This window comes from Coloeus monedula (assembly GCF_965178545.1).
Source record: "Coloeus monedula genome assembly, chromosome: 4".
Classification (NCBI taxonomy): Eukaryota; Metazoa; Chordata; class Aves; order Passeriformes; family Corvidae; genus Coloeus; species Coloeus monedula.
The window spans coordinates 21,673,968-21,818,146 of NC_138784.1; the positions used below are offsets into that span (position 1 = coordinate 21,673,968).

Below are 144,179 nucleotides of genomic sequence, written 5' to 3' on the forward strand. Positions count from 1 at the left end.
CGGCCGGCACCGACCCCCGGTGGCGGCGGGCGGAGGGAGCGGAGCAGGGGAGCAGGGAGGCAGGGAGGCAGGGAAGCAGGGAAGCAGGGAGGCAGGGAGGCAGGGAGGGAGGCAGGGAGGGGCGCCGGAGCGGCGCTAGCGCTGTCCCGCCTCCTCCCCCGGAGCCCATGCTCCCCCTCCGCCTCCATTTCCCGGCGTGCGGCGCGGGCGCGGGGCAGGAAGTCCCGTGCGCCTGAGTCAGGGGCGGCCGGGCGGCCGGTGCCGGGGTCGGCGGCGATGGCGCTGGAGACCCTCTCCCCGGACTGGGAATTCGACCGCCTCGACGACGGCTCGCAGAGTGAGCGCCCGCGGAGGCCGGGCCGGGCGGGGCGGGTGCGGCGGGAGCCGCCTCGGAGCGGGGGGAGGCGCGGGCTGAGCAGAACCTGCTCCACCCGGACCCCCCCCGCTGCATCCCCGCCGGGAACGGAAGGGAGGGAGGAGGAAGCAGTGCGGGAGCTGAGCGGGGTCGCCCTCCCCGGCTCCCCCCGGACCCTGCCCCCGCCCCTGCCGCCAGCCCAGCGCTGATCCCCCTGCGGCCAGGCCTGCGGGGGTGGGCGGCCGCTGTGACCTTTCCTCCCACCACCCTCTCCGTAGTTGTCGGGGTTGTTTTGGGGGGGCGGGGGGGAAGTGGCTTTTCAAGCCCTTCATCCTTTGCTCCTTTGGGGGAGTCGCCTGCGGTGCCCTCCGTGTGGCGGGGAGGGCCAGGCTGCTTGTGCCACCCTCTCTTTTCTTCCACGAACGGGGCTTGTCGTGGGGACGGTGTTTCTTTCCTTCCCGGTCATTTCTCGGGGCTCACAAATTTTTGCAGCGGCTTCCTTGGTTATCCAGAGAAGTCACGTCGAGATGTGTTGTAAGCAGTTAGTTGTACTCCGCTTTCATTGGTAAAGGCTCTTGTCACGGGAGTCGGGCGGTCACTTGCAGTTTCACCTTTAAAATATAATTGAATAAGACCTTGTGATGCTGAAATCTTTCACGGTGGATTCATGTGCCCGTCAAAATCCACGTTTTACTCAGCCTGTGGAGGTGACCTAGTTTCTAAACAGGGAACTTATATGGCTGTCACACTGTAATACACACTGTAAATTGAACTGTGCCGAATTAATTATACCAGGTGTTGCTGTGAAAATATGTCACTCATGGACCAACTGTTTCACATATAATGTTATCCCAAGGGGTGATACTGTTTATGCCATGTTCATTTAGTCTGGATTTCAGTGGAAACTGAAGCTGTCCTGAGCAGAGCTTTTTATCAATTCTCTAGTTGTGGAAAGGAAAACGTAGCTTTTACTCAGAATGCTAGATCTCCACTAGTTTGACCATGACATGAAGTGCAGCTCCAAGAAATTTACATGACTTTAGCATAAATTTAATATGCCCCATTACCACCATCTCAAGGGTGAGCAAACAGGCTGATCTTCCATCCAGAACAGCACACAGCCTTCTAGAGAAAAGCCAAAACCAATTCCTGTGATTTGAAAGGCATTTTTTTGTCCTTGTTGTCTACTTTCACTTTGTATCACTAACACTTAGCAATTACAACTTTCTCAACTGAGGGCATAAGATACTAAGTAAGTCTAGTTTGTTACATCTCTGTCCTAGATATGTATGGACATGGCACTTGCCAAGTCCTGTGAGCTATGAGTTCATTGTATATTGATATTGCTGATTTTATGGAAAAAGTTAAGATTAAGGTGGGGGATCTGTGCTGCTGAGTTGATCTCTTGCATTGTTCCAACTATAGTGCTTTAGTTTTATCACCTGAGGAGAAACTAAATCAAACTTTATTGTAAACACATTCTACCTTATGAAGTATGTCTGCTGCTCTGAAGAAAAGAATGATATCTGCTTTCTATGATTTCATTTTCTTCATCTGTGTGACTCAGTTTATTTAGGAATAATGTTCTGCATCTTAGAAAGCTTCCCTCATCTCCAAGTCATTTTTTATCTGCGCAACTCTGGCTATCTCTGGCTAGCTAAGAGCTTTCACTCTCTTGTTTCACTAAGAAAGTGAGAAATGATTCACACCTGTCTCTTGTGTTACAGATGATCAGTACAAGGTGACAAATTGATGGCTATAAATAATTAAGTATCTGGAAGTATTTAATGAGCTGTAGTGTTGTTTAAATCCATCATTTGTCTGCTAGAAAGGTGGACAGTCTGTGGATCTCTAGCAGAGTGCTGTTGTGAGGTTTTATTTGAGACATGCTCAAATACTCAATGTTTTTGTTTCATAGGGAACTGATTTGAACAGCAGTGCCAATTTCCTACTCTTGTATGACTTTGAAGTTTTTTCTCTTTTTCCTATAAAGCCCCAATGACTGTCAGTTTTGTTGTTCTTAGTTTGTCTTGTGTGTGAAGGGAGGAGATGTGCTTGGGGAAGTACCATAGCACACTTCTATAATATCTCCCCTACTCCAGATTTTCTAGCAGTAAAGCACTGAAGCTGGCTTGGTGGCTGGTTAAAATCCGTTCAGCAGGGCTGTGCATCAATCAGTGTTTTGCTGGTTTGCTGCAGCAGAGCTTGCAGAAAATGCATGGAAAGAACCTGAAAGATGAGATGGATTTGATGGAACAGGATAATACGATGATACAACTTAAGGGCTACGCATCAGTGCCAGGAGTGCTGCTGATGGAGAGTGTTTTGTTCACTTGCTTATCTTTCTACGTGAAATTCAGTCTCCTGATCTTGACTATGCTTGTGCCCTATCTATGCCCATTAATGTGGGAGAGTGTGCTGTGCTCCTTGGGTGGGCTTTGCTGTCTGCGTGCCTTTACGGTTGGCATTGCTGCTGCTTTCAGAGTACTATCTTAAAATTAATTCAGGTCTTCACTGCAGTCATTTTTCCGTCTCAGTCTCAACCTCCCTGTATGTAGTCCCTTTCATCTTTTCCTTATTAATTGGTCTTTATTCATTCCTCTCTTTCTGCCTGGTACAGTGTCTCAGTCAGATATTTTCTTTCTGCAAAAAATGCTTAAATGATAATTGATTCAGCTCTCCCACTGAAGTAGCCAACAGCTACCATTTGGCTCAGTTGTTTGCAATGAGGATGAGTAAGAAGTTGAACATGCAGAATAAAAGAATATATTATTTTTAACTATCTAGGCCAGTCTGCTTGCTGAAATGGACACATATAAAGCTATGTAAGAGTTGAATTCTTGTGTAAGAAAAGTTCAGTTGTTCAGTTGACCTGCATTCTCTAACTTTTTTTAGACAATCCTGTTTTCAACAAATAACAGAAGATTGTAAGCTGTTAGATTTGTTATCTAATTATGGAGAAGACACTTCAGTCTTCACATGAAAAAGGATTGTTCTTCCTGAGTGTAGAAGCCTTGAACTATAATAATTTACTCTGTGGTTCAGATTATGCAGCTAAGTCAGTAATTGTGTATGATATGGGGAGGAGTGGGGAGCATCTTAGTATGGGAAGAAAAAAAGATCAGGATAGAGAGAATGAAACTTTTCTTTGCACCAATTGCCTTTACATTTACTTTGCTAATTAAGACCACTGTTGTTGGTGTTCGACCAGCTGAATGTTAGCCTTTGAACCTATTTGTCCCTTTGAACCTACTTGCCTCTGACACTAACAGCACTGCTGTGCATTTCAGTGCCCAGCAGAAGAAAAATTCTGCTTGAGAAGGGTGAATTTGAAAGTGGGAAGGAATGACTAGAAGCCATAAGCTTTCCATGTAATGCTCAAATATCTTGCTGGGAGGGAGAAGTGGAAAGAGGATTGCTGGAGATTCAGCTGCTACTCAGGCTGAAATGATTAGACACATTGCCTCAAAGTTCTTATATAAATGCATATGTACTGAGGGGTAGAGTCACCTGCTGTGTTACAATTTCTACAGTCATTTCTTTGCTCAGCAAATTATGTGATTGTTAAGGTCTTAGTTTGACAAAACATGTACCTTAAAATAAAAACTTTCTGTGTACTGCTTAGATGTTTGATATTCTTTAAGTAGTATTTGAATTTCTTTTAAACCAACAGTAACTTATGGGATTTTTTTAGAGAAATAAGATTTTTTTATTAAAGCTGCATTTTATTAAAGAAAAATGCCACAGCTAAATCAGGAATACAGGACTAAAGCTGAATAGCAACAGATGAAATGTTTTTAATAAAGTTTTTTGATATTGCAGTTTATTGAATTGTCCATAAAACTGTACAAATGTTATCAATTCTCAGAAATTCATGCTGAAGTGCAATTGAAGAATTACGGAAAATTTCTTGAGGAATATACATCTCAGCTGAAGAGAATTGAAGATGCTTTGGATGACTCTGTTGGAGATGTTTGGGACTTCAGTCTTGATCCCATTGCTTTGAAGGTCTTCATATATTTTATATATATATACATTGTAACTGTTACTTTTCTAGTTCGTTCTTCCCTTCAAAACCTCAGCAGTAAAAGCTTGATGCATTTGTGCTCTTAAAATTTTGACTTTTGTGTTTGAGAAACCTATCCCATATGACTTTAATTATCAAGTAATTAATAAATTGGTGCATATCATAAGAGAAGATGTTTTCATATTATTATTTTCTAGTCTTATGGATACTAGCAGAAGCTAAATGAATTTCCAATTCTTCATGTGTTGGGAAGGCTGGTTTCAGCAGACTTCTTCCCTGTGACTGGTGGTGTTTTTATCTGGGGGCCGGGGTTCCAGGAGAGCTCACTAATAGTTGTAAAACTGTAGAGCAAACTGTGTGTGTATTTTTAGGTTGTGTTTTGACCTAATGGCCTTGGTACAGAATTGGCTGTTTTCTTGGTCACAGGTTCTCTCTCCTCTGAGGAGCATTATTTTTTCCTCTTCACTGAACTTCCAGACATAGCTTAAAAGCGCTTTTGTTGCCATATGAAACTTGTCTGTGCTGAAGATGCACTCTCAAGCAATCATCTGTCTGAATAATTTGAATAAATTATGTGTAGGGCCACCACAGTACTGGATGTTTATGCACTAGTCAAAATCAGGCTGACTTAAGTACATATTGTCAGTGCCTGCATACGGATGTATTTTCTGCTTCCTGTTTCTGGCAGCTGGGATTATTAATTAATGTTTTAGTTTTCCTGGGCTGTTTTTTTCCTACATATGCCATAATGACCATGCTTTTGCTTTTCAAGTTTTGTAAGTAAATTGTTATAAATGCTATGTAATATACCTAGTTATTTGCCTGTCTGCCTAGAGTGAAAGGAAAGGTATTCCCATGTAAAGGTGAAGAGTGAAGGTTTCCTGCAGTGCAGGTTGCCAGTAATGTGCAATTGTGGCTCTCTTATTACTGACCCTATTTGAGATTAAACTGGGGGAATACTTGCCTAGTTGGATAAATATATTTTTGACTAATGTTTTCTAAAGTTGCTTATTTGTTGTTTCTGTTTGGTTGTTCTATGTTTTTTTGTTTGTTTTTATTTTAATTTTAGCTTTTGCCATATGAACAGTCCTCCCTACTGGAGCTCATAAAGACAGAAAACAAGGTAAGTGCTCTATGCTTAACAGAAAAAAAAGTTGTTCAACCTCAACCCAAGCCCTTTAAATGTGAACTTGTTTGTAATCTGTGTGATTTTTTCTTTTCCCCCCCTGCTTTGAGTCTAGGTTCTAAACAAAGTTATAACTGTGTATGCTGCTCTTTGCTGTGAAATCAAGAAGTTAAAATATGAGGTAAATTCAGCTGACTTTTATTATTGTATATGAAAAGGTTTGCAATTTGGCAAGCTGATATATAGATTTATTTTTAGTAGTAAAGAAACAAGATATGTCTAAATAATTTTTGCAGCTTGATTACATATATCCTATTCATTAAAAAACAAATTTCTGCTTTTGTTGTTAGGCAGAAACTAAATTTTATAATGGCCTCTTGTTTTATGGAGAAGGAGGTAAGTAGCTCCTTTTACTGTAAAGGTTTGTAGTTTTGCGTTATTGCTTCAGGTTATATTAAATGCTACAATATCTGTAATTTTATAATGTGGATACATGCTTTCTCTGTGTCTTTAACTATTGCACACCAAATAGAGAACTTTGAGAGGATAAGGATACATGTTAGTGTCTTGTAGCTGTCCTGAGTTAGCCTAAGATGATAATAAGGTTTATCTGAAAAGCCTTGTTACCTGCTGTTAAGTATTGTTACATTAACAGGATATTTTGTTGCAGCCTTATTTGCATGGGAAGTAGGGAGTGTGAGCTGCTGAGGTTGTATTAAATATCTTATGTACAGCTTGTCTACTGTAGCAGCTGTTTTGCAAGGTATGGCATTGAAAACATGTTTTTCACATGTAAACACATCCTAAACCAACTTATTTTGTTTTGGGACTAGATTTGACATTGGTTGTAGTAAAACAATAACTCTGTGATTTAATGGTAGTAAAACAATGAAACCATTAACAAATAATTTGACTGAAGTCCTGACCTCTTCATTTATGCAATTAGTATTCCACAAGTTGGAGTGTATTGATGTCACCTGCCCTTCCAGAGCAGGTAACTCACACCACATGTTTAGACCATGGCATAAGATGGGCACAAGTAATTTTAAGTCAATTCACAGATCATGAGACCCTGCTTTAGGTGAAAGTTGATTTTTGTCTTGGAGTTAAACTGGTAACTCCTGAATGACTGGCCTTAAGCTTCCACCTTAAGGGATACTAGTGTGGGAATAAGCACAAATCTTGCTCACAAGGACTGAATATATTAAAGAGTTGCTTCAGAGACCTATCACCCAACTTTGTTTGTATTTCAGTAATTTGAAAGAGAGGGAAAGCCTTTTCATAGTAGTATTGTAAAAGGGCATCCTTAAAGCTTTTCAGGAGACAAGAGTGTGTGATGGAAATAGCAGGGAATGTGAAATCTTTGAGCTCAGGACTGTTTAACATTCATTTAGGTGTTATATAAAATGACTATTGTGGTTAAGGAGCATGGAAAAGTGGGGGATTTGTTAGCTTGTTATATGGGAGGTTTTTTGGTGTGGTGGTTATTTTTCCTTCTTTTCTTAGTAGACTTGCATGTCTTATCAGATATGGTTTTAAATATTTTAAAGTCATACACTGCCAAAATGGTACTGGGAGATCCCTCAGAATTTTCCATGTCTCTAGCATGAAAAAGTCAGACTGTAGCAGATTAATATACTGCAGCAGCAGTTTGTTCCTGATGGGGGTGGTGCAGGGAATGCTTGGGAATGGCAGGAACTGAGAGGTCAGCCTTCTGAGGTTTAGGTAAGAATGCAGAAATGATGTTCTCTATTTCCATGTCTCTACTTGTAGCACTTGCTTTGATAACAGCAAGCTTGCTTACTTTAAACAACTGGCAAAGTTACTGGCTCAAGGATGTCTGAAATTTAAACAAATACTATGCTGGCTTGTTCCATCTGTGTAAAGAAAATTTTTCCCTCATCTTGTCTTTGCATTGAGTAGGTCTAGGAACTTTAGGTAGTTGGATGGGATTTTTTAGGACATACATTGAAGAGATTAAAGTTTGCACAAAATGTGTAAAGAGGAAGCAATGCAATATTTAGTATCTTGTCCCAAAGCTCCATGTTAGAGAAGTATGGAGACCCTAATCTCTGACAGCTCTAAAAGAATGTATTTTATGTAGCAAGAAGACCTGCATTTCTTAGGCAGGTAAACTTGTAATTTTAAGTGAGCTTTTTTTGCTCAGAATGACCCAGAAGAAAAATCTCGAGTCTACAGCATCTGTTGTCTCAATGGAAAGACAGTATTTTGTCAGGTGATGTTCAAACCACTCCACATGACTGAAACAGTTTGGCATGGGTGATGTAATTATTGAATTTCTGTGTTCTGTGTCATACTGATAATGCTGTGAAGCTATGGTGGTAAGCCTGTTCTTCTGTTCAGAAGAATATGTAGGAAAAAGAAAATGAATTCCTTCTGGTTAATCATGTAGAATATTCTTTCAAAAAAAACCACCTGGATGTTTCTTGCAAGATAAATACCTAGTATTTTCATGCAAATTTCTTAAAAATGGAAACATTTGTATGAAGTTACATAATATGTATGCCTTTAAAGAATTACGGGTTTTATTCTTTTTCAGATGAAGGAGACTTTTCCCAGTTTTGTATCTAATTTATTAACCATGTAATTTTTAATGAAAAAAAACCTCCAAAAATAAGTCCACCTTAGGACAGCAAAATTAAGAGGTTTTGGGGCTCCATCAATACTTATAACAGTGCACTCTACTTGTATGACAAATAAATGGCTTGAAGGCCAAGCTTCAACATCAATTTAACAGGTACAACGCAGGTTTTAGAAAGTGTTGACAAATGTTTCTCTTTTAAGCCACAGATTCCAGCATGGTGGAGGGAGATTGCCAAATACAGATGGGAAGATTTGTTTCTTTCTTACAGGTAGAGTATGTTTTGATTGTTTGACAGCAATTGTAATCTTAATTTTACTTGCAAAATAGATTTAACATATCCATATCCTGTTTGCATTTTGCTGAAAGGCATAGCAGTCATTTGATATGTTACTATGTTTTGCCTGCAGACCTGTCACAACCAGCTGACATATCACATATTGTTTAGGGATTTTTTTGTACTGGAAATCTAATGAGAGAAGGAATTAGAATTTACTTTTAAAATATTTCAATAGGAGAAGATAAATTGAGGTTGCTTTCATCTGATGTTAAAGGTAGCTATTTTTATGGGTCTGGCTAACAAGTTTTTGTGTTCATTGAACACTGGAAATGGGTTAATTGTTTTATACGTTTGGGGTTTTTTTAGCTGGTAGAAGAAAGCAAAATCAAAGTATGTACCTGAAAAAATTTGCTTGTGTCTCCTTCAAATGTTTTTGGAAGAACACTTATTACTTATACAGCTTGGTTGTTCAGGATCCTTTGCATGAAAACAGGATCTGTTTGTCTTCTGAGGATTTCCTGTGCTCTTGGGTTTCAGTCTGTTGTGGAGTTTTTTGTCCTTAATATAACTTAAGTGACTGTCCCATTCCAAAAATGTTTCTATTTTTATGCAATATTGCCTATAATGAAACATCTGTGTTGAAGCAGAGAATATAGAGGAAGCTTCCAGAATGTTTAAACAAATTCTGGTTTAACAAGAGTTAAAATTCCTGTTCTTGCTGTATAGCAGCATGGCAGTAATCATTTACTGTGTCATGACAAGTCAAATGCTGTAGGAAGTAATTTCTCAACTTTTTACCATGCTGAACTGCAGTGAATTGTTAGGATCTCTTGGGTTTTCTTCCCCATTTTCCAAGCTCTTTGTTTTATCAACTTGGTAGGTTTCATCCTTCATTTTCTGTTTCTTTCCTAGCAGGTGTTTGAGACCTTTTAGTGTTTCTCAGGTGGGGCTACTGTACATTTGTGTTTTTCCAGAGCTAGGATGCTCTGTCCAGGTGGAAGCTGAGAGCAGGGTCTCTGGCTTTCTGGATTTCTATGTGCATTGCAAATGAACTCTGTAAAATAAGTCTGTTTATTTAAGGGATTTATGCTGATATGTATATTTATGGGGTAAACACTACACAAAAATACAGCAGTATTCCTTCTGAGACCACTTTCTGTGCTGTGATGTGTTAGGAATTGTTGAAAAACTTTGGAAGGAAGGGACATGCAGGATGTTACCGCAAAGGGAGGGTTTACTGTGCTAACAGATGTGTGCTATTTAGGGTAAAGCTATGAGGAAAAGGTTTTGCTTGTAAAGTTTGTTGCTTTTCAGCAGCGGTATTCTCTGAAATCTGTTTCGTGTTCTATATCCCTAGATTAGGAAATGCTGTTCTGGTCACTGTTATAAGCATATCCCCAGGGGTGGTGTGAAAATAAGAAGTTGACAAAAAGAGGTGAAAAGTATTTTTCATAGAGCTAATGTCCATGTATTGGTTTATTGGCTCTTCTGAGCTTTCTAGAATTAGCTAGATGCAGTAGCCTCAAATTTGCTAGGCAAAAAAATTTTTTTAAAACATTATCAAAATAATGCTCTGAAACATTAGTTTAAAATTACAATCTTGTCTGTATTATGTAGCTGCTAATATGCATGTGCTGTTGAATTGGACTACTTTCCAGAAATTTTAAAATGGCAGCTCGTGCTGCCTCCCCAGGAAACATGATCTCAGCTATGTATTAATCCATTCTTCTGGAATCTGTTGGCTTATTTCAGCTGCATTTGTTAGAGCAGTACAAGAAGTAATGTTTTGTGAAAACTGGTGACTAATAGAAGGCAGAAGCCCAAATAAGATCTATTTTTGATGGAGAGGAAGACACAATTCAGCTGTTAGCCAGTCTCCTGGCAGGCTGGCTGTTTAGCCAGTGTGGGCTGTCTGCTATAAAGCCATCTGTGTGCTGACTGGCTAGACTCATCACACACTGACATTTCCCTGATGACATTTATAAGATAAATTAATGAGCAGGTATTATTGCAGTTAAGGGAAACTCAGATTCATTTATCCTGTTGTTCAAGGAATGCATTGTTAAAATCCATTGTAGAAATTAAAACAGTCCTTTATATGGTCAGACTTGACACATTCTTACTCATTTTGTTACGTAACTGAGCTGAAGTTCTGTCTTGGTCAGGCAAACCTCTCAAAGACACTGACTTTGTTTGTTTTAAAGCAGTATTCTGTGGCTTATCACTCTTACATAGGTACAGGCTTCTGTGGTAATTTCTAATTTGAACTTGGCTATTAGCAGCATCCAGAGTGTGACTCTTAAATCTTAGTGGGGAAAAAAGCACAGCCTCTGCTAACAGGGATAGTGTCCCTGAAAGTACTTGGGCTCTGTTGTCAAGTCACTTCTTTACTGTCTTTGATAAATTGAACTGATAGTATAAACTGTCAGAGTTGTACTGGAAGCTTGTGTTTGGTAGTTCATAAGCTTAGTCTCAGATCCTTTTTCAGAACTGTTAGTGGGATGTTTTCCATCCTGCTGTAGGTCTGTCCACTGACTTGGATTACAGATATAGTTGGAGCTTGAGCTGCAAACTCTGTAGTTTATGTTTGATGTTTTAGGTGTAATGATAACTTGTGTATGAGGAGGATCTATGCATTTATATGCATTTTATTTTCTTGTATTTCAGGAGCTGTCTTGCTTTGTTACCCGATGTTACGAAGTGGTGGTGAATGTAGTGCATCAGCTGGCTGTTCTGTATACCAGCAACAAGTAATTATTCCCTAAAATGCTGTTTTATTTTTATGTAGAGTTAAATGTATAAAATATGAATGTTATATTTAAGGCATGGTCATTTTTGGAATTAGAGATATAGTGCTTTGCTGTGCAAGTTTGGGCTTCATAAATGGTTGTGGAAGTGGTTTTGGTTTATTTTCAGAAAAAATAGTGTTTGTGTATAATAAGATGCAAGGATTTAATGATTTGTCATTTTTAGTCTTTATGTTTGAGAAATATTGGTTTTTTCATCCTTGCTCTTTTTGAGATGCTCCTCCTGTTGCTTGATTACATAGATTAAAAATCAGATCACTTCTACAGTCTATTTTTAAAATGTAAATCTTGGCATATATTCTTCACAGAACAGCCATGATAAATATAAGCTGTTCTAAAGATTAAAAAGGCATTAAAATATTTATTTTATTTACAGGAATGCACCTAAAATTATAGAGACATCTGGAGTTCATTTTCAGGTGGGAATGATTTGGAACTCTTTTGCTTGTGTTAACATATATCTGGGTCTTGATGATTAATCCTGAGAAAAACAGCATGAAAGTGACTTTTGAAGACAGCTTTCAATTTGGAATCTCCTTTAAAAGTTTTATTTTATTAATCAGCTTTTTCTGGCCTTTATGTGGGAAGGCCTGGTATCTCCATGTCTGTCATATTCTAGCTTTCTTAGAAGTGAAGTGTTTGCATGTTCTGTTACTGCAATGTGTGCCTCTGCATACAGACAATATTAAAAATTATGCTTTCAGTGTCAAGATAGATCAGGGAATTTAGTTTGTGTGCAGACACCCCTTTAATATTCCTTGTGTCACTACAAATAAAATCTTTAAGCTGCCAAACCACAAAATCTCCTGTTTAACTCTCTAGCTGGTACCACGTTGGCTGAAAATACATTGAAAGGAACTGAAATTTTATGTGCCACATATGACTGCAGTAAACTTTCTAGTAATTACAGTCCTTTTCTTTCCTTTTTTTTCTCCTTGCAAAAACAGGCAATGTATGAGCATCTAGGAGAGTTGCTCACAGTCTTGATCACTCTGGATGAAATAATTGACAATCATGCCACGCTGAAAGAGCACTGGACCATGTATAAGAGGTGTGTCTCTGATGTGACAAATACTCCCACAGCCTAAAAGATAAAAGCATGTGCGTCTGTGTACGTTACAAGAAAGTCAGTGTGGGAACATGGATTTTGGTAGTCTCTCCAGAAATTTCAGTGAAGAACAGGGCTAAACTCCCATGGTGTCCTTGTAACAGTATCAGTAAGTTTTTAAAGTACTGAATGTTACATTTTCAGTGCAGGGTAAGCATCTTGACGAACAATATAATAGTTGGTGGGGTTTAAAGAATATTCAGTAAGAAATGTAGTACAGAACTGAGCTAAGACTATCCCTATCCATATTGACCATGGGAATGGGCATACAGCTTTAAGAAGGGATGGTACCTTAAGTAAAAGCTAAAGAATCAACAATTGTAAAGGTAGCTAAATTAGTGGAGTATTAATTGTGTGGAGCATTGTGTCCTTGAAAACCCAAATAAATGGGAGTTAATCAAATACAAATTGCTTATACAGACCTAGTGGATTTTTGTGGGGGTTTTGGGGGTTTTGTTTGTTTATTTTGTTTTTTTTTTTAATTTTGGGGTTGCTGCTAAGGGTAGGTGTGGGAATCAAAATCTATTATTAAAATAGTTCAGGGTATGACAAAAATGTGAGCATGTTTATGTGTGTGTTCCACACCTACTCCTTACAGGCTGCTGAAATCTGTCCATCACAATCCTTTTAAGTTTGGGATTCAAGAAGATAAACTAAAACCATTTGAAAAACTGCTGTTAAAACTGGAATGCCAGTTACTTGATGGAATGATATTTCAGGTAATGAACTTAATATTGCCCAGTATGATGGAGGAAGCTTACATGAAAGCAACACTCTTTTCAGAATAATTGGTTTGTTTGTTTGTATTTTGTTTTTGTTCTGGTTACAGCGATGTGTGAGTTTGGCTCTTGCATCTGTGCCTGGGAGAAAAAAGGCTCTGTTGTAAGATCCTTTCTTGCCCTTCTCATGTGCTTGAACTGTGCCAAGCTTTGAATGGTAGCAGTAAATGCGGACTGTTCTGCTGAACTAGAGAAACACAGACAACTTGGCATTAGGACTGTGTATTATCAGAATTCTGCTTTTGTCCACATAATAGTGAGCAGGTTTACATAGCATAGGTCTTTAATTTAGCTGCAAATCAATTAGTCACTTCAGTGATCTTTAAAATATTTTGAGTGTGACCTGTCATTTGTTGCATACAAGACAGGTTGCTGTCATTAGGGACCACTGTGGTGGTACATACCCCTGAAACATGTGGGGGCACAGGTGGATGAGAAGGATTTTATTACATTTTCAATACAGTTAAATTAAATGTGTTCATACAAGAATCCATCTCTTTAGAAAAGTGTATGTTACAGACACTGAAATGGGATGTTGTGGCACAGTGGGCAGAGGATAATGTTGTTGAACCTGGTCAAAGCAGAGTCAGTTGCTCAGGTTGTGCCATTACATCTTAAGTGGCTTAGGGGAAAAGGGCTTGTTCTATAAAAGCCTTCAAAAGGAAAATTGTAGGTAAATAATTAGGCACACTTTGGCTTATTCTTTCAAAGGACATTGCTACCAGCTATCCATTTTTCATGTTTTATTTCCTTAATGTTGTATAAGTACGAAGACTTCATTATATATTTGAAACATCAGTAGGATTTGACTGGTATTCATTCAGGAAGTTTCCCCTCCTGTCCTGCAAATGCCTCTTCCTAAAATTCATTCAAAAGATTGGATGCAGTCCTGTTAAGGACATTTCTAATCTCTTTGGGAAGTATGAAATGTGCCTCTATTTTTTGACTGTGACGGGATTTTTGCGAGCTCTTTTAAACTGCCAGCAGTAGTGTGTGATTTTATGCTACAAGGTCATGAGCCACATCCTACAAGAAACTTGTGTGATAATCTTGCTAAAGGACAGTTAGTAACATATTATATTGTGATAATACAAATATGCATCTAGTTTCTTAGCACTAGCTCATCAAATGGTTTCTTTAAAAATGCTCCTTAAAGGAAATGGGGAAATAAATAAAATGGGGCTTTGAATGTCAGGTGTAAGAGTGTTTTAATATTTTCTGGTTTTATACTTAAAAATGGAAGCATAGTTAAGAATCTGTATGTTGTAGAAGTCTAAGGCTTACTTTAGGTTAGTTTTAAATAAATGTGCTCTTCTAGTATTCTCTTGAAAATCAGTAGTCTTTTGAGGTCCAAATCTCATGGCATTATCTTGATATATTGATATTTTTCCCCGTTTTTACTCAGGCTTGTATAGAGCAACAGTTTGATTCTTTAAATGGTGGAGTGTCAGTGTCAAAGAACAGCACATTTGCTGAAGAATTTGCTCATACTCTTCGCACAGCTTTCGCAAACGTTGAAGCCAAACTCGGTAATGCAAGCTCATGCTTTTCCTGCCAGCTTCTCTGTGTCTAAAATTGTTTATATTGTTTGTGTGGGAGTAAACTTCACAAAGGTGTATTTTTTCAGGTGAACCTTCAGAAATTGACCAGAGAGATAAATATGTGGGCATCTGTGGCCTCTTTGTACTGCATTTTCAGATTTTTCGGACCGTAGACAAGAAATTTTACAAGTCATTGTTGGATGTCTGTAAAAAGGTGAATGCTTTATTCTTTTGTCTTTCAGTAATGAAGCAGGTAATTTTCTGAGTTACATAGCATAGGACAGACTTGGGAAAAGAAAGAACACAAAAAAGTCAGAGAGCAGAGTTAAGAATTCTGTACTTCTTATAACTCCCCCCTGTCATTTTCTTTTAAAGATGGTATAAAATTTGTGCACTCACATAGCAGCAAGGTAAAATAAACTTGCAATTTCTATTAAAATCTTTCTTCTCAAGATTAACCTGGCACTGAAGACAAAAAACTGTTAGAGTTATGAGTACTCTGGTGCTGAATAAATGCTGTGGGTTTTGACCTTGGCTGTAAACATTTGTTTTGGAAGACCTCTAAGTGCAAAGTTGACTGGGACTTTTTCATATTGGATGGTGTGAAGAAATTATTAAAATCTCTAATATTGTTTAGAATCGCTGAGAGTGGTTATAATTTTGCCCGTGGTGTCCTTAGTAAACATCTAGGGAAACTTTTTTTAACATCAATGTAATACTCTGTAGAAAACAGTTACATGGAAATAAACTGAACTGTGTTAATTGTGTTTAGTGGTAGTATTTCCTCCTCCTTTTTTTCTTTTCTTCCCAGGTACCAGCCATTACATTAACAGCTAACATTATCTGGTTTGCTGACAATTTTCTGATCCAGAAGATTCCAGCTGCTGCCAAACTACTGGACAAGAAAAGTATTCATACAGTTAAAACACAAAGGGAGAACTTTTTACAGCAGAGGGCACAGTCACTTACCAAGTATGCTTCCTAAATACTGCCTCATGAAGCTGTTTGGCAATTATAAGCACGTGGGCTTTTTCATTCAGTGTAGTAACGTGCTGTGTAGTGTCTCTCAGTGGTGTTAGTCACTTGTTCCACTTCACTGCAGCACTGAGTGTGTGTCAGTGTTGCTGCAAAAAGTTTTGGCCAAAACTAAGCTGCTTTTCATGTCATGCTTTCAGAAAAGTATATATTATTACACCAAAATAACAGTATTCCTGGCAGTTCTGAATATTTGTTTCAGTTACTTCTGTTTCCATATTTTCAAATTCCCTTTTGTTTTTTAAACTAGTGTCTAGGAACCTGGGATGCTTTGTTTTCTGTTAGGGCTCTCTGCTTTCTATGTGTTTATGGAGGTAAGCTGCTAGTAGGCTTATACTGGAGCTCTCCTCTGCTTGGTGATGATACTTTCTTTGCAAGCATTTTTTCTTTGTGACTGTTTTTATTGCTTGTTTAATGGTCTTTGAAATTATCTGTATTTGAAAAAAGCCTCTCTTGTTTTGTGTTCTGCGTGTAGTGTGCAGCTCACCTCTTTCTCTTCTAAAATATGCTTAAAGATGAGATGGAATATTTTTAGCTGTTAGTCTTAACAAGTGTACTGCACAGGAAGATGACAGGGCTAAGGTTTGTATGTTTCAGAATAAAAGAAGAAAGTGGAGACTGGGGTCTGTGGAATGGCAGTAAAAACTTATATTTTGCACATTGCCTTCCAATGCCATAAGCAAGCTGGCAGAACTGAGTTGGAGGGGAGGAGGGAAGGGGAAAAAGCAGCTCTGTGTCTGATTCTCTGACAGATTATTTTCACTTCTGCCCTGTTTCTTTTTCAATCCACCTTTTCCTGGCCTTAATTCTTTCCTGGGCTTCAATTCCTAGATAGGGCATAATTGCACTGCTGCTTTGCTTCTGGTCTTGGGCAGCGGTACAAGTCTTAAGATTAAGAAAAAGTTGAGGAAAAACTTCTGGGTATTCAAACACATTTCATAGAAACAGAATCATTTTACTTGGAGAAGGCTTCAAAGATCATCAAGTCCAATTGTAACTCTGCAGTGCCAAGTTCACCACTAAACCATGTCCCTAAGGCCCTCATGTTTAAATACTTCCAGGAATGGTGACCCAACCCCTTCCCTGGACAGCCTGTTCCAGTGCTTGACAACCCTTTTGGTGAAGAAATTTTCCTAATATTCAATCTAAACCTCCTCTTGGGAGAAGAGACCAGACCCCACCTCACTAAACTCTCCTCTCAGGGAGTTGTAGAGAGCAGTAAGGTCTCCCTGCACCTCTTTTTCTCCAGGCTGAACACCCTCAGGTCTCTTGCAGGGCTTATGCTCCTTCTCCAGCTTTGTTGCCCTACTTTGTACACACAATTTTGAGGATATTGTAATAAAATCCAGATTTTGCATCTGCTGATTTGAACTGTGCAAGTAACCTTTTCTTGCTTGTTTACAAATCCTTGCATTGGACTATTCCCTGAATATGAGGACTCTTTAGAAGTGTAATTTTTGGCAATGGAATCAATGACCTGAATACTTCCCAGCTACATCTGCTGTAAGAAGTTGTATTGCAGTGTCACGATTCTCTATTTAGCTCTACTTAACCATTTAATTACAACTAGTGTAATTGAAACAGATACACTTCTGTAGAATGATGTTACTTAAGAGCAGTCCAGTCTGGCATTGATGTAATGACAAGTTATATTTGTTTGTCTGTGGGTGTGTGTGTTTGTGGGTGTGTGTAAGCAGCAGAAATTCAAACTTGGAGGAAAAAAAATTAGCACCAGTGTTGGACTTTTCTGTCTAGTGTTTAAAAGCACTTTCTAGCAGTTTTATGTGGCCTTTTAATTTAAGGAAGTGTAATATATGCACTGCTAAGAGGGCCCTGTGTTCTCTTGAAAAGTAGATGATTTTTGACTCATTGTACAGATATAATTGGCAGAGTAACTAATCCTTGCCTACTGAGAATTAAAATGTAAATGAGTATAGGGTTCTGATACTTTTAGGAATGGTGAGTTTTTGTTTTGGGGACTGAAAGTTTAAAATATTTCCCTTGCAACACTTAAGGTTTTGGAAAGAAATAAGAAAAGAAAATCTTCATAATCTTCTTACTTGAAGTGAGCAACATTCCCTATTTCCTTCCCCAGAGATATGCACTCATACTATGTTTTTGTGAGCTCGTGGATGACAAAAATGGAATCTGTCTTGTCCAAGGAGCAACGTGCGACGAAGTTCTCTGAAGATCTTTCTAACCGCTGCAATGTCTTCATCCAGGTGTGCAGTCTTCTAATGTGGTGGTGCAGCAATCTGATGTTTTGGTGCAAGTTGTTGAACGTAAAAAGAAATCACAGCAGTTCTGTGATCATTGGTGTGTTATTTCACAGTGTGGGAATTCTTATAAAACTTGTTATGCCCAGTACTCTTCCAAGAAAATCTGTACAAGGTCTTTTGATAAAGAATATGGGGAAAGGGACTATGACTAAATATTCAGTGGCTAGCATTTTGGATTTTTCTCTTGACTTAGGAAACCAAGAAAGCTTCATTTTCTTGTAGTAAAGGTTTTGGGTTTCTTTCCTTTTGAGTCATGAGGTATGTAGGGTGGACTGAACCAGTGTCTTAATTTAGTTTTATTTAGGACAATACATACTCCCAGTAAAGGTTTTGTGTTGTTTCATTGTGCTTTGCCTAGTGATGATACTTTGCAAGAATCTTACTACGTTCCAAGACAGCTGGTTTTCTTTTGGCCTACTAACAGCATGTAGTCTTAATGTAAGATGCATCTTATTTCTGAATTTATTTTTTGCTAGTTTCTATAAGTATCTATCTGCCTGACAGAAATTTGATGAGAATAGGTGTGTGAAAAAAGCATGATCTTGAATCTTCTTTAGCTAAAAACAAGCATGTACTAGGCTCTGTGGTTTTTACATTTGAATTAATTGCAATGGACTTAAAAATTTGTTCCATACTGAACTGAGTTCCCTACACCACTTGCTGTCTTTTCCTAGTCTCTTTTTCTCTTTTTTTTATTGTTACTATTTTTTCTTTGAAAGAAGTTTAGTAATTTTTCGTCATGTTGTATATAATCAGCATTGTATTTAAAAGCTTAGAATGTGTTTATGTAGAGATGACTGGTATCTTTACTGTGGGATGCACATTTCTATTTAGAAAGTGTAAAACTGTAAATACTGTCAGTGTATTTATTCCACAGAATCTGGAAGGTTTAGATTGTTTTTGTGATGGGATGTTTCTTGGTGAGTTGGGAATTGTTTGATGGGTTGGTTTACAATAGACTGAAATTGTTTTGAGGCTCTGTGATTATTCAACTCACTAACCTGTGTTTAATTGGAATGGCTTTAGAAGAGGTTAATCAGATGATCTAATGAGTCATAGGCAGTTTCGTAGTGTCTGCTAATAAAAGGGTCTCATTCAGCTTTGGGATCTAGGCTCTCTGTTGTGCAGGGGCAAAAGTTAGCTGTCTGTCATGTATGAAACAAAACAGAGAGAGGACTTATTTTATTGACTTGTGGAAATATTAATTTTTAGTTTTTCTTCCCCTTGTATTCATTTTATTTTTAGGGTTTTCTTTATGCATACAGTCTTAGCACCATCATTAAAACTACAATGAATCTTTACATGTCAATGCAAAAACCTGTGACCAAAACCTCAGTAAAAGCCCTGTGCAGACTTGTGGAGCTTCTGAAGGTAGGTCACTGGATGAAAATTGTTTATTTCATGTAGGAATTACAGAGAACATTGACCAAATATCCCATATAAAAAAAAAAAAACTGTGATGGGAAGTGGTTTTGCATGCCTGGCTTCTTGTTTGTGAGTGGTTTGGTTAGAGAATAGATTTGGAGGGCTAGGACTGGTTTTGTTCATTTGTTTGTTTGTTTTGGGTTTTTTTTTATTCATAGCTTCTAACTGGCTTCCTTAGTTGATGTCACAGAATGATTGAGGTTGGAGGGGATCTCTGGAGGTCGTTGGTCCATCCTATCTGTGCTCAAGCAGAGACACCTAGAGCCAGTTGTCCAGAGCAGTGGCCAGATGACTTTTGAATATCTCAAAGGGTGGAGACTCTACAACCTTTCTGGGCAGCCAGGCTGTGCAGGCTGTGACAGTGCTTGGTTACCCTCATAGTAAGAAAGCATTTCCTGATGTTCAAAGGGAAACTTCTGTGTTTGTTTGTGCCCATTGCCCCTTGTTCTGTCACTGGGCACCTCTGACAAGAGCCTGGCTCTATCTTCTTTTCACCCTCCCCCCAAGTATTCATGTACAATGATACGATTCCCCTCCAAGCCTTTTCTCCACTGGCTGAACAGTCTCAGCTCTCCCAGCATTTTCTCACATGCGAGATGCTTCAGTCCATGAATTATCTTCATGGCTCTTGGCTGGACTGTCTCCAGTGTGTCCATGTCTCTCTTGGGCTGAGGAGCCCAGAACTGGACCAGCACTCCAGATGTGGCCATACCAGTGCTGAACTGGGGAAGGGTCACCTCCCTCGAGCTGCCAGCAAAGTGTTGTCCACTGGAGCCAAAGCTACCATTGGTCTTCTTTGGGACAGGGTCACATTGCTGCTTTGCACTCAACCTGCTGTCCACCAGGACCCCCCAGGTTCTTTCCTTCCAAGCTGCTTTCCTGGTATGGTGGATGATTCCTGGTATATACTGGTATATGGGGGATTGTTCCTCCCCAGATGGGGGACTGCACATTTCTCCTGGTATTTTTTCCAAAAGAAAGGTACTCTATTTTGGGATAAATTCTGGAAGCAGTGGTGAACAAAACTGAAAAAAAAAAAACCCAAAACAACAAAACTTAAATCAACCCTAAAACTTTTTTATGCTCCTGAATAGCTTGGTCTTCTTGGTTTCTAAGGGTTAATTGTAAATGCTAGTAGCAGCACATTACAAAGTGGAAAGAGTCTGTATTTGCAGTGTGGATGAGTCACACATAAAGCCAGATTCTAAAGGCAGCAGTTTTAGTAACTACATAAACTAACGTGTTTTGGGATTGACTTCAGGCAATAGAACATATGTTTTACCGAAGAAGCATGGTTGTGGCAGACTCTGTGACACACATCACTCAGCATCTGCAGTATCAGGCTCTTCACTCTATTTCTGTGGCCAAGGTATGTAATCCAAGTTCTAATAATTAATCTTTGTCCTATCTAAGTGGTTTCAAAATTTATAAGCTTTCCTGTAGTTCCAAGCTTCTTCCTAGAAAACTGTACAGCATAGATGGTTATCTGGTTTTTGACCAAGAATGATTCACCTCTTCTTCTAAACTGCTGCATCTCTTGTCATCTTCCTCTTGTGTTCTTTTTAGATTTTATTTCTGGTGAATTTTCACAAACTGACCTTTGCTTACCTCTTTTCTGATGCACATTTATAAAGCAATCTGTTGCAGGTCTAAGCAAACAGCCTGTTATTTAAGTCTTTGTCTTCTTGGAAAAATAGAAGTACATGATGGCTTACAGGAACCTACTGTGGGCATAAATTCTCTATTTCATTGTGGGATAAAATGGCTTCTTTTGCTTATCAAATCTTGAATTTCAGAATTCAGGGCAAATGGGAAAATGAGACTTTAGTATGCCTGTTCTGATGTATTACTGATTGGTTTTATTCTTTCATCACATTCAGTAGCAGAATTACAAAGGATGTATGCTATTGTTACTGGTGCAGCTATTAAATTTCCTTTTTATTTGGCTGTAATCTCAATTTATGTATCTGGCATCTCTATATTTTCTAGGGTAAGCAAAAAAATAGTTGTACTTATAAAAAATTTATATATAGATATATATATATGTAGCAGGAATAGCATGAACTGAAGAGGTTCCAAACTTTAAAGTTACTAAGAAAAACTGTTTCTCTTCAAAGAGTACACATATATATGAGAGAGATGACTTTCAGAAACTTTTCAAATGGTATCTGTAATTACATTACAGTTATTTTTAAATGCATAGAAATATGCTAAGACTTCTGTTGAAGGATATTGGAAAGAACACATATGTGAGCCGTCCTTGGTATTTTGACTACTTATCAGAAAATATGTAAAAGGCAAAATGTTGGTAAATAGAAGGATCCATTAGTACTGCTCTTTTTATCTGCTCTGCTTTGTTTCTAAGTGGTGTAAGGTCTAAGACACACAGCAGATGAGGTTAGGAGCTTCATGCTGAGCACACAACACGTGTGGAAGATGTTTTATTTAACTCTTTTGTGAAACTTCCTCTTCTGCGTCCCTCTGCTACTCACAAATACATCTGTGACTTCCACTTTTTTGCCATTACACTTGGTTCCTTTCATTTGTTCATGCAAATAAGTTTGCACTTCATCTTCCTGGTACATTAGAGTTTGTAGAAAATTGTAAGCTGTCGTTATTACCATGTTTATATGTCTCATGGCTTTTCAGCTGTAAACTGAATTTTGTTATCAACAACTGGGAGTCATTGATTAAAAATTTAAATTACATGTCCGTTAGAACTAAATCTGCCATGCGCTCTCATGCAACTTGCACAGTGTTTGTGTACTGTATGACCTACCCTATGTCCATGTTGGCTGCACATATTCCAAGTTTATAGATAGGTAATATCACTAAATTGACAGAGTAAGTGAATCTGCATTCAGTTACCTCTGTTCACAAAACATAACTTGTTTGCAGAAATACTCAATTTATGACAAGTCCACAAAAGAAGAAATAGTAAGCTATTGCCTTTTGGGCTTAGGTAACTTTTCTCTGAATTTCTGTGTCTTTTTGTCATCAAGAAAAGGGTAATTTCTGATAAAAAGTACAGTGAGCAACGCCTGGATGTCCTCTCTGCTTTAGTGTTGGCTGAGAACACCCTAAATGGGCCAAGTACGAAACAGAGGCGACTGATTGTTTCCCTTGCACTGAGTGTGGGAACACAGATGGTGAGTGCCATGATTGTTCCAGCCCTTCATTTGTTTGGTAGAGTGTCCTATGAAAAAATATCATCCTTGTGATCTCGTGTTTATTTTTTTTTTCTTCATTTCTACAGAAAACATTTAAAGATGAGGAACTTATTCCCCTTCAGTTAGTTCTGAAAAAACTGGACTTGATCAGTGAACTCACAGAGAGGTAAGCAGTGGCAGCAGTATATAGAAGGCAGCAGTGTCTTGGGGCAGCCGGGTCTTCACTGTATGAATGTCAAAATCTGGTCTCTGCATGCTGGTGGAGATTTTTTGCATGTTTTGTAGACCAGGGATGGACAGAAAGAATTCCAGAGTTAGGTCTGAAGCTCACTTGTCTTTGGGCAAGTTATATTTCACCTGACTGTTGATTGTTTAGAAATTCTATCACTTTCTTGGATGACTTGGTTTTATGATAAGCTGAAGTGTTCCCCTTAACTCAACCCCAAAATTTATGAGTTAGTACCAGTCTGTTTGGGAGACTGGGCTGTTAGTTCACATGTGACACCATGTTTTCACTGCTGCTGTAGTTTCAGTGCACACTCAAGTTATACCGTGCTGGCCATTTGTAAACCAGGTAAATATCTGGGTTCCATGCAGTTTTTATGGAGGGAGAAAAACACCTTCAGTGGTTGACTCATGAGATAAAATCCTGGGAATAATGTAGACAAGTTGTATTGGGAGAGGCCTGTTTCTCCTTTGACTCACAGGAGAAAATTAGAGAATGTATGTTTGATTTCTAGGCTACTAATTAAGACATGTAATAAGAAAATGGTTGTTTTGGACTTCGCTGTAATGTAAGATTTAAATCTTTCAGAGACTGAGTAAATCTTTTCACTAAAGCAGGTACTTTTTATTTATAAATAGGCTAGTGGAAAAAAAAGAAATAAAAAGTTCTTTAACAAGGAACTTCTGAAGGTCAGTGCATCTGGAACATTAAATAATGATGTAAAACTTGGGCCTGAAATGCACTTGTCTTTAGTTAAAACACACTCACTGTGTTAGAAGAATGGTTTCTTCCAAATCTGTGTCTAACAGTTAATCTTTTATTCCAGAGTTCGGGCACAATGTGACTGTTGTTTCTTGTACTGGCATCGAGCCATCTTTCCAATCTATTTAGATGATGTCTATGAAAGTGCAGTGGATTCTGCTAGACTACATGTAAGTAGTAATGTTACAACTTACTAACTGTTGTGACAGCTTCAGATGAAGAGATGATAAACCTTAGACTGAAGCTCTTAAATGGAAAGCTCAAAAAGTAAATCCCTGGCTACTACTGAGTCAGACATTTCTCTCAGTCTGGGGGATGTAAAAGCAATCTTTGTTCTAAATCTATCTGTTAGATTTCTTTAAAAAATCTCAGGTTGCTGTTGTTAATTCTGTATCTCTGTGCCTGTCTCTTTGTTCCTCTCTTCATTCTAATTTGAAATGAACACCTGCTAGACTTCAGCATTAAAAACCTTTGTTTGTCATTGTGGTTACATATTTCTAAAGCAGGTATCACTGTGTTCAGTGATTCTGTGTTGAATAGTTGTCCTGTAGCTTTTCCCACCCCTCATCTCTTCTCCCCTTGTTGAAGTACTATGTACTTGCTGCTGATGTGAATCATGCTTTGGCTTGATAATCCTGATAAAAATCAATCGTCTGTTCCATGGTTGTACAGTACTGAAATGAATAAAGCGCAAATAATTTCTGATGAAATAGCTAATACTTAGGATCTTCCAGTCAGCAGCAAATAATACTTCAGGTTAAGGACATGACACTTCAGTAGGGTTTATGAAGTCCCTTTCTAATAAAAATGGGCAGACTAGTGATTCTGATTTTTGTTAGCTTTGAACTCTATTTGAGTTGCTGGTGATATATCTATCTGTTAATAATATATATTTTTTAATAAGTATATGTTTAGTGCACTACGGGACTGTGTACCTGCTATGATGCATGCAAGACACTTGGAATCTTATGAGGTGCTTCTGGAATGCTATGACAAAGAAATCATGGAAGTGCTCAATGAGGTAATTGGTTGTGGTTGGGAATTAAACACAGCACTGTGCTTGAAATATCTTTAGCTCAGATTAACATCTACTGTATAGCAAATCTGATATGATCTGTAAAAATTGCACAGAGAACTTTGGTTCTTTATTTTAATAAATAAGAAAGTGTTTATTTTGACTGATGATTTTGGTTCGTTAAGACCCATTTTTAATGATATCTGTGTTGGCTGGGAACATGAAAATACTGCACTCTAAAATTATGTAAGTTAACAAAACTTCAGTTACAGATTTGACTGTGCAGACAGAGGAGTGCTTTTTGTCAGATTAGCTTCTGTTTGGATGAATGCCTAAAATAAATGCTACTGTTCTTAGCGTGCATGCATGGCTTTTAGTAGTGAAGGGTCTGCAAATACAAATGGCCTCTTGACTGAATTATTATCTAGAATTATGAAGGAGGTTTTACAAAGAAAATGCAAATTTGGATTTCCCGAGTCCTAGTTTTTAACCTTTGAACTATGCTTTTTATTTGACTAGTTCAAGACCAAACATTACAGATTATTCAGAGAATCAGACCAAATTTCTTATTGTAAGACTCTTCCTCACTGAATTAGTTCGTACTATTTAGATAGATAGCCCTAAGCCTAGTTCCCCTTAAAATGAGAAATGAGAATACTTGAGTGTAAGTTGTGTTAAACTCCTGTGGAAGTTTTAGTCATGTAAAAGATGGCATTGAGTAGTTACACCTTTACCTTTTCTGAACTGTGTAACTTTTTCTTGCCATTGGGTACTGGAACAAGAGCACAGGAAATGAATCTCTTTCTGGTTCCCAAGTATTTATTGACTTTGACTTGTGTGGCCCTACCAAAGCAAAGCTTTCTTCACTAGTTTCATCAGTGTTACACATATCTGCAGAGAAGTGTTGATTCTGCTAACCAAGCATTGTAGATGGACACTGAACATCACCATTTTTTTGTGGTTTGCTTTTTTGTATGCTTGTTTGGGGTTTTGGTGTGTTTTCTTTTTTTTAAATTTAAACTTCTTGAATAGCACTTGCTGGACAAATTGTGTAAAGAGATAGAAAAGGACCTGCGCTTATCAGTTCACACACACCTGAAGCTGGATGACAGAAACCCCTTCAGAGTTGGCATGAAGGACCTGGCTCACTTCTTCTTTCTGAACCCAATACGTTTTTTCAATCGATTCATTGACATAAAAGGTGAGGGGAGTTGTACATTTGCTTGATTCTCTTATTTTCATCTCTTATACTTTGGCTTTGTATATCTTTTCCCTTCTTTCCACACTTTCCTAACTAAATAGGTAGCATTATTTTAGTTCATCCTTCTGTGTGTTCACAGCTTATGTAACTCATTACTTGGACAAGACCTTCTACAACTTAACGACCGTAGCTCTTCACGACTGGGCCACCTACAGTGAGATGAGAAACTTGGCAACCCAGCGCTATGGTTTAAGTATGACTGAGGCACACCTTCCCAGCCAGACTCTGGAGCAGGTACAGTGCCCACAGGACAGGAATAGAACTTCTTCCATTCCACTGTCATAGGACTGAGTAATTGAAATTAAAGTACCCAAGAGCAGAGAACTCTTTGGAATAAGTGACCTTTAATTTCTGGTTGATTTGTGAGGCAGGATCTTTATCTACCTTTGGAGATCACACTGATATCAGTTAATATCATGTTGGGCTTGTATTGTTCATTTTTTTAACATAATGAAATTAATTGAGTATGCAAAGTCAGAGAATGTTTTCTTGAAAATTCAGTTAGCAATTTGGCAAGCAGTAGATCCAGACAACTGTTAAAAGTATGGAATGACCTTTGAGTGGTGAGTCTTTTCCCCTAGTTTATTGCTAGCTTTTTAGCAGGTTCTGCTTCGTGATCATCAAGAGAAGCTATTTCCCAGGCTGGACATGGAGGACTTTTGGACATCTGTGAATTAGATTATAGGAGAGTGACTTAGAGCCTCCTAAAAGCTGCTAAACATGGTGCCATTCAGAATAAAGTTGTAGTGCCATCAAGTTAATGGTGATGATATTCACTGTTACAGGGTCTATATTTCGAAGACTTTCCTTCAAGAGTTTTAATATCTTGGATATTTTTGGCAGTTTGCTTCATTCCCTCATTTGGGTTAACACACTGGTGAAAGCTCTTAGAAGCACAGCCCCATTTTTGCTAATGTTCGTGATGGCTGTGTCTTCCTAAGTTGAAAGAGGGTGTAGAACTAAGTACTCCAGCTGGGTTTTTGGCACAAAGGTGCTGTAGATCAGCTTCTGTTTCCAGCTTTGGTTTTCTACTGGCCGTATTTGGTCAGTACATTGTTACAAAGAATTAAACAATTTCATGACATTGGTTTCATAACATTCATTCTGGTATGAGCTTTACTTCAAAACAAAGACACCCCACACTTCATAACCCCCAGCCTCAAAAGCCTGATAAAATCCCTGGCACAACTGGAAATAGGGTATATAAATTAAATAGCATCATCTCTAGGCCCAATGATAATTAAGGGATTCCTTAGGGAAAAATGTGTAAACAATTGTAAAATTTATATTGTAAATAGCAAACCTCAGTCTTTTAGGTTGGGCTAAACAATATTAAATAAAAGTAGCTAGGTGCTTATTTCTCCATAGACATCTATATGTCTGTAGAAATCTCTAAGGCAAGATTCTATATTTTAGAATCTGAAAACAGACAAATCTCAATTTTTAGTTTTTTTATTGTTTAATTGTGCATTGTGGAATAGGCTGGAGGATTCCTCTCTTTCAGGGGAAGCTGGAAAGAAAGAGGCAGAAGTGTAAATGTTAAAACATGAGCTGAGCTGCTTTTTTCTCCTCTAAGCATTATCTTACAAACACTGAACAAAAAGTGTTAAGAGGTTCTTCATTTTGCAGAGAAAAACCATTGCTTTCTAAAATACCTTCAAGTAACTGCAGAAACAGTATTTCTGCACCTTAGTGGTTAGATGCGTCAGTTGTTCTTGAAGAAGTTTTACCATAGTCATTCTCAATAAATAATATTGTTTCAGGGTCTGGATGTTTTGGAAATCATGAGAAATATTCATGTTTTTGTATCCCGCTACCTCTACAATCTGAACAATCAGGTAAGGTATTTCCCATACTTTTCCAGGCAGTTGGCTCCAGTTTGAAGGGATTGTGAAATGCAGAGTAGAGTACATGAAAGAAAAGTCCAGGCTGAACATGTGTAGTGAGAGGCTATAAAATAGTACTGCTACTTTAGATAAACACCCTTGGGGATGCTGTGGCTTGGTCTTCTAGATTGTTGTGTAGCATATTTTGGATATGTTATGGCAGTAGGATCACTCCATGTCAATTTTCTAGTGAAGCTAGAAGGCAGCAAGGATAATTGGCTGCTCCATAAGGGCATAGTAAGTACATGATTTCTGAGCTTGAAAAATGTGTATCTGAAAATGGGTTATTGGAGAGATGAAGCAGTGGCTGACATGGAGAACATGGACAGAGAGCAAACCTTTGGGGTTTCTCACAATGTGAGAATGAGGGGCCCACTACAAAAATGAGTGGCTTCCTGAAAGAAAAGAAGTACTTTTTTCATAGCTCATAATTCAGTAGTGGAACTCATTGCCGTGGTCTGTGTGGGGTCAAAAGTACAAACAGGTGCCAAAAGAGTTTAGACACCTTAATGTAGGATATAATCTCAATAAATATGGGAGTCTTGAGTGCAACATCTGCCTTGGAATTGTTGAATTACAGCTGTAGAAATCAGAAAAATTTACCAGATGAAGTTCATTGTATCCATGCTGTATTTTCTTGGTTCTTTCCCTAAGTACCAGGTATTAGCTGCTGTCAGAAATAAGGTATAGGCTATTTAGATCAGTAATTTATCACAGAACCAGTTTTAGGTAATTAACTTTATTTTTCCCTCCCTGCCTCCCAGATCTTCATTGAAAGAACAAGTAATAACAAACACTTGAACACCATCAATATCCGACACATTGCTAATTCAATTCGAACTCACGGAACAGGAATCATGAACACAACAGTGAGTATCTTTGGCACTGTTGTTGGATTACATAAACCTCCTCCTTGCATCTCCTAATAGTTTATTTGGTTATGTAGCTTTAATAATGCAGTAGTAATGTTCTGTGTGAATTAATAAAACAAATCAGTTCTTGGACATGGCACAAATGGATATCACAATCTGTTGGGAGTGTTATCACTTCCAGTTGTTACATAAAAGTTTATGAAGAGATTTAAAACTACATCAAAGGAGAGTCAGATGTTCTGGTTGGACTGTTCTTGACGTTATGTCCTGATTTGCTGCTTAGTAGACAGGTACTTTTGCTGCAGTTAAAGCAAATCTTGAGAAAATGCAATGTTAATTTTTTAAGTTCTTTTTGTAATTGCTATGCTTAAGAACTATCAGTTTTTCAATTTGCAAAATAAAAGCTACAGAACTCTAATCACTTGTTGGAAAACTGACTTCTTATTGCAAGGCTTTTAATGATGTCTGAGGTGTAGGTGGCCATTTTAACAGCCAAAGGCTGTTAAAAGAGAGAAATTTGCCTCTTTGCAAGGTAAATGCAAAGAGGTGCCTTGTGTCTGCTACAGCAGGACTTTATCATTGGGATTCTCAAGTTTGGATACAATGATAAAGGTGTTTTCAGGTCAGTGCTTTCCAGTCTGCTGCTTAACTTCCACGTCGTTGCTGTTTCCTTTTTTCTATTCTTCTGGCTCCATTAAAAAAAACCCCCCCAAAAAAAACCCAAAAAAAACCCAACCAAAAAACAAAAACCAAAACAAACAAAAAAACCCAAAAAAACCCCCCAAAAAAACCAAAAGAAAGGAACTTGCTAAAATATTCAACCCACTCTCAAGTCATTATTTTTGAAGTGGGAATTATTAAAAATAAAGTTTTAATGATTTGTTTCACTTTTTGTGGGAGAGTGGGGACTTTTTCAGAAAATGCTGCTACTCAAATTATTTTTTGGTGATGTAGATTTATTCACTTCTGATTGTGAGTGAAGTTATTTTTGCAGACATGAGAAGTATTGAGATATGTACCATAGAAGTGTACTTCTGCCTTTTGAGAAAATGTTTTAGAAAACTTTGAGGAAGTGAAAAAATGGTGCCAGGAGATTATGCAGATACTGAGGAAGTTGGTCATGTCTGCCTGTTTCAACTTGATGCTTGTATTGTTTCAAAAGGACAGTTACAGGATATTCCAAACAAACTAATGGCTGTGTAGGGCAGGTGATCAACTGAAATACTGAACTTGTCCTTTGGTCCCTCTGCCTTTCCTGGAAGAGAGTAGACCTTCCAGGAGAATGGTTTTTCATTTTTCCTTATTCTTTGAAAACAGTGAAATTAAAGTAAGTTGAGAACTTGCATTAGAAGTTACTTAGGCATCTGGTGAAAACAGGGTGTTAGATGTGTTTGTTACTTTGCTAACTTTCTTGATTTGACTGTTTGCTTTCTTTTTGTCTTCTAGGTAAACTTCACTTACCAATTCTTGAGGAAAAAGTTTTACATTTTTAGCCAGTTCATGTATGATGAACATATCAAATCCAGACTTATCAAAGACATCAGATTCTTCAGGGAAGTCAAGGATCAAAATGATCACAAGGTATAGTAGTTTTTGAAGGCTGTAGAGTAATTTGCTAAAAGAAGTGCTACTTTCATGTGACTGAAGGTGCACCAAACCATAACACTCCTATTATTTAAATGTGTATCCCCTGACAAAGGGACAGCTTCTGTCCTAGCAAAATGCAGTGTTACTAATACCTGTGTTCAGGAGGCCTTTGTTTCATTCTGTCTGCTCTGAAAATATGGAGTTGGCTAAAATCATTCTCTCCATGTCTTAAGGATGATTTGATGGAGTTGTAGTCTATTGGAGGTTCTAAACTTCTGGTCCAACTCATGCATAAGAGTTTTCAGTTTTGAACAATAAGCTTACTTGAATTGAATCCAAAATGATGTGATCATTTTGGATTCAAAATACTCATTCCAGTATGTCAGGATTTGGGAGTGAGGGTCTGATTTTGCATGCTAGAAAATTTTCTCAAAAATGGGAGAGACAATGTATTTAGTAAAATAGACTGCTAGCTTCTTTGCATGTCAAGGGCTTATTTGTTTTAGGAATACTTTCTTGTTCACAGTAAAACTATTTCACTTGTCAACTTGCAGAAGTGACTCAGTAAAATGAGCCTTGTGAACTAGTACAGACGAGCAGGTGTATGATTTATAAAAAAATAAAGCTGTAAATGTGGGGTAAAACTAAATTACAAATAGAATTCTATTGATGTGATGAAAAGATTTTTTTCTAAGGGTAGGTAATTATTCTTACAAATTATTCTAAAATTTTTTTCTAGTATCCCTTTGAAAGAGCAGATAAATTCAACCGTGGCATCAGAAAACTTGGAATAACCCCAGATGGCCAGAGCTATCTTGACCAGTTCAGACAACTCATAAGTCAAATTGGTATGAAATGCTATCTAAGATGTTATAAATGTTTTTAAATGGAAGAGTTCTTCATCAGCTAGTAACTGACCTTTTAGCTCAGGCTAAAGGTAGATTTAATTCCAGTCAGATGGAAAGTAGTTCACTTGTAGCCCATGCTATATAAATGCTCTCATCTAATTGCACAGAAATGGCCACTGCATGTCCTAATCTCCAAGAGAGTTACAGATTGCATAGATTCCTGTTCCCTTTCAGTTCTTTGTTATGCAACTGACTTTTATCCATGTTGAGTGTGTTTCCTAGTAAAAACCAATTACTGTTAAGTTCATGTATTTCAAAAAATGGCCATTCATCCTGCTGAAGTATCCTTGAGTAATGCATGATGTGACAATGCTATTTTCAGCCACTGATGCTGTAGATGTGCAGGACTGATCTGAACTTGCAAGTGTTTAATGTGCCCAGTGAAAAGAGTTTATACAAAAGTGAACAAACCCTTGCTTGATGATGTGTTTTTGTTTTATTTCTCTGCATAGACTTTTGATAGCAGGGTTCAATTTAACTTTTATAACTCGGCTTTCAGAGCCAAGTTCTTTGCCAGAACTACACGGCAACTTTAATTTACGTTTTCATAGCTCCCATAGGCTGTGAGAGTGTGTGTGTATTTAAGTAATTATAAACTGCTTCCTTGTTTTTTCTTGTTTTTAAAGGCAACGCTATGGGCTATGTACGAATGATAAGATCTGGTGGACTTCACTGCTGTAGTAGTGCAATTAGGTATTTCCACAAATATTTCATTTTCCTCTTTGCTCCTTCTCTTCCTCTTGCTCTCTATTCTTGCTGATATTCCCTATGCCCTTACCTATCCCCCATACATTTTGAAAAGTTCCCTTTATATGCCTTCATTTAAGTGGAATTATTGAAGACAGTGCTGGGATTCAGCACTGTACAATCATGGACATAAATCACTAAAAACCCACAAATTCTATGGGAAAACATGGCAAAAGAGTTAATAGAATGCACATGTAAGACATTAGTCCTTAATCGAGCAATTTGTGATGTTAAATAATTTCAAGGGTGCATTAAAGAAAAGTAATACAAACCTTGAGGAACTTGGAAAACACATTCCTTTCATACTTTTTTCTGTATAGGTTTTGTCTGTGTTTATGAACAGTCATGAAAACATAGTAACTTTTACATCATAAGAAATAGTTCGTTTTCTTGCAAGTAATAGTAAACTTAGAGTTACCAAGAGTATCAAGTGCTGGAGAGAGGAGATGGTAGTCCAGTAAAAACAGAAGTACAAATAACGATGTCTGTTTAGAAGTGAGGTTAATAATGCCTGGATGAGAATGGTGTGACAGATACGACATAATTTGAAGTAAGTAGTTCAAGCCCCGAAGATGAAATTAAGTAAATTATAAATTGGGGTAGATACTTCAGTGAACACAGACAGTTGAGCATAATCCTAACAAACAGTGAGTTTTCAGGTTTGTTCCTGATCTGGAAGATATTGTTAACTTTGAAGAGCTGGTGAAAGAAGAAGGACTCTCGGAAGAAACACAAAAAGCAGCAAGGTACACTAACATCATGCTTTTGAGGTCTGGGGCAGGGGTGGGATGAGAGAATTGTCATTTTTTATTTATAAATGCAGCTATTGGTTATTTGTGTGTGTGTATATTAAAAGTTCAGCTGCTTTTATGCAAAAATATTTGCTTTAAGCAAAGCAAATAGAAGCAGTTGTTTAGAAAATGTGAAGTAGCATTGATAGTAATAGACACTTAGAACCTGGTTTCTTGAAGAAATCCTTGTTTAAAAGCTAACAAGCTTTCGTCGCCGTGTGCCTGAGCTCTACTTCTAAAATGTTCAGGGTCTTAGATAAAAAAGAAGCAAGTATTCTATTCATAGACCTTTTCTGAGAAAATTAAATAAAGACACATGATTCAAATGGGCTGTAGAGGTAGGGTACCCTTCCAAATCCTGGACTGTGGATGTAGGCAAAGGGTGAAGAGAAGGTTGTTATCCCCCGAGGTGGATAAGCAAAGGGACTTTTAGCAGAACTGAGTAACCCATTGCTCATCCCTTGCAGGCAGCTGGACTCTGTGCTCAGTGACCTCACCCGGAACTTTGCAGAGGGAACCGAGTACTTCAAAATGCTGGTGGATGTCTTTGCTCCCGAGTTCCGCAGCCCCAAGAACATGCACTTGCGGAACTTCTACATCATTGTTCCCCCCCTGGTGAGTGTGTGCGTTGCACCAGGGCTCACTTAAAAAAAGGGCTTGTCAGATCAGGGTTGTGTTTAAATATTTTGTTATTAGACTGTAGTAGCATGCGTGGCTATGCCTTGGGAAATTTGTGAGTCTCTTTGTGATTCCAAGACAGCCTTTCATTCTTTCAGACCCTCAATTTTGTAGAGCATTCGATCAGTTGCAAGGAGAAATTGAATAAGAAGAACAAAAGTGGAGCAGCTTTCACTGATGATGGGTTTGCCATGGGTAAGTTTCAGCACCCTCACTAGCCTTTGGGTAAGCCAACATAATGGATATTTGCAAGAAAAGTTCTGTTTATAATTTGTCTGTTCCCATAATTAAAAATTCCATAATTTAATTGGGTTTGTCTTTGCTTCAGCAAAATGGATTTGAGGGTTATGGTTGTGTTCAGAATTTCCTAAACATGGAATAGCTGTGTATGGGAGCAGACAGTTTTAACATATATTGGTGCTTCCTAGTTTCTTTCAAAACTTGTGGTTCTCATCCAGATGAGAAGGAATGCAAGTATTTGGATAAGTTGTGAGGTTTTTAAAAAATTTAAGCTTGTTCTTTATTGTGATTTTTCCTGATAGATAATTCTAAGTTAATAACGGTTTAAATTATATTTGCATGAAATTATCAGCTTAGGCTCATCCATTAAAGACATTCACAAAATGTTTTGCAAATTGCATGTTGACTTTAGTACATGGTTTGTCAATGACTAGGTGTGGCTTACATTCTGAAGCTTTTGGATCAGTACCAGGAGTTTGATTCTCTGCACTGGTTCCAGTCTGTTAGAGAGAAGTATGTGAAGGAAATAAGAGCAGTAGCTAAGCAACAGAACGTGCAGTCCTCTAATCAAGATGAAAAACTACTACAGACTATGAACCTTACCCACAAGCGGCTGGAAGTTTGTTTACAGGTACAGCACGGGCCTGGTTACCTGTTCTGGTAACAATTTCTGTTCTGTTTTGGGTTCAGCGCTTATCCATCACAAATCATGTCACTGTGTTCTGATGGAGCTCATTGAGAGCAAAATCCAGAGCATTCTCTACAGCAAAAATGCAAAAAGAGCATAAATACTTGAGGTGTATGACGTGAAGGGAATGCCGTTGGTTTTTGTGCTATTTGAAGACCTGGTTGATTGGAATTCTTTGTCCCATGGAGTTTGAAATGTAATGCAACTAAACCAGAAATGCTTTAACAGGAGAGAATGGTTAAACTTCTAACGACAAAGATTTCACATAACGCTGTGAACCCTCAGAGTTGCCTGTGTGTTAATTTTGAGCTGCTGAATGGAATGATGCATTAGCTGTCAAATAGAGGAAAGGTGCATTTGAATTTTGAAGCACAGAAGCTCAGGTTTTGTCTGTGGTGTGCTGCTTTCTCACTCGTGATTGGAGAAGCCTATGGGACAAATCTGTCATTGGTTAGTTTTACAGCCCATGATTACATTCTGTAATGTCTTGTTGAAATAGATAAGGCCCTGTATGCCCTCATGGTATCCAGGAGTGTGCACTGTGTTTGGTCCTCTGTGTTTAAAAAACCACATCACTGAACCTTGTTCAGACACTGATCAAGCCTGTAGCCATTTAAATTACTGGCTTGCATGGTTTTCCATGGGCAAGTTGCTCTAAGTTCTCACTGCTGCTACAAATCTCATTTTCAGCCTCAGCAGATCAGTGATGGATTGCAGTGATGCTGCTTTGCTTAAAGTTGCCCTTTAATGTAAAGGCTGACATTTGCTTTGTAAAATGCATGTGAATAAGGTATGAATGGAGAAGGATTTTCAAGAGCATTTAAGTGATTTAGATACTGAAATCTAGGTGCCTAAGATGCTCCTGAAAAATCCCATTTATATCGGTCTGCAAATTCATTCTTGTGATACTCTGATGCTCCTCTTCTTTCTCTTTTCCCTTAGGAATTTGAACTCCTTTATTTCTCACTAAGTAGTGCAAGAATTTTTTTCAGAGCAGATAAAACTGCAGCAGAAGAAAGCCAGGAAAAGAAAGAAAAAGAAGGTGAGTGAATGCTGTATGTAGAACATTTTGGCTAAGGAGATTGTGTGCCCTAATAGGGAAGGTCCTTTTTGTTTTATTCATAGCTGCTTTCGTGCTCATGGGTCGGTCAGCATCACACTTACCTCGTCAATTACCAGTGTTGACAATGACAGCCTTAGCTGGTGTTAAATAAAGTGGTTTTCACCCATTGTACCAGCTGGTTTTCAACTTTCATAGGCAGATGATGCAGTTACTATATATATTCAGATGTTTATGATGTACTTGGTCTCCTATTGAATTCTGTATTCAAAGAGTAAGATCTTAATTTGTGGTGTGGTCTCTTGACTAGGTAATGTGGGTCTTTTGCATTTCTATTCCTGCTTGTCTATTCTCCCTCATGAATTCTGAAAGATTCTCTTGGGAAAATCCTTTCTAAAGAAATGAGAGTACTTCTAAGGATCAAGATCTAGAAATGCAGTTCAGTCACAAGTAGAAACTCGGGGAGCAGTATATTAAAAATTGAATTGGTGAATAATTCTCCAATTATTGTGGTTCTGACAAAGGCACAGGTGACCTGTGAGATTACAGTTACTGGAGAAAAAGATTCGGGTTTTTTCTACATGAGAAAAACAGTTTGTAAAGAAAAAAAAATCTTTTGGCATGAATTTACATTTGATCATATTCACTGAAGTTGCTCAAATAAATAATCAGCGCCAAGAAAAAGCCCACCAAACACAAATCCAAACAACTCCAAGCATTGTGGTAAGAATAGATGTGCTGTTCTGGAGTCTGTAGGAGACCATTCTGAAGAACATCAGTTAATTATATTTTAGATTAAATATTCTCTGTTATGACACCTGTTCAGTTCCCCAGGCATGTGTTGTGCAGTGAGTAAAGCTGGAGGTGCATACCAGGGTGGAAAGTTCTGAACATGGTAGTATCTATGTCTTCTACCATGATATTTGGACTCTGAGAAATGTGTGAGCATTGTATATGTAATTTTTAGACAAGTACTGCTGATTGAAGAACCTTTCACCCCAAATATGAATTTCTTCATAGGGTCAGGACTTCTTGTGCTGCAAGGTCTGGTTGCATATGGTGACCATGAAATTCTGCATCAGATGTTGCTATGACATCAGCATCATATATATATATGCTAAGATTTGAGGGGTTCTGTTTCGAATAGAGTGTTAAACATGATCCATGTCTTTATTTTTTATTTTTGTAGAAGAATCTGGTAAAGCAAGCAACGGAGATCTTTCTAACTCTACGCCTGCAGAGCCTGTTGTGAAATGACATGGCTGGTATGGGTGATGATTACTTACTCAAATAACTCATGTCCTTGTCTTCATCAGTAACACTTTGTAGGGGTAAAAGCTCTAGATTTGATTTACTTGCTCTGTTAAATCCAAGAGGAAATGTACAGTAGTATACTAGCATCCAGTGAGGCTAGGTCTGTGTTTGTCTGTATTTCCTGTAGAAACTCCTATTTTTCAGGAGTTTGTATTATTTACAGCACTTTCTTTAGATTGAAAATAATTTAAGAAAATGTTGACCTTGGAGGTAGTTATTTTAAAGTACAGATGTGCAGATAAAAAAAATCCTTAATTATTTCTAGATGCATTCTCGCATCTCTATTATAGCATTTAAAAACCCCAAACTCCATAGGCTGTTGGTCCAAGATTTGAACTGGCATCTCTTCAACCAGAGAAAAAAAATTGAATCCAGATATTGGATGTATCTGTTGTTCAAAAAATTATTCAGACATGTGGTAAGATGTCCAGTCATTGTGCAGTCCTGTTGCATTTAATGCAGTCACAGGTTACACTGTGGGTGTAACAGTGTATGTTGTGAATGTATGTTAAATCCATTACACAAAATGGAAATGCTTATTACTGTTTCATTCCAAACCACCTTGTTCTTACTATAGATAGTATTTGTCCTGTGGGAACTTAGGATCCTGTCAGGCATTTATTTTCCCCTGTTTTTGCCCCCTTATCAAAGAATGGGAAAACAAGGAAAGTTAACATAACAAATTACTTCTCATTTCATACCGAAGGTCTGATTTGCATCCACAGAAGTAAGGAAATCCAGAGCCAAGACAGAACCACAATCAGCTCTTCCTTTTATGACCAGACACTGTGATGGGTGTCTGTAACTATTAAGTGATCTTACAGTTCATGAATATGTTGTGCCTAATTGCAAATTTCAGCCTCAATTCTGTATTTCCTAGCCTTTGTAGGTCTATTGTACCATGTGTTGTTCATACAGTCTTACATGCCTGATTATTAACAGTAATTACACTGCAGGCTCAGAAGCTGCTGAACACTGTGAGAACTCTATATAACATCTGTCCATGCCTGCAAGTAGAGGTTCTAGATTGTGCAAGTGTTACTTGGATTCCTAACTTAAGTAGCTAGAATTAGCTTAAAAGAAAACACCATTTTTATTAAAATACACAGGTGTGTTTTAATCTCCCAGAACATAACACCCTTCTAGGTCTTACCAACCAGAATAAACTACTCCAGTCAGTGCAGCTGAGAGAACTACCCTTGGGGGTTTTTTTGGCACTCCTGTTTTTTTAGACCAAACTTGCTTTAATACTTGTTTTAATGGTTCAGATTGTTCCATCCACTCTTGGGTGACTGGTTAAAACAATTCCTGATGTACTTCTGATTCGTCCCTTCCTGCCAGTCACTTCAACATTCAGACAGCAAGGATGAATGTTTTGTCGCAACTGGAAAGACCAGACTGATACAAACGTTCCATTTGTTGGTTCTGAGAACACGACACACAAGCTTCATGGACTGTTAAAATCAGCTGGGCTCATTAAAGTTTTTATTTTTAATTCATTATAACTGCCCTAAAGGATGCTGCATTACTTGATTTATATTTTTGCTTTTTTACTTTGATACAGGGGTTTTTTTTTAATTTGTGTACACTTTTTTTGACCAAACTGTGCCCGCACTGAACGCTCAGTAGCACTGCCGAGATCAGCATTCTTGCTGCTGCTTCCCATCCTGCTGCAGTTGCTGTGCACATCCTTCCACATTCCCATCTCAGCTGAAGTCATGTAAGTTCATGGAGTGGAATGGCCAAGCGCTGCATTTCCTTCTTCCACAGCAACGGCAGAATCACACATAGATGGTGTTCCTTTCCCCCAGGATGGCCTTGCTAGGGCGCTGTGTGCAGTCAAGACACAGCCCACACTCTAATCTGCACTTGTATTTTCCCTCCTCCATTTTTTTTTCTTTTGGAAAGACACTATCTTGCTAAGGTAAGACTTTGCAGCTGAACATAACGTGAACTAAGCACTGTCTTCATGTACGGTGGTTAACAAATTCACGTGGTTCTGGTGATGGAAATTCTAGAGGAAAGACATAGACTATTTTTATAGACGCCTGTTTAATCTGGGAGGACTGAATGTATACTCTATGCGGCAAAAATATATACATACACAAATATGTACAGTGATAATAGAGCTATTCTTGCTAATACAGGACTGTAGTTTGTATTTCCTTCTTTCTCTTTGTCATGTAGCAGCATAGACATGCAGAAAGATTTTTCTCATCTGAAATCCAAGGTGGGTCCTAGGTTTGGATGTCACATGTGACACTGAGTTGCATTAAATCCTTTTGTCTCCCCACAAAGATATGGAAGGGGTGCAAAATTCATGCTGTGGTGCTACTATTCTTTCTATTGCTTTTGGCCTCCTGTTGCAATTACAGGAACCAAATGAACCCTAACTCGTTGTCTGGAGATGAGACAATGGAGCTAAAACAAAAAGTCCCCTAAACTAAACCAAACGTGCTCACTCAGAACTCCCAGGGGTGCCAGAAGGGAGGGTGATGAATTTGCTGCAGGGACATAAAACATGTCGAGCGGTTTTTTCCTTCAGGATAGGGTCAGAATAGGCTCAAGGCCAGGCTCTCACCCCCAGCAGGCAGCTGCCACCACTGCCCTCAGGTGTCCAGCCTTGTGCCAAGGCTGCTGGAAGTGGCAGCAACTGCTCTGCCAGGGGTCGTGCACACTCTTGTCACAGTGCCCTGTATGCCACAAGCCCGGGGCTGCAGTGCCCTGCCCCTCGCAGGGCAGTGGAAGCAGAGCATGGACACCCTGTCAGCCCTGACACCAAGGGTCTGCGTGGCCCCAGCAACACCATGGTGCTGAAGGGCACATTCTGCAGGTCTGGAACCAGAAGGAAATTTGAGTTGCGTCAGACGTCCATCAACAGCTGTTTTCAGCTTCTCAGGTACAAAGGACCAAATGTACTACTTAATGTTTCCTAACTCATTGTACAAAAGGGTATTTTGTTACTCCAGTCTCTTTGGTTTGTGAGTAGAGAACATTATGTACATAAAACTGTGTTAATAAATGCAATTTTGAGAACCTCATTCTTAGTGTTTTCAGTAACACCAGTTCAGCGGGTGTTAATTTTTTTAATAAGACAGCTTCAGCTTTTATTTATGAAGAAGGTTTTGTGTCAGTTACTAACAGTTTCTTCCATGGTACTTTTAAACATTCGGTAACCAGTTAAATTAAATTTATTCCACATCAAACACTTCCAATCCAGGATCCTTCAGATACTCTTGTACAGATTCTGCTTATGGAAAATCTAGTTTCCTAGTGACTGAGAAGAGTTAATTTAAGTTTGAGGAATTTCAGCCATTTTTTCTAGATATCTTATCTTGAGTAATATAAACTATGCTACAGCTTACACCCCTCCCCCCAGTAACAGGTATTTATTTTGTCTACTTTGTTCTTGCAGAGTAATGTTGCTCATGTTTTCAGGAGGGGAAAAAAATATAAACTTATTAGCCAAATATCTCTAGTGTCTAATCTTAGGAAGGTACTACAAAACTTGTCAATACATTGTAGACTTGTAATCTAACATTTTATTGCTCAGTTTCTTAAAACCAAAGGTTGCTGGTAGACTCAGCTGTTTCATGTCACCACAACGTTAAAAATACAAAGAATTCTTACTACAAAAGTACTTATTTGTCCTACTATTACCATCTCTGGCAAGAAACCTAGCCATAGAAAAACTGCACACAACTAACATGCCACATTCGTTGCCTCCTTCTGAGGTTTGCATGTCAGTGGTATTTAGAATAATAAATCAAGGAGATACATTATGTCCATTATTTAATTAAAGAACGTGAGAGTGCGGTCCCCTGGAAGGTAAGAGTAGGCACTTAGATTTGTTTTGTAAGCTTATTCTATATGCAATATAAAAATAGATTATATTAATAGGAAAAATTTAGTGTTTAACAAATTTTGTAAATAGGCTAACACAAAAGGTAAATCTTGTTACACTTAAACTAGACTAAAAATAACTTCATCTGAAATAAAGTAGATAGTGCATTTTTAACCTTCATTCAGATGCACATAATCATGCAAACTATAAAAATTGACTATGGTAGGAAATTTGAGGCCTGATATTTGTCAGAGGAGCAGGCAGCTCACACGAATTTCAGTGGAATGAGAGGCTGCTGGCCCTGTAAATGTAAGGAATGCCGTTAACCCTCGGTGGCCGACAGCTGCGCTCTCCTGCCCACCAGCAGCGCGGGGCTCCTGCCGAAACATCGCTCGGGATTGTCAGCTCCCCAGACTCAGCTCCACCCTACACATTCACAAATGCAAAATGCCTCGAGGGCCCAGTCCTGCTGTGCTGCCACTGTAAAGCCAGAGGGACGCCCTGCAAAGTCGCCAGTGCTCTCCAGCAGGAAAGGGCAGCTGGCCTCAGGTGTGCGCAGGTGACTGAAGAGGTTCTTGCAAAACGACTCCCTGCTTTTGCAGCTCCCGCACAGGCTGCAGGAAGTGATAGGAGCTGCTTATGCTTCTGACTCCTCCCCTCCTTCATGCACGGTTCCATCCTCTTCTGACACATCATTCAGGAGCATAAACTTCCCATCATTTGTGAATGGCACAGACTTCATTAGCTGAGCTAATGCTTCTGGATCCTGAAGAAAAAGAGAGGTCAGCAAGCTGCAGCAGCCATTGAGGAACATAGATTTCCCAGTACTTCTTGCTAAGGTTTTGCAACTTCGGGGTTTTTTTGGTTTTTTAAAACAACCTTTAGAATAAAGATTTGAAACATAAGCAATACTTTTTGGTTAACTAAAGACCCGTTGGGTATATAAGAAAAAAAAAAAGTAATTAATTTTGAGCCTTTATTTTGCTGTTCTTTAGTTACTGAAAAGCAAGGAGAAAAGTAACAAAAGTCTAAATAATTTATTTATTTTACCCATGCTTATTGGTTGTGACTAAAGCTCATTCCCCATCTTGTTCTTAAGTCTTAGCAGCAAAACTATACAGCAAATACTAGTCACATCTATATAGATAAAATGTATCTAACAAGGGACAGGGGAACTCCGTCATTCATTTTAAGTGCAATAACACTGTGATTTTCATCCCTAGGGAAGGAAAGAATCTAAGTTTCTAACAGTGAAACAGCAGTTTCACTGTTTTTATGCTTCATTACAAAGAGCTGGTTTGGTTTTTTTGAAAACTTTGCTCACAGCTTTCTTTCAGACATGAACAACTGGATTTGAATAATTCTGAATTTGGTTTGGGGTGGCACATTTTATCTCAAATCATGCTACTGTGAAAAACTGAGTTTATTTTTGCTGTGTTAAATAATGTCTGCAAAACTTTGCCCTTAGGAGGAGTAGCAGTTCTCTTTTCTTATGCACACCAGAGGTATCTGGACAGTGCAGCTGAAAAGCAGATCATGATGTATCATACAGATGTGGGGAATGAAACAAACTTACCTTCTGTGCCTCAATAATTTCTTTTCCCAAGCTAATGGCATAGCAAATCTACAAAGAAAAAATACATGTAAAGTTCAGTTTCGGTTTAGTTTTTTTGTTCCTTAATTAAGAGTAAACCACAGAAGTGTCAGTGCAGACTTAGTCTTAAAACCAGGCCTAAAAGCAGAGGTGGAATACCAATTTGCTATGCTAACTACAGATAAAACTATCTGGGGTTCAGCTTCAAAGCTCACAGAGGCTGGTAAATCTTTGTGCTCAGCCTGGTTAGTTTTATTCAGCAGACTTTATTCCCACACTTGGGGGAGTGTTACTGTTTGTAGGGACAGAAGTTCTCCACCCCACTCCCTATTTCTGTTACAGCATGCAGCGAACAGCCAGTGGTGTTAGCACATACGGCTGCCTTGTCTGTGAAAGCTTCACAGCTGCACATCTCAACATAGCTGACATTGCTTTTGTTAGTGCTGGTGCTGGACAGCACTTTCCCATCTCTCTTAATACTGGAATTAGCATTCCCATCCTTTCCTCTTTGTACATGCTGCTGCATTATCTGTTCATTGGGTCCTTTTTAGACGTAAGCCAGTAAAGGCTTCCATGTTAACACAGGTTTTCTTGGCCAGAAATTGAGCTGCTCTTGTTTCTATAGCCCTGTTTCCCAGATGTGTAAGCCAAGAAGCCACAGACCTGTTTTCTAAATGAATTTTATTAAATGTTATGCAAACCTTTTCCCCTTCTGTATTGCTCTCAAAAACATATGCACTCATGGATTCTTCTCCCAGAGTCTCACTGAGGTGGATCACAAAGCCAATCAGTCTCCTGTTCTCCTGATGGGCAGCAAACTGTGTCACAGTGGTGAGTTCAAACTGGAAAAGTAAAATAAATAATTTATTTGTTTTAACCAGGTCAAGTTAGCTAGTTAGCTCAGGTTTGTGTGACTGAGGAGTCACTGCTGTGATAGAAAAAGTTACTTACACTTGCTCGTGTAACTTGGGTTTGAGGATCTATTAACCTGCAATTACATGGTGGGGAAAAAAAGAAAATTATTTTAGTGACTCCTGGTAATTTCAAGGGGCTTTTAAATAGAAAGGCAGTAACTCTAGCAGTTTTATAGATGAGGAAACATGCACACAATCAGATGCTTTAGCTGTGCTTGGCAAGGCTCGAATCTAGGCCTTGACTCTCAGCTGCCTGACAGGTCCAGGTCAGAGCACCTTTCTGAGTCACCTGGAAAGGATCCTGAGTGCCTGGGTTGACACAAAATGCAGAGGGACATAAACACACCCCAGCTAAAGGGAATATCTGATATCAGCATATTCTACAGTGACACTACTGTGGAAGGACAGTGTTAGGAAAGAGAATCTTCCAGTCCATTGTTTTGTATCTTTTTTTTTTTGTATCTTTGCAGGGTCTTACAGTCCCACTGCATCCCTTAGATTTTGATAGGACACTCTTACAACTTTGTCTGGAGGATCATTTCTAGATATCACACAGTAAGAAAGACATTTCTTTCTAGGTGAAGTGACTCTTAGGATCTTGCTTCCTCAAAGGGTGTATGTCTTAGAGAAACAAAACCAACGATACATAATTAATCACAAATTGTATGAAGAGAACAGAATAGTGACAAGCTAAGGCTTTTACAGTACCTCAGGTTCTTGCTGGTGACCATGAGGTGGGATTCAGTCATGCGGAAGATGTTGTGAATGGCCCGAGCAGCCAACACTTGTCTCATGGCTTCATAGATCACCTCGCACGTCTCATCGGACTGAACAGCCATGGACCCTAAAAACCGAACCACGAACATCTGCTGCAGGAGGGAGTCTGCAAGAGAAAAGCCAGGACTTCCTTCACTCTGCTACTCCAGTCTTCCAGTAGCTCAAAGTATCAATGGAATTATTTTATTCACTCTGGAAATTCAACAGTAAGCCTGTGGTTGGTGACTGTCATGAGTGGTGGCTTTCTGCCATGAGTCACACAGTGCCCTGACCCAGTTTCAAACTGCGTGAACAGGCAGCAGTGTGGAGGTGGGGAAGGAAGTTCTTGCAGTTGCCTGGAAGCTTTAAAAGTGTAACTGGTCCTTTATGCTTCATTTGATTAGCTAAGTAAAATTCCCTTGCCTGTTTTGCTATCGTGTGCACATAAACTGTGATGATTTAGGACTGTGCACAAGCCTTGGCTTCAATTAAGCCTTGTACATTCTTCCCTTTCTTTTATGTCCTTCTGCCCTTCCATGCAGCTGGACCCAGTGAGGTTTTCACCAAACCCTTCCTTGACTGTCACCATAAGACTTACTGACAACTAAGCAGCCATTATGCAGCACAGCCATCACTTGACAGGCTCCTTCTATGGCTGGGGGGTGAGCAAGGGAAAGCAGGGTGAATGTTCAGAGCAGTAGGTAGTGCTTTGGTTCTGAGCAGTTTTCTGACAGGACTGTGGGTTCCAGGCACAGGGGAAGAGGAGAACAGCCAAGCCCCCTATATGTGCTGGTACAGAAGGTCACTTTACTATGGATCTGTTACTTCTGCTCCATGGTGGCAGGTGCTTTTCTTAAGAAACACTGGCTAGCTAAAATCATGACTAATCTTATCTGGATGAAAGAAGCACTGACCTTCCTCATCTTTGCTGCTGTCTTCAGATTCCCCAAATGGGTTTGCACGCCTGTGACAGAAGAATTAAAACTTTAATTACAGATTCTGGTCATTACCACAAACTGATGCTGCAATACTTCATCTCGCCTGAATTCACACTGTTACAGTGATGGATCACTGTCTCTGGCCATACCTGCCACCTCTGTTCTGGTCCAGAAATTCCATGGCAGGCAGCACGATATCAAATTGAATCGGTGTTCCAGGAGCAATGAGTTGTGTGGAGTCTTGAATGCCAGCTGGTTCACTGGGAATTATTTTGTCATTTTCCATATTCTTTACAGTCTGGCTAAAATGAAAATGGAAAAAAAGTATGTTTCTATCAATCAGTGACACCCTACCTTTGCTCTGGAAGGGAGACAAGATTATTCAAAAATCCAAAGCAGCAGGACTGAACCTATGCAGACACGTAGGGTATTTTCCTATTTACCTGTTACTGAGGACTCTAATAAAATACTTTTTTAACCTAATATTATTTAGGATAAAAGTAAACATTGGTATATTAGACCTGAATGCAGATCACCTCTGAGTGTGGGCTGACTTTCAGCAATAGGTAGCCATTTGTCTCCCTGCCCTGTCCATACTCACAGCTGCATTACCAGCAGAGACCTGCACTTGTGTCTACACTTCTCAGTGACAATCCCAACATCTTCTTAAGACCTCTCAGCCCCAGGCTCAATATAATTGCACGTGGTCCCTGCTCCATGCAAAGGAGAACGTTACCTCGGGTGCTGAACTTCGTGCTTTTTTCCCAAGCTGGTAATGGGAGTCACTGCTTGCAGGGCTGTCTGATTCAATTTGATTGCAGCTGCCTATGAAAACGAGACAGAGCAGCTCTTTTAGACATGTATTTTGCGCTACCATGTGAAGAATAACGGGAGGGCAAGTTGAAGGAAAGGACTGAAAGATGGGAACAAGCTCCCACCTCTGGATTGTCAGTGAGATAGATCTGTCTGGAGATGTTGTTGATGGCACATATCCACTGGAAGGGAAAAATGAAACTGAAGTCTTCGAGATCACTTGCATACAAGAATAATAACATTAAGAAAATATTTTTACCTCCTCGTATTCTTTCTTGCTTTCTGCTTGAAGGGTTATACCCCTAAAATGCAAACACAGTGTGTAAGTGCTAACAGTGGATACCAGGACTGTTTGACTCCAGGGCTTATAATAATATCACCAGCTTTGCATCCATTAACCACCAAAGGAACAAAAATCATGAATAAGCTGCAGCTAAAAGACACCACATGTGCCATTCAGGCACTTGTGGGGGAGGACTGGAAGGAATATGCTTTTAATTTGGAAACACCCTTCTGGAAACCCAGAAAAGCTTCCTACTACACCAAGCATGTTTTACAGGAAAGAGCATCTGAAGGGGTAGGTGTGACTGGCTGTCCTCAAACAAAACGTCTCTCATACGCTTTGCCTGTAGGAGTAGTGATCTGAAAGCAGTATCTTCTGTCTTCACAATCCACAGCCATAACAGAGCAGTTATCCAGGTCCTGAATCAATCCTCCAGCTACTGCTCCCCTTGGCTGACACATCAAGTTGCCACCTTGAGTGAAGAAATAGAGTCTTTCCCAAGTTGTAGTCACCAGACCTGTTTTACTGACGAGAAGATGCAGTGATAAAGACTCGTTACTGTTTAGAATAACTCCAAACAGGTATGAAACTGCAAACACATCCTGATGCTAATCAGAACTTTATGTTCACCCTGGCATTTTTTTTAATGATGGGTCTCTGTTAAGAAGAAAAAGCAGCACCTGTTCTTAGCAGAAACTAATCCTTAATGAAAGCTGAAAAATTAAATTAATTCCAAACATCCAAGTTAAAAATGGTATCTTCTAGTTAAGGAATAAAAGAGTATTGAGTAACTGACATGAAATACTATGAGCAATTTCAGCACAAAGAATCAAAATGCAAAAAAGTATCTACTGCAGTAGTATCTCAGAGTCCATCTCTTGCTTAGCTGTAGACTCCTATTATAGTGTAATCCAGCTCTTGGAATACTATGAGAAATTAATAGATGCCCCCCACAAAGAAAAAATTACTAGATAAACAAAATAATAAATCACATAAATAGGGTTATTATATGCCAGCAATATACATAACTCCCGTGGAAGTTTATGGAAAATTTTATATGGAAAATCTGCAGAGGTAACTCTACATATGATACACGTTCAAAGTTACAAACTTGCATTGTCCATAAAGCTTTTAATTATGTAAAAGAAGTCATTTATGAAAACATGTATTAACTACAAAATGTAGCTGTCTGTTTTTGTAAACACCGCGTCTTCTTTAAGATCTGGGAACAATCTGAACCCAGCCTCATCAGCTTCTAATTTATAGTCAGCTGAACGCAGGAAATTATTCCTGTAGGTAAATTCAATCAGAAGCAAACTTCTGTTTTCAGAAAAATAGTCTCAAATGCCTCTAATTTGGTTAAAGCTTCAAAAACACATTTCCAAAGATGACAGAGGTACTCAGGAGATGAAAAGTAGAGCTACCAAACCGATTTAGGACCCTCAAACATCATTACCTGAGGAGTCTTTATGACCACCCCCCCTAAAAAAAAATCTAGCCACTGAACAAACCAGCAGATAACAACCATCTCCTTACTTTCTAAGATTAAGGTAGCCAGCCTTCTGGATGAGATTTCTATTGATAGAAGGTGAAGTTACATCAGAATCTGGGGTATAAACAGATTCATTAACCGCAATTAAATCCTGCTGGGATAGTCTCATTTTTTCAGCTTCGGCATCCAGCTCTCCCTGTATGCTAGAAGAAAACCAACAACACAAAAAGAAACCCAAAGCCACCATTAGCTATTTTATACCAGGACACAGTTAACATCTGTAAGTCAAAAATAGCAGCTGAAATTACCTTGGAGGGTAGTGCAAAGATGAAATTTATTTTTCAAATAGACTTTATAGGAAATACTGGTTTTTAATACTGAAATGAGCACATGAGAAATGTTTAAGTGTTGAGAAAGAAGACTTCAGTTTATTTTTTGAGAGAGAGCTTGTAAAAGTATTGCTTCTATAAATTTACACTGCTGAACACATACAGACATTGCCCTGGTGTAGTGGCACTGTTCAAAGCAGGCTGTACTAGAGGATCTCTTGGCTCTCACAGAATTTTGTCTAATTCCTGCAAGTCTGTAACACACAGGAATTCCTGCCTTGAGACCACTTATTAACTGGTCCTGGACTTCCAGTGGTAAGTTTTCCATTAAGTCAAAACAATACATAACAAAACCAATATCTCAAGTCTCACTTTAGCATTAATTTTTTGTTTTTAATACTGTGTTCTGCTTTGGTGTGATCCAGAAAACATCCTTGGGGCAGGCTTGGCTAAACTGAGCTCATTTTAAATATATTGGTAAAAGTTCAATTTGTTGAAAGCGGTAACTGTGAAGGGGTATCAGTGTGAAATTTAACCCAGAAAGTGCACCTATACAGATATGCTGCAGTGCAGTGGATGCTGTTTCACTTGATTTCAGCAAGAGCTTCCACATGGTTTGCCACAATATCCTTATACCCAAACTGGTGAAGTACAAACTGGAGAAGTCAACCAAGATAGGTAGAAAACATGGCTGGGCTACTGAGCTGAAAGGGTTGTAACCAGTGAGACAAAGCCCAGCTGGTACCCAGCTACTGGTGACATTATTAAATTTTCCAAACTTGAGGAGTTATTAACTGTATCCAGGCTAGAATACATAAGGTTTCTTGTTGCTGCATACCTTAGAAAGTCATTAATACCTGTACCTATGCCACAGTAATTTCCTCCCTACTTCCTGCCCAAGCAGTTAAACCTTTTGAAGAACATAAGCATAAAACACATGGTATACACAACAGGGCCAGAGAGCCATGTGGCTTTTAAATTCGGGGACTCAGTTTCACAAGGAGCTGCTTAAATAGATGCAAGACCTCATCACCACTGAAATTCTGTAGCTGCACAATGGGTCACATCAGCTTGTTGTTCCAAAAGAACAAATCTGACAAATGAAAAGCTTTTAGCTTGACTAGCAAGCAGATGTGACTGAGGCCTTGTGATCCCCAGCACTAAGGAAAGAGAGGAGTGGGCAGCAGAGTTTTCAGTGGCTGTGCAAACTGAAGTCTCGAAACCCTGTCCTGTGTCACTAATTCTATGCTGCACAGGGCCATTCAGAATTTTACAAGCTTCTCTTTTGGTTTTTCCAAAGACATCACACTCCTTTACTAGTTACATTTGAGTTGTACTTTCAAGCTTTACTGTGTGACAGACTTAAAACACAAAAACCAGACTCAGCAAAATAACTGAGCAGCCTATTTTTGCTTCCATTTACTACTGTACACTGTCCAGGACTCAAACCCATCAGACTTTGGAAAACAAGGGCTTATTCTACGGTGAGGATCCAATGGCAGGATCCTCCCTGTGCCTGTAAGACACAAGATGCCTTGGACTTACTAAACAAAAGACACTATTTCAATGGAGTTTAAAATCTGTCCTCCAGTCTGTACAAATGCTGTATGGACTGTGTGGAAGGATTTATTTCACAAATGAGAGTGCAAAGATATGTAAGTAAGTATAAAAGTACAGAAAGTAAAGAATCATTTAGTGAAATAATCTACTGTACAAAGCACTTGTTTGTAGCACGGTTCTCAAATTAACAAGTATGCATTATTTAAAGTGCCACCAGAGTGAGAATAAGTAATGATCTGGCTATAGCTTAATATGAAAGGTATGGAGCATTAAAGTCAAGGACTCAGCTGGGACTATATTATCTTTAAGGTCCATTCCAGCCCCTTAACATTCTATGATTCTATGAAAAATGTTCTATTATGATTACATTTCAAGTGTAAAATTTACATTTACAGCAACTTAATTATAAAGAAAATGTCAATCTTCACTACAAGTAGAAGACCTGGAAGGGAGGTGTAAGAAAAAATGATCACAAAATTAGGATTACAAAAGCAGTTTATTGAAATGTAGGACTTAGCCACAGAAGGCTGAACTCAGTAGACTACTACAGCCTACAGTGGATGCAAGGAATATGTTCCCTAGGGTGAGGAGTTTTGTTTGCCTTGTGTAGCTACACCATCAAACCCTTTAGGCCCTAAATCCTTACTTGAGAGGTTAATGGTTATTGTTGCTGTATTATTACAGAAGACCCAGTAAATATAAATACCTCTAATTCAGAAAGCACTTTAAGTCTATTGTATTAATACTGTTAACTCATTTCTAGCCCAAATTCCATGCTTTTGTGTTCATGAAGAGACACAGGGATGTAAGAAAGCATGTGAACACTTTACAGTATATAGTTTTTGACTATACTGTAAAAATACTCTCTGCAGTGTACAGACAGCAATTTCTTTTCCGTGTACAAACATCTCCTTTCTATCTGTTGCTTTAACAAAATATGCCCAACTATGCAATGGGAGCATGGAATGAATCTGATTGGAAAGAAAAAGAGGCACTCTCTGGTACATGGTGAAGGTTAGAGCACTACTGCTCGGACTCCAGTGGAACGACAAAAGCAAACAAAAGCACTGGGTTACCTCTGAACCATGTCTGAAACAGATGACAAAAAGCTGTCCATTCTTTTGGAAAACATCTCTGCTCCTTTCTTAAAGAAGTTAATCTGAAAAAGACCAAGAAAAAGGACACTGAAGGTTCTCTTGGCTTCGGCAGACAAGTAACAGATCGTGGGAGTGTGAACAGCGCTCCCATTCTGACTGGTACTTCTGGCGGGCGATCAAACACAAGGGCAAAACAGCTGCGTTGCCTTTCTTGGCACTTCCCACTTTTGCAACTCTCCACCCTTTCACACACAGATAAGCTGCTAGCTGCTGACAGGTATGCTTCCAATGAACTTGCTGAATGACTCAAATAAGAGAACAGGTAGCTTCTCTCACACTAGCACTGGGCAGAGCTGGGGCTCGTGGTGTTACAAGCTGCTGTGTGCAATGCCATCATATCAAAGGGAATGGGACACAAATCATCCATTAGATTTAGTAGTCAAACCTGGACTACCGACTCCAATATTAAAGTTTTCGAAGTGCTGTAGCAAAGTCAGTCAGGAAAGTGTAGCTGTGCTTACAGAAAACTCCAGGGTAATTGGTTATATCAACTACAGTTTTACCATGGGTTTTGTTCTACTGAAGGAGCTAAAAAATGCTACTAGGGCCAAAGTGCACATTTTGTGACAGAAGATTAATTCTCTTAGCTGGTATGGCTCAGCAGGCACACAACAGAAGGAAAGCACCTGCTATAGACTTGACCTTGAATTACCTGCTGCAGGGCACACAGTCATCATTAGAGCCTACTGGCAACTGAGTGAAACATGGACTCAGCTAGCATGTGTTTGCAATTAATTAGGGTAAACACATAAAAATCAGTGATCTACTCTGGGAAGAGATGTAAAAGCAAATTCTTGGATGTTAAGCAATTTATTAGCTATTTCATCCACTTCTAATCGTGATTTCACTCCCCAACCCTGGGATGTAGGATTCCCAAGATTCAGATTTCTGCAACCACGTTACTGACCTTTGCAGACAAAGGAAAGAAAGAATGCCCTCCTAAAGAATGATTCACCTATTCTATTTCTGAAGCCTACTTCAGGAGGGAAGAGCTCTAAATCCCACTCATGATAGACTGGCACACCTTGCTTAGATGCTGATGCCAGTTTTCAGTCAAATGAACCCTCTATTAGCCACTGCTTTTCCCAAAAATTCCAAATGAACTACTCATTTGTTGGAAATGTGAAACAGGAGACACATATTTTGAGTAATTGATTAAGAAAATACATATTTGGGCTGAAAGGCAGTTCACAATATTTAAGCATCAACATAAATTCTGGTTATTCAGTCATTCCCATGACAGCCTGAGACTTCCCTGTATAAAGCACTGAGATAGGCAGTTTTGCCAGATAAAGTACTGGGAAAGAAAGTTCTGTTTGGCTTCCAGTAAAGGAAACCAATGCAGTTCTTTCAGTTAGGATAATTACAGCAGAGAAGCAGTGTGAACTCTCCTGGTGGGGAAAGTGACTGAATCCTCATTTACTACCTATTTTAAATGAGGCACATGTGCTGCAAAAGACAGGATGATGTACATGATGAGCCACACTACAATCTCAAACAGGGCACATCAATTTTTCCTCTTTTCATAGCCCAATTCTTATTTTCCAAACACCTTCTTTCATCAAAATCAAAAGCACACAAGATCCTTAAAATGGGTGATAATGAGAATCAAGTGCTGTGATAATACTAGTTTATTGATCCTCCTGATATCCTGGAGAGTCAGACTATCAGTCTTACATTTATCCAGACTTGAGAAATGCTCTATCGAATTGCTGGTAAAATAAAAATTAGAAAAAGGGTTTTCCAGCCTTATGCTCAATCCTCTCTACTGTTCTGCCCTTCCAGCTCTCCAGAGCATGCTCTGTTCCCCATCGTGCACACTGCTCATCAGTATGCTGAACAGTATGTGCCAGGAAGGGAACTGCTACATAGGAGAGTTTGTGCAGACTGAGTAAACAGTGGAAGTAACTGCTACTGCACTGATAGCTCAGCTCTGTAAAATCTAACCCTAAACTGATTTTGCATAGAAGCGTACTGGATTTTCTTTTCATTAGTGTCTTTCCTGAATATCTAAACATTCAGCTATCTGCCACAAACAAAATCTGTTGTTGGAATCTAGGCAAGCTGAATGCAAGTTGTTTCCCCCCACCCTCATTGTAATTTGTGAGTTCTCAAAATAAATCCAGAGCTACAATGTTTTACTTTTCCCAGGAACATGTCTAAGTGATACAGACACTTCACTGTCAATACCTGTCCTCGTGTATATCCTAGCATAGGTTCCATCATTGCCACTCTCTTCCTGTACTGCAGAGCATTCAGGGCACAGTAATACTGCAGGGATGAAAGGTGCTGCTTTCTTCTTGCATTTGCCACTTCTTTTGCTACTTCTGCCTTAAGCTGAATAAAAAACGATAAAGAGGTTGACAGAGTGTTACTGTGTATATGGATACATTTGCTGATGATCTTCAAGTTATTTTTAAATCACTCTCATTTACAGAGCTTCTCCAGGTTAAAATGAAGGATGAGAAATGAAGAAAGCAAATCCAAAACCCAAAGCAAGTACTTCAAGCCCTTCTCTGTCAGCCCTTCAGCATTTGGGGCGCCCCTGTGACTACAAACTACATAACTACCACCACCACTAAAAATCTGGATCAGATCTCTGTGCAAGAAATTTATTTGCAGCTGAGATGACAACACAAGTCTGCAAGTGCAGAATTCAGAGGTGAATAATTCACAGCAAGCTATACCACATTGTGTTCCATAAGGCATTTCCTTTCAAGGACCATCCTGTAGAACGGATTCACCCTCAGGACAGGGCCAGCCATACACTTTTTGACAAAGGGATGTATTTTAGAATAGCAGTCCAGTGGGCAAAGGAGGAGGAATGTAGAGCAATCCCACCAAGAGAGTTATGTGCATTGTTAAGTGGGATGACAGCCCATACAGAGCAATTTAACAGGAAGATACATGCAAAGAAATGGAATGCTTTAGGAACAGCAGACACAAGGCTTCATTGCAGTTCACAAAGAATTGTACTCAGTGATACTGCATCACCACCTCAGCTGTACAACAGTAGGCCCATACAAAGCTGTTTATCGTCACTTGGATTGGCTCTATCTGAAAAGCTCCCATGGATCTGAAGGGCTCTAGTTGAGCACAATATTTGATCAGTCGCCTAACTTGGCGAAAACAGGTATAACTGCTGAGTTGATGGTTAAAAGCTTTGTGTCTGCTTGGAAATGAAATCACAAGTATTACTGAGCTACTGTGAATTTAAGCAATGAGCTCTCCAAAGTTCACAATGAACAATGATGCAGACAGAATGGCTGATGAAAACATTTCATTTTCCCTTTCGCATTTGTTACCTTTTCATTTTCTTTCCTTTTCGGTAACCTGCTATACTTTGCCATGGACACGTCATGTTCTGTAGACAAGGAATATTATTTTTTTTAGAAATGTGATGTGTGTGTGCACAGATTAAACATGTCTTCTGTGCTCTAACAGCTGCATATGAATAGAAACAAACAAAACAGGGACACATACCATTGCTAGCAAGGCCAAAGAGATCCTTCAATGTGCTTACTTCTGGAAAAGAGAAACCAAATATTCCAAGTAAAATCAGCTGTTAACACTTGGTTCAACTGAGACCATTTATGGCATATTTACTGCCCAAGTCACTCCAGCCTTTTCACAGCAGAGATCTGTACATTGCACCTATCTTGAAAATGCTAAACCAGATCAGCTGCTAGAGAAATGAATAAGCAGATTAAGGGTGGAGTGAGTTTATTTTATTGAGCAAGTTGTCACTATGAAAAAGATGCCTTATCTGCCAGTGTCATTTCTCCAAAGAAGCACCATTTCAGTATGTTTATTCTGACAAAAGATCATAAAAAACCAGCAGTTCTGAACAACTTCCTGACAGTGCTTAAGTGATACTGAGAAATTTAAGATCCAGAGATCCATGAACTAAAGCCTTTCCCTGTACATGAATCTGTAATGTGGAACATTTTTTGCTAAGCTGCTCTGTGAAAAGAGATATGTATCTAACACACCTGACTGCTGGCTATGATGCTTGCATTACAAACACTGGCCATGAGTTTCTGATACAGGTAGAGAGAAGACAGATTAAACGGGCAACTTTAGCTTCACAAGTTTTGGGCACAAACTACTCTTAGTGTCCCCACCAACATATGCTACAACTGGCAAAACTCTCTCAAAAGGCTACAAAGAAAGCACAATCACAAGAACAGACATTATGCAACTGTGAAAATACCAAGGGGAAACTGTAGGATGTCATCATGGTCTCTGATTATTAATCAGTTTCACTCCCCCTTTTTTTCCCCAGACTGCTTCATTATGACTCAGATGCAGAAAGACAGAAATTTTTTCCACATGTAAGTAACTTGTATCTAAAGGTTTCAACAGTATTCAATGTGTAGATGTAACAAGATCAAAAGTAAAAACAGTGACAGAGTTAATCTTCCTTGCTTCCTTGTTTACTCCCTCTATGAAATTCCAATATGGCCAAGTCTCTACTAAAAAATCATGTCTTACAAACTGCATCAGAAAAAAATGGATGCTGTGATGGATAGAATAAAAAAAAAATTGACATCCAGGGAATTTGAAGAAACTTTCATTTTTTGTCACGCAGCAGCTGAAGCTTTGGTTGCAGGCTTCATATGCATTTTTTGTACCTTTTTTTAATGAAAAGCGGGAAGAACCCATAAATATGGAAACAGCATTACTATCTCTGAGTCACATTAAAGAGGTGGGGAAGTGTTTATAGAATCAACATCCTACCATCCAAATCCCACTGTATATTTAACAGTTATGATAAACAATGTATTCATTAACATAGACACCTGGATGTCTTCACAATTTCAAATCAGATACTATCAGGAACTTAAACCAGTCGTTATTTTGCTGTAGTTGTTTTGTCTCCCACCAAAATGATGTCTACAAGAAGGACGCAAGTGGGACTGTAACAAGTGAAATGAGCAGTGGGCTTTAAAAAAAAAAGAGGAAAGAAAGAATGAAATGCTGCTATAAAAACTCACATTTCTATTGCTTAAGTAGGTAAGAGTGTCCTTGACCTTGAATATGAGCTTGTTTCTTTTGAAATTACATCAAATGTTTGCATTACTGCCTTGCTGTTTAAGTAATGAATTTCCAAATTTGTGAAATCAGGTAACTTGGAACTACCCTTGCATGGCAAGGACTTAAAGAGGACTGCTTCCTTAAAAAGGAGGGAATATACCATTCTCTGAAGTTAGAACAACATTCTTGCTTGTGCTTGTCAAACAGCCCCAAACTTCTGAAGTGGGATAAATACTGTTTGCAAGCCCAATTCACTGCTGAATTTCCCTTCTGGCAATTATAACATCAATGACTTCACTGAAATTACACTGGTGTAAAAGCAGGGTGACCCAACACAGAACAAAGCTGTATTTTTAAACTTGCACCATATGGTGCATAAAATGTTATGTGGTGAACTTGAACTGGTTTTGTCTGAGTAGAAGCATGCACCTGTCAATGAAATTCTGCAGCAGAAAAAAAAAAACCTAAAAAACTTTTCTGTGAATCACCAAAGAACAAATTAATACATGGCATTATGTCTCAGTTTATGGTGGAATAAGCAAGAAGGAACACATGAGGAAAACAGAAACTTAGAATAAAATTTACCTGTGAGATCCTTTTCTCGAAATTGTATTATTGGGAGAACCATTGTATCTGCAAGTTGTTTTGCCAGTTCAGAATGAAGAATATTGAGCTGAAACAGAGAAATGTTCTAAGACACAATGTAAATAAAAACACCAGAACACACCAGCCATTTGTGCCCAGCGGATATAATGTACTTCAATGCCTAAAATACACTTCTCAAGGTATCTGAGACAGATGGGGATGTCTCCCTAAATGCTTCATTCCTGCCTGGTATTTCCCCAGGATCCAAGAACACTTCAGTTCCCACATAACGGATTAGGGCAATTCACTTGACCATTAATTCTAATGCTTAACCCAACAGGATTTAAACTGTAATGATCCTTTATTAACCTGTTTTTGTTAAGTCTCTATGCCATGGAGTTACAGTCCCACCACCATGACTACAATGTCTTTCCATGAACAAGGGTTACCCACAACCACAATGAAGGGTCCCATTCAAATATTTTACCTTCCTAGCGGTTTCCCTATTCCTGTTTTTGTAAGTGTTCCTAAACTTCAGCACACAGCTGTTTCAAAGCACCCATGTGCCACTATTTAGGATGAAGGCAGGCAAGGCTCTCATGTCAACGGTGGCATGCTAAGAAGATGAGATGGGTGCAGGTAGGACAGCTACCCAGGAGGGTGCTACACCTTGGTGGGACATTCTGCCTGTTTGCTCACAGTGTCCTGGAGACCTCTAGGCAGCCTCATGCAGGTAAGGATGAGGGCAGGATTTCCCACTAGGCAACACAATTCAATTCTGATAGAACAGACAACTAAAACAGGCACAAGGGGTAGCTAACACAGAAAAGGAGGCTGAGGAATGGAGCAGGCTCTTGTGAGGGAAAACATGACTGACAGAACAGAGCAGAGGCTTTCAGCTTTCTGACCCCAAATGGCACTCTTCTCTTGTACTTGGGAAGGAGAAAGTTCGTGTTTTGATTTATTTGGAGTTCACATAAGCAACTACAAGACTTGTGATAACAAGTGCTCCTTTCAGGTATCCTGAGAACACACATGCAGCAAGAAAAGCCTGAAAAAAACAAAGCAAACCTTTGGGATTCCTCTCACTACATCGTTAGAGTTTATTCATGGGCTCTAAAATTTTTAACTTACTTTTTGTCTCATAACCCTCTCTCCTCTTCCAAACAGCAGACCTCAGTACAGCCTTTAGCCTTCTTAATCAAAGTTGGAAGTAGACTAACAAGAACAAGACTTTTCTGATGGCACAGCGCTGCTCACAGCAGAGAGAGTGATGTGACAAATGAAACCTAAGCAAGAAGGACCTAGATACCAAGGCTATATTGAAATGTTATATGGGCAGGTCTAACAAAAGCATTTATAAAGGCTCCCAGTACTTGGCAGAAACCTCCAGGGAGTAGCGGTATTCACTGCATGCGGCTTCACTGTCTTCACCACACAGTACTGCAGCCTTCCCCAGACATCTCTGGATTCTGCACGACCTCACAGCAACTAAACTGCAGCTTTACCAATTCACAGCTGCCCTGCATCCATACCTAACAAGTTTTGGCTCAAACTGCAGTGTTTAAAGCTTAGAAATGTAAGTGTCATTTTAATATGGAATTAAATAAAAGATTGTCCCAGCCTAGATGACACATCCTGGTTTAGTGTCCTTTTAAGTTCCCTTAGGAAGTTCAGCTTTGCTCTGAGGATAGCATACAGGATGAAGCCAAAGAAACAGCTCTAACCATTATGGAAGGGTGTTATCAAACTTCTTTATCCAGAATGAAATGGCTCTAAAACCCAGGCACAATCTAGCCTTCAGTGGGAAGGCTCTGAATCAAAAGGACAGACCCAAAGAAAAACCACTAATATTCTGTATTGTAAAAAGAGAATATTAGCAATTCAAATTACCTCATCCACAACTTTTGAAAAATAATGAAGGGTGGATATCACTTCTTCATCTCCTTTACCTAAGGCAAAATGCTGGAAATAGAAACACATGTTTGATCCATAAATCAATAAAGATGAATATAAAATACAACACATTTTACTACAAAAAGAAAGAATATGTCTACAAAATGAAACAAATGATAAAAATAAATGTAAAACCAGAAACTCATTAATACACTTCTTTTACTCTGCTCTTCTTGTGTTAAATGAATGGATTTTGGACAACACTTAATTCTCATTATACTCATTTTAAAGTCATAGAACTGGAACAAACTGACTTTATCTTCATAAATTTATTAACTCAGGTTTTGTACCTTTTTGGGGTTTTTTTTTACTTGTTTGGTTGGTTCTGGGTTTTTTTAAGACTCTCAGAAATGACCCAACTCCCTTTAACATCCTGGGGAAATTCACAACTGCCGTCGCATGAAACCAAGTGAAGCAAATGGCCTGAGCACTTCCAGAAAACAAAGGATTTACAGACTTCTTCACAAGTGCTGAGGCAGGAAAGAAATCAAAGTCACGTGCTGAACATACCTGCTTTTCATAGGCAAGGAGCTGCTTCGAAAGCTGTTGTGTGGCAAGACACATTTCATTCTACAAACAAAAATGCCATGTTAATAGAAATAATGAAAGGTCCCTAGTGCTGCTGTTACCACTACTTTGTTACCAGTGTCTTGACTGAATCTGAAACTACCCACAAAAACATTCAGTTGTGTGCAAGCAGCTAGTCCCAACATACCTGCACAGATGTCCTGCTTTCAGCTAGGATAGAGTTAATTTCTTCTCAGCAGCTGTTACAGTGCTGTGTTTTGGATTCAGAGTAAGAACAGTGCTGCTAACACACTGATGTTTTGGATTTTTTCGAAGTTGTGTTTATCCTAAGTAAAGGGGTTTTTTTTCCTTGTCTCGCTCGGCCAGTGAGAGGGCACGCAGAAGAAACTGGGAGGGAGCACAGCTGGGACAGATGACCCAAAAGGACCAAAGGGATATTCCACACCATGGAGCAGCATGCCCAGTAAATAAATTGGGACAAGTAACGCCAAAGGGAGGCCAATCTGGGTTCGGGAAGAGGGGTTCTAGCATTGGTCAGTTGGTGGTGAGCAACTGCAGGGTGCATCACTTGGGGGTTTTCCCCCTTTTACTATCATTAATCAGTATTACTGTATTTTACTTTATTTTCAATTATTAAACTGCTTTTATCTCAACATACGAGTTTTACTTTGATTCTTTTCCCCGTTCCACTGGGGTGAGGGGGATGGAAAGGGGGTTGAACAAGCCCCAGAAATAGGGCTGGCAGAATTTCCAGCTGGGCTTAAACCATGAAAATAGGGAAGCAGTAGTAAGAGGTACACACTTCAGATCTACAGTTTAACTTCTTTGAATAGAGCTAAGAGTTGAGGTTTAGTTTTAGCCTTGGGTTTCCCCCCACCACAAGAAAATAACAAAACTAGAAGAACCTCAAACACGTAGGCTGCCATACCAGCATAAAAATGTTTCATTCTGGGTTATCATCTGTCCCCAAAATCTACATCAATAAAGCGAACCAGCAGATGTGCCTCCATAATGCATTCACGCTCAGGGAATGTACCAGTGTAACTACAGCACTTTAAATGGCTACAGGAGCACAAACCAGCACATCTCTCTTCTCCTGGCTGCACCAGCCAATGAAAGTGCACACACACTTAAGACATGCTCACACCAGGCAAGATTTGTAGGGAAGGTGTGTAAATTTGCTTGACAGCTGGAAAAACCAGACAAGCATTTGGATATGCCAATCTTTAATCAATGTATTCCTAATACTAGCATATCAACATCTCTGTCCCTGGTTTGTTAACAAGGACTTAAAACTAAAATAAAGGAAAAAAGGGAAGGGGGTAACTGACATCTGTCTTAACCCCTATCAGATCCTTCTCATCCTCAGTAATGCAGAAAACTAGTAACTTTAAATTTAATTTTAAACCTTAACATAAACTATTCTTGTCTCCAAATATATAAGGCCAAAGAGAGTTTGTAAAACTAGGAGCAAATATCTGAACTACTTTAATAGATCTCTTTATACTAGGGCTGATACAGAACACCATTAAAACTGGGACAGAGCTTGTATGCTCTCTTATTGTCCCTGTCATCCTGAGCAAGCAGAGCACAGCACAGCAAACTATCTGGGCCAGAGACTCTGAAACACCCTTTGCTTTGGCCTGCTGCCACCTGTGACATCCTGCATTACAGCCTGGTGCTTCCACACCGCCTTGGCATGCCAGGAACGGGGGTTCATATGGACAGCAGGGTCCCAACACTGTCAGTGTTAGAGGGTGTCCAAGTGCTCAGGGGAGGAAAAAGAAAGCCAAAAGAAACCAGCCACAGCCTAGGTACCAGCAGCTGCATGTGAACACATGACAGGGAAAGCTGAACGAGATAATTTTGATCATCTTAAAATGCCGTGGTGATAACACTCACAGGCAGGAGGAGATGGCACAGCAGAGGCCTTCCGAGGTACAAACAAGAGTTCGGAGCTGAGATAACGTGGGCCCACGCTCGGATCGTGCACACCCCATGACTGTTCTCACTTCACAGTGACGGATTAGCCTTGTTTCTTGTCTCAGCCCAATTAGTAACAAGCACTACACTTTCATACAACAATGTCAATGATTCCTGTAAGATTTGCAGGTTGGTTGTGCAGAGTACATAGTTTTTAAAATGAAAAAGCTTTACACAAACACTTGGTATTTAAGGATTTCCCAAGCCAGAGGATGGAAAAGGATGTTCTGCCTTATTATAAAAAACAAACCCTGTTAAGGGCTCAGGCATGGATAGAAATGAGCCTTAATTATCTGCCCCCAAGCAGTAAGAACACCAGAGAGACTTTTCTACCTTCAAAGTGGGAGCTAGCAAGCAATGAGTTTATGACAGGGAGGACAGGACTCCCTGCAAGTATAAAGAAGACATTAAAAGGTTTGTCTGTATGCATGTGGCTGGAAATTAAGATTACAAAAAGAAGCAGAGGTTGTCAGACCTGGCATCTTTTTCATAAGCACAACCTCAAAGATAGTCTTCTTGCAGCTCTTACCCAGCTCTAAGTCCTCACACAGCAACTGTGATGCCACCTGTAAGCTGTACAGCTGGATCAGGGTGCAAGAAATTCTTTGAAATAAACAAGTATCAGAAACATGCCTCTTTTCCCCATTTGTTTCAATTTACTTATTCCTGCAAAGTCTGCAGTTTCATGATCTGCTCTGAATCTGGAAAATACATGCTTCTGGCTTATATTTGCTAACACTAAAAGAAGCTTCAGAATAATAGGCTGAAAAACAAACAAAACCCCAAAACAAAACGCACAAAACCTGCCCAAAGACATAAGTGTTAACCATCCCCAAAGTTTCTACTCATCTATCTGGGGAAGTTTGAAGATGGGCAATGTAAACAGGTGTGTGGAATAAGCACCTTCCAGTGATCACCACCCCCCAGGAGTAGTCTCCAGAATGTGACAGGATAATGGGGGAATACATAAACCCCGAGGATCTCAAAGGGGTGTAAATTAATAACATCTTACCAAGTATTCAATCAGGTGACAACAGTTAATAATACAGACCCCAAGCAGACATTCATAGCATGCTACTCCAGATACAGAACAAATTGAAAGATGTGCCTGACACAAAACTTACTTTGGGATTTTAGGCTGATTTGGGGACAACAGTTCCATGCATTACTCACAACCCACTGCTGCCAGCTGGTCACATTTTTCATTTATTGGCTCAGTTCTTTGTGTCAGAACACCACAAAGAAACTTGTTACTCAATCCCTACCCATGTGGAAGAGTTAATCCTGGGTCCTTCATCCTCCCTCCCAACACCTGCCAGACTTAGTTCCCATTGGAGATACAAAATCATTCTTGTATCATTTGGGGGGAAAAAAGCCAAACAAAAATCAAAACAAAACAGACACACACCCAAAAGCTGTAAACAAAACAAATTAAGCTAGCAAGTTGAAACACAGTCCATTGCATAAGGAACAGGAAGCAGGCAAAGTGCTCTGCTGACCTAGTGGTAATACTGCATTGCTAAGCACACTAATCTGGGAAAGTTTGGTTTAATCCTCCTCTCATTTCTTCCTAATCAGCCCTTTCCCCTCCCCCTGTCCTGCTGCCATTCAGTTCCAAGACTTAGAAGTTATTTGCATTGCTTCACTTGACAGATCCACTAAATCCAGGCAAATTATTGTAACAGGTTTTAATCTATTTCCAAGGCATTTTCCCATGGATACAGCAACACTGATTTCCCTTGTCCTGAAGTGACTGCAATTCAATACACCACAGCAAAAGAAAAACTACAATACAAGCCTGACTCCACATCTCTTCCACATTACCTTGACATTTTAGGATTCATCATGCATTTATGGAGTGGGAGAGCTATCAATGAGATGATATAGCAAGCAAAAACTCAATAAAATCCTGAACAGAAATTGAAGCCTTCTAAATCAAGGCAAACTTAACCAGTAGTGGGCCTTGGAAATACACTCATTTGCACTAGATGGTTCTACTAAACAGGGAAAACATCTTGGCAGCATTATGGGAAAAAAGTGTACCAAAAGGAAAAAAAGACCATATGTAAATAAGTATAATGAAATCATTCGTGATTACAGATGTGCTGACTTTTTTTTCCTTTTCTTTAACCTTGACTGGCATGGTAGCCCTAGGAATAGATTTCTGTAAGTCCAGTTCAAATGGAAAAGGTAATGGAAGTGCTGTCTTGAATCTAGCATTAATCTACCAGAAATTAAAAACAACTAGCTTAAAAAATATTGTTTAATTCTCAAGTTATTGAAATATCTCACCCTGCCTTCAAAAAGTCAGCAGAAAAAAAAAAAAAAAGTCCAACTTATTTTCTGAGCTAGTGCCCAGAGCAAAGGCATGTGGTTGATTCCACCTTCTTCATTATCACTTTTATTCACTAAGCTGTTCATATCCTCAGAACAGACTGACTTTTCTATAACCTCTTTGTAATAAAATATCCATGCCATTAACTATCTCCCAGTGAGGCAGTCTGTCCATTTTTAGGATCCCTGTATTTTTCCAAAATAAACTCTGAGGATTAATCTGCTGAAATCCAAAGATATTTCTGTAGACAGTTGTCTAACAGACTACAGATTGGAGGGCATGTAAAGGATTAAGCTGAGCTATAAATTAACTTCTAAAGACACAGAACTATTCCAGCATGTCCAATCCCAATCCCAATATAATGAAGCTTTCTGCAAAGCAACTTTCCTACGTCAGCTATAGTTGGAATTTTTAAAACTACAAGTAACTAGCACACAGAACTGCCAAAGGCTGCTTCATATAAACAAGCAAGACTCTGGTAAAGGTATTTATTTGTGCACTCTGTACGTGCAGAATGACACATAATAAATTTTAGCTTACATCTGGGAAAACTTAATGCCTCATAAAAGAGGAAAAAGACCCAGATACATGGTTGAAGTGGTAGACCCAGGAGGCAGTAGCACCCTGTCCACCCCTTCAGAATTGGGCAACACATTTACCTTCAAAATCAGGCACAGCACAGAAAGAACTGGGTCTTGAGGCAACAGTTCTATGCAGCTCCATTTACATAGGCTTATCTTCCTACAAAACAGAATTATCCAGCAATCTAGTAAATGGCAAAGTCCTACAGGCTTAGGTTTGCATATTAAATGACTTGGAAACATGAATCCAGGGTTGCAGAAAGCTAAGCCTCACCAGGGTGCTCAGGCTGCACAGCACTTTACAAGATCAGGCTAACATATGGCTTGCCCTGGTGCTGATTCACAGCACGGCATTCCATCCTTACAAATGGGAACAGTTCCAAAAAGGATCCTCCAATAGCTCCAAGGAACAGAAGATGCCAGTCAAAGCTGCTGAAAAACACCAAAAGCAGCTACAATAGGATGGTTAGCTCAGTACAGAAAGAATCTCTTCTGTCAAAACAATTACTATCAGCAGGGTATCCATACATTTATGCTGCCTCAGATCTCCAGATCCTCCTTAGCACAATGCTAACTTGCTTCCAGGCACAGTGACAATTCTGGCTTATAGGCAGCATTAAACCCAACTCCCATGCCTCTGTAAATACATTAGTTCTCATGTGGTAATTTTCTGCTTATCTCTGTCAGCAACATTTGGTGAATGTGCCTCAGGAAGGTAAGAGGTATATGATGCAAACTTACACCGAGTGTGGAACAATAATACACACAGTATTTCACAGAAGTCAGTGCTGACAACTGCAATTTATTGCAAATGTCCTATCTAACACTCTATTGAAGCTTCTCTATGTAGAACTGAAAGTTTATAAAATGCTAACTTAAATTTTGTTCCTTCAAAACGTTTTAGGAAAAAAAAAAAGTCTTGTCATTTGAAAAGGTAATACAACATTTCCCTCTGATATGAAAAGAAAGCAATTAAAAGAAAAGCTGCATCAGTGCTTACTTGTTAATTAAACAAGAATTCTCAACACTTGGAGTTAGCTATGCAACATAATAAATATGAAAGTCCATGCATACCCTAGAGAGCCTGACACCCAACAACCAAGTTACAGCCTACTGAAGTTAATACACAGGAAAGTCAAGCAACAGCACTGCTGAAAAATGCAGACATGAGGCATCATTAATTTGCAGAGAGAAATAACACTTATAAAGCACTACCTAAAACAGCTTGACAGATTCAAGCTGTCCTGACACCCATGTAACGTGGTACCTATAAACCAAGACTATTCAATAATTATCAGAAGTTTCTCTAAGAGTCTGGACATAAAAAGGCAGTGAGCCACTGAGGTTATTGCTGCTTTGCCTGGAATCACACGACAACTTCTCACAGAGACACAGATGCTGAACAGGATTATGCTTCACAATTCCCATGCTGTTCCCTCTCTATATATATTGATAAAGACAACATGTGTTTCTCTTTACTCCTCTTCTGCCATCACTGCCCTAGTATCTATACAGGTTTGTCAGGACACAAGATGAAATCTCTTGACAATGACAAAATACTGCATTTTACTTTCCTCTCACCCGCTCAACTGTTTATCCCTCCTACTAGTCACTAGAGACACAACAGTCTCCTGAGTTTCCTAAAGGCATTTTGTTTCAAGTGAAGGTTCCCAGCTCAGCCATTTCTAGAGCATGATGGACAACCGGAAATGATAGTAAAGCTCTGAAAACCATTTACTACGACAGTGGTCAGGAAGGTAAACTGGGCACACTTTGCTCATACACCATTGCAAGAGCCTCAGCATTGTAACTTAAGCAAATTAAATTTGCTAACAGTCCTTGCTTGCTGCTGCATTATAATATTGCTCAGGTCATAAAACATCCAGACTCTTCTCATCCCCAGGCAAACACAACATTCACAGAAATCAGCACTAATGCCAGATGAAACATCAGGGCTTGCTTGCAAGAAGGAAGGACTACAGGAATAAACTCTGGATGGAAGATTTCCTGTATAAGACCACTACTGTGGTAACTACTTCAGGGCACCACAGCACAGCTGGGAGAACTACAGCAGGAAATATACTATGTACTCACATGGGTGTGGTTTATTTGATGGATATAAAAATGCTTCACTATGCTTTACTGTATTTAATCACATGGGTTTGTCAGGTCAACCAAACCTCACTCAAGTGCTACTTTTGGGTCCTGTGACTTCTCCTTAATCAGGGCATCACACACTTGCATCTTCCTTGTAGCATCACAGCCTCTTTTTCACTAAAGAGCTCCATGTGCAGAAGAGTCACCGCCTGATCCCATGTGGTGTGGGTGCCCAGGGAGGTGAGAGCACTGTCCTCATCCTGCAGGACAATCAGAGGCCCGTAAAGCACTGAGGGCCTTGCAGCCAAGGCAACCTGCTACCCATGCACCACCCAGCTGCAGCCCAGACAGCAGAGCCACTGCTGCACAGGATGCTGCACATCCCTCCTTACACTCTTTTTAAAGTCCTGCTTGAATGCATGTAAGTCTGAAAATATGTTTTAAAAGATTCCTATTTTCTTAAATGTTTTTTTAAAAATATGGGCAAGTATTTCTTTTTCACACTCCTTTCAAATGCGCTGATCCAAGTGCTTAAAGCAGCTTGAGCTGTCACTTCACAGATTTACTGTGGCTCTGCACACAGAGCAGTGCTGCAAGACAGCTATATGCATATATCCACATGGTTAATTAACAGCATGCAGTTGGTACTAATTGCTACTCCCCTGAGACTTTGCACTGAATCCATTCAGAACCATTAACTACTGTTATTTGATCACAGGCTACGGTGGTTTGAATTACATAAACATTTGAGTTTTCATCACAAGAAACACCAGACTTCTAGTAAACTAGTCAAAAAGATCTTGAAAACATGGTTAAGATATCTGGGAAATGTGAAAGTTCAGAACAAACTATGGAAGAAATCAAAATTAATGTTTTTTAAACTGTCCTAAGTGTTTTGAGGGGGCATAAACCCTGAATTTTCAATACTGGAGACTGGTAGAACCCACTGCTGCTTTGTCTGTCTGCCACGACTGTGATCCCACTCATTTTATGGCCATTGCTAAAGTAGGTCAGTAACCGAAATTCTATTTTACAGATATGGAAATCAGAGCAGGGGATGACGATGACTTTGCAAAGAGAAAATTTGACTTTGCAGAGACAAAATTTAAGTCAGGAAAATAAAAAAGCAAATTCAGAAAGTGGCTTCTCAATACTCTCAGCTTTTACAGGGTTGGTAACACCTCCTAATATGCTGCTATTGAGGCCCAGATAACACATCAACAAAAGTGCTTTTTCTCTCAAGTTGTGATTAGGCAGCCAAGAAATATCACACACCTTTTTCTTAACTGTCCATTTATGTTTAGTAGGCAATTCAGCATTACCCTTCTACTCCTACATCTCAAAATTGCATCAAACTCCAAAGACCTATTTCAAAGAATATATCCAATATTCACAAGTGACTGAATATTTCCATCAAACTAAAGCAGCGTTCAGGAAAGAAGTGGCCAAAAAGTGTTGGGAAAATGAAGTAGACTCAGTACTACTGCAAAATACTGATGGGTAAATGTACTGAGATGATGGGAAGGAAAAGGAAATGTCGTAATTGTGGTGAAACAGAAATGGAGAATGCTAAAAACCAAGATGAAAAGGAAGAGGCAAACAAAAGCAGATAAAGCATTTTTTTTTCTTGAATCACAGACCAGAGCAACCACTTCCTAAAATGCCATCAGCAGTGGAAAGGGACATGCAGCCTACAAGCTGGACACTTGAAAATCAGATCTCCTGATTCCCTTCTTCATCCATTTCAATCCTACCCAGTCTTTGCTGTCAGACTCCTACCATCCAACGTGCCCACGCTCTTTGTTACTCTCAAAGCACAGTGACTCTACCAAAATGGCCATCCCTGACTTGCAGTGCTGATTTCCCGTCGCCTCTCGAGCCCCCCGCCACGCCCTGCATCATTTCCTATGTACCTAAGCTGTGCTGTAAACCTCTGGTTGCTCTGCATTTGCACAACATCCAGGACATGAAGACTTGGAAGCTCTCCAAAGCTGGATCTTCCAGGTGTAGACAGCCAAATCCTAGGCAGATGGTTCTTCCATGTCAAACTATCAGTCACCCAAAGAGCAATCCCACCAAATGGACATATACTTGCAGTAGACTTATAGTTGAGCTGATTTCTAGTAATGTACGGATCAGGCATTCTTCAGGGAAATTCAAAATACTCCTGGCTCTCCTCATCTCTCTGTGTACTCCGATTTACTGCTTTAAGAATAGAAAAGTTGTTGTTTCTAGTGAACTCAGGATCTAAACCTACACAAATACTTGCAAAACTTCCATGAGATACCGTGTTTGTCTTTAAAGACCCAGATAATGGCATTTTGAAACACCTAATTCTATGCACATGGGAATCAGCTTCACTGAAAATCACTCAGATTTACAGTAACATTTTCCAAAGCACTGGATATAATTTCTTTTACAGGTTTTACTTTCAAAGGGATTTAGTCATCTAGGTCATGTAAATACTCCAGAAAATGTCATTTTTTCTGCTTCTGCTCGTGTTTTTTTCACGACTACTGTAGGCACTCGACTTTAGCAAGACCCAAAGTACACATCTGCACTGTAATCAGTGGAAATGGGCAGTTCCCTCCATGAGCTGAGTCACAGCATCTAAGTTAGGTGCCTAAAGTCAGTGTGCAGACCTGGGAACTGTATCTACATTCAGGCAAGCGATCTTGTCAAGGCTGGCCTCCCAATGTACCATAAGGTAAGGACATAGCACAGTTTTACTTTGATTAATTGTTTGGAGACAAAGTAAGTAACTTTTTTTTTTTTTTTATGAATACAACTTTTCTGAGCATCAAGGCAGAAAGAGGTTGAGCTATGAGATGAAAAACACCCACAACTCCTCTTAAACCACAGAAGGTACAGGTACTTAGCAACTTAAATGTAAACAACAGCATCATAACAGCAATTTATCTTCTCTTCCACATTGAACAAAAGAAATACAAATGAACAATTACCTGGGCACCATAGACTCGTTGCATTGCCTGAAGCAACTGGTTTGTGTATTCTGTAAGGGTTCCTGCATCTTCTTCAAAGACACTGAGCAAAGAACGAGTCTTCAATAAAACAAAAAAAAAGCAAATGGTTTTAGTCCTGAGTGGAAATATTAAAAAGAACCACAAACAGCTACAAAGAGATGGTAGTAAAAAGTAAAAATCAATCAGAAATAATACACCCTTGACTTGCACAACTCTGTTTATTCAGACTCTCTAAACATGTGGAAATTAGTTCTTTTATTATAGATAGGTAAACTGAGGCACAAGGAAGTAAACTGATAAAATGCTATGGCTACATCCTGACTCCAGGCTCTTGCCTCTACTAACACACAGTCCTTCCAACATAATTAGGAATGTAAAACATCCTGAATATCTTCCTTCTGATGACAGTAATTCAAACCATGTTAAGGACTGGGGGTCAAACACCACTGCTTGCTCACTTTACTTCTCCAGTGTCAGACTGCACTGCAAGCACCCCTTTCCAGTGAGATAATTTACACTTTGTTATTCACTCTCCACTGTCTTGAGCAACTCTTAAGGGGCCACGGCCAAAGCGAGCTGATGTCATTGGACCGAACAACTGAGTGCTCATCTCCAACAGGCACACAAGGATACACCCACCCGGAGATACCCTGTACTTTCTTCACTCTGCTAACTCATGCTTGTCAGCAAGCAGGAAGAGGAGGGAAGAACTTGTGTTATCTTAAAGACATGAATTCCCTTAGTTTGTTTTGGTGGAATCGTCAGGAATAAAGAATTATGTTGCTGACACAGCTCCCAAGAAGGGAAAGATATTTCAGAATAATGCTGAGCTCCAGAATTTGCTAGATCTTTACAATAATTAAAGAAGAAAGATAGTCCCTTTAACAAAGTCATGATCCATCCTTAGTCTTAACTTTGATAAATCCAATCTACTTGATGCTAACTGGAAATGTCTCTCCATCTGTAAGCTGACTTATATGACATTAATGAGCTTCATCTGCTTACATGAGGGTCATGCATAAACTCCAGTACTTTCATAGGCATGTCAGTCCTGTAAAAGAGCAAGTGCTTTATCTCTACCCCCATTACAGGAATCTCTAATATACCTGAAGTATCCAGGTTCAAATTTGGGAAATTTATTTTTAAAGTTTTAAGATACTCCACTATTTTAACAAAAGGCACATGCATTTTTCCAAGGCATTTATTCTCTGCAAAACTCTCTGCCCAGACTTTCTTTGTCCTGAAAAACACAACATCAGCATCCTTCAAGAATCCTGGCCTATGATTAACTATCATTTCATCTCTGCTGAGAAGTATCTAAGCCAGAAACGAGTGCTGCTCAATGGTTAAAATACCTGGCCTGGAAGTCAGTCTTTGGGTTCTCTTCAGTACCTTCTTACTCTAAGTAATTTTAAAAGCTCTCAACAGTTCACTCTGCTAATGTGCTAGGCTGCTACAACACTTCCTACCTGCGAGAGTTTGGGAAGCCAGTTTGAGATCCTAGCATGTAAGGGAATACACACTACAAAGTATTGTTTTCAAATAAAGAGAACATGAAAACCAGAGAATGGAGAGTAGTCCAAGTCAATGAAATGGGTATCAGGAACCCAAATGTTTAAAGGACCTTTGTACAGAACTTCCCTGTAAGGATGATTTTGAGAGTTTTCCACATTAAGATATTACTTCAGTAACTGAAAACATGTTGATTTTCAAAAATATCTGATTTCAAATGTTTTGTCTTCCATGATGTATTATAACCAGCAAAGTAACATCAACAAACTATCTTGTACCTATACAGTGCTCAGCTGCCTTGTTTTGAGTTACAATGGCACATGAAAAGCACAGAGTACAAAGATGGTTAAAACATAAATTCTGGGGAAAGCAAAAACTATAAAACTTGATACAATGTTTATCAAGCCAAATCTCAAGCCAAAACTAAAAGGTTATAAAGAAATTGCCTGGAATAGGCTACAAATCACACAATTCTGCATGCTGGAAAAGGTTCCAAAATACAGGAACGTCAGCTACATTCATAAATCTTACTGAATTTTTGCAGGTTCAGATTTTTCATTTGTCTAAATATGGCTTGAGGTAGAACAGCTCCAGCAACCAATTTCTGAAAGTCTTGGCCTCTGTTATTAGCACATTGTTCAAAAATAATAAAAACAATAAATGATTCAGACAGTTTGGAAGTTATTCTTGGAAACTTTTACATTTAAGAATACCATTTGAAATCACTGCAACAAAATACCAGCATGTGTGCATTTTCTTTGTTGCTGTTTTGACAAATTCTGGAAGAGCAGCTAAGGCTGCTGAAATAAACCAGTAAACCAAATACTAAGCCAACATTTAGGAGGCCCCATTATTCACAACATTATCTCAGCTTCTGGAAAGACAGGAAAAAACTTTCTAGTTTCATGTAAGTATTTCCTTTGATTTTAGCATGGCCGCTGACATAAATTTTTCTCCATTTTGTAGCCAAATACCTCAAAATTAAGACACTTCTTATGGCCTCTTTCAGCCAGTGTCTGGAGACAAATCAAGACAAAAGTACTGTATTGATGGGGAGAGATAAATCAAGTTTTAGAAATTTGACAAAGAAATAACTTTGGCCTAATTCTCCTCGGTCTTGCATGTAAATCACATACTTCACACAGTTTATAAAAAGTGAGGTTATATCCTCATTTCACCATCTCTTTGCACTCCTGTCACTGCACAGAGCAGAAGAGAATCAGGTTCCTTCATACAGAAGCAAATAATCCTGTAAGAGGCTATGCTGCTCATTTCTCTGGAACAGAGACTAACTTTTTGCCTTGATTTTGTGAATGTAAAGCTCTCCCCAGTGAAAAAAGTAATAAAAATATAAAAGACTGAAAAAACCCACTCCTGCTTTCTTGCATCAAAGGAATATATTTTAGCAATGCTGGGCCATTATAAAAATTAAACAATGTCCCTCCCTCCGAAAGTTGTAGAGCTTGAAGAAAAAGCAATAACCAAACCAAGGCAAAACATCCTGCCAATACTCAGGTTAATGCACAGCCTGGTATTCCAGTAATTGCAAAGGAGATGTTAACAGCCTGCATTTCAGGACACAGGAAAGACAACGACCTCCAAATTCAGTTCAGTGCATTGTTCAGCTGATTTCAGTCAGTGTTACATTTTTAATCGTTGAAGGAAGTGTTGACTGAAGAAGTAAGTTAGTTCACTTCTCCTGCGTCTCAAGTTCTTCAGCTTTAGGATGCAGTGGGGAGGCTAACACTAAAAATGTTACTAACTACCCATAATAAATCTAGCACACTCTGGTAAACTGTGGAACACAGAAAAGCTCGGGCTGGTAAGGAACCCTGCAGGTCACCTTGTCCAAACTTCTGCTCCAAGCAGGGCTGACTTTGATGTAACATCAGGTTACTCAACGCTTTTTCCAATCCAGTGTTTAAAATTCCCAAGGATGATTACAAATACGGCACATCAAACACATGATGGAAATCTTTCTTACTAGAATGGGATTTCACGATATTACAAAAAAAGAGGATAAGATGAGGCAATTAAGATAAGGCCCAAGGCTTATTAAGTCCTGACAGGTGCACTTCCAATCCTTCCTTCAAAATGTCTCATGACAGACTCTGCAACACCTTGCAGCAGTCTGCTCCACAGCTTACCTATTCATTCCTCCTCCTGATCCATCAGCAGACGAGTCAGGCTTACAACACAGGGCTACCTGGGAGCCGGATCCATGCTGATCCACCCTGCCCTCACGTCTTTCCCTGCTTCACCAATTACTTCTGTATCTCTCTCTGCCCCACGCTTTGTCCCCAAGCGCACCTTCCCCATCCCTCAGTGAACTTCCCCCTCCTTCCCCTTCCCTCTACTTCTCTCTTCCACCCAACCAGCCCCTGAACACATCAGGACATGGCATGTTCCTCGCTGTGAGGCTTCCACAGTCCCAGGGGTCCCCGCTGCAGCTGCGGCACATCCCGGCTCCGGGCAGCGGGGCACAGGGCGCTGCACTGGGGCAAAAGGAGGAGCGTCCCCCCGTGCTTGCACTCGGGAAGGGAAGGGCGGCGACCGCCTCTCCTCGTTCCTCAGACCCCTTCAGAAGGAGGTCATCTTCGGTGGGATGCGCCTCATTCATCCTCACGGGAGCTCCCGTACCTGAACTGCGGCCCTTGAGGAGGAGCAGGTACGCTGGCGGTGACCCTCCTCCAGCCCACTGTGTCGCCGTGGCCAGGTGACACCGCGCACAGGTGTCCCTTTCCCTTCGGGGGAAGCCAGCGCACTGAGTCCTGCCCACCTGTCCTTCCCTGACACACCTCGGCTGCTCAGGGCAACCCTTACAGCCACCGAGCGCACACCCAAGGGGGACGGTGCGAGAAAAACGCCACAAAAGTTTCTCTGAGAGCGGTGAGGAGAAAGGGCGCAGTACTCCCTGCGCTGGAGGACAGCCGTCCTCCCGGGAGACTCCCAGGAGCAGACTCTGCCTGCTTTTCCCCCGACGAATGTCCTGCGGGACCCCAGATCTCCCCCGGGTGCCGTGTGCCCGCCTCAGCGCACCCCGCTCCCCGACGGCCTCGACAGCCGAGCTCACCCTGACCCACTTCCCCGCCCGCCGTGCTGCCTCGCTCTGTCCCGCTGCACCGCCCCCGGCACCCCTGTCCCCGTCACGGGACGCTGCTCCCCGGCCCTCGCCAGCTGTCAGCCCGCACCGGCCCGGCCAGACCCACAGGCTGCCCGCCGGCACCGAGCGCTCAGGTGCGTCACACCGACCGACCGACCGACCGACGGGGTCCGGGCTGTCCCGGCAGCGGCCGCTACCTGCGGGCTGTCCTGCAGAGCCTCTTCCAGGAGGAGCTTGTCGACGGCGGGCATGTTGGCGCTGCGGCGCGGCGGAGCCCTGGCAGGAGCGGGGTGCGCGGCGCTGGCACGCCCCGGCGGCGGGGCTCGGCAGCGGCCCTCCCTCTCTCCGTCCCCGCGGGGGCGGCCGCGGCACTCTGCAGGCACGGGGCACGGCTGGACGGCTCCGCTGGCGGGGCCGCTCACTCCGCCCAGTTCCCGTCCGCTGGAGGAAGCGAGTCACGGGGAGGGCCGGTGGGGGCAGGCTTCCTGCCGCCATTAGCTCGGCGGGCCGCGGGACGGAGGGCCCTGATGGAGGGCGGCCCGTGCTCTCCTCCCCGCGCGGGTGGCAGGGTGGAGCGGCCTCCCGCAGCCCCGGCCCCGGGAGAGCAGGGTGGCGGAAGGAGGGATGGAGCAGGGGCCATGGATGCCCCCTCAGCTGAGAGAGGCTCTGAGGGTGCGTGGGTGTGATAAAAACCAGGGGAAGATCGCACGCTCCAGCCTGAGCTTGTGGGGCTTGAGGACGTCCGGCTATGGGCGAGCCCCTTGCTGTGCTTTCCTCAGGTGCACGATAGGGACACTTTGTGAGATCATCACAACCGCTTGCTTATCAGTGACCCGCGTTTGCGGCATCTGCATTTGTTCTTGTCCATGGACGACTCTGCAAGTGTAACTGTGGGGCTTCGTTGTGCTCCAGACAGGCTAATTCTCGCACAGCCATAGCCCATAACTCTGTAACACTTGGGAGGTTAGAAAGGATGCATTTTAAGTTCCTAGTCCTTCATGTACAGAGCTATGTTTTTATGGCTGCCTTGATACTGTCTGGATGCTTAGTTAAACAAAATTAGTATTTTCAAAGTAAACACAGCTTGATCTGTGAAAATTTGATTATGTACATGTTTTTGAAGGGTGGCCATTGCTTTTGGATGCGTTGGCTTCTCCAGAAGTGCAGAGTTACAGATCTTGCAGGGAAGTTGCTCTATTCTTGTCAGCTGTAGCTTTTGCTGCTCCAGTGTGCCTTGAGGTAAAAATGGAGATACTCAAATCCAGAATCTCATTTAAGAAAAAAACAAAACAAAACCAACTTCTGAAGACTTTAGGAAGAATCCTGCCAATTAGACTATGCAAACAAAAATACTGGCTCTAAGATGCTAGCATCTTCGAAGAAATGTCACAGTCTTGGATAACTCACATTGCTGACCTCTTTTAAAAGAAGAAAAATAATTTGAAAAATGCAGCTTGAGTTGTAGAAGAACTCCAAACATTAATATCGGCCAGCCTTTTGCATCTAAGTCCCAGTGGATTTTTCCACTTCTGTCATTCTTAAGCAATAGCAAGCATTTTATATGACAAGGTGATTGCTAATAAAGATTGGGGGTTTTTTTTCTGATTAAAAGACTTTTTGCAGATTGGCTGGATGATTGTTTGCTTTAATTATGTATGAGAAAGACCACTGAACCCTGTAATTTTGGCTAAGGTATTTCTGTGTGTCTGACATTGATTGGTATTGCTTCTGAAGCTTTTGATGGGACCTTTAACCCAATGTGCCAAGCCGTAACAGTGGGACTGCTCCACCAGTCCTGAAGCTGGACTCCCTGTTCCAGGCCTTTGAGTAAGAACTGAGGTCTCACACTCAGTCCCTTTTCCTGCCTGAATAAAGACACTGAACCAGAATAAGAATCTCTAGCTAATACCAAAAATACCAAGGATGGCAGTATGTATTTACATAAAGGGAAAATAAAAATAGATACAGATTTATCATAATAATGTTTCAGAGAATTTTAGAATGGTGAAAAGAGGTCAGAGTGGGTTTTTTTCCTACAGAATATGAAATAGGGCACCAGTTAGGCATTAGGCTTAAGAATCCATGATCCCATCTGAGCCAATTTTGTCAGACTCTGTTAAGTCTTATTTTTCTTTCATCAGAGATTTTGAAAACGTTATTTGAAATTCATGGAGAACAAGAAAACCACACTTCATCAGATTTTCTGTATCTGTTAAAGTAGCTTCAGGGCATTTTTTAATATTTCCCAAATACCTTAGTTACAATTCTTGCCTCTTTCTTTCCCCCTCTAGTCTTGAAGTAGTTCAGCAACAGCTCTTACCCATTGGGTTGAAGTATTTCCTTCACCAGGAAAGCATCCAGGTGGTTTGTGGTTTTATTTCACATCAGTGCAATAACCTGGAAGGTTTTATCTTCTTTCTTTTGATGGCTTTGTTTAGTCTGAGGCTCAAGAGTGGAAGCCTGTTGTCATTCCAAACTTAAGGATAGTTATTTCCAGAACAGGTTCCACTAGTTTTATTTAAATAAACCAAAAAGCACTTCATTAACTTACTGAAGGGTGATGCTTTTTAACAATTGTCATTCTTTGTTGCATCATTTCTTACACAGCTATAAACTTGGCAGATTACTTATTTATAGTGATCAAAATGATTTTATTGAATGTTCCCAATACAGTCCAGGTGGCTTTGAATTTTAAAAAATTGACTATTAGTAATTTAAATTAATTTCCTAGTCACTTGGTTTTACTGGCTCTCAAGGATTATTCTTCAGTTTTGGTAATTCCAAATAATGCTTTTAAAAGAATTAAAATAACCCACAGTATTACTACTAAACATTTCAACAACTTATTTGTACAGCATTAGCAGTTATTATAAAAAAAAGTTAGGTACCTTGTGCATGGGCAGTCCTTTGGGTAGAGGTGTCTCATTCCTTGACACAAAAAAACCACAGTTTCTGGGTTTCCTGAGTTTCCATGTTCTATATCCAGGTACTGAATGCAATATACTCAGCTACTACAAAAAGTCTTGCTAGTGAAAAGGACTCTTATAGCCGTTCTAGGAACATTGTACATATGGAGAGAGAATAGGGAAACAGTAGGCACAGCACCCAGAATAAGTCACCTGAATCCTCAAAAGACCTGCCTCAGCAGTGTGAACTGAGCTGGAGATCACGTCCAGGAAGCAGCACAATTAATTTTTATATGTGTATTCTGTAACCTACAGATGACTTGATTATGTTAAGAAATATGGCTCTTAGAGCATGGAAACTTAAAGAAAAACCCCTGGAATGGCTACAATTAAACTGATACATACTGCTTATAAAACTAGTGAGAAATCATGGCATCAAGTAAAATCAATAAATAATTGAGCATTGAGTATGAAATAATTCATTACATAAACTAATTGTACTGTTTCTAAGAAAAGACGATGCTTCCTTCCAGCAAAAGCCTGACTGTAGCCAAAAAATCTCATCGCTGGGAGAATGATCAATTTCGAAGGAAAGAAGAAGAAAGTTTGAATTCATCTGGAAATTCAAGATTTGTCTGCTAAACAAATCTCTTGGCAAAATGATGTAAAATCTTCCAGTATGACTGTAGGTGCACAGAAATTGGTGCATCTTCAAACTTGGATTTGGGCTTTTACACGGGACAGTCTTGTTCCTGTTGGAGGATGGCCAGGAACATCCCTTGGTAAGCAGCCAGTCAAGGCTGGCCATGTAACAAGAAAGGACCACGGTGTGAGATGGGCAGCTGGGACTGTGCCTTCTGCAGGACTGAAGGTCTCGGTGCTGCGCTTCCAGGTTTGCTCAAGCTTTCCCATCTAACTGCCCAGCACCAGCTCAGGGCTGGAAGCAGCAGTGCCAAGCCTGGGTGGTGCCGTGCATGAGTTAATAAGCCTTGCCAGCTTTAATTGGGCTGTTTGGAAACAAGGCAGCTGTTGTGCATCCTTAGCCTAATTTATTTCCAAATTTGATAATCCACCCAGTATTAATGGAGAGCTGGCTATAATTATTTTTTTCTGGTTAGACTAGTTACAGAGTAAGTCATACTGCATTGTGTTTTCATTCTCATATGTTCCATTATAACTTTAAAGAACATGTTGCATTATGCTTCCTTTTTGGCTTCCTACCTTATACTTTACAAGAAATTTCTGAGCAGTGGTGTGGTAGTCACATGTTTGCTAAGTCAGCTGAGTCTATTTATGCATTTAACAGTGCCTCATATTTTTCTTTGTGCTCAGTAACAAAGAAATTCTTGAACTACAGATGACTTTTAGATGTGTAATAATTTACCATAAGTTGTGCAGCTTTATATAAATATATATATATACAGAGGATATGTTATATGATAGTAGCAATAAATTGCTTCAAATGAATACAATTGAAAGATGGGGAAAAAAACTCTTAGTACTTTCCCTACCAGAAGCATCCCAAACCAAATTTTTTAACAGTCTCTTATAAATTACTGGTTGAATTAATAATACAGCATCTGATGTACAGGACATGTCTTGGACACATAGAAAAGGAGTATCTTGTGATTTCGTGTATGAACCATACTGGTTGAATTAATAATACAGCATCTGATGTACAGGACATGTCTTGGACACATAGAAAAGGAGTATCTTGTGATTTTTGTGTATGAACCATAACATAATATTGGGCTGAAATAAAATTCCGCTGAAATTATTAATTGCTACGTAACCAAGATGTCATGTTTTTTGTTTTAACGTAAAACACATGGCTTTGTTTATTTCCATTAAACACGTTAGTAATATGCCAAAATGGATATGCACAGATGGACTGGCTGGTGGGATGGATCTAATTAAAACCTCATTGAAGGTGAAGGGTATAACTGCCATCTTTAATTTCATGTAATTGAAGGACAATTAAGTCCCCTCATGTTACCAAGCACAGCAGTAGCCTCCACCCAGATGCAGAATAAAAATATGGTTTCAGATGCTGGAGTCACTGATGGCAATACCAGCCAGAGGTGTTGCCACCGCTTCCTCCACACCTGCCTCTGCCCTGTGCTGCATGGACTCGGATAGTGTTGCCACGAAATTTTGTTTGGGTGCCTGTCTGATGGAGGGCATTTGATTTAACAGTTTGCATTTGTTTTGCAAGAAACAGGAGCAATGAGAGAGTGGGTAGTTTGTTGGAGAATTATTGGAATATTTTAAGCTAAAATTTTTGTGGTTTTGCAATGGAAATGTCAATATACAGGCTCTTTCCTCCTCCTTGTAGCTCTGCTTTTTGTGATGTATGTTGCTTTCTAACCTTCTGCTTCGGGTGATGGTCCAATGGAATTCAGGGCTGTCTGAGGAATGGTGAAAAATCTTTGGGTGAAGTATAGGAAGTGACAGAAAGAATAATACAGGTACTTCATCAAAGAAAGGCATATCTGGTATGATTCTGTACATTAAAATAAGAGACATCTAATGCCTGATATATGATTATGAAGTGCCAATAAATAACCTGTTTGGCATAGAGGTTACCAAAAGTCAGAATACCATATTCAAATGCAGGCTGGATCTGTAGAAGACTGTCAGAGGGAACCTGCTTCTGTAGTCTTCATAACATCAATACAATTATCAGAAGCAAATGCAGTCTAATTTTATCACTGTATCTAAAGCCAGCTCTTGGTTTAGTTTTTTTTTTATCATGAGATCACATGAACTGATCAGGCCCTGCACTTTTGTGTTTCCTTCTGAACAACGCAAGTGAAAAGTTCATGTTGTCTTTATTCTGATCACTCCCTTTATTCTGATCACTTGCATCTTTCTATGGCTGGTTAGGCTAAAAAAGCTGAATTATAGTGCCTTAACATTTATACATAGCAGAACATACCTTAAGGCCTATTAGGAGTCCACAAAAGTCTGCCAGCATGATTATATCCTTTTTGGTCTTCCTGTTTTCTGTTTGGACTCCTTTTGTTCTCTATACACAGCATAGCACAGAGGGGTCTGTGTCCATAACTGAGGCTACTGCAGACCACAGAGGCCCCAGACAGCTCTCTGGCCTGCTTCCCCCTTGAGCAGAGCCTGTGTGTGCTGCCCAGGGCAAAGGCAGAGCAGGATGTGGTGATGCAATAGCATGTCTTTTGTATTTTTAGCGAAACAGCAAAAACCCCAGAGGATGGATGATACAGAAAGCAATGAGGAAACTCTAGGTAGCACCCAAATGGGCACTGACACCACTATCAGCAGTGACTCCTCCCAGCAGGCTGCCAAGACAATGTCAGGAGCACAGGTATACAAGCAAGTGCCGTCATACAAGGAAAATGCAGTGCTGCATTGCTGCCCAGGCAGCAGGGCTGGGCACCCCCAGTCCAGCTCAGCAGGAACCCTCTCACGAACTCTGTGTTCCTCCACAGTGCTCTGATGCTTCCAGTGTCGCAAGATCAGATGTTTCCAATTTTTCTTCCCGTGGCGGCTACTTAGAAGTTCTTCTGCTGTCTGGAGAAAGCCAAATACTGGAAACCCTTTCCTGTCATATGACTGGGACCTACTGCTGCAAATGAAGGGCATGCCAGAAAGCTGGAATTCTGCAGCATGTGCACTGAGACACTCCATCCAGCATTCCTGCTGGAGGCAGGGCTGTCTCTATGGTGTGCTGGTGACTTGCTTCAGTAGGGGCCTGTGAGGAGTATGAGGGGAGCAGAGTTGAATCATTCTAGGAGAGGTTGCAAGCCACATATTGTCATTGCCTTTGGTAGCTTTGTAGCTCTTGGAGTGTCTTTCCAAGGTGTGCTGCCCTTACAGCATGGGTGAGAGCACAGCCCCTAGGAGGCCGACAGCAGGGCCTGACTGCTGCTGTTAGCAAAATAATTCTTCCAGTTGGCAAACCTCTCTCAGTATTTTCCCAGGATAAAGGTCACTGTGAGCAAGGTAGGAGCAAGGTGAACTAGCTCACCAGGCTGTGGGCAGCTTTTGGGCTATAAAGTGCCCACCGTATGTGAGTGCTCAAGCGCCTGAACTTGTGTAGAATTTACCTTGCAGCTGAGAAGCTGCCCCGCCCTTTTGCTTTCCATCGTGTGATTTGCCGTGCAGGCAGGTGGTTTGTAACCCTGCAGCAGTGCTGTATGTTACCTGTGCACTTGACAACCCAGCTCCAGTCCTGCAAACTTAGAAACTTGTGTTTAGCCTGCCAGATTCCTGGAGATTAATCAGGCATATAAATGTTGGCTGGATCAGTAAATAGTTTCCCAGTTCTTTCAAATTCATTTATGGTAACACATTGCTTTTCTTTGTTTTTCTTGCACATTTTGAAACAAGAACATTTAGTTCAAGGGTCATATACAGTCATTATCTTTAAATACTCTGTAAACATTAAGTGCTGACAAGATCCTAGGTCAGCAAGTATCTCTCAGTGAAAACCATGAAGCACGCAGACAGCATGTACTGCAGTCAGAGTCAACAGCACCTAATAATATACATGAGTTTTTCTGAGAAGGGACCAATGGTTTCTAATTCGTTTTTCACCCTCTCAAATCAAGCTTTTATGAAATAGCAAAAAGAAAAAAGCCCCAAACAGAAGAGCAGTATCATCTCTGTGACTGCGAGAACATGAATAATAATGCAATGGAAAATGTTCTCATCAGTGTTTAAACTAACTCAAATGCTTTGAAAGAAATCTGTGACAAAAGAGAAGTCACCAGAGTTTTTCGTTCTTCTCCTGAACAGAACTGCTTGTGCATACAGAATTTCAGATATGATTTGCACTGCGTTGTAGCATTGCCAAATGGAGCAATGTTCAGTACTTTGAAAACTAAATCAAAAAAGAGTGGCTTCGTTTCAAATAAGTGCTCTGGTCATTGTTAGGTTTGAGTCCAGATCTCTTCTTGTTTATGCTGCTGTACATTTGGACTGGTGCTGCCAGCTCCTGTGGTTTCACCATGTTGCAGCCTCCTAGGACAGGTTTACTTTGAGGGGCTACCAGGCTGTCAGCTCCCTGTCAGAGCCTCCCCAAGTGACATGTGCTTCTTATTATGAGACGGGAGAGATTTGGGATTGGTTGGAAAATGACTGGCCCTTCTTATTCTGGAAGAAAGAGAAAAGCAAGTCCTTGAATCTTAAATGCTCACTGTCAGAAATCAAAGAATTAAATCTTACGTTTATCATTTTCACACAATTCTGTGCATTTTAGGAGCCCCAACTCATGAATTTTGAAATGCAATGCAGATATTAATAAACAAAACACCAGTGTTTTGGGAGTAATTCCAGGTATATATTAAGGAACAGATGGTTTTGGTGTGTTGCCTCCATTTTGCTGTTAAACCTGGAATAAATGAAACTAGATAAAGTATTTAATGCAAAAATTCCCAAACTGTCCATTTCTATGTCTCTGTCTACCATCTGCCTGTACTTGTGGATCCAGAAGCTGATTCTGTGTTTAACAAGGGTGAATTGCCTAATCTTTATTAATATAAATGAGAGGAGTTTGTCACCCTTATATAGGTGCTAAAAGGATGTCTCCTATGAGAACATGGTGTGAGGACACTGTGTAACTACTATTGATTGTTTACAGTGTGTTTTATTTCATGGGTACAAATACTCTGCTCTTACAAATATTTGAAATTATGCATACAAGAACCTTATTTAAGTGCTTAAAAATTGCTAGTACTTTATCTGTCAAGAACCATGTTCTAATTAAAATGATGTGTTAAAAGCAGTCAAAGCACAATATATAGCCAGTGTTTGTGGGTGCCTTTTTTTTTAATGACCTTAAACACACTGCTTCCATGTTGCTAATTGTAAGAACTTCTGTTTACTGTATGCCTAGTATGACAGAAGTTTTGATTAATCAAAATTGTTAGCATCCTCTTGTATTAAACCCATATTTAGATAGAGAGGTGCTGTTTTGATGTACATTTATCTTTTCTTATCCTGGCTGGTATTTGCTGGAGCAGAATTCAATTACTTCAATAAAATGTCACATGCAAGTTATGAAAGTCCCAGTCAGTGTGAATTATATATAGCTACTGTAAAAAGACTGGCAAATTTTAGCTTCCCTCGGTTTTCAAAAGCTAAGGTATTAATTAAGCAGAGGTGTATAAATATACAGCTTTGATGAAGACATTTTTCATGGTGAGGATGTGTCTGCTGTTTCCATAGTCTGCAGGCACACTGCATACAAAAACAAGGCAGCAACTGTGCTGGTTGGCATCGTAACCAATATAGGGCAAAAGCAATTATTATGTGTGGAAAACTGTAATGGAAATTTATATCAACAACAGAGGAAGAACTGACATCTGAAAAAGTGCATGAAAATAAAACATCATAAAGCAGGGATATCGTCTTCCCACGGTACTGCACAAATAAGAGCTATGTGTTCAGAAGGGCCTCTTGAAATAAAAGTGTGGGACTCCAGACAAAAGATTTGCCTTTCTCATACACAGTTCTGAGGAAAAGAGAGTTTCCTTTCCTGGATCTGGATCTAGTTGTCTTACACTACTTGAGTACTAATTTAGGCTTTTCAAATGGAGCAAGTGTGGTTTAGGTACGCGTGTGCCTGAAGTGATGCACGCACTTTGTTTCAAAGGGATGCAGTGCTGCACTGACATCTTCATGACAGCTCAGTATAAAGGTCCTTTCTCTAGCATTTTGCCATTTTTTCATCTTTTCATTTTGTGATCCTGTCTTTGTAAAAACTGATTTAGCTGCATCTTGCAAATTAATTTATGAAGTGAGAGACGGGAAAGACATTAATCTGTCTGCATAGTATATTAAAATAAGAGAGTAAGATGCTTTTCTCCTCTGGAACAGAGCTTTGAGAGACTGTTAGCAGATATAGTAAAATGAAGCCTGAGTGATCTCAGAGGCAAGAAGCACTCTTACTTACGTCCTGTATTTTTGTGAAACCTCTAATAGAAGAATCTAATACATCATATATATCAAACTTTTGGGCACAAAAAGGATTCCAAACTGTTTCTGAATGTCCAATTTAAGCACTTGGCCATTTGTTATTTTCAAGGGCACCTGAAAATGACTCTGAAAGAAAAATCTTTGGAGGCTGGGGGTAATAGCTGAGCTCAACAGCAAATTCTTCAGGCCTGTGTGCTAAAATCTAGACTTTTTAGGAACAGACATAACACAGATGTGAATGTTGAATTATGACTTATTTCTCCCACATCAACTTACCTGTGAAAGTCTTAGTCCTCCTGAACTCCATTTCTTCCTTGTAAATCAGCTAAGAATTGTATGCCCTATAAGCTCAGAAAACAAAGGGGGTTTCAGGACTATGGACAATAATCACATTCAGAAAGAATTATTGCAAAATTAATTGTTATTTATTCTGTCAGAGATTTGGGGGGGGGGGGGGCACAGAAATTTCTGTAAAGCTGTCATATCCACTAACAGAATATTCACATTTCTTTGGCACTTATTGGCTGGCCAGTGGGTTCCTAGTTTATTGCTTACTAGATGTTTTAGGAGAAATTGTTGATTTTGTCTCAATTCATGTCTGATTTGGCCCAATAATGAGAATTTTATTAATGACTTTCATGAGAGCAGAAACAGATAGATTAATTAAAATCTTGACTTAAGATGAAAGAAAACCCTTGGTCTTGGCAAATACTCTTTTTTTACTTTAAAGTGAGGTGTTTAAATATTATTTTTTAAGTCTGCTTCCATGGACTGTTATAAACCTACACATTCCACCATTTTATGGGGTTTTTTTAGTAGAAGGAGTCATTATTTTTGTTTAAAAGAAATATTCAAGCCAGATTTTCTACTGTCACTATAAGGAGAAAGACAAATTGCTTTTCCTCCTAGGTTCTTGCAGTTTGATTCTGTTCCTCACGGTGCTGCCATGATAAATAATGCCCATGTAGATAATTTAAGGTTAGATGGTAGCTGGCCCTTCTGTGGGCTACTCACTATGGTGGTGGACTCAAGGTGAGGCAAGACCAGCTCAGGGCTCAGAGGAGTGTAGGGCTGGTGCTGAAAAACTCCCATGGTGAGTGTGGGGCTGCCAGGCAGCCAGAAGAAGGGAGAGAGTGGAATATAGAGAGTTTTTATCACATTTTCTCCTTGCTAACAAGGACTGCAAGGGGGGATACACTGTGCGGATTACAATAAATCTATGATGGGCAAAGCACTTTGGCTGCTCCCTCCATGCAGGGTCCCTGCACTGCTTCTCATATAAACTTGGTATTACTAGAAGAAGCTAGTCTCTAGAGCAGGGTTTCTAAATCCTTTCACAGAAAATCTCTTTCAAAGTGTTTTAACTACCTATTGATCAACTGCCAGAAAATGACAACTTGCTATCACTGCTGCTAACTAAAGGTGAGGATAGGGGACATGGCATATTGATTCTTGGGTGTTTATTCTACTATGAAGAACAAAAATCATAAATGGTGTGAGGTGGGGAATTGATTCTTCAGCATTTATCCTGATACAAGGAACAAAACACCCACAGCTGAAGTGGTCAGGAGCCAGGCTCAAAGCAGACAAAAGTAGGTTCTTCAATTCACATGTGGCTGAGAAGTGGAACAGAGGATGCTTCAAGTGCCAGGGTCTTACGTGGGTTCAAGGGTTGGTGGAACAGGTTCATAGAAGAGAAATGTGTTAAGGGTTGCTAAAACATGGCAACCATACCTGCCTCGGGCAGACTGTGGCCTGAAAACGCTGGAAGATGGGAGAGTTTGGGAGGCACATACCATATGAGTTTCCTGTGTTCTTTCAGTCCTGTCAGAGTCAGGATCCTGAACAAGGTGAATCTTTCCTTTGACCTGATACAGCTTTTTTTTTTTTTTTTTTTGCTCTTGTTAGGCACATCCATTTTATAAATAGCAATGCTATCTCACTGCTTCCTGCTTTGGCTTCTCTATTATCTCATCCATCAGCTGTTTCTTGTCTTTCTGACTCCCAGCAAAGATGAACATTCATTATGTGTCCAGATAGTACCTTGCACAGTTGGGATCAGCCTGGTGTGACCAAGTGCTTCCACAATATAGCCATTATTAAGAAATAGTGTGGAAACACGGGGGGTTGTGGGTTTCTTTCTTTTTGTTAGTCTCTGGGTTTTGTTATGATTGTCATTTGGCTTCTGCAACCCAAATCAAATTAGTTAACCCTTTTTGTTAAGAATAAAATGTTCCCAGCAATGTAGACATCTTCTCCATGTCTCCCTTTGCCATGTAGTGAGCAACTTCAAGGGCTGTGGAATCATGATATCTTTTACTAATAAGTTCTTGATTTTTCCCTCTCTTTATATTAATGTAAATAACTTAGTATCTTGATGTATTGGTCTTTTTTTTTATTGACATGTAAAACAAACAACCTCCGGTTGACACAAGAGTGGGATTTTTTTGTTAGACTGGGGCTTGGACTACTGAATTTTTTCAAGAAGAATCATCCTTGCAAGTTTACTGGGAGATTGGGTCGTAACTGTCTGTCCTTTGGTGGCTAAGTGTTCACAAGCACCATCTATGCTCTACCATGATATTTGAAGAAGTCAGTGAAACCTACAAGCCCAGGTTGCCAGCTGTAAAACAACAGTGCTGTAGCAAGACTGTAGAACTGTCCAGGGAGAAACATAATACAAGCCTGAAAACATGGGAATTAGAACTTGAAAACAGTGGAATTGAGAATCAGCCATGAACAAGGTGGTTGCACCGGTAAACTCTGAGCACATATTTGCAGTGCAACTCTTAAAGAGGGCAAGTTTTGTCTAAATTGAGTTCCTGTTGTAGATTTGATTAGGGAAAAGTTTATCTCACAGTACTAACTACTGATGAAGAACTGACAATTTTTTCAGGACATTTGTGGTTTTGAGAACATCCATATCTAAAAGATGCTGTTCAAAAGAAAACACCCAGAAGATGCTAATTAGCACTGTATTTTTTCTATTAAATTGTAGAATATCCTGAGTTGGAAGGGACCCACAAGGATCATCAAAGTCTAGCTCTTATACTTCCATAAGCTGAGATCCAAGCCGTTGTAAGCAAATGATTTGTTAGAAAGAAATCATGGATGAATAATGTTTCTGTGTGGATACTTACATAAAAAAGGATTTTGAAAAGTATACATTATTGTGCAAATAAGGGCTGTTCCCTAATACCCAGAAGTAATGGGTTCTAAAGATCCTTTCCATAGACTTGCATACCAGCTTGACAGACAGATTATTTGGATTTTAAGCACTCAGGCTAGCAAAAATGTCCAAAAAGCCAGAAAATCACTGGTATTTCAGATTTGGATAATCCCATCAATCAACCTGTTTTCCCAGCTGGGTAAATTTTTTGTTGATTTAGGCAAAGAATAACAAAATCTTTTTTCACTACACCTTCTGAAATACTTACAGAAGTTCACATCCATACATCTCCCAGAGGAGATGATGTACACAGGGTGTGTGATGGCAGACACCAAGAGTTTGCTGACGCAGGGAACACATCGCTCCTTTCCCTTAATGTCAAGTGTTCATTCAATTAACTTGCTTAGGTGACTGCATTTTGCTACCAGTTATTTTCAGTAATGAAGTGAAATGCTCTGTTTGTGTAAAACACAAGTAAAGTTGAAACTAAAGTGTACCTTCTCATTTGTAGTAGGAGGCAACTACAATAGATCTGCCAAGAGAGGGGCTGACTCATTACAATCCCAGACAGTATATAGAGGAATACATCACACTTCTGTTGTCTGAAGTCCCCTGAAATTGCTACTAACTCCAGCTTTGGATGGTTGTGCTGCAAATTTCTTGCCTCACTGAACTTAATGCAGCCCTTGGTTTGTGCACACAGGGTGCTTGGCTTGTGTGCGACACACTGAACTTGTAGGAGGAGTGAGAGCACTTAGAGGTTACATCACCTTCCTGTCATCCTTAATACCGCTGCAGGTCTCTGAACCAGCCTCTTATCTTCTCCCAGGGCAGGGCAATGGCTTGGTGTCAAGGCATCTCCAGGGGATTTTTGCCTCCCAGATGCCTCTTCTAATATGTAAGGACATGGCTCGGTTTCTGTGCTCATCACAACTGCTTCCTCCAAGGTAAATTGCTTATTAGAAACACGTTCACAGATACATCAAAATGTGGCAAATCTATGGTCAGTGTGGGTTGATGAGATATTTTTGTTGTTATTTTAGAAAACCACAGGGGGTCTTAAGCAGGATGTCTTTCAGCCTTGCTTTCAGAGCACCCCGTCTTCTTTGTTAACTCTGCTATTAAAAATTCGCTTTGGGCTGATGCTTGGTGCTAAAAGCTTGGCCTGAGGGTTTATTTTTCTGTGTGAATTTCAGAAAACTGGCCATCAAAAAGAGGTGGTTTTGAGCCTTTGTGAGATTTTTTTTCTGAAGAAAAATTCACACATTTGTGCTGTCTGTCTGCTTTAGGGCTGGTGGTGGTGAAGGAATTGTGTGGCCATACCTATGTGCCTATACCATTAGCCCTGTCTTACTATTAAATTTTGAGCTAATTGTTCAGGTTCAGGCAATTTGTCAGGAAGTTATAGACAAAGACCCTGAAAATACTGACTTTCTACAATTGACATGAAAATAGGTGGCCAGTCAGAGGAGGAAGATCTTACATCCTGTCCCGAGGTGAACATCAGTGAGCCCACGTAAGTGCTCCTCCCTAGGGCAAAAATCCATAGGAGACTGGATGTTACTGCCTCTGCTGCTTGTGGAGCTGCTTTGTTCTAATGTGTACCTCCTGGGAAACCTGTAAGAGAATTGTGATGTCTGGTTTTTTTCCCCTTCTCTGAACAGACTGCAAGAGCAGGCAGCAGCACTTTATATCTGGTCCTTTTGTAGTAGACAATTATCACTCATATGCATGTGTGATGCTCGTACTGGTGCTTCTATGACACCCCTAAAACATCTTTCTGAGCCCTTAAACAATTTTTTTGTAGCAGTAGTATCTATCTATCTATCTATGTAGAGTATTTGCAGTTGTATCTAGATGTATCCATTGGATTTCAGCTTCCTGGTCATTTGAGGATGGAGGAAGGGTAACCAAGCCATCAAGGTTTTAAAGTATTTTACTTTTCTGTGTGGAAGACAGGTTCGGGTTAACAGAAAGTCAATTTCTTTTTGGTAAATGAAACAAATGTTGAATGAAAATGATTGCTTGAAGAATTTGCAAACTTATCTTTCATGTTTCTCAGTGCTGCTGATATTACTTGGGGAAAGTGAATCTGTAGCTCTTCTCAACTCAATGGGTCTTCAGTTTCACCATCATGTTTCTTATAAGAAGAGAAATATGCAAACCAGTCAATAAAGACTTGCTTGAAATAGTGAACAGGATGTTATTCATAGCAGATGTAGGGTTTGCAGCCCGGTCCTGTGGTCACACCGATGTTCCCCTTGGTGAATGAGGGGTGTCCCAAAGCTCCCGTGAAACGTGTGAGCCAGGGAGCATCTCCACTGCCCGGGGAGGCTCTAGGATTGTTGCCTGCCGTGGGGGTCGTTCGGAGTCCTGCAGGCTTGAGCCTGGGCTGAGCCATGTCTCCGGTTTAGCAGCTCCAGCCCGTCCGGACGAGGGGACAGCCCGGGAAGCGGGGTGTGGCTTTCCTTGGGGACGAACAGGGGTGCGGTGAGGGGCCGGGGCTGGGGCCGGGAAGCGGCTCTCGGGGCCGGCGGTTTCCCGGGCGATGGGTGGGGAGGAGAGGAGGAGAGGAGGAGAGGAGGAGAGGAGGAGAGGAGGAGAGGAGGAGAGGAGGAGAGGAGGAGGAGGAGGAGGAGGAAGAGGAGGAGGGGTCCCCGCGGCTTTATCTCCCACCCGGCTCCGCCCGCCGCCGGCTGTCTCCCGTGACCGCACCGGCGGGCGCAGCGCCGGCCAGGGCAGCGCCCATGGGCTGCGGCAACTCCACGGCCGGCGGCGCGGGCGGGCGAGGTAGGGCGGCGGGGCGGGCCGGGCCGGGCTGGGCGAGCGGCGGGGCGAGCATCCCCGCCGTGCTGGGGCAGCCCTGCGGGGACTGCGTGGCGGGGGGCGGCGGCGGGCACGCACCCGCACCCGGCGGGGATACAGCCCCCGGCTCGGGGAAAGCCCGTCCGAGCCGCGGGAATCACTGCCCGCCCTCTTGCAAGAGCATCTTCCTCTCCCGAGGCTGATCCGCTTGCTCAGGGGAGAGAGGGTGATGTGGCCTGCCGCGGGCACCGGCGGCTTTCTGGTGCCCGGTTGTCGCTAGAATCACCACCTCCGACAGCAGCTGCCCAAGGCACGGCAAGCCCAGGCCGGGAGCTGGACGTAAGGATCCCGCCGGGGGTGTCAGCTCCATCCTCTTCGCTTCCCTATAAGGCCACGAATGCCACTTCTGAAATGAATTTGTGCCACATCTTCTCCTTTTGCTTGTTGGAGAAGTTGGAGGCTATTTCATGATTGAGGTTTCATGCATGTTAATGTGTACTGCTGGCTGGTGCGTCCAGCTGGCTCCCTTATTTGTTCACTGCTATTTTCAAAAGAGATAAGATCTGGGAAGATGGTGCTGTTGTGCTCTTCCTCCCCCCAGCCCCCGCAGAAAAGGAAAGTACATGGAAACTGCTAAGTGGACCTTCACCCTGTAATTATAATATGAGCATTTCTCAATCATTTTTCATCCTAGCTGCACTTGGCAAACATTGCCACCTGTTCCAGTACCTTTATCAAGTCTTTCAGATGCACTAGTGAGCTTTCAGCTCTTGAAAATACACAGCAAAATAATAGTTGGACCACTTAGAATTACTGGGTCCCCATCTCTTACTGTTTTGACTTGCTTTAACCAGAGCTTCCGTGGTGCCTTGGGCAGTGCTAGCCCTGACTTGGTCATGCCTGTGTGAATGTGAATGATGCTGCCTTCTCTAGGGTGTACCTATGTGTGTACGTTTGTGGGGTGTGTTGCTGTTTTACCCGTTCAACTCTGCACTTCACACTCAGAGGAGAATGTGATTCTACCATTCCTTACTCGGTTTATGTTAAATGATTGTAAGCTGGGTTTTAGGTACTCTGTCTGTCTATCAGAGGCCTCTCTCATCCATAAAGAATGCACTGTGTGAATTTGCTTGAACATTCAGTGCTCTTATTAGAGCTGCCCTATTTGCACACATGAATTCTCTCCATTTAGTTGATTCCCACACTGCTGTGACTGGAAGTTCTTTCTGTATATGACCAGTCTAGTTTCATACCACTGGGGTGATGCTTGTTCACATCCCTTTTCTGCTTGCTGGGTAAAAGCACCAGTGCAAGCTTCAGAGACATTCAGACAAAAATGTTGAGTCAATTACTAGTCCATTTGTGGTAGTTTCTAAATTAATGTTGCTCTGGCTGCCCTGTGGAACTTGTACCAGGGTACAAATGGGTAAATGTCAAATAGACTAACTCTGACAGCAGTACTATTTAGTGAATTATTTTGAACTCAAAGTTTGTTTAAAGGTGTCCCATTGCATTAGAGGTAGTTGTCTTCAACAGGTTTTGGCTTGTAGATACATAAAGTATTTTCACTGAAGGTCTGACCACTGTGATAGTTAAACTTATTTATACCGTTATACATAAAATATTTGAACTTGCATTTTTTGGTAACCTTTCACATGCTCTTCAGAAATGTTCCACAGATCTCCAAGGGCTTAGTGCAGGTAAAAACCAACCATGCCACATAAAACACGTCATTACTATAATGGAATTATTACTGTTGCACTGATAGACCTCCCCATATTGAATGCAGCTCTGAAAGGTCCAGTTCTCTTCTCACTTTCACCACTGTCAGTCAGAAATTAATCTGTGCAGTCTATGATCTTACAATAAAGAACAGCTAGTAATAAAAGTAAGATGTCAGATGTTTACTATTTATTTACTTCATTTAACATTCCTTACAAAGCGTGTCTAATAAAACTAAAATTATTTTATAAAAGGGAAGGACAAGACTTACCATTTTTATTCTGAATCCTCGAGCTTTCAAGGAAAGTGCAACTCACAGTTTTACTGAAAGATGTGAAGACTGTGTAAATACAACCTAATTTTGTGGCGTGCACAGCATGACTGCATCTTTAATGCTAAAGTTATGACTATTGTGTAGTCAGTAATGTCAAAGCTAGAGGTGCATAACATGTAATTAACCTGTAGCACTCTCTGTCGTATCGTATGACTAAGTACAATATTGTAGCGTACTTCACGGAATACATTAAATGTGTTACGCTAATCCCCATTTTCTTACTCTGGTAAAATTTCTATTGTAGCCTAATTTGATTTTTCTGAAGCAGATGTATATATGGTGATAGTTCAGCTAATGATATTATCTTCTGTTTCATGGCTAGAATGACATCAGGGCTTTCAGCTCTATGGTCTGTGAGATCTAAACTTAGACATGATCTAGAATAACATTTCAGGCTGTGGTGCAGTACTCCAGAACAACATTATAACTCACAGCATTCAAATGTTCTTTATGGAGTATCAGGCAGTGGCAAAAAGCTCTTCAACTGGGAAATGTCAACTTCAGTTATCTAAGTAAACTGGTGTATATACAACCTTCTTAAATTACCTAGCTATTTTACGTATGGATTATACTTATTTTTTATTTCTCAGCTTGCTGTTTTCCTTATGTTTTGTTATCTCATTTTACATATCCTTCTTTCATGATATTTCCTGGAGTTTTAGAAGCTCAAAAATAGCTCATTTTTTTTCTTTTAAAAATATGCTCTTAAACATTAATTTACCTTTTTTTTTTCTGAGTTAAGGCATTTCCCTTCATTCTAGTGATTCTTCACTAAAAAATTTTAACTGCCTCCTCCTTTCCGTATCTATTGCAGTAGCAATGACAGCACCTTAAATTATGGTACTCTTAGGAGGCTGTCAGTCTAGCCTTAATTTAAATATATAGAGAAGCTGTTAGTCTGTGGGAAGCTTCAAATACAGTCAAGTTATGATGAAGGAGAACTTCCACACCAAGTTTTAAGAGATTTATTAACTTCAAGTTTGGTGCAATGCCCAGGAAGACATCGTGCCATTCCATTGATTGGGTCAAGTCTGTGTTGAGAACTCCCACCTGATGAGCTGAAGTAATAATTTTTATAATTTTTGAAACAAATTGATATAATCCTGTCTGCAGTTACAGTGGGGTATAAATAGAATAAATTCATTGATGTTAGAACGCACTTCCATATTGCTGACTGTTGGAGCACATCACAAAGGAGACTACAGTAGAAAACTCATTTTTAATCTTAACAGTTGCATGTACATATGTATAATTTGGAGGGGATTTATTTGCTTTTTGTAACAATTTGATGTGCAAGAAAATGTCCTAGGGCACTGTCCATTAAAAAAATTAGGAAAATGTTTCGTAATCTGCTCTAAAGTCAGGTCCTGGCATTTTTTGTATCCATGTGTTTATTCATGTGAATGGTTGCCTCTCATGCTTTTTATGTTTTTCTGAAGATTTGTCTCTTGACTTCACTCCTGATGCATTTCTCAGCACAGAGCAGTATCATTTGTGGCTATCAATTTCTCTCAACTGTCTTTCACATTAGGCCTGCATTTACTGAAATCCTGCAGTGTCACCGAGAGAAGCTGCTGTTGTTCTGGAAGAGCAAAACCCCCTCTCACCTAATGGAAGATGCTTTGGGATAAATTCTTCTTCTTTTTGATTTGCAACTGTTTAAATGCTCTGAGGGTTTTTTGAGGGATCACAGCTCCAACGCTCTAGACAGGATGTTTTTCTTCTGTAATCACTGGGGCTCAGAGCAATGTGTGGCTGAATGGGCCATGTTTATTTGCAGGCTGTACTCTTTCTTGTCCTTCTGCAGCTCTAAAATGCCAAAATGCACCCGTGGTCCTGCTGTGTAAATGGTGTGAGCAGAGAGGTCATTCAGGACAATTCAGTATTGCCTATTTTTTATGGATGTGGCTTCATGGCTACTCTTCAATCTCTGGCTGAGGTTAGGCAGGTTTTGAAAAACCAAACACACAAGGGCCTATCAAGACAAGGCTTGTAGGGTCAAGTGATGCCTTTTTTTAGGCCAGGCTGATACAGTGGGAAAAAATGGACAAGCTTTTAAGTATGTGAGGCTTTTGTCAAGTCATATATGGAAACCGTCGTATCTATGAGAGCACTAAGCCTTGCTGCTATGGAACGAGCTATAGAGTGTTTGCTGATTGGTGGTAAACAAGATTCTTTGGCTGAACTCCTGGCAGAAGGCACTTGAGTAGATATAAAATTGTGTTGCTCACTAAACACGCAAGAGTTAGACAAATATGTCAGTGAAGTAATGAGGTGAGGGTGAATGGATTGGACTTTACAAATAAACATGTCCCTATGAAATGAAATGTTTTTGGGTTCCTTGAGAAATAATATCTGTGTATAAGGAGTGTTTTGGCTCCCTAATGAACAAAACCTTATAAGCTTTTACACAGGTTTTTTTATGGTAGACCTAGGTAAAATGATGTTCATTTGCAAGCTCAGAACTCTCACAGGAAGAAAACTCCTTTGTTAACTGGAAACACTTTCAGATCTGTAGTCAGCTACCTTAGTGGTACTTGAAGGAATTTGAACCAAACACTTGTTTCACTTTTGCTGGTGAAAATGAGAAATAACCCCACTGAAATTAATGGAATCCCATCAATGAATGTGAGGATAAACTGGTTTGCTGTCCTTATAAAAAAGTCGAAAACAATGTATTTATTTATATGTGTTTTTTTAAAAATATATTTATTATAAAGGTAAAACTGATCTCTTAAAAAGCGATTTTTTTTTTTTATCATACTCAGTTCTCAAAGTTTTTGTGTGACATGCATTTCAAAACCCTGCAGTGATTTTTCAGCAGTGGTACCCTTGCTAATGTCCCAAGGAAAAAAGTGCTGCCATGTGTGATTGTTAGTGGCATATTTCCAAACACAGATTCATGGCTGTATAGCTCTACACAAAGCCCAGGCCGATGGGTCTGAAGGACATCTCCTGTCTCCAGAGGGAGAATGTGTTGGTACCATAGTGCATTGAAGAGGGCATGGCACTGAACACGGATATGATGCTGAAGTGTGCCCTGGGATTGACTGGAACTTGAGAATCACCTCTGGGGAGTGTAGCAATACTGTAGGCACACAATTCTTCTCACTCAGCTTGAGATTTCAGTTTGTGTATTAAACACTCCGTACTTTTGCTGTACTTCCTGCAAGGAAGACACCTTTTTCACATAGGTGTCCAGGGTGCTTAGACTTAGAAAAGTCTCAGCAAAGGCCTCAAAAAGGACCATGAACCTTTTTAGAGAAACTGATTTTGATTGCAATAAGTTTAGACCAAAAATAGGAAAATCATGGCCCTTGTGCAGAACAGGCACAGCAAAGGAATAATTTCTTCTGGAAAAAATTAAAAATCCTGCTAGCTCCAGCTAGGCTTTTCAAAACACATGTTGTCTGAAGTGTTGCTGATGCCTGGGTTCTGTCTAGGTGTACAGGGTGGTGCCCCGAAGGCTCATTGCTGAGCTGACTCCAGATGAACTAGCCTTGGTAGCAGAAAATGTCTCTGTACAGTGGCAGAGATTGAGCTCACACAGCAATGCTAGCCTTCCACCTGGACACAATTAATTTGAGAGGTTTACATGTAATGCTTCATAGATGTGCCTGCAAAGCTAAAAAGTCTCAGAAGGCTGCCTGGTAAAGTTCTAAAGCAAGGGCCTGAGCTTATTGTGATAGAGATACTCTGTCCAGCTTAATTAAGGTTTTCTGCTGATATGTACAGCCCTAGTGACATTTTGCTGACTCTGGAAGCAAGACTAGCCACAGAAATGTGTACAGTCTTGTACGAGTCTAGTCTGTGTTGTTGCTGGGAAAAGGAGGGATAGTCACGTCATAGGAAATGGGAATGATATTATGTTCAGGAATTAGCTGTAGAGGGTGATGTTTTCTGCCATTCAAGCATTCCATTCAGGTAGACAGAGCTGGAAAGCCTTGCAGGACTATTCTTCCTCCTGTTTAAAATAATGCAGAAGGCATATTCTTACACATCAAAGTGAGATGAAAGGTATTTGCTGTTTATGTATATTTTTCAGCAGCAGAAAAAATAAAAGTTTTCCAAGAAATGAAGTATCATAGGAGAAAAAAACCCAACCTACCTCCAAACTCAAAAATTCTTTGAGATTGGCTACTGCAGTTTCTTCACAGTGAGCTCAGATCACCTTTTCCAGCTAAGAGGAAAGAAGTGAAAGGTTTTTCTAATGTCAGCCCTAACTTCTGTAATTAACAGAAGGGATAATTTACTGGTTACTCAGCTGAATTATAGACTAGCAAGAACAACATAACATTAGTAACTTGGAAGGAACAAGAAAGAGTTTTTACTTCGTGAATGTTTCTCTCCCAACAAGAAACATCTGAGTCACAAAAAAAAAAGTCAGTCCCTTATACCAGGCAGGCAGGTGGCAGCTTTTGTCTCTGGTTTTTTGTTAAATACCAAGATGAATTAAGGGCTGGTTGATCTCCTTAGATGTCTCGGGCTTTGGATGGGTTGTGTCCCGATGTTTATATTAGTTCTGTCTAGTCATTTTATAAAACTTTGTTTATCTGGCAGGAAGAATGAGGCAGCATTTTACACACATAGTGCCAGCTCTACAACTGCATCAAATGGCAGAATAATCAGGCATTTGGGACTAACTGCTTGGTTAGTTGTGCCAGCTTTGTAGCAGACAAAGCCACCAGAGGACTGAGCAAAGTGAAGGATATAAAATTCAGAAGGATTATTTTTTTCTTATGCTGCTCCCATCTTGAGTGACTGCACCTGGGCACTGGTCCACAGCAGCATCATTTTCACACACTGAGAGTCTGGCCCAGATGTGATAGATTTAAGGGATAGTATGGATAATCATTAAGGATAATCTGAACAATCTGACAGTAGCAAATTTTTGTTGCTACTGTGTTGTTTAGGACAGAAAGACAGAAAAACTATTACTGCACTGTTGGTTGGTTTAGAGGATTATGCCATTACCTGGTAAACATGTTTGGTTTTTGGTTTTTTTTTCCTAGGTGCTACAGGGACTACAAAAGATGTGTAAGTACTCTACTCTACTCTACTCTTAAATATATAACCCTGGACATATTTTCAGTCCTACTAGCCTTACACCAGATTTAGTCATACATGATTCATCTGGCTCCTAACGTATAATCAACACTACCAGATGTTTACTGTCTTTAGTGACAGCTTTCATCTCCACAAAACAACTCCTTGTCTTGTTTACTTTTCTACAGATTTCTTTGCTTGTTGTTTCTCTAACAGAAATTTCTTTTCTCTGCTTCTGTTGAGGCAGTTGTCTCACAGAGGTGGTTTTGTTACTTCAGACTGCCTTTCCCTGTCGTGTGCCAGTGTACCTTTTACCATAGGCCAAGTAATTGTATGAAGCCAGCACATAAATTTCCACCAGGCCCAGTGAGAGATTTAGAAAGCCATTGAGACAAATTTCCCCTCTTTGCATGAGACCCACTAACCCATCCAACTTCCTTTTCAAAGTACCCACCTTCTCTAGGTATTCTCTGCATTAAAGATAGTATCTCTTAGGTTGATGCAGGCTAGCAGAGGGCAGCCCTACCCATCCTGTTTTTCTCCAAATGTGCAAGGTCTTTTATAGAGCTATTTTTATTTGCTAATACAGAAGTGTACAGGCACAGCTTTATTCAGCCATAAATTTATTTTTCTATCAAAGGAAACCATAAAAACTCCTCCCGAGGTCTTGCCTTCTTCTATTTCATGTAATTGGTATTTGCCACTAGAGTTTGCAACTGAGGGACCTGGGAAAGATTGTTATGTTATGCAACAGGAACATTCTTCTGTTTTATTTATTTCACTTGGAATAACTACTCTAATTAGATGGAGGAATCCTGGTGTAGAAATGAGGGCAGTCAAGTCAGATAAACAAGTGGAGAGAAGAGCTTAACAACAGGCTTGTCCTTGCTATTACAGAGCACAGCTGAGAACTAACAGGTGTCACTTGGCTGATCAACACTGTTGCCACAGATACTCTTGAGATCTGTGTTACCTCTGTAGTCTGTTTTCTGGGCTTGCAGTGCCAGACAGTAAATAAATTACAGAAGGCAATCTTGTAAGGAACCTCTTCTTGATGCAGCCTGCAGCATCACTGCCCTCAGTACTTCTGTATTTACAAACCCACTGGTTTAAGTTATATTATTTATATTTTTTATTGTTCAATTTAGATGATTTAAGGACTGACTTAGAACTGCATCTTTCTCTTTGCTTATCAGTAGTTTTAAATTTCAGAATCGCACGCACTGTTAAATTATGAATGTAGTAGGCATGTTCCTGTGCTTGAAGGAATGGGGATGTGTAGAACTGTGTTTATATGTGTGTAAGCATTTATAGAGCCAGGCTGCAGGAGTTAAAATGGAAGCATCCTACTTATTAGTGTGAGTTCATCTGTCATGTTTCAAAATAGTATTGAGATAACTTAGAAAAAAATTAATTACTAGTGCAGTCTTCAACAAAGGGGAAGGGTCAATCCTGGAGCTATTACTCATTCAGATTAAGGATAGTGGAGCCAGCCAAACAACCCATGTGAGTAATAGCATCTTCTTCTAAAACCTTCTCATCAGATGTTAGAAACACAGATCTACTAATGAGGAATGGCAGTGATGACCCAAAAGCCCTAATCAGGCATTCTAATATTTAACAAAAGATTTTTATGAAGGAAGTAAAATATCAGAAAAATTATTTTTATTTCATAGAAATGAACAAAGCAGATTTATATTAACTAACATTATAGATCCACAGAAGCTTTTTACACCTTTTTACTTTCATCAGCTAAAGCTTCTCTTTAAATGACCCCCTTTTTTTCTTTTACTGTCAAATTTCAGTCATATCAGTTCTGATCCAGAGAAGCATTTAGGTGCTCTGATACTGAATCTGGTTATTCTAACGTGAGATTTCTCATTTCTTGACTGTGACTCATTGCCAAAGCACCATGTCTCCTGGAGTAAGCAGCCAGATGGAAGGAGAGAGGGCTGGATCCTGCTCTGAGCCCTCCTGGGTGACTGCAGGGAAGCTGCTTTGCCCTAGGGGCCTGGAGTTTCTCCACCAGTAAGATAGGGATGATGATACGATCTTCCCCTGCAAAGCGCTGTGACACTGAGGGCTGTGTGGCGACAAGAAGGACATATGCTCTGAGAATGCGTCTGCCCTCCGTGCTCCAGCCCAGAATCTGTCTGCCAGCTTCAGCCCATGCTCCTGCCCCACTAATAAAGAAGCATTCATCACTGCTAACTGGAAAAGCTTAGCTGTAGGAGAAGTAAAGGGTATGCTGCAAAGTAATGCAATGCCTGAGATATTCAGTGTGTGGCTAAGTCTGGGGGAAGATTAGTTACAGCAGGAAGGAAAGGACACAACAGCTCAAGCCTGTTTCAAAATATTGAGAGGAAATCCATCAAATACAAATGACAGGCCCTTGTTCCCAAGAAACACCAAGAATCTGAGGAGTAGTTGTCTGTTGCTTGTTCAAAGTTTAAGGAATCATTTCTGGTGGGACTACTGAGCACAGCTAGAAAGAGTCTGTGTAATGCTCAGCACAAACAGAGTCATAAAAGCTGAGGTAAGAAAAATGTGGATGGAATGAATTAGCGTGAATGCCTGTCATTTGACATTTAAAATAAGTGAGAAACGGTAGCTTCTTTTACATCAAATGGACATAGGACTGAGGGATGTAAAAGCTGACATATGAACAAAGTTTGTTTTTCAGACTTTGGGTGACAGGAAGCCTCTTGGGACAGACAAAACCTTACCGAAAGAAACACTTATTCAGCTGAAAATAGAATGCTGTTATATGGACTTGCTGTTAAATCTGACTGTTAGCTCCAGGACTGCCCATGCTACCTGCTGAAAACCGTGCTCTCAGTTCTTCTGCAGATGTCAACAGCATCTGAGGCAGCGACACAGCAGCTGATCAGCACGAAGCACCTTGGACTGTTAAGTTCCTTTTGCTGCCTATTCCTGGTGCAGAAAAGCTTATCCTAGCTTGCTCTCCCTGCAGGACTACTGGACTCCTGTATCCATGTCTCTGAGCCCAGGAGACTTGGCAATGGGAGCACTGCTGAAACCAAAGGAGCTTCTCTCCAGTCGCACTCCCGCGTGGTTGAGCGTTGCTGTCATAGCTTTGCTCCCCAGAGCCACCTGTGTTCACCCAGCCTGGGCACAGAAGCAGCACCTGCCTCAGTGGCTCAGCAGACACGAAACGTGTGAAATTAGTGGGCACCTTTCAAAAGGGGTCTTGAGCTTATGCCTTTTCCTGGTGTTAAAATCAAGAGTCAAACATGGTTAGAAGGGGAAAAGAGATTTTACTTTGGTATTTATTTTAAGGATCCTCAGGTGCACTATGTCCAGGTTGAATGCACCAAAATGCACACCACAATGCACACCCCCAAAAGATCTGGTATCACATTATAGGTTTTACTAATTAGCATATCTATCAAAGATTCCCCAATGAGAGGCTCGAGTGAGCCCCCCCTCCCCAAGGAGCCTTCCCCTGGACGGTTCTATCTCAGTTTACAAAATGTGTTCTGCAGAGGACCTTGGGGTCTGGGGCACACTGATCCCGAGCTACGAAGCTTCTAAAATGTTTAGTCTCTCAGCTTGACAAACGAGTCCTAGAATGTAGGCAAAAAGCACTAGGAATACAGAAGTTGTAAAAACGGTATAACAGGGGTATGAAAGAAAAGGCAAAAAGTCATCATGGCATCAGAGCCATCATGTGTGAAGGCAAGAGGTGTGTGAATATGTGTAGTAAATAAACTGGGGCAGCATTCCTTCCTGAGCCCCCAGAAAGGTCTGTAAAATGGCTTCTTCCTTAAGTGCCATCACCGGAATTTTTCTTTCTTTTCCCTGTCACACTCCCATGTTCCTCCTAACTCTGCTCACTCCCTCTTTTCTGGCAGGGCCACAACAGTTTGCCCCCAGTCATCACCCAGCTCAAGAGCTGTGGTCTGTACAGTCCCAGATTATTTTTGCTGTCATACATTTGAAGAAAAAGGTATTGCAAAATTACTGCTTTGATTTATAGCTAGTAAGAGGAAAGGAAGAAAGCAAAGTGTTTAAAAACCCTCATCTGCTTAATCATAGAGCTGGATAATTTGTTTTTGTGAGAGAATTAGAGTAATGATCTGTGATGCCATATTACAAAACATTTCTGGAACAGAAGAAAATGGCCCTGTTTCCTACTAAAATTTTTTTCTTTTTTTTTAAACATTGACATTAATTTCCTGTTGGACAATATTGATTATTATTCTTACAACTCCATTTAAGAGGCTGCAAGCTGTGCATGAAGTTGTCAGTGCTTTTAAAGGACTCTTTTCTCTGGGCAATGGTTAATCTGGATTACAGAAAATGTTCCCAATTGTATGAGAAAATCAGTCCTGTGACACATTCGGTTGGTTCAACAGAAATGACTGTAATCTTTTGGGACCCAAAGTCCCTTTCTTAAAGTAGAATTTTTTTTTTTTCCTGAAAATGCATCCTCGTTTCCACCCACTGATATACACAGGCTTTCCATTTTCTTCAGGAGAAACTGGCCCACACTAGGACAGAGCAGCTTCACAGTCAAGAAAAAATGTCTCTGCATTCTCTGGCTGTGTGCGTGAGGACAGTAAGATGACTTAGGTGACCACATGGGGTGACAGGAGATGGGAAATGCCTTCTGAAGTGGCTCTAGTTCCTCTAGGAAGGGGTGGCAGAAGGGCCAGGGAATGAGTCTTGATCAGTCTTTCTTGAGTGGTAAGATGTAAACAGACAGCAGACGAAGAGTGCTATGCCCTGCACAAATAAAATTGCAAAATAATAAGATTTACTCCAAGCCTCTACTATTAAAAGGACCTGTGTACCCTTATTCACTGTGGTCGTGCAGAAAGGATGGTTGGTAATGTTCCGCCCCTTAGAAAGAAGGTAGATGTAAGAAAATTTCCAACTTGTAGCAGTATTTTTAAGGCATTTGCTCCCCTCCCAGGAGGTTTAAGGCCATTTTCTTGCACTTAAGACTGCATCTTGCTGTGAGCCCTGTGCTCTTCAGGCCAAAATCCCATTGGCTTCAGTGCTCTGTAAGGACATAGAGCCCCAATGATTAAACTGTAGGCACATCAACCTTTTAGAATAAACAAATTGGTTGCAGACCAAGCTAAAGTGCAGCTGCTGCCCCATCCATACCCAGCCATGGACGTAGAGCTCAAAATCCAAATATTTAATCAAAGGTGGGTGAGTGATTTGTGTGAACACTGATGTTGGGACGCAGACTGAGACTGCAGCACAGGCATTGTACACTGAAAGAGTGAGAATAAATTCCTTATATTTTTTGTATAACATCTTTCTTCACATCAATGCTGGTTACTTTACCCCCTGCTCCAGTGCAGCTACACTGGACAGTACATAATTGGGACAAATCAAACCTCAGTGACTCTCTATTGATCTACAGACTGCCCTGTGATTTTACCCTAAAGTTAAAGGAGAATTAATTGCCCATTTATATGGGATTAAAAACAGCATTTGATTTGCAAACAACCGAATTCAGGAATTGCAGTGCCTCATTTTATAGAGAGGCCCTGTAACAGCTTCTGGCTTCTGTAATAGCTGCTGTGAAAGTTTCTCTCTCTTCATCCACAATCGCATGCCAGCACAGACACCCAGTCCCTTTCAGTCATCTTTTGGGGGAATAGCAGTCCAGGCTTGCTCCTGTTACATGCAGAGCCTAATGTCCCTTTTATGTGGGGAGTAGTGTGGGGACTCACTCAGGAAGAGTGTAAATTCACCTGTTTCTGCCCCCAAATCTACTTTCAGATGTCACTGGTGGGGGCCATAAAAAGTAAGCTGCATCTTTTCTCAATCTTTTCTTCCTCCTGTACATTATATTGGAAAATTGTCCTTTTTTTATACCTGTGTGAGTACTTTGTTGAATGGTGAATGTCCTAAATTAAACTGGGTTAAGTAATAGTCCCCTTCTTCCCTTGCTCCTGAATTTACCCAGATGGTCATGGAGCAGCTGAAAGAAACAATCTGCTAACATGCTTTTTATCTTTTGGTGTTGTAGAGCAGAAGAATCCATATCAGATGATGACAAAAGGAGGTAGGTGGTCTGCTCAGCCAGGCCTCCCTTTATTTGCAATAGGCTGCAGTGAGTCCTGCCACCAGTTACATATCCATTCCCTCCTCCTAATTCCCACCAGCACCAGCAAAGCAGAGGAGAAACAAAAAGAAAGGAGGAAATCACACAGAGTCAAGTATTGACGAGTCCACCCAGCCTGTTACTGAGTTGGGAAGGTGGTAACTTTGTGGCAAAAAGAGCACATTATCTCGCCGCTGCAGGTGGTGTGCTCAATAAGGGCCGGTGGCCTCTGCCTTCTCACCAACAGTGTGCCACAGGAGATGCCATTAGCACTGGTGGGATATCTCTGCTGGGCTGGAAGTTGAAGGAAGCGTGAGTCTATCATCAAGAAAATTAGAAATTGGCTCAGAACCCCAGGAGCTGGAGGAGGTGTGATTAATTCACCACCTAACAGGGCAGAGCAGTGTAAAGGGAGCCTCTGCAAGTAACTCCCAGCATAGCAGAGGCTTTAAGGACCCAGTTTTTTACTTCCCTGTATCTGTCCCTGCTTTTCATACAGGCCTTTTGTAGCCAGAAACTATCCTCTGCAAGTCCATGAAGGGGAGAGGGTTGGTCTATCAATGTACCTAAGACACTCGTGCTCCTTACTATTAACAGTACTTCTCCAAGTGTGACCCTAAGCAAGGGGAGGAAGGTCCTATTTATTAATGAGGTCAAAGCACTATTTAATTGGTGGGTGTTGTTTGAAGTGAGGTGCTTTGGTGGTGCCAGTGTTGAACATCAGTGTCAGATTAGCTCTCTCCTCAGCTCGATATATTCAGAAGCTGGGTGGGTGGAGTTTGTTATCACAAGACAGTTGGGATCTAGTGATCAATATCAGGAACCTGAGTGAAAAAAATAGCTCCTTTCACAGGGAGAAGTGTGCCAGTTGAGCTCTGATGTGCCTTTAATGGTTTCTCTGCACCAGGAACTATGGTGGGGTCTACGTGGGCCTGCCGTCGGACGCAGCTGCCATGGCTCCCAGTCAGACGAAAGCTGCACCCAAAGGTACTGGCAGGTTGTGGACTGCATTTCTCCTCCTTTCTGGGGTTCATTTGATCTACTAGGATGTACATCCTTTTAAAATCAATTATGATTTCAGGCAGACTGGCTAGCCTTGAAGCCTCTTAAGGCAGTGGGGCTATTTATACTTGTCAAAGGGATTGTTCCCATTTATTTAAAATTTAACACACTTTTGCAGAACGATCCTAGAGCAGATGATGACAGTGTAGGTACATGGTCTTCTGAACAGCTTCTCCACACTCTGAGTGCTCTGTGAATTGAAAGAAAACAAAACCCTGTTAGGACTAAGAGGCTGTGATAGATGCACTTGCAGAGCCACAGCGCTATTTTTAGTTTGGAAGGTATTTACTTGCATTGTGGCGAATTCCAGTAATAACAGTTAGTAAGTGCTTGCTTTCAGGTTTATTTCTGTTCTTACATGAAACCCAGCAGAAACTGTTTCTTTTCCATGTTATATTTTTGAGCAGTGGGGAAAAAGCATTAGATTTATAGCTATTTAATTGACAAGTCATAAACATATCATTATGAAATAATGTAATATTCTTTTTGTTTAACACAAAAAATGCTGCTGTCACATATGTACAGCACAGAGCTTAGTCACTGACTGGTGCTTCCAAAATTTGCTGCAAAACAAGAAAATGAAAAACAGGAACATTATTAACCAAAATAAAAGTAGCTGGTTTTGAAACAGTACTAACTTCGTTGCATTTTTTTTTTTTTTTTAGTATTTTAACCACCTTTGTCTTTTGTTTTCTAATTAAGATTAGAAGGAAATAAAGACATCAAGATGCAAACAGCTGGAGGTACAGTATGTTTTGATTAACATTGTGTGCTTGGCATGTATTTGTTGAACAGGGACAAGGTAGCAATGCTTCCTGTGATGCTCTAAGTTGGTCAGGGAACCACCAAGTTACATCTCCAGCTGCATCACAGCTTCTAAAGGCTGGACCAGGGACCAGTTCCCAGTGGGTGCTGACATAAATTAGACAGTGGTAAAGTCTTCTTGGTGAGGATTGAGAAGCAAGGAAACTCTCTATTACTTCATTTGGGAACAAGTAAAAGTCAAATGTCCTTAGTGATACTAAGACCTCCCACGAGAGGTACATCAGCAGTGCTTAGATCAGCATCTGCAGAGACAAAGATTTTTCCAGCAATGAGGATTTTGCAGTTAGAAAACATCTCCATTTTCGGGAGGACTTTGAGGACTGGTGTGTCACCCACTAAGTAATGTACTGGAGCTTTCCCCTTGCTGTGAGAGTACCTGTGGGGGCTTCATTTTCCACCAGCTAAAACAGGACATTGAAGATTTATAGGGTCTATTCCTGAGTAAAGAGTTTTGACTAACTAACTTAAAAAAAAGTCCTTTATAAATTCATGTCTGCAGAAAAAATAAACGAAGTTTCTGTTCAGTACTTGAACTAAATGAACACTGACAAATTTTGATAGGGAACTGTTTTGATGTCTATCCAGTGGGGAACTGAAAATTATTAAGCTGCCAACAATTTCCATAAGAAGCAGAGCCCTTTCCTAATGTAGGTGAAGAGCCAGAAACAGTTTTGACTGGTCCCAGGGCTGGACACAGGCCTTGCAGAGCAGAACACATATAGTAAGTGTCTTTATTATATGAGTGGTTAAAGCCCCACGGACTTTTCTAGGGGCACTCTTAAACAGGGAGAACTTCAGTTGATCTTCACAGCTAATTTCAGTAACCTGGCTGAGATGTCTAAGCTAGAAACACCATCACCCTTGACCAGGGCAAGGCTCAAGCACCGTCTTGAGGTTGCACCTTTCTGTCTGTGGTTCATGAACAGAGGCTGGGTTACTTAGGTCCTTGTCTAGGTGCTTTAGTTGAATGCCTGAGGCTGGATAGAGTCAATCACTTGACATTTTTTGCTATTTAAAATAGCCAAAAGTGCACTTTGCCTTCATTCATGCAAGGCCAGAGCTTAGCTGCTGACTCAAGTCCTACACAGATGAGCAGCTTCTATTTTACAAAGGGTCCTCTGAGCTCCACAAGTTTATGTGCATGTGTGTCTGCAGTTCATGGACTACAAGTCTCTCAGCTTCTAACAACAACCCAGTTCTCTGGCTTATGTATAGAATGTTCCTGTATTGCTTTTCTACTAATGCTTTACCAGTCTACCTAGATCTGTTCCTTTCTTTTTTTTGAACAGTCTACTAAGACCAGTTGCCAGTGCTTTAGAGAGAGATGTCTTTGTGCTGAAGAGTTTGATATTTACACAGCCTTCTGGAGAGCAAGAGAGATCAGAACACCAAAAAATCCAAACTGTTGCAAGTTCCAACTACGGGTAAAGCTTCAAGTACAGCGTTGAATCAGTTTCCTATGATAGTTGCATTATGGAAACCTCCTGCTGTTCTCCCGTGAAAGATGAAATTAGTGAACTCATGGTGGATGTTTCTGCACAAGAGCTAACTTTGATGATCTGCAACTTATTTCTCTGTGGCCATATTGCAGACTCCATTAGCTATCAGCTACGCTTCATATATTTTTCTCCAACAATTTTTGATAGATTTTATATAGAAAACCATCACTACTGTCCACTCAATAGTTTCTATGGTAGGTTCCTGTAAATTAATTGTTATTTTACTTCAGAGTAATATATTTGAAAAGTTTGCATCTTTTTGGGAATATTGTAAATTTTAATATTTTTGCTGTGAAAACTTAAGAATAGGATGAAATAAGCATAAGGCCATAAGGTTCTTTATAATTATTGTTGTCTCTTTTATACCATGATACAAATATTAGTGTTTAATTTTCACCTTGGAAAAAGATATTGCTCAAGGAAATTGATTCAAATAAGAACAATATACTTCATCATAGTATTTATGTGTCTGTTTATATTTTTCTTCAGCTATATCTCTTTTATAAAGCATTACATATAAAAAAATACTAAAGAAATGAACTATTATGTGTTCCATTCCATGTAACAACAATTATATGTCCTTGCATAAGAAAGAAGTGATAGTATTTTTAGAGATAGTGGGACTAAACTCCAGTGCTTCATCCTCCTAACCTGTAAAGGATTTTTGATCACTGTTAGAATTTTGTATCCCTGACTCATCTGTAAGCATCTCCAGTACGGCAAATTGAAGCAGAATGAGTGTTATTACTACTTTAGCAAATTGTTGAGGTTAAAATCCATTAAGTTAACAGCAATTGTAAGTTTCACACAGAACATAAAACAGATTGTACATTCACATATGGCTGAATGAGTATTTAAATTATTAAAGCCTTTTGCATAATTCTTTAGTCAAACTCTTTTTAATGGGACTTGATATGCTATATACTTTAAATAAACAAATAAACAAAAAACCCCCAATCTGCACCATATTAATATATTACTGTACATTAATGACCATTTTTAAAATTAAAAGGAAAAAAGCAAAACAGAAAATGTGGCCATGAAGAAATAACTGTGAACCATGAAATTCCTGCCCTTTTCCCTGATACCTACTATGACCAATGAACACCACTGACTATGATTTCTGGTAACTTGCAGCTTTGACTTTTAAATAGTGGTAGTTTGATGTGAGGCTTGAAAAAAGAGATATTTAAAAGTATTCCTTTCTTGTCCTCTTTTAATTATTTGTGACATTATTTATTGCTATTCTCTAGAAATCTGCCACTTGGGTTATCAACGATTTCAGGCTTGAAGGTTTGAAGACAAACATGCATCTCATTCTTGACCGTCGACCTCAAACCGAGATGAAATAAGCTTGAAGATTAAGATGTGGTGTTAAAATATCTCGCAGTATGAATGAAAGTCTGTAGATTCTATCTGCAGAGTCTTGCTCGAGCAAGACAGGCTGGTGAGGACTCAAGTAGCACTGAGTGATAAACACTCAGGCTTTCTTCCTATCTGCTTACCATAGCATGAGGGTGTAATTTTCACTTCACATGTTCCACAAATGGCCTAAATGGTTTGCATAGCACAAGTCTATTTAGTACAAAGCAGTTAGGCCCATGCCTGACCTGATCACGATTGTCTTTTCCAAAGCAGAAAAAGCACCAGTCGTCCCAAGATATATCAGCGTTCAGCTTGTGCTCAAAAAGCCAACAGCAGATGCCAGTAATCAACCCAGTTGTTTACCCACTTCTTCAGTTGCTGGGAAGAATCATCAAAAAGGTGGACAGGGCTAAACTCAAACATCACTTGTTCTGCTACTGACATTTGAAGCCCCATGTGTGGGCGGAGGGAGGAAAGAGGTGATTGCTGATGAACAGCTCCTTGCAGCTGGTGGTGGGACAGTTGCAAAGGGTACTTTCCTTGGTTTACAGCATTGCTTGTTTTTCCTGTGCAGAGCTACAGAGAAGCTTGGAGCACTTTGCAGAATTGGTCTTTTAATGTTTTATCCTCTGAATGTGTGGGAGGTACAGTGGTTTCTTAATATTTTTGTTCCTCTGCCTCATTTAATCTCAAAACTTTACTGACCAACTGACAAATGTTCACCATCATGGACTGGAGCCTCAAAAATAGACATATATTCATCTATGCTATGCAGGCCTGTACCCATTAAACTGAAGAGCTAGGGCCATGCCCTTGTCTTCAATTTGCCCTCTCGTCTTTTGTATTCCCAAGGATCCACGAATCTAGAAACTGTGTGACAGGACTCTGTATTCTATCTTGGCCAAATTCCACTTAGGGAACTGATTTGCTGCTCATGAAAATTCCTCTGTGGTGAGCAGCCTTTGTTAATAAAAGCACATGACATTTCATGGAAAAATGAGTGTATCTGCTCTTTCAAAACTTACAATCTATGGATATTTCTGTTAGGAGAAGGAACAGAAAAGAAACCCTATATGCCAGCTGTCAGCTGTGCATGTGACGGCATCCTTGGAGAATATTTAGGCACTCAAATGATGGTTCAATGGGAGAACTGAGAACTGAATACAGGGAGCCATTGAATGACAGAGTTATTATTAAGAAATATACTTTGGTTTTGTTAAAACATCTTGAATTACCATTTGTGAAAAATAAACATTTAAATGTTGGGGCTGTAATACAATTTTCCTTGCAGTGGTTACTGTTTCTCCAGCCAGAGCTGAGGTGCCAGTGAAAACAATTCAGCAAAGAGTGGATTTGGGCTTTATAATCTCAGAATCTCAGATCTGAGATTCTTTGGCAGCCCAGAAATATTATGCTTGAATTTGTGAATCTTGAAAAATTTTGGAGTAGGAAAGCATAGGATTGAAACTACAGTTTGTGACCAGCTGAAAAACACTCAAAATATCTTGTATTACAAATTTTGGTCTCATACATCTCTTCTTAATGCAGGACCTGGGGCTTTGTTGTAAAGGCCCAGCTTTTCAGTTTCTGGGTAGTCCAGACAGAAATACTGCTTGTCTTTTATGTGCCATCCACATCCTAGTGCAGTTCAGGGGATGTGACAACTCTAAACCTCTGTGTTGCTCAAGGGTTAAATCTTGTCACTAAGAGGGCTGCAGAAGACCTGGTATAGGCCAGTGTAAGCTCAGTTAGAACTTCGTTCCCTAGAAGTGAAATCTTCTCATAGCAAAGAGTCCATTCAAGGCTGAAGCTGCAGTAAGTCATAAAGCTGAAAATTGTCTCTAATGAACACAAAGTACTAATTTACTTGTTTTCATCCTGCATGTCTAGCAGAGGAGTCTCTGCTGCATGGGACTATGGTTGAAATGGCATCACTATTCCCTGTCACCCACACAAGTCTAGCAATTCTCAATAATCATGCTTCCCAAGCAGTCAGTGAGTCACTGCTGATCTGTTTTCTGCAAAGTAGACCTCTCTTTGGTTCCCATGGTGATCAGAAGTGACAATTGTTACGGGCTGCTACTACAGTTCCTCAGTTGTGTTGTGCCCACTAAAAGAAGCCCTTACCTGGTTAAAGTCCCTGGGTGTTTTGCAGCACAGCATCATTGCTTCCTATTGACAACAATTTAAGCACTTCAGGTGAACTGGCTTTGTGGAGAACAGGCTGAAGGAGGGGGATTTGGGGGGAGTATTTTTGTTTTGCAATGTTTTTAGAAGGAGACGAAGAAATCAACAGCTCTGTAAACCTTCCACAGAGCAATTGCAGGAAATCTTTTGAGGCTAGGCTAAATGGTTCAACCCTTGTTTTAGGAACAATCAAGCACAGAACTTGAATTTATCATAATAGGAGCTACTTTATTTTACCTGATCTGACAATTTTTGCTGTACCTCCAGGGTTTTCAAACACAAACATATTTCCCAGACAGCAGAAATCTGTCGCCCTTATTGTGGGACCTTCTGTACACTGGTGACTATCTGGTCACTATTAAAGTACCTATAGCTGAAGACAGGACTCAGCTGGTGAAACAGATCATTCTGTGAAATGCAGGGAAACTCTCATTAGCATAACTGCACTGAGAAAAGAGTGAGAAAGATACCACAGGATGAAGCCAGGATAAAAGGGGGCTTTGTGTAACAGAAAGAGGAAAACACATTGGAGAATGAGGATTATTATGCAGGGAAGACAGATGTAGAAAGAGGTTAGGAACAGAAAATGACGTAAAACAGGAAAATACCTTAATTAAGTATCCACTGCATTTCTCTGTGATTCTAATTCCTAGAAAATAGAGCAAGAAGTAGACAGCTGCCAAATTGTTTTAAGACTGAAGAGAAATGGGAATTGGCTTGTCAGGTCATTCTGACCCTCCAATGTCTGAGACTGCAAACCTTTAAGGAAATTCCTTGTCTCGTTTTTATTTGCTTAATGTCCAGTGTAATGAGCCCATGCACCTTAAAGGTCCTTTTGGTGTTACCAGGATGTATAAATATCCTGCTGTCTCATTCAAAATTTCTGTTGGTGTTCCCTTAGTTTATGTGTCTCTATGCAGACTGAGAAAATACCCAAGATGTAAAAACAATCAACAGGATTAGTATAAGAATAGATTACAGAACATGCAAAAAGGAAGCCGAGCTGAATCTGAAAAACAGTGTAGAGTTAGAACCTAAGCTTTGGTTTAGCTATGCTATGTATTTTAGATTGCTGATATAACTAATGAATCACTGTGATCAGTGATTAGTTTGGGTCACAGCACCTTATTGCTGCTCTGGAATTATCTGTCCACTCACAGTTTTGTTTCTGGTCTTTGATTCCTATGTTAGAGGAGATGGCAGTAATGTGAAATACTGAATTCCACACTTCACCTTTGCTGCCCACTTTATGTGTTGGCTGAATCTCAGTGTTATCTGCAGGATGGCTTCAGCTCTGTAAAAGCTGAGGTTGTGATTCAGAATGACAGTTAATCAGAAGCAAGTCATATTTGATAACAGTTTTTAGGGGATACCAGACTTCTGGAAAATGCAAGACTTTGTTGCATTTAGGGAGGTATTCAAACTTTGGAGAGAGTCCACACTGTGTCACTATCAGACTTTACTTGTATGCAAACATAAAACAACACAAATAAACAAAATCAGGGAGGTAACATGCCTTTAAGCTTATATCTAATATCATATTTATGGTTATTTATTACTGGGGTCTGACTGTAACCTTGAGCTGTGAATATTTGCCTTACCTACAGCTAGATTTGCATTCCCCAAAGGATATTGCTGTGAGAAAGCCTTGGAAGGACTCCTGCTACCTGGTTTGTTTGTAGGAGCCTCATATGCTTATGGGAAATCAACCATTAGATTTTCTCTAAAATTAAAAGGTTTAATCAGATCGTAATGTATAAATAATATCAACTTGACCAAACTCCAGGTATCTGGTTCTTAAAACAAGGTACTTCACATTTGAAGTCTCACATGAAACCAGCTGCCTGCTTCTTTTTCCTCTTCCAAATTTTGAGTTACCTTAATAAATAAATATTTAAATTCTTTTGGTTTTGCAAGGAACTGCTTCAGATCATCAGATAGAAACAAACCATTTTTGGCAGGGAATTAATTTGTAATAAGGAAACTGTGCCAGCCAGGAGAGTCGGCGGTTTTATAAATTCCAAATTATTTCTAATAGGATGAATAATAGTTGGAGAATTTACACAACACTGTTAAAGGGCCTTTGTTTAAGACATCACTGCTTGTGTTAGCATTGCTTCTTGAGAAACCCAACATTTCCAGTGAAAAGAGCCCTGAAAATCACTACTTGAAAAGTAAGTTTTGATTTATGATAATATTTTCCCAAGAGCAGTATTATATTTTTCTTCTTGAATTTCAAGAAGAAGCCAAATTCCCATCTGAGCCAGTGAGTAAACAATCTACCTCTCCTCGCCTGCAAACAATCACAGACAATTCTCATTCAGAGGTACAAGAAAAAAGATAAATGGTATTAGGATCATATATGTTCATAACTTGAAATTAATTCAAATCTTTAACAAATTAGTGTAGATTAGGCTAGATTTCATGCTTCCTCCTTTCAAGTATTTTCATTAAAACAGGATACTTTTTTTTTCTTGTTGTTTGAAATAATCCCTGGCAAAAATATTTCTTCTATGTTTGTTGCAAGAATGTATAATTCTTTATAGTTTGCAGCACTTCTTGCATTGTTTCTCATTTTTATTTGAAGTTCACCTTCTGGCATTATAAAAACTCTGCCACAGACTAGGTTTTCCCAAAGGGCTAGGCTCACACTTTTGCTCAGCTGAGCATTCCATGTAGACTGGACTACTGGAGAAGATTTTATCCTGACCACTTTACTGCTTCAGCTGTCTTTTTCAACTTCAGTTGAAAGACGGACAATGTTGCCTGATCATTCTCCAGGAGGAGCATTTACTGCATATGTGACTGTGTCATTCTGAGATTTGTACTGGCATGGGTTGAGGAGTCTTCATTATGCATGAGGATACTGAAACCTCGTCTTGCCTCCTGCATGACACCTACTTGACATGGCTTAGTCCCAACCAGCGGCTAAGGCCCACACAGCCACTCTTTCACTCCTCTCCCGTGGGATGGGAGACAAAATTGGAGTGAGAAAACTTGTAGGTGGAGGTAAAGCAAAAGCTTTACTCACAAGCAAAGCAAATAAGGAATTCATTCACCACTTCCCATGGTCAGGCAATCCCCAGGAAAGCAGGGCTCCAACACACATAACATTGACTTGGGAAGACAAACACCATCACTCTGGAAGTGCTCCCCTTTGTTCTTCCCCCAGCTTTATATGCTGAGCTTTATATGCTGGTATGGGATGTCCCTTGGGTCACTGGGGGTCAGCTGTCCCGGCTGTGTCCCCACCCAACTTCTTGTGAACCCTCAGTCCACTCGCTGGCAGGAGGGTGAGAAGCAGAAATGGCCTTGATTCTGTGTAAGCCCCGCTCAGCAATAATGAAAACATCCCTGAATTACTGTTTCCAGCATAAATCCGCAAGAACACAGCCACATCTGAGCTACTCTGAAGAAAATAAACTCTTATCCCAGGCAACAGCAGCAAACTCCTTCAAATGTGCCTGTGGACAAGCAGCTTTGTGTTACAAAGCTGGAAGGCACAAACTGGTGGGAAAGCATCTCCATCACATTTCAGTTTGCACAGTGATGTGCAAAACAAGAGTAAGCATTATTGGTAAATTATTTGGACAGATGACTTGGCCATACTTCAGAGTCCCTTTGGAGTGGTTGGAAATGATGACAAAAGGAGCAACATAAGGAATCAGTATCACAAATACCTGTATTAAACATTACAAATGATAGCAGTATCCTGTGTTCTGTCATTGAAGTCCAGTGAAAATTTCACCTGCATGCCCCTGTAGACAGTAAGGGAAATTAGTCCAAGTAAAGTTTGTACCCTAAAAATAAATTGCTCCCAGTGGCTGATCATTTGGCCAATAGGTTTTCTTGCCTGGGTCATGGTGTCTGGCTGATGTACACAGAGTGTAGCTCTCCATAATCTGGACACCCCCCAACTCTGCAGCCTGCTGGTTTTGCCACATGGCTCTGTAGTGCACCTCCATGCTGTCTGCCCGTGTAAATGGCCAGAGTGGCCTGCAGAAAGAGCTGGTTGACTGGTGGGGCAGAGGGACACGTCCACGGCATACTCCCCCTGTGGATTCCACTGTCTCTTTGTTGTTCTCAGTGAGGTATGGCAGCTTCACGCCCACTGGATGAGCAACCACGTGCTGGTGATTGTCCCCAGGCTAGCTGCACCATGCCATCCCCAGCCGGGACACAGGCCAGCACAAACAACGCTGCTGTGCTGGAGAGACTGGCCTGCTCTTTGGCTGGCCAAAGTCTTAAGCAGTGCTGGCGTTTGTTTTTCTGCATCCCTTGCTCTCTTAGCAGCAGAACCCAAGAAACTGCACTGAGTTTCCTTTTATGTGCCTCCTGAACAGGCCTCATGTTCAGAGCTGTGCTGGTGACAATCAAATTAATCATCATCCCATCATCAGTTGCACACGGCCGGGCTCTCCCAGCAGTCTCAGAGTCTCATCCCAGGCTGTAGGCTGAATAAATCCTTGACCAAAAGCAGGTCAGCAAACCATGCCTGGCCTCAGGAAACAGCTTTGATCAGGGACAGCAAATTTCTCGCTATTGCTCATAATAACTTTCTTCAAATGCTATCATTTTCTTTCAAATGGGAAAGAGTCTGGATGGCAACAACAGCTCCCTGAAGCTTGGATCCTCTGACAGTACTTTACAGAAAAGGTGTTCTGATGAGAGAGAATCCCAAAGCAGGGGATTTAAGATTAAAAAAAAAAAACAACCAAACTGAAAATGTATAAGGAATCTTCTGTAATGAACTTTGAATACACCTCTAGCGTTCTCATTTCTGTAACATTCAATTGGTCGTTCCTTAAAAGCTGACAATAACTGAAGTTTTGTTTTCATAATATCTGTACATGTAATTTTATCAGCTAAAATTAAAATAAAAAATAAAAGGTAAAGAAAAATTTACCTTTTTTCAAAATGCTTATTTCAAATTTTGAAAAAAGTTGCTTTGTGTCTATTATCTTGATTCCCAAATTTATCGAAATCCCCAAATTTCCCAAATTAATAAATCAATCACTTCAAAGCTTGTAGTAATTTATTTTTCACTTTACGGTTGCATTTTAATAGATAGACTCAAGTGCTGATGTTAAAATGAGGGGTTATCTCATTTTACAAAGTATTTAGCAATGAGAATACTAACAGTACTACTTTTCACTTCGGCACTGCCTGTGACAAAGTTATAGTTTGTGGACATAACTTAAAAATCAAATTATTTTAAACAACTTTGCTTTTAAAGGAGCTTTTAGGTCAAGTCTCAAAGATTAAATAGAGTATATAAAACCATTGCCTCTGGGCTACTTCAGATTGTCCTCTAAGCCATAAAAATATGTCTCTGAGGTTTTTTCTATAATGAAATTCATGCTGTTGTCCAGTGATTCATTAGAGTTCTGGTTTACCCTCTCTACAGATGTTACTATTATTCTGCAATGAAAAAGGGCAGCCAGCCATTTCTGGGCACTCTGTAAAGTCTTAAAAGCAAGATAGCTTAAAATAAACATTTGTATCCTGCTGTCTTCTTATGACCCCCAATGCACTTTGGGCACTACTAAACTATAAATAAGATATGAATAAGATCAAAAGATTCACTCTCTCATGCTCAGAAAATTTGAAGAATACCAAAATTAAGCTTCTTGATATATTTGTATTATAACACATTTTTTGGCAATGTGATCAATATTATTTTTATGCTACAAGAGACTAACCTAATTAGATATCTATGAAAAAGTATATTTTCTCTTGAAATTCTGTTTTGAATAAACACTCATCTATTCATTTTATAATTGTTTTATCCTTGCTTTGGGCCAGTTTGTTGCCAGATTATGCTTTCCTTGCCTGTGCAAGTTTGCTAATAAAATGCAATTTTTTATGTCCTTTCTTATTTTTGAACTACTGAAAGCTGGTTCTTTACTATCCAAAGATGGATAATTAATGAGGGCAACATCTCCTAAGGATTGTCAGTTGCTGTCTAAAATGCAGAATGGAAATGTCAAGTCTTCAGATTGCTGTAACTCAAAATATTTTGTTTTGCCATTACTGTAATTTACTGAGAATTCAAAAGGTTTCATCATGCTGCTGAATGGGTTAAAATAAACTTCAAGAGAACAAGAAAGGTGGCACCCTTTCTGCTTCATGAAACCTAGTGTAGGTACAGCAAGGTATGAGAGATATTTGAAAAGAGAGCCCAGCACCTGCTTTTGGGTTGACAGTCACTCTAAGGGAGTGTGATGTGAAAATGAAGTCTTCCTGACCACCCAGAGGACAAGCCTGTAAAAGCAGTTAATCACTCATTTATTCTCTCCATGTCTTTAATTTTATTTTTCTTTTTGTTGCTATTATTACTTAAAAGTAGCTATCTGTGGAAGAAAGCCCAAAGTACACACCTGCTATTTTTCAGCAGGTTCTGTGTTGGTTGCCTGCTTGCTTTTGATTTTTATTGTTTATCTGATTTCAGAGCTAAAAATAGACATGAGGGTCTGGGAATCAGAAAGTCCAGCCTTCCTTATGCCATAGGACTGTTAGTCTTGGCTGAATCACTTAGGCGAAATCCTTCTAAAACAGTTTTTAAACTTGAATGCTCAAGCAAAGGGCTTTTGTTTGAACAGTGTCTCAATACTCCTTCTCCAGGGAAAGCTGAGTAGAGATTGTAGCAATGAGGTTGTCTGTGAGGTTCTTGGGACCACTGTCGAGGCTGGATGGCACGGCTAGGAGTCCACACACGGCCAGCAGGCAGCCTTGTGAGAGGAATGCTAATGTCCTTACAAACAATTTGATGGGTGAAGGTTTCAGTGTTAACATCTTTGGAATGGCTCTTAATGTCTCTACTAACTTCGGGCAGCAGGTTTGCTGCAGAGCCAGTTTGGCCACTGAAACAGACAAGGTCCTGCACAAGACTGAGTTTCTGAGCTTTGGGGTAAAACAGTAGGTTCAAGGGGGATATCGATATGTGGTAGGCGGTTCGGGAAGGCTGTACCTTCCCTGTACCTCAGCCCAAAGGGAAAGGAAGAGGGCACCATGTGGCCGGGAGTTCAGGATAGAAGGAGGCTGTGCCCTCCAAAACCTCGAGAGAGAAAACTCCATGGGTGTGTGCCCCGGTGGGCTCTCTCCCTTTATTTGAAAAAAGTTGCATTACTCCTCTGTCTCCTTTTTGGACATAAACCTCTGGCATTTGTGGATTTTCCCGATTCTTGCAAAAGGCTGGATCTCCCTCTCTGCCCTCTCCCTCCTTTCTGCTGCCCCAAAGAAGTTTCTCTGTCTGAGAAACACAGCCCCAAGGTGTTTTACATCAGCTGGAGAATAAGAGTTCAGCACCTCTCATGTGTGTGCTAAAGAAAGGTGAAGGAGGGGTGTTTGGAGGTGAGCAGAAAAGCAAGAGAGTGTTAATGACATAGATGAGTTGCTTTTTGTTGAAATGCTGGTCCCTGCACTTCTTCAGTGGAAATTACTCTTTTCTAGAAGGAGAAGTAACCAGTAGCTTGACTTCATTACAAATACTAAAAAACATTATGCATGTGAGCAAAACAGTTCTTTGTTCTGTCAGTTTTTTCTCTTTAAAACCTCAGAACCTGTTACTGTTTCCAGAAACAGCTTGGAAATGAAAATTAAAAAAAAAAAATAATTAAGTAGGAAAAGCAAATAATCCCTGATTTCATTCCCTGTCAAAATGCAACGGTATGGATCCATTTGTGAATTCTCAATCACGTTTGCAGCTCTGTTGGGGATGGAGCAGCAGGCACAGCAAACCCTGTATGCTGACCCAAGCTCTGCAGATGCAGAGGGGGTGAGGTGGTAGGTCAGTGTTTTCTTGGCTCAGGGGGATGCCTGTGTCTGTGCTTCTTTTCATTTGACATCATTAATTCCAACAGTGCCCACTCCCAGGGCTGAACAGCTGCCAGCGCAGCTGTACAGAAAGCCCTGGCAGCAGCTTGCATGTTTTTTCTATGGATTTTAGCAAAAACCCAAATATTACAAGGACTTCAGGTGAGCTTTTCACACACTGAAGATCTGACTGAGTAAACAGCTAGGTTTTGTCTCACTTGAAACTGTCACCTTTCCCCGTATTAGATGTTCTTCCCAGTGATTCCTGTGTCTTAGCACAAATATTTTTTGACTCTAGGCACAAGCGTTAAATTCGCCACTGCTCTTCCTTTGACATCGACCATTGTCAGAAAAATCATGGACTCATTCTCTGCAGGGGACACATTTCAGCTGCATGGAGCAGGGGATTTAAGGAATGACATCTTGACTGAGAATAGAGTGGCAGAGTGACTTTCTGGCCAGGAAAAGGAAAGCAGAAGCAGACACAGAGAAGTGGGGGCTTGGTACTGCAAAGCCCCTCAGTGCACAGGGACTGGCTGCAGGCAGGTTCCCTGTGCAGCAACAGCACAGGTGAGGGTAAGAGCAAGAGTCATAAGACTCTTTCCATGCCAACATGGAAATCTTATCTTCTCCTGGACTTGGCTTGTGTGGTACCTCATCCTGGGAATGGTTGGGAAAAATGAGAAACACTGAAATCCCAGGGCTATCTCCTGAACTCAGCAATTAGGGGTGAACTGAAGAGATTTTCTGCCATGTGTAGAAATCATGAAAGGACTGAGGTGCTTGAAAGGGCAAGACGATGTAATTCAGTGACCAGACCCAAGCGTACCCAGATCACTGAGAGCAGCTGACAGTGGGTACCTGTGAGGTTGATCCCCTGAAAGCACTGCTGAGGCTCAGGGTTGAGAAGCAGCACAGTGAGAAAACTCAGGGGGCTCCTGTCTTGCCTCAGGACACTACTGAGGTGCTTGAACATTGAAACCCAAATAGGCAGTGTGGGCTGTTGGAGGAGGTGGGCTCAAGGGAGCAGAAATCCATCAGGGAGGAAGTAAGAGACTTGCTCCTGCTCGTGCTGGGAGCCAAGACGGGGCAAAGGCTCTGAGGACAAGCGAACAAAGCCCACAGGACAGGCGAGGAGGGTTGCAGCGTTTGTCTCCTGTGTGTGTGGATGTAAGGGAGGCAAACCAGCAGCACACCGGAGCTTGTTAAGGGGTGACTGTTTCTACCTGGTGGGATCTGCTTTTGCTCTCTTCCTGCAGTGGCTGGAAGGGCACTGTCCGTGTCCGTGTGTCTGTAGGAACGCTGTGTCCGGGGCCGCTCAGACACGAGCGCTCCTTGCCGTGCTAAAGACACGCGGGCTCCACCGCAGCCCAGGCGCGCCGCTCTTTCTTTCCCCAGAAGCGCAGCAGGCGCAGCCCCGCTGCCCAGCCCCGGCTCCCCGGCAGAGAGCAGCGTTGCTCCACAGCGAGCGGTGCCTGCGCCGTCCCGGCGCTGGAAGCGGCTCCCGCAGCGCTGCGCAGCGGCTCCGAGCCGGCGGCGGCTGCGGGGACACGGCCACGCGGGGCGAGCATCGACTCTATCCGTGCGGCCGAGGGCGGCAGGAGCCAGCGAAAGTGCTGTACTGAGAGTACTCAGTGGGAGAAAAAAACACCTCGAATGAAAAGCTGTCGGTCTGTGGAGGTCAGAGCCTCTTTTGTTCTGGAGTGCTCCCCTTAGCATGAGAAAAATCAGAGTTCATTCGATCCGATGCTTTCCGTGGAAAGTTTTAAAACTTCTGGTCTGCAAGCAGTGAGAGGTGCCAGCATCAGCGCCTGGCACGAGGGGCTTGGGCCTGACCATCAGAGTCACGTGAAGGTCACCTACAAATGGAGCTGAGCCCAGCTGGGCTCTGGGCCACGGCCACTGGCATCATCTGCTGTCTCCAGCTGGGTCTGTGCCAGCCTTTGGAAGCTTCTGAGACCATGTGGTTAGCCAGGAAGGAGTCTGAACCGGACCTGCTTGAAGCCACCTGCTGATCCTACAAGCTGTGAGCTGGCAAAGTTCCTTTTCCCAAGGGCCCAGTGAGGTATGTTCAGTGCACACTCAGTGTCTCCTGAGAGCCCGTGACTCCCTCTCCTGCAGGGGCTGAAACGTCAGGCAGAGTTGGTATTTTTGCTGTGGAGAGCAAAGCAAGAGCTGTGTGCTGGGGCAGGGCTGGTCCTTTGGGGCAGCCCCGCACCATCAGAGGGGGGTCAGCCCCAAGGGCTTTGTGTGTGTGGCTGCTGTCCTGGGGCACAGCATGGCCAGTGGTGGGACAGGCACCCCAGCCCCAGGAACAACTTCCACCAGGAACAACAACAGGAAAGACCTGAGGGCACTGGTGGGTCTCAATGGCCCTGCCTGACTTCACCTGGGCCCCCCAGCCACACCTTGGGCTTGGAAGCTCACTTCAGGCCAGCCCGGGACCCCTTTCTGCTTTTCCATGGGGTACTGGTGGGCCTGTCTCCAGCCCTGTCTGCTTCTGGCTGGACCCTGGCACTGTCTGCCCTTGTGGTGCCAGCAAAGGAGCCTCCTGCCAGCCTTGCATCCCCCAGTCAGCCCTTTGGGGCTGCAGCCCTCGGCGAGGGACCAGCCTGCACAGGGCCAGCCTTCATGTCCAGCTCACCCCCACTCACTCACTCGTGTGTTCACCCATCAAGGGAAATTGTTGTGTGCTCGCTGCTCTAGGTGCCTCTCCACCCTTAGCTCTCTCGCAGTGCCGGTTTGTTTCTCATGGACAATCACTTCAGGCTCATTCTTCATTTGGCCTGGGTTGGAAATGGCATCTTGAAGCAAAGAAACCCAGCAGCCTTGTCTCTCTGCCCCACTCAGCTCTCCTTGGTGGCTGCAGGAATGTTCCTCCTTCTCACACTTCCCATCACCTCTGACCTCTAATTTCTTAGAGAAGCTGTGCTATTTCAGTCAGTTCTCCATATGGATTTAGTGATATTAGGACAAATACATTTGCCAGCAGGAGGATTCCCCACTCCGACACAGAAAAGCATGAATGTAATTACTGGCGGTGATATTTTCATAGTAACAAAAAGAGAAGTCTGGAGAAGGATTCCTTCTGCATCAGCACAGCCTAAGTGCAGCAAATGTCGCTTGTCTTGGTGCATTTTACAGCTGTGGAGGGCAGTGGATGATCAGCCTTGCAGAGCTTCTCTGGGGGTGTTCCAGTGCAGGGAGAGCTGTGTCACAGCAAAGCCTTCCCGAGCACTTCAGAGCCATTTCTGGATCCTGGGCTGCCAGTCCCGGGCTTTACTCCAGTTGCTCTTTGGAGTGATTTGTGCAGAGCGGGTACCAGGCATCCCAGGACACTTTAGGGACCTGTCATTACTCACTCACATCACTCCAGCTGTCCCCATGCTGTGGCAGGGCTTGACCTCAGGGGCTTTTTCAATGCACGAAGAAGCCCAGAAGTACCACACAAACAGCCCTGCTAGAGGAAAATGCCATGGACTCGGTTCTCCTGCAGGGCTGAGACAGGGAGGGAAGAACAGGCTTTAGCTGCACTGCCCAGTGCTGCTTTGCAGGATGTGCAGATACCTTTGATTTTTTGTACCTGGGTAGGATGGATGAAATCAGGCAGATGAATAAACAAGCCCTTGTTCTGAAGAAGAGAGGGTGAAATGTGGTAACCCACCTCCAAGGCCAAGCCTGAGAGAAAAATGAAATTTTCCCTTGTACTGAAATGTGGGCACTGTAGAACTTCTCAGAGCCTTGCAGTGCTCCTGGGCTGGCTGGGAGCACAGCGAGAGGTGAACTGGTCCTGCCTTTGCTGTGCACACAAGTGGCCGATTTCTGTGGGGGCAGAGCAGTGCAGGGGATGCCCAGTGGCCTCTGAGTTTGTGCTGTTGTTTGCTTTCTAAGCAGATGTAAAACCTGCTTGGATGTTTTCCCATGTCTGGGACAGTGGTAATGGCTGTATCCCGTGGAGAACTCCACTTTCTAATAGAGGAAGGGCTTCTGCTACATCTTCAGAGGGACAACAGGGAAGGAGGACTAGAAAGGCCTTCTCCTCTCTGCTGACCTCGGTATGATGTGATGTCCAATGACTCTTACCTTAAAAGGCGCTTTTACGGTTTTTTCCTCTGTAAAGTCACTTGTAAATGTAATTTGTTTGTTCCACAGCAGTCTTGAGGGAAATAGCAAAGAGTGTGTGCGTGGTGACTGAGCTGTGCCATGGAAGCTACTGCACTCCTTAAAATCTCATGGAGATAATAGCTCTAGTGCCATGATGGTGATAATTTCTCTGCTGACAGGCTGAACACTGCAGCAGTAGCTCAGCTGTAACTCCTGGAATTAGGAATTCCTGCTGAGATCCAGTGGCCATTGCCCAGGCTGTGTCCCTACATCTTCCTGCCATTTGGCTCATGTGCTGTCCTCCTCCTGCCAATGCTCTGACTGTAAGAATGGAGCACTTTTACTCTGGAAATAGCTGAGAGTGGTTGCACAGCCCAGTAAAATTGCTGCAGCATTTTTTTATGGATTTCAATAGGCTGGGCTCTACATGAATCTTGGAAGAAACCTTGAATAAACAAGCCAGGCTAATATTCTACAGGCTAATCATAAATGCCTGAAGCACAAGGTAAGATGTGAGATGGCAAGTTTGTAAAAAAATCAACAAGCATTATATTTAAAAGCTCTATCTGAAATTATCCAAGCTGTCTTCTCTATGTGTGCTTTACAGTAAAACTCAATATAAGTGCCAAATTTTGTCTCTGGGAGAGTCTGTTGCATCTCAGCTGGTTGAATCTCTCTCTCTGTTCATTAAATTACATTGCACATTAAATAATTGAGCAAACGCTCCAAAACGCTGAACCTGGAGTAAAAATTGGTTCTTAAGGAGTCTGGTCCACAGTGCATGGAAGACACTTGTAGTGGTGTCACTGACTTCTGTGACCTTTGGCTCCTACTCCAAGTCCTAAAGTGCTATAAGTCTAAACTCCAAGTGCTAAAGGTGGAATATATTTTATTTTATTTACTTGCATTTTTGTTGCAGTGTTTCTGTGGAAAGCAACAGTTAGATTTCTGAAAAAGACCACCTGAGCAATCAGAAGGGGTGAACCTTTGCTGGGAAGAAATTGCCAGTAGAAGCAGTGCTTATGGCACCCAGGAAATGTGGAGTAGTAGGGACTAATTAATGAGCCTAATTTGGTGCCACAAAGGGAACATCACAGCTCTTTGTGCTCTGACACCAGCTGAATGTTAATGAGTCCCCTGAGCTGTTTGCCTTTGGGTTCCAATTCTTGTGACCACATTCATGGCTCAGCTGTGTCGTGCACATCCCCAAGCAATGCCCAGGCTCTGTGAATCCCCCTGCCTTTCCCAGTCTGCTGTGACAGGATGTCGGTGCTGTGACAGGATGTCGGTGCTCTGAAGTGTCAGTGCCAGCATTTCAGCGTTAGAGGCCTGTGCAGCAGGGCAGTAAGGGTCTATCATCCCTCTGAAAATACCTTGTTCATTGTGAGCAACCTGCACAGGGACAGAGGCATCCTGAGACTTTGTGTTTCGACCATAAGAGAAAAACAAAAAATGCCTGTCTTTAAGTATGAAGGAAGCAAGTAATCCCTCTGGAAACTTAAAATGTTAGGGGCAAAGTGGTCCCTAGATAGGGAGAGGTGAAGCTCCTGACCAGTTCCTATGCTGGGTCAGTCTCTCAGATCAATCTGTCTTACTAAAGGGCAGATGGCAATCAGGTTGCTAAGCACAGAGCTGAGGGCTGAGAGTGAGGTGATGCACACTGCAAAAAAAGTGATGCATGCACAGCTTCCCTCTCATTTCTGGTAGCTGTGTCACTGCACGAGCTCAGAGCTTCACTGCTTTGGGGAAGCAGAGATGGAGTAGCTTGGCCAGCCAGCACTGAAGATTGCTCTTCATGGGGGCTTTGAAAACTTTCAGAGGGGATTCAGCTTCCAAAGGAGAAGGCTGGATTTGCTTTTGGAATCGGACATGTGCTAAAAAGAGTGGCTCAGTTGCCACTGATGCCTCTACATACCCAACTTTCATCTGTTCTGCCTGGTGCAAATATTGTGAATGTAGCTGGGCTTCTAAGCAGTGATTTTGTATTCATTGAATTCATCTTCTAGGACTGGGGAACCTGGAAGTTATTTGGCCCTGTCTGAACTGCCCTCCCAAAGGCACCATTGAAACAGGAGTGTTTGTTATTCATGATTTTAATATACACCTTCAGCATTAAAATAAAGCTAACTAGCGTACAGATTTTTGAAAACGCTGTCCTGCAGGAGACTGAATTTAAGAATTGCCTGCATTTCTTTTTACATTTCAGTAAAATGTGATGAAAGCTGTGCCCTGCTGGAGCAGGAGAGAAGTGGTTTGTACACATCTTTGTGCATACATGTTTTTGTGATTGCAGAAGCCAACATAAACATGAGTAGATTCTGTTGAGTAAGTGGTGACATCACCATCATTGGAGAGACTCATCTGTAAGGCCTGGTCTGAAAAAGAAGTTCCTTACACCATAGTCTATATGACATCTAGTAGCTGGCTGTGTCTCCTGTCAGAAGCCCAAACTCTCTATGCATAAACATTCACCAATAAAAGAAGGTGGAAGTCTTGGGTACCTGACCCACATCAGTCTCCTCAGGTAACAAATAAAGTACAAATCCTATGGCTCTGGTAAAACAAGGATTAATGCTGTGTGCAGGAAAAGGACTTCAACATCTAGGAAGATATTCTGAATAATTATCTTTAAAGTGAGTTATTCAAATTGAATTAGAATTTTTCAAATGCTATTATTAATAAGAGAAAGATGGGTTGTGACTTCTTGGATTGAAAAGCTATCCACTTTGAAGAAAGACAGGATGTTCCCTTCTGTCTTTTGTGCCCCGTTTTTCTCAGACATTGGGTACGGACTGAGGTGAAGAAAAAAAGGTTCTATTAGGGCAGTAGATCTTGTTCATGCAGACATAAATAGTGTTGAGCTAGATCCCTCAAGCTGGTTTTAGACCACAAAACCAGCACATCACCGGTTTGAGGACACACAGGTAGTGGGTGGGTTCATCAGATCTTAGGCACATGAACAAGGCACTGTGATGTTTAAAAGGCACTTGAAAATATCAGCAACTGGATTGTTGTCAGTGGCTTTTGGACACTCCTTGAAACCTACAAAAAGATGGAATTTTGGCTTTGGTCTCAAGGAACTAAATGTCTTTATAAGAGTGGCTTTAGTTAGAGATGGAAATTCTCTAAAAGCAAAGAGGCAGCTGGGTCATTGGTGAAATCACAGTGGTGCCAGCCTGGAGTATGAATGAAATGCTCCTCTGCATTTAGATGCATTTAGATGGCCACAGAGATATACTGGGTCTCCTCCTTGTAGCCTGGGGATAGAGGTTGGAATTGCTTTGTCTCCTTGGAATGTGCTGTGCATCCTTAGAGAAGTGAATAGAGAGAGAGGAACTGCACTGAACAAATACTAGGTGTGGCAGGCTGGATGATGTGCATAGCCAAAGGTTTCTGTGTAGCCAAGGAACTTGGGCTCTCACAAGGATTGTAGCAGTGCTAGGCTGGCTCGACTCACAGGGATGGCAGGTTTATCTTCCTGTGTCTCAAGGATTCTGTAATTTTAACACTGATAGGCCACTCCTGTGGTTTGCTTTGTTCCATGGAACCTGAACCGTGTTTTGTAAGTCACTTTGGCATCTCCTGCAGCTGGATGAGAGAAGCCAGTTCCAGTTGGATGAGAGACTTGGTGGGGAGCTGAAAATGAAACCATGGCAGAGAAAATGCCAGCCAGAGAACACCATGGGAATCATGTAAAAGCCAATGCTACAGCTACAGAGCCAATGCTATTACTGGGGGTAAGAATCCTCCAGGCTGCTCATTTTGAAAGCCTGTCTTCTCTGTGCAACAAAGGGCTGGGATCCAAGTCATAGCATTTAGGCATAAAAGAGAAGGAGCTTGAAACAGAATCTGCTGAACTGATCCATTCATGTCAACACAGGAAGACAGGATAATTAATATATACATACTTGGGGCAGCTATTTGCATACCTGCATGTAGGGCTTGATTCAGTGTTTCCAGGAGAGACCTGTTGGATGCTAACCTCAGGAGCTGGCAAGGGATGGAGCACTTTGGCCCCAGTTCAGGACAGCAGAGCGTTCAGCACTCAGGAGGATTTACTCACGTCCTTAAAGCCAAGCACATGTTTAAGTGTCCTGTTGGCCCAGGGCCCACTTGTGTAGCACCCTGCAGAACCAACGTGAAAATGGTGCAGTGGGCAGAGCAGCATTAGCTCGTGTTATTACTGCCAGTGCCTGGAAATAAATGGAGTGCGGTAGCCTTAAGCCCTGTCCTCTTGTTGTGGCTGCTGTTGTTGTTCTTCTTCTTCTTTTCTTTTTCTCCTTCTTTTCTTTTTCTTCTTCTTTTACTCCTCAGTAACTCTCCAAACTGATTTGGGAAAAGTCCTTGTAGGACCAAACCCTGTATCTGGCAGGCTTGTGCAAAGATCTCATTGACTTCAGTGGTGCCGACTTTGGTAGTCGGTCTTCAGGGTCTCTCCAGCAAGGAATATTGATTGTGTGACAAGGGAAAGGCTTTGGTGGCTCTAACTCTCTGCCAGCAGCTCAGCAAACGTCCCTTCATTGCAGAGGCAGGTTGTCAGCTGCTCCGTGGCCTCTGGGATGCTCTGCTCTGCCACAGCTGGCTCCTGCAGGCTGCAGTGGGCAGCTGGGCACAGAGCCCTGCCCGTGCACCTGCTCACAGGTGCTGCAGCCAGGCACAGCCCTGGGCCATCTTCCTCATCCCTCCCTGCCTCTCCTGGGCCCTGCCACGCTGCCCCTCCTCAGGCAGGTGTGGCAGGGCTTGGACTCGGGTGTGCTGTGGCAGATCCCTTACGTGGAAGCTAAGAACATTAAAACCCTTCCCAAAGACAGCCAGTTATGTCCTGGGTCCTGTGATCTTGCAGATCTGGAGCTAAAAACTCACCCTTCCTCTTCTGGTTGAGCAGGCACGAGCTGCAGTGGGATCTTTGTTCTTGTCCTTTTAGCCTAATGGGAGTTTGCTTGCTCTGGTGCAACACAAGTGCTCTCTCCCCTGCAGCATGTTCTGCCTGGCAGGAGAGCGAATGATGGAACTGAGCTTTGGAGCACCTTCTTTCTTCACTGCAGGTGGCTGAATTGCTGCTAAAAGGAGAGCCTTTGTTCATATATTGATGTATTTCTGTCAGCTATAGCCAACCACAGCCTCTTGTCTGAGACACTTCCATTTGGCAATACTCTGTGTTCTGGACATGCTTTCACATAGCATGTGTGTAACCCTGCAAGGAGCTGGTAACACAAGGAGCAGCTGGCTCCTTCTTGCAGGAGGTGTCTTTAGAAGGCCATTTGCTGGTGCCTGTTTTAACATAATTTTCCCATTTCTCAAGGGTTTTAAATAGAAAACTGTGTTCTAGCACTGAAAAGGCCAAGCTTTATTTACTCTTGTTGTTCAAAACAATGAACCTGGCTCTATTCTATTATATTCCCATGAAAAACAATGATAAGCAGGACAAAGTGCAGGCAGAAATGTTCAAAAATGCACTTGCTTGTTCAGCTTAGCAAGAAAAGGAGCTACTATTGGACTGTTCCCTGCCAAATTCAGAAAGACAGGAGAAAGAAGAGTGTTTCTATCCTGGAATGCTATAGTCCTAATGGCACAAAATTTATAGAACAGTAAAGTTTTACTCGAGTTTAGCAGTAAAAAGTGACTTCCCCCTTTCAGCTATTTCTTCTCTAACTGAGTCTAATCCTCCAACATCCATAGGAGGTGTGTGCACAGAGCTGCACAGAAGGGGAAATCCTTCCACAAAGAAAGGGAGTGACTTGCTCAACCAGAAATGCCCCTTGATGTGAGATGAGGAACTGGACCTCAAGAGGTCTTGGCTGCCAACTTCTGCACTGTGAGTGCTAGGAAAGGCTTTTTTATTATTCCTTCACTTGCACAACAGGAGTGAAAACCCCACAAGAGACCAATAAAATGAGCTGGTGAGTACTGGAACACAGACATCCCCTCCCTAGGTGACCAGTGTTGAGCTGAGGATGGCAGTGGCAGGCACCCCTTTCTGACAGCTCTCTGGCTGCTGTTCAGCATAAAGACTACGGGGGGATCTCAGAACACTGTGAACTCACACCACTGAGGGGATGCCAGTCAGAATAAGATGTGCATTACCAGGACTAATCCTAAACCCAAGTTCACTTGATGCAGGACCTGAACTTCTGAGAGTATTTCTATGCAATCTCATCCATCACAGCAGCTTTCCCATTCCAGACATTGCAGGACTATCTTTCCTTCCAGAGACCTGAACTCCAGAACTAGTAGCAGTACTATGAACCTGATTTCACAGAAGTTCTTCCAGGTGAAATCATATCCGTAAGTAGATTGAATGGACTGAAAGGATGCCAAGCTCAAACAAACAGCATTTCAGTGGTGGTAAATGAGGTGGATATTCTGCTGGAAAGTTTTCTCTCAGCAAAGGGAGAGTTTTCAAAGGCTTGTTGATTTAGTGCAAACTGCTGTTTTGGGTACTCAGCACTGGAGAAGAGTTGGAGAGGGAAGCATCTTTTGTACAATGAGAAGCTGCCCATTGGTTTCTTAGCTTCCCCAGTCCCATTCACTGTTCAAGGCATTGTTCTTTCTAAATATCCAGACCTTAAGGTAAACCCATTATTTTTACCCAGGCAGAAGAGAGAGCTTTCCAAAGCCCACGGGGATTATGGCTTCAGCTTGGTGTGTGCTGGGTAGAGCAGGGCACCGCTCACACCAGGCACGCTGCCCATAACCCACCCACGGTAACTTTCCCCTCTCCCAAGGGATGCCCGGCCCCTGCTGCTCCTCACACCCGACAGACCCTGCCCAGGAAACAGCAAACAAAGGGCAGCCACAAATCTTCCAAGCAAAGCACGGGACCTGCTCCATGCACACAACCCATTTCCAAGCCATCTCCCCCCTAAGTTCTCAAGTGGGACGGGATTCATACATCCCTTTACTGCACAGGCAGCTTGTTCCCCAGGAGGCTGTGAGAAGACTGCGGGGGGATCACAGGAGCATCCTTTGGCTCCAAGTGCCCCAGGCTACTCTGGGCAGTGCTAATGTGCATCGCAGCAGCCTCTCCTGGCCCTGGAGACAACTTGATCCTCCCTTCCTTCAGGATGGACACTTACATAAACACGGGGAAGAGAAGAAAACCTTGGAGTGTGAGTGAGGCAAAACCCACCTCAGCATGCCTTGCTTCCTCCGCAACATTCTGATTTTGCCTCCATCACTGTGCAATGAGTCCCAGGCTCTTCTTGTCACCTAGCAGTGGTCTGAGTGCTGGCAAGAGGACAGAGTGACAGCTCTGGCAGAATGGCAAGAGAGACTCCCTGTTTGTGGGAAAGGAAGAGGGGACATCCCTTGGATTGGAATATGTGTGAGTTTTTACTACACACCAGTGCATGTCCATGGAAATCAAGTTCCCTCATTTCTGCTGTAACTTCTGCTGCTTGAGCTGCTCCCAATTTCCCAATTGCACTGGCAAGATAAAGGGGAGTTTTCTCTAAAGACCTGCTCTATCAACTTTCCAAGGTCTCTCGTTATTGGGGTTGTATAAACAGCTGACAAATAGAGATTAATCTCTGTATAGCCACTCACAGCCACTCCGATTTTGACAGAAATGGGAAATCACAGCTAGAAAATCTAAATCCTGCCTTTGTTCCCTAAACTTGAAACTACAGATTAATTTGACAGATGTCTGAGCCTCATTAATATTGCTATTGTCTTGCTCTGAATAATGAGCCTGATGATCACTGTGCTCCTTTGGGACAGGCAGGCTTTAACAGTACCCTCATTACTATAAAAATATGAACACCACACTAACTGTGGCTTTTTCACACAGTCATGAAAAATGCCTTTGAAAGGGAATTCTGCAATCTGCCCAGTTTTGTTAAAATACTGTAGAAAAAAAATGGCAAAGACTTAAAATCTGTTGCTAAGGGATTGACATAACTGGGAATGTTTTCAACTCATTTTACAGGCTCTGCTCATGGCAAAGCTCATTCGACTTCCCAAGGACTCAGTGGCACTGTGCCTTCTCCAGTGTGGCTGGAGCAGGAGGAATTCCTGGGGGAAGAGGGCTGCAGCCAGGATTAATGCACAGGAGATCTGTTCAGGGAGTTCACTTTGGTTTGGGAATAAGGCCAGTTCAATTAGTTAACTTGAAGTTCCCAGAAGATCTCAGGAGGACGAATAAAGATGGCTGATGTAAGATTTTCAGGGATTTCTGTGTGTCAAGATCCCAGGACACAGCTCCTGATTTTCTGGCGCTCCCTTCTTCTCCACTTTTGGGTAAGGTGACAAGAATCATTTCAGGAAATGAATGAGCAAGTCAGGAAAAAGGAAATCGTCTCTCAGACCCAGTGAAATAGGTTTCTCTAATTTTCCATTCCAATCTAATCCCATGGGAATTTCTAGGCTAAGATTGCCACTTCTACCACCCAAGTCACTGAGTCCCGTTCCTTTCCCAGATTTGCCAGAGTTCTCCCTGCGATGAAGTTTTCCCCATCTTTGTCCTGAAGAGGATTCCGTTAGTATCTCCCGTCCTTTTGCTGGCAGTCTGTTCCAAAATGCACGATCCTGATTTCCTCAGCAGGGGTAGAATATCTGCTCTTATTAAAAATACCGAAACACAAGCCTAGCCAGAGGTGTGTTTCATTTGACATGAAGAGATGCAGTAAAAATGCTTCCCTGGGACAGCTTGTGTTTCAGCCGTCCTGCAAGGATTTGGCAAAGGTTTCCAATGTTCTGCTGGCCTGTCGGCTTGAGGTTTTGTTAACCCCTTTCAAAAATGGCACTTTCCACTCTTTCCAAGTGCAGATGGATGGAAATTTACAAGTCTTTTGTCTGGAGCTATGGCAGAGGCAAAGAGAAAGGTTGAGTCTCTTTTGATTAATCACAGGGGAATGGAGCGGAGAAGGATGATTAAGAGCTTCATTTCTAAAATTGGCACCCTCAGTGCTTTTCAAACACACAGTGACCCAAGACCACCACAGTCTTCCTTCCCATCATCCTGCATGGGAAGGACATTGACCTCCTGGAGCTGTTCAGAAGAGGGCCACCAAGATGATCCAAGGTCTGGAGCACCTTTCCCATGAAGAAAGGCTGAGATATTTGGGATTGTTCAGCCTAGAGGAGAGACGGCTTCAGGCAGACCTTATTGTAGCATTTCAGTACTTGACGAGAGCTAGTAAGAAAGATGGGGACAGATTTTTTTTGTAGGGCCATCTGTGACAGAACAAGGGGGAAAAGTTTTAAACTAAATGAGGGCAGACTTACATTAGATTAAGGGAAGAAATTTTTTACCATGAGGGTTGCAAATCACTGGGTCAGCAGCAGGTAGAGGTAATGGAATATCTTCACTGAAGGAGGGGAACAATTATCCCAGGACTCGTCCATCACCAAGGTGGTCACTTTGCTGCTCATACCTCAAATGGTTGGGTCAGCCACGACCTATCTTACACCACACTGGTGTTTATATGCAACCTTCAGGGCTCATCACAGCACATTGAGTCAGCAAATGTAATAATTGGATAACATGATGAAAGACAGATTATTTATGGCTTCTGTAGCAAGAGTACAGTTTTCTTTCCCATATAAACCAACTCAAAGTTAAGAATTGTTCTGAAATACTGTGGGATCAAAAACTTCACCAACTGTGTTGTGTACTAGTTTAAAAACAAACCAGTGGGAGATTGCAAGTCAGCATTATAATTTGAGGAAAATTAAAATAAATGCAATAGTACAAGAACACTGACAGAGCTAGGATACAGCCTGACACCCTGTTAGTCAGGGTGGTGGTAGTAATCCAGATGAAGTGGTTCTGTTGAAGCAGTGATCCTGTAGAAGGGTCTAGTCTTCACCTGAAGGTCCAGTGGTAGCTCTTATCCTCTAGGAATCCAGTAGGTAAGGGTTGACAGTAGCATTCCAAACTTCAGATTATATCCAGGTGTGAATGCTTGGCTGCTTGGCTCTTCCCCCTGGGCGGAGCATCTCACAATGGGATGATGTAATTTTATTAGTCATGCAGTGAGGCTGGATGGCCCATTAACAGAAAGATATCCCTCTGGGGGGAGTTACCAGGGGTGTGTCATGGAAGAGATAAAGAACAGTGCCCCGCCTGGTTTTAACAGATGCTGATAGAATGCAAACTTTTGGTTACATCTCACACGGTAACCTAAGATAAATTGATTATCTGCAGTGCAAACACACAGAGAATGAGAAGCCAGGGAGCTGTCTGAACTCAGAGGAGAAACCAGCTGAAACACAGTTTGTCTCTCAAAGCCCAGTGATCATAAATATCAAAGCTTGGCCTTTTCAGTGCTAGAACACATTAGTTTTCTATTTAAAGCCCTTGAGAAATGGGAAAATTATGTTAAAACAGACACCAGCAAATGGCCTTCTAAAGACACCTCTTGCAAGAAGGAGCCAGCTGCTCCTTGTGTGCCTCAGACAACAGGCTATGGTTGGCTATAGCTGACAGAAATACATCAATATATGAACAAAGGCTCTCCTTTTAGCAGCAATTCAGCCACCTGCAGTGAAGAAAGAAGGTGCTCCAAGGCTCAGTTCCATCATTTGCTCTCCTGCCAGGCAGAACATGCTGCAGGGGAGAGAGCACTTGTGTTGCACCAGAGCAAGCAAACTCCCATTAGGCTAAAAGAACAAGAACAAAGATCCCACTGCAGCTCGTGCCTGCTCAACCAGAAGAGGAAGGGTGAGTTTTTAGCTCCAGATCTGCAAGATCACAGGACCCAGGACATAACTGGCTGTCTTTGGGAAGGGTTTTAATGTTCTTAGCTTCCACGTAAGGGATCTGCCACAGCACACCCGAGTCCAAGCCCTGCCACACCTGCCTGAGGAGGGGCAGCGTGGCAGGGCCCAGGAGAGGCAGGGAGGGATGAGGAAGATGGCCCAGGGCTGTGCCTGGCTGCAGCACCTGTGAGCAGGTGCACGGGCAGGGCTCTGTGCCCAGCTGCCCACTGCAGCCTGCAGGAGCCAGCTGTGGCAGAGCAGAGCATCCCAGAGGCCACGGAGCAGCTGACAACCTGCCTCTGCAATGAAGGGACGTTTGCTGAGCTGCTGGCAGAGAGTTAGAGCCACCAAAGCCTTTCCCTTGTCACACAATCAATATTCCTTGCTGGAGAGACCCTGAAGACCGACTACCAAAGTCGGCACCACTGAAGTCAATGAGATCTTTGCACAAGCCTGCCAGATACAGGGTTTGGTCCTACAAGGACTTTTCCCAAATCAGTTTGGAGAGTTACTGAGGAGTAAAAGAAGAAGAAAAAGAAAAGAAGGAGAAAAAGAAAAGAAGAAGAAGAACAACAGCAGCCACAACAAGAGGACAGGGCTTAAGGCTACCGCACTCCATTTATTTCCAGGCACTGGCAGTAATAACACGAGCTAATGCTGCTCTGCCCACTGCACCATTTTCACGTTGGTTCTGCAGGGTGCTACACAAGTGGGCCCTGGGCCAACAGGACACTTAAACATGTGCTTGGCTTTAAGGACGTGAGTAAATCCTCCTGAGTGCTGAACGCTCTGCTGTCCTGAACTGGGGCCAAAGTGCTCCATCCCTTGCCAGCTCCTGAGGTTAGCATCCAACAGGTCTCTCCTGGAAACACTGAATCAAGCCCTACATGCAGGTATGCAAATAGCTGCCCCAAGTATGTATATATTAATTATCCTGTCTTCCTGTGTTGACATGAATGGATCAGTTCAGCAGATTCTGTTTCAAGCTCCTTCTCTTTTATGCCTAAATGCTATGACTTGGATCCCAGCCCTTTGTTGCACAGAGAAGACAGGCTTTCAAAATGAGCAGCCTGGAGGATTCTTACCCCCAGTAATAGCATTGGCTCTGTAGCTGTAGCATTGGCTTTTACATGATTCCCATGGTGTTCTCTGGCTGGCATTTTCTCTGCCATGGTTTCATTTTCAGCTCCCCACCAAGTCTCTCATCCAACTGGAACTGGCTTCTCTCATCCAGCTGCAGGAGATGCCAAAGTGTCTTACAAAACACGGTTCAGGTTCCATGGAACAAAGCAAACCACAGGAGTGGCCTATCAGTGTTAAAATTACAGAATCCTTGAGACACAGGAAGATAAACCTGCCATCCCTGTGAGTCGAGCCAGCCTAGCACTGCTACAATCCTTGTGAGAGCCCAAGTTCCTTGGCTACACAGAAACCTTTGGCTATGCACATCATCCAGCCTGCCACACCTAGTATTTGTTCAGTGCAGTTCCTCTCTCTCTATTCACTTCTCTAAGGATGCACAGCACATTCCAAGGAGACAAAGCAATTCCAACCTCTATCCCCAGGCTACAAGGAGGAGACCCAGTATATCTCTGTGGCCATCTAAATGCATCTAAATGCAGAGGAGCATTTCATTCATACTCCAGGCTGGCACCACTGTGATTTCACCAATGACCCAGCTGCCTCTTTGCTTTTAGAGAATTTCCATCTCTAACTAAAGCCACTCTTATAAAGACATTTACTTCGGTGAGACCAAAGCCAAAATTCCATCTTTTTGTAGGTTTCAAGGAGTGTCCAAAAGCCACTGACAACAATCCAGTTGCTGATATTTTCAAGTGCCTTTTAAACATCACAGTGCCTTGTTCATGTGCCTAAGATCTGATGAACCCACCCACTACCTGTGTGTCCTCAAACCGGTGATGTGCTGGTTTTGTGGTCTAAAACCAGCTTGAGGGATCTAGCTCAACACTATTTATGTCTGCATGAACAAGATCTATTTCTCTTATAAATATTTCTTGTCTTCACTCAGAGATCTAGCACCATTATCTGGGGGCTGGGTAAAGAAATTGTGTAGAGATTGATGGTCTGGTTTAGAAGTTAAGAAGAACAATCATGAGGCATCAGATTCCGTGAGAAGGCTGATGCTATAGTTCCATAAAACTCTGCTTTTGAGCAAATTCCAGAGTAATTATCTGGGAAGCAGTTTGTAGTTATAGGGATATAAAGCAAGATCTAGTGACATCAGTAAGCTTTCCATCTCTTACAGTGTGGTTTTGAATCACATCTTTCATGAAAGGGAAGCCATTGAAGAAGGAGAGGGATTCTTTCAAGAATATATTTTTGGCTATCAGAAGAGGTATTCCATATTTTTGCTGTATTTTCTTCTGTTCCTCAACTCATGTCATTTAATGCTGCTGCCAGTCTGAGTAGAATTTCCCCTTGTTACCCCAGATTTAGCACGGCTTTACTGTATATATCACTTTTCCACATAGGAGCAGCTGCAGTTTCAGCAAGGGAGTTCCTAATATATGTTGTTTGGCTACATGTTTTGCAATGTGTTGCATATTCAATACATTTGAAGATTTGGACAGCAGGGCATCATCATAAACACGTCAGCCTTGTCCAGAAGAAAAGGTGACCATAGTAATTGAAGCTGCACAAGGCTTACTGACACATGTCCCACTCCACTCACATCAGCTCAGGCTCACTTGCTGGGACACATTTTGGCCTCTATTTTGTCTGTTAAGCCTGCACTGCCAAGGCTGGTTTAGAGTTCTGCCATAAAAACACTGAGATCCTTCAAAAGCCTACTTGTTCTTGCTTGGCCTGCCCCCCTTAAAGAAACTATCTTTTTATGTAAGTATTTTTATATGGGAGGGATAGAAGTTTGTGAGTAGCAGGGCACACAAGACAGAATGAGATTCCCTTCCTTCTTTCTGCAGTGGGTACCTTCTCAAACCAAACAGGGGCATCCACCAAGGAAGTCACCTTATCTTACTTTTCTTTTAAAGTGTATTAATAATATTTGAATAATTTTAATGTAATGCAAATGAAAATAATTCAGTTTGAATAACTCATTTTATTTTTATGGATAATTGCTCAAAACAGCTTGTTAGATGTTGAAATCCTGTTTCTGCACATAGTATTAGTGCAAGTTTCACCAGATCCACAGGATTTACACTTTACTTGTCATCTGAGGAGACTGCTGTGGGTCAGACATCGCAGGCCTTTGCCTTCCTTTGTTAGAAAATGTTTATGGACAGACAGCTTGGTCTTCTGATGGGAGAGACAGCCAGCCAGCGATGTCATATCGACTGTGGTGTGAGGAACTTTTTCAGCAAGACTCGGAGGGATGAGTGATTACAGTCATCCATGACCCTGCAATTCCAGCATATACAACTTTTCACATAGCTTTTCAGTGAGACCAAATATCACCTTCTATTTTCAGTGACAACGTAAGTGCATGGGGTTGTTTGTCATTTAATCCACTTTCCAGAGGGCCTTCCACAGAAGTGTTGGAGCTAGAAGGAAATGTCTCTGAAGTTCTTTCTTCTACATCCTTGCAGGACAAGTGTGTTTATCCATGTCAAATGCAGACCAGACCCTACAGATGAGTATCTCCAAAGATGGCAATGTCACCACTTTACTCAAAAGATTCTACTTATGTTCCACATTGGGTATGGGTTTTAAGTTACGCAATCACAGAAGCATGTATGCACAGACATGCACAAACTACCTTTCTCCTGCTCCAACCAGGGCACTGCTTTCACTACATCTTACTGAAAAGTAAAAATAAATGCTGGCAATTCTTAAATTCAAGCTCCTGCAGGATGGTATTTTCAAAAATCTGTAAGCTAGTAAGCTTTATTTTAATGCTGGAGATGTATATTAAAATCATATGAATAACAAACACTTCCTGTGTCAATGATGCCTTTGAAAGGGCTTCTCAGATTTTCTTTCATTCCATTTGTGCTTGCAGATGACCAACATCACAGTAACCCCTGCCAACAGACCAGTCTAGAGATCTGAACAAGCTGAATGTGCTGACAGCTATTTTCTTGCCCAATGCCCAGCTTCAGGAAAGACACAGTCATCATGCCCACGTCTCCAAACCTATGTGCACGAAAAGTTAAAAGATCAATTCCATGTATGCCAACAGCCTTTTGAGCAGCCTTCCAGTCTGGCAACTTGAGGGGATCCATTTCAAAACAAAACCAAAGGGAAGATGTAGATGGGACTTGAAATAGAACCCATGCAGCAACCAACAGGTCAATGACTTGTAAGCTTTCTTTTTCTTTTGTGGGGTAAAGAAAGAAGTCCTTTACAGTTACATTCTAGGTACAGCTAAAAAGCTACTGTTTGAAAACCCTTACATTCTTGTCTGGAAAACATGAAGAGAATTTGAAAGAAAAGATATCACTTTATTGTGGCCATGGTATTTCTAATACTAAGACAGTGAAAGAGTCAAATAGGACTGTGGCTGATTAACTGAGCCACATCTCGAGGATGTACAAAAATATTTAAGTCTTCCTTGTCTTGGCCCCAACTGAGGTGGGGCCTATCACTCAGGTCTACCCCTATTCCCAAACCTTTGAACAACACAGACAAAAACCAGAGCCTCATCAGTGCTCCTTCCCTTCCTTTTCAGGCACCCCATGGCTCAAGTTTGCCTCTCCAGGAAGAAGAGAGGGTTAGTAAGAGTGCCAGGAAGACTTAGCAGATCAGCTACTCTCTAAGTAAAGAGAATCCGTAAGGAGGAAAGAGGCAATTGGTGAGTTATATGCCTGCAAACAAAAGTTTAGGGAAGGTTTTAAGGTTTGGTTTTATTCCAGCCTTCTCTTCCTCCCTCTTAGCTCCAACTCTGGAAACATCACCCTACAGCAGAAAAATCTGGCTGCCACTGGACTATCTGCAATGCCAAACTTCACACCACATACGCTTGTCTGAGATCTCACATACCTGATGTCCACAGAGGAACCAAGGGGGTGTCCATTTCTCGTGGCTTGGACAGACCCACGCCATGTACCAGACTCTGGGCGCTTTGTTTTCACTGCACAGCTGGATTCCTTCAAGTTGAGCCAGCTTGTGGGAGTCGCTCTGTCATATCAGTTTGGGGAACACAGGTGTTGACAGTGCTTGAATGGAGAGACCTTCAGGGAGTTTAGTAGGTCCTGCCAACAGGACTGAAGAAATGCCAACAGACATCCTGTGAACTAGTTATGAATAAGAGTGTCCTGCAAAGACCTGATCTGAGACAGCAACAACTCTCACCCTGAGTGAGTTCTGCCCCTGCAGAGTTTAACAGAGAGTTGCACTCTTTGGCTTGAGGATGTACCTACCAACTTCAGGGACCCACAAGATGGAGGTGAGGTGAAGCCTTTCCTTGCACAGACTGTGCAAATCCATAATACTGTGCAATACAGAGCTGTCCAGATAGGCCAGCCTGTGACTACAGCTCTGGATTCAAGGTATGGAAATCTCTGTGCCATGCTGGTCAGCCCAGCTGATCCGGGAATAACTCAGGCGGCCCTGCCCCAGAGGGCTCAGCATTGCTCTCCCTACCCCTGAGACAGCTCACACAAAACCAGCTGCAACCGTTCTGCTCCTGGGGTGTCATAACACAAAATCTCAGGATGCCTCTGTCCCTGTGCAGGTTGCTCACAATGAACAAGGTATTTTCAGAGGGATGATAGACCCTTACTGCCCTGCTTCACAGGCCTCTAAAGCTGAAATGCTAGCACTGACACTTCAGAGCACCGACATCCTGTCACAGCAGACTGGGAAAGGCAGGGGGATTCACAGAGCCTGGGCATTGCTTGGGGATGTGCACGACACAGCTGAGCCATGAATGTGGTCACAAGAATTGGAACCCAAAGGCAAACAGCTCAGGGGACTCATTAACATTCAGCTGGTGTCAGAGCACAAAGAGCTGTGATGTTCCCTTTGTGGCACCAAATTAGGCTCATTAATTAGTCCCTACTACTCCACATTTCCTGGGTGCCATAAGCACTGCTTCTACTGGCAATTTCTTCCCAGCAAAGGTTCACCCCTTCTGATTGCTCAGGTGGTCTTTTTCAGAAATCTAACTGTTGCTTTCCACAAAAACACTGCAACAAAAATGCAAGTAAATAAAATAAAATATATTCCACCTTTAGCACTTGGAGTTTAGACCTCTAGCACTTTTAGAACTTGGAGTAGGAGCCAAAGGTCACAGAAGTCACTAATCTACTGCTCCAAATCTAGCAGACACGCAGAGGAGAAGGAATGTTTCTCCTACATTTCTCTGGCCCAGCACAGCAGCCTCCAAAACAATTTGCTGTATGGACAGAGAAGCAACATCAGACTCAGCAGAACTTTGCTGCCTTCTGCAGAGTAGCAGTTCATTTGATGAGGGCTGGATGTGAGGCTGTACAATGCTGCAGTAGTTTAATTTACAAAAGCCGTGGTGAAGGCCAATCCATTTTGGAAAACAAGCATGACTGACCTGCACAAATGAGAATTAGTCTATCACCATCCTCCAAAAAAAAATCCCTAAACTAAATTAGATTGCAATGATTCAGAAATTTTCTGGGCCTTTAAATCAAGCCTTAATTTAATATCAGCAAAATTACATCACTCACATACTAATTAATTAATTTCCTGAGGTTTTATGCTACATGCTCTTTCCTGACTCTGAATCTCTCCCATTTAACATACTGCAGGGTTTTAAAGACCTCTTCATACAAAATACCACATAAATGTGATGAGTGAAAGACAGTGGGAGCACTTTTTTTACTGAAAGAACACCACAATATTAGACAGCAGTCAAGAAACTTTTAGAAAGCCAAGACTTTATTCCAAGTTACAACTGAAATGCAGGGTGGTCCCCTTTACCAAGGTTCTGGCATGTTAGCTCCAGCGCTCACATTATTTTGCGGAACAAAACCAATTCAGGAACGGCCACGCGAAGTCAGTGGTGCTCCAGCATCCCTTCTCTGAAGGAAACGAGGAGCAGCTGCTTTCAGGAAATGGCATACAGCTTCTGATGGCTTTGCTTTATTTTAAGGACATTCAGCACAAGTTGCAAGCTAATTTAGACGTCTCTGTGTCAGTGACCTCTGAGAAGAGCACACCCAGAACTGCTGAAGCCACCACAGCTGAGCCTAGGCCCAGGTGCAGCAGCTCTGGACCTTTCAGAAAAGTAGGCAACAACAGAATCCATCACCTCAAGGATGGGGCCAGGCAGCTGGCACACAGCAGTGAGGGACACAGCAAGGAGCACAGGAACAGCAGGATGGAAAACCAGAGGGAATGGCGGGAGCAAGGGCAAGATCTGAGGCTATGAAAGATCTTTGTGTCCTGGGCAAGAAGTGCTACACTACAGCCACTTCCATGTCTGCCTGAGCACCAGGCTCAGCTCTCCAGGAGCTGGAAACGAGCAAAGGAAGTCCTAAGGCAACTTCTGCTCTTGGCAGCTACCTTGCTGGTGCATCAAGCCGAGATGCCACAAGTTGAAAGCTGAAATTTGGTGCTTCCTGAGTTTTAGTGTAAAGCCCATATACACATAGAAAAACAGATATCCACTTCACCAAGTCAAAGCAACTCTGAGGTAGCTTGGATAATTTCAGATAGAGCTTTTAAATATGATGGTTGTTAATTTTTTTACACTTTCTGTTTCATGCCTAATCTTGTTCTTTGAGCAGCTATGAATAGCCTGTAGAATATTAGTTTGGCTGATTTACCCAAGGTTTCTTCCAGTTTCATGTTGAGCAAGAGCAATGTTGCTGAAGGCTAGAGCCAAACCTTTTGAAATCCACAAAAAAATGCTGCAGCAATTTTACTGGGCAGTGCAACCACTCTCAGCTATTTCCAGAGTAAAAGTGCTCCATTCTTACAGTCAGAGCATTGGCAGGAGGAGGACAGCACATGAGCCAAATGGCAGGAAGATGTAGGGACACAGCCTGGGCAATGGCCACTGGATCTCAGCAGGAATTCCTAATTCCAGGAGTTACAGCTGAGCTACTGCTGCAGTGTTCAGCCTGTCAGCAGAGAAATTATCACCATCATGGCACTAGAGCTATTATCTCCATGAGATTTTAAGGAGTGCAGTAGCTTCCATGGCACAGCTCAGTCACCACGCACACACTCTTTGCTATTTCCCTCAAGACTGCTGTGGAACAAACAAATTACATTTACAAGTGACTTTACAGAGGAAAAAACCCGTGAAAGCGCCTTTTAAGGTAAGAGTCATTGGACATCACATCATACCGAGGTCAGCAGAGAGGAGAAGGCCTTTCTAGTCCTCCTTCCCTGTTGTCCCTCTGAAGATGTAGCAGAAGCCCTTCCTCCATTAGAAAGTGGAGTTCTCCACGGGATACAGCCATTACCACTGTCCCAGACATGGGAAAACATCCAAGCAGGTTTTACATCTGCTTAGAAAGCAAACAACAGCACAAACTCAGAGGCCACTGGGCATCCCCTGCACTGCTCTGCCCCCACAGAAATCAGCCACTTGTGTGCACAGCAAAGGCAGGACCAGTTCACCTCTCGCTGTGCTCCCAGCCAGCCCAGGAGCACTGCAAGGCTCTGAGAAGTTCTACAGTGCCCACATTTCAGTACAAGGGAAAATTTCATTTTTCTCTCAGGCTTGGCCTTGGAGGTGGGTTACCACATTTCACCCTCTCTTCTTCAGAACAAGGGCTTGTTTATTCATCTGCCTGATTTCATCCATCCTACCCAGGTACAAAAAATCAAAGGTATCTGCACATCCTGCAAAGCAGCACTGGGCAGTGCAGCTAAAGCCTGTTCTTCCCTCCCTGTCTCAGCCCTGCAGGAGAACCGACTCCATGGCATTTTCCTCTAGCAGGGCTGTTTGTGTGGTACTTCTGGGCTTCTTCGTGCATTGAAAAAGCCCCTGAGGTCAAGCCCTGCCACAGCATGGGGACAGCTGGAGTGATGTGAGTGAGTAATGACAGGTCCCTAAAGTGTCCTGGGATGCCTGGTACCCGCTCTGCACAAATCACTCCAAAGAGCAACTGGAGTAAAGCCCGGGACTGGCAGCCCAGGATCCAGAAATGGCTCTGAAGTGCTCGGGAAGGCTTTGCTGTGACACAGCTCTCCCTGCACTGGAACACCCCCAGAGAAGCTCTGCAAGGCTGATCATCCACTGCCCTCCACAGCTGTAAAATGCACCAAGACAAGCGACATTTGCTGCACTTAGGCTGTGCTGATGCAGAAGGAATCCTTCTCCAGACTTCTCTTTTTGTTACTATGAAAATATCACCGCCAGTAATTACATTCATGCTTTTCTGTGTCGGAGTGGGGAATCCTCCTGCTGGCAAATGTATTTGTCCTAATATCACTAAATCCATATGGAGAACTGACTGAAATAGCACAGCTTCTTTAAGAAATTAGAGGTCAGAGGTGATGGGAAGTGTGAGAAGGAGGAACATTCCTGCAGCCACCAAGGAGAGCTGAGTGGGGCAGAGAGACAAGGCTGCTGGGTTTCTTTGCTTCAAGATGCCATTTCCAACCCAGGCCAAATGAAGAATGAGCCTGAAGTGACTGTCCATGAGAAACAAACCAGCACTGCGAGGGAGCTAAGGGTGGAGAGGCACCTAGAGCAGCGAGCACACAACAATTTCCCTTGATGGGTGAACACACGAGTGAGTGAGTGGGGGTGAGCTGGACATGAAGGCTGGCCCCGTGCAGGCTGGTCCCTCGCTGAGGGCTGCAGCCCCAAAGGGCTGACTGGGGGATGCAAGGCTGGCAGGAGGCTCCTTTGCTGGCACCACAAGGGCAGACAGTGCCAGGGTCCAGCCAGAAGCAGACAGGGCTGGAGACAGGCCCACCAGTACCCCATGGAAAAGCAGAAAGGGGTCCCGGGCTGGCCTGAAGTGAGCTTCCAAGCCCAAGGTGTGGCTGGGGGGCCCAGGTGAAGTCAGGCAGGGCCATTGAGACCCACCAGTGCCCTCAGGTCTTTCCTGTTGTTGTTCCTGGTGGAAGTTGTTCCTGGGGCTGGGGTGCCTGTCCCACCACTGGCCATGCTGTGCCCCAGGACAGCAGCCACACACACAAAGCCCTTGGGGCTGACCCCCCTCTGATGGTGCGGGGCTGCCCCAAAGGACCAGCCCTGCCCCAGCACACAGCTCTTGCTTTGCTCTCCACAGCAAAAATACCAACTCTGCCTGACGTTTCAGCCCCTGCAGGAGAGGGAGTCACGGGCTCTCAGGAGACACTGAGTGTGCACTGAACATACCTCACTGGGCCCTTGGGAAAAGGAACTTTGCCAGCTCACAGCTTGTAGGATCAGCAGGTGGCTTCAAGCAGGTCCGGTTCAGACTCCTTCCTGGCTAACCACATGGTCTCAGAAGCTTCCAAAGGCTGGCACAGACCCAGCTGGAGACAGCAGATGATGCCAGTGGCCGTGGCCCAGAGCCCAGCTGGGCTCAGCTCCATTTGTAGGTGACCTTCACGTGACTCTGATGGTCAGGCCCAAGCCCCTCGTGCCAGGCGCTGATGCTGGCACCTCTCACTGCTTGCAGACCAGAAGTTTTAAAACTTTCCACGGAAAGCATCGGATCGAATGAACTCTGATTTTTCTCATGCTAAGGGGAGCACTCCAGAACAAAAGAGGCTCTGACCTCCACAGACCGACAGCTTTTCATTCGAGGTGTTTTTTTCTCCCACTGAGTACTCTCAGTACAGCACTTTCGCTGGCTCCTGCCGCCCTCGGCCGCACGGATAGAGTCGATGCTCGCCCCGCGTGGCCGTGTCCCCGCAGCCGCCGCCGGCTCGGAGCCGCTGCGCAGCGCTGCGGGAGCCGCTTCCAGCGCCGGGACGGCGCAGGCACCGCTCGCTGTGGAGCAACGCTGCTCTCTGCCGGGGAGCCGGGGCTGGGCAGCGGGGCTGCGCCTGCTGCGCTTCTGGGGAAAGAAAGAGCGGCGCGCCTGGGCTGCGGTGGAGCCCGCGTGTCTTTAGCACGGCAAGGAGCGCTCGTGTCTGAGCGGCCCCGGACACAGCGTTCCTACAGACACACGGACACGGACAGTGCCCTTCCAGCCACTGCAGGAAGAGAGCAAAAGCAGATCCCACCAGGTAGAAACAGTCACCCCTTAACAAGCTCCGGTGTGCTGCTGGTTTGCCTCCCTTACATCCACACACACAGGAGACAAACGCTGCAACCCTCCTCGCCTGCCCTGCGGGCTTTGTTCGCTTGTCCTCAGAGCCTTTGCCCCGTCTTGGCTCCCAGCACGAGCAGGAGCAAGACCCTGGTCACCTAAAAGCAGAGTGCCTAGAGGCACCTAAAGAGGTCACCTAAAGGCAAGTGCAGTGGTGTGAAAAACAACCTGTTCACTTAAGTACCACTTCTGTCTTCCCAATCAATAACAAGAGTGTGTTCTCTTTTGGGGGCTGGAAGAGGTCAGGGTCAGGTCTCAGGATTTATGGTCAGGGCCAGGGTTAAGTCAGGAGTCAGGTGCTATGGGGACAGAGACCCTGCATTAAGGTCAAAATTACGTGTCAGGTTAAAGGTCAGGTGTTTGGATCGGGGGCCACTGCTCACTGGTCAGCAGTTAAAGGTCAGGAGTCAGGGATTATGGGTCTGCAGCAGTGGTTGTGGTTTGGTGCCTAAGGTCATAGGTCAGTGGCAAAGGTGGGGGCAGGTGCAAAGCCAGCTCGCTGGGGACAATGGTAACAGTTCAGGGTCAGGTGTCAGATTGGGGTTTAAGAGTTGGGGGTTGGGGTCAGCAGTCACTGATCAGTGTCAGGGGCCAGGGGTCAGCATCAGAGGTCCTGACCTCAGGTGTTGGGGTCATGGGTCACAGGTCAGAATCAAAGCTCAGGGCCTGGGGTCAGGGGTCAGGTGCCATGGTCTAGGGTTGGGGGGTTATACCTTTGGATAGGAGCTTAAACACCCATTCTGATGCGTTTTCTGTTTGCCAAAACAGAGATTGTGTTGCACAAACTATAGGCGATCATGGACCTCTCCACTTTGGCCAACACTTGCCGAATTTCTCAGCTTGGAAAATTGCTCTGAAGAAAGTTCAACATCTACTGAACTACATCTGAGAGACATCTAAACTGGCAGTGAAAGAAAGAGCCTAGCAGTTTATCCCAGCTTCCATTTGAGTCCATGGAAAGACTCACAGTGTCTTCACTGAGAAATGGCAAGAGGCTGAAGTCTTAAACACGGCCAGGGGCTCCCAGTAGAAAACCTTGGCTTTGGGACAGGCTCCTCTGGCATGTCACTAACATGTCTCCTTTGGGATAGCCATACCATGGTGCAGAGGTCTCACTGATCACACACACCTTGTGTGTAAGGGGTGCTTACTCCCTTCTCCCTCCATGCACACGATGTGCCAGAGCATCAGGGACTCCCATGACACTGCACTGAACGTTTGTGCCTTCACTGCTCCTGTCTTGTTCCCTTGACCTCGTAAAGATGGGGATCCAGCTCTCTCCTGCCCCTTCAGAGTGAGACTCTGCAGCATTACAGGCTGATGATGGGAAGGAACACTTTGGTGGTCACTGCCTTAGGAGTCAAAATTCACTGCATGTTTGAAAAATGCTGCTGGAGCCAATTTTAGAAATGAAGCTCTTAATCATCCTTCTCCGCTCCATTCCCCTGTGATTAATCAAAAGAGACTCAACCTTTCTCTTTGCCTCTG

The 144,179-nt window shown here is 41.7% G+C and overlaps 2 protein-coding genes across 3 annotated transcripts; one reads left to right on the forward strand and one right to left on the reverse strand.

Annotated features, from left to right (window-relative positions):
- The first annotated feature begins 210 nt into the window (after positions 1–210).
- WASHC4 (WASH complex subunit 4) lies at positions 211–39,437 on the forward strand. Of its 2 annotated transcripts, XM_082280781.1 has the most exons (34): positions 211–337; positions 4,224–4,363; positions 5,452–5,505; positions 5,624–5,689; positions 5,859–5,904; positions 8,314–8,381; positions 11,058–11,140; positions 11,574–11,616; positions 12,145–12,248; positions 12,904–13,024; positions 14,490–14,613; positions 14,712–14,839; positions 15,437–15,597; positions 17,756–17,882; positions 19,185–19,310; positions 20,626–20,733; positions 22,367–22,513; positions 22,621–22,700; positions 23,587–23,692; positions 24,427–24,543; positions 25,570–25,738; positions 25,878–26,032; positions 27,562–27,636; positions 28,449–28,553; positions 30,003–30,137; positions 30,883–30,991; positions 31,678–31,744; positions 32,458–32,544; positions 33,057–33,204; positions 33,366–33,462; positions 33,942–34,138; positions 35,138–35,237; positions 36,445–36,520; positions 37,276–39,437. In XM_082280781.1, exons 1-33 carry the CDS (start codon positions 277–279, stop codon positions 36,510–36,512), a joined length of 3,522 nt encoding a protein of 1,173 aa, XP_082136907.1. In that variant the 5' UTR covers positions 211–276; the 3' UTR covers positions 36,513–36,520; positions 37,276–39,437. The 2 variants fall into 2 exon arrangements, with proteins under 2 accessions (XP_082136907.1, XP_082136906.1); XM_082280780.1 differs by having other exon boundaries at positions 36,445–39,437.
- A 222-nt stretch (positions 39,438–39,659) lies between these two features.
- On the reverse strand, positions 39,660–73,328 carry APPL2 (adaptor protein, phosphotyrosine interacting with PH domain and leucine zipper 2). Its single transcript, XM_082279583.1, has 21 exons — positions 73,148–73,328; positions 68,315–68,413; positions 58,338–58,397; positions 57,765–57,836; positions 55,872–55,959; positions 53,733–53,774; positions 53,555–53,613; positions 52,440–52,586; positions 50,169–50,251; positions 47,248–47,406; positions 46,048–46,236; positions 45,688–45,730; positions 45,554–45,610; positions 45,352–45,440; positions 44,765–44,917; positions 44,592–44,641; positions 43,630–43,804; positions 42,959–42,995; positions 42,709–42,849; positions 41,990–42,037; positions 39,660–41,179 (listed from the first exon to the last, which is right to left on the reverse strand). The coding sequence occupies exons 1-21, from the start codon at positions 73,199–73,201 to the stop codon at positions 41,051–41,053; spliced, it is 1,974 nt and encodes a 657-aa protein (XP_082135709.1). The 5' UTR covers positions 73,202–73,328; the 3' UTR covers positions 39,660–41,050.
- Positions 73,329–144,179: the final 70,851 nt, after the last annotated feature.

Bases quoted from the DNA above. Each gene is read 5' to 3' on its own strand.
- WASHC4 (XM_082280780.1), top strand. From the start codon at position 277: ATGGCGCTGGAGACCCTCTCCCCGGACTGGGAATTCGACCGCCTCGAC. The intron at 13,025-14,489 runs GTAATGAACTTA...GTTTTTACTCAG, and splicing joins TTGATGGAATGATATTTCAG to GCTTGTATAGAGCAACAGTT. The intron at 30,992-31,677 runs GTATGAAATGCT...TTGTTTTTAAAG, and splicing joins ACAACTCATAAGTCAAATTG to GCAACGCTATGGGCTATGTA.
- APPL2 (XM_082279583.1), bottom strand. From the start codon at position 73,201: ATGCCCGCCGTCGACAAGCTCCTCCTGGAAGAGGCTCTGCAGGACAGC. The intron at 53,775-55,871 runs GTAAATTTTATT...TCTCTTTTCCAG, and splicing joins TCGAGAAAAGGATCTCACAG to AAGTAAGCACATTGAAGGAT. The intron at 50,252-52,439 runs GTATTGACAGTG...GGTCTTTTTCAG, and splicing joins TAGGATATACACGAGGACAG to ATTAACTTCTTTAAGAAAGG.